This window comes from Tauraco erythrolophus, chromosome 5 (genome assembly GCF_009769465.1).
Source record: "Tauraco erythrolophus isolate bTauEry1 chromosome 5, bTauEry1.pri, whole genome shotgun sequence".
Classification (NCBI taxonomy): Eukaryota; Metazoa; Chordata; class Aves; order Musophagiformes; family Musophagidae; genus Tauraco; species Tauraco erythrolophus.
In genome coordinates this window covers 35,523,620-35,667,798 of record NC_141469.1, presented here as the reverse complement: position 1 = coordinate 35,667,798, position 144,179 = coordinate 35,523,620, and the positions used below count along the sequence as shown (strand labels likewise).

At 39.3% G+C, this 144,179-nt stretch overlaps 1 protein-coding gene across 2 annotated transcripts; it reads left to right on the top strand.

Moving 5' to 3' along the window:
- Nucleotides 1–24,472: 24,472 nt before the first annotated feature.
- On the top strand, nucleotides 24,473–123,530 carry SLC2A9 (solute carrier family 2 member 9). Of its 2 annotated transcripts, XM_086611573.1 has the most exons (13): nucleotides 26,426–26,481; nucleotides 26,609–26,639; nucleotides 30,333–30,431; nucleotides 36,804–36,964; nucleotides 43,515–43,639; nucleotides 45,022–45,167; nucleotides 59,975–60,107; nucleotides 69,003–69,190; nucleotides 74,533–74,643; nucleotides 84,645–84,746; nucleotides 86,563–86,638; nucleotides 105,245–105,372; nucleotides 123,273–123,530. In XM_086611573.1, exons 1-13 carry the CDS (start codon nucleotides 26,426–26,428, stop codon nucleotides 123,528–123,530), a joined length of 1,614 nt encoding a protein of 537 aa, XP_086467699.1. The 2 variants fall into 2 exon arrangements, with proteins under 2 accessions (XP_086467701.1, XP_086467699.1); XM_086611575.1 differs by lacking the exons at nucleotides 26,426–26,481; nucleotides 26,609–26,639 and adding an exon at nucleotides 24,473–24,535.
- Nucleotides 123,531–144,179: the final 20,649 nt, after the last annotated feature.

The following is a 144,179-nucleotide window of genomic DNA, read 5'->3' as shown; positions in this document are numbered from 1 at the left end:
ATAAAAGAGGGCTGGCAGAGCTGAAGAGGAAAAACTGAAGACTTATTGGAAGGATGTGTAAGAGAATAAATTTCAGCCTGAATTAAGACTATAGTAAGTAGAAGATTATATCTAATCAAAGAGGTGCTTCCTCCCCCTCCTTATATTTATATAGTTCCTTACAAGCTGGGATGTTGAATTGGGGCATGTTGTTAGGAGAAGAGTGTATGTGTGCAGGGGGAGGTGGGTGGTTATTTTGTGCCTTTTTCAATTGTATAAAAATACAGCATGCTGGCATAGGTTGTGATCTGTTTAAAGCTTGTATAACCAGGCTGACTGATACTATCCCCTTTATAGTAACTTACATGTCTCCATATATATTTTTTGTCTTGTATTTCAGGCAAGGGTTTAATTTATGGAGTGTGCATTTTTTAAAAAATCATATCTACAATTGCCTTGGCTCATATCAGATTCCAGGTCTTTTTTCCATTTGCATGTCCATCTTTGTATCTGTTATGCTGTTCAAATTACTCAGGATATGGCTTCTAGATCAGAAAAGAAATATTGCTAAGTAATGGTAAATGTTTTGAGTTTTTTAAAATTTGTAACAGACCTTAAAACTATGTTGATGTTCCTTGAGCTGCCTACAACACTTGTACAACTTCCAGGAAGGTTCTTTGCCTTTGGACAACTTTCTAGTTGCTACCACTGCTGAATAACTCACACTGTGGTTGTTGGCATTAGCAATAAGAACCCCAGAAGTCCCATCCTTTGAGACAGATAATTAACCACAATGTATTCTTCAGTAAAACTTACCATTTACTGTAAAATCCCAGAGGCATGTTTTTATTCCTCAAAATCTTAGTTCATCACATTATGCATAATGGAACATATTTATTAGCATAATCTAGTTTAGTAATGCTACTTCTCACATTAGCATATATTTAGTAGGATCATAAAGAGGTGTTAGAACAGGAAGTTCTCATACAAGACTAAACTCTGTTTTAGGTGCAGGCAATCTTTATAAGAAGTAGCATAAAGCAACAATCAATGCAAATACTAATAGAAAGGAGCAGAAACATCTATTACATAAATGTTGCATTATGAAAGAATAAGTGTAGCTTGTGATTTTTACATATTCAGGTAAGCATTTGTACACAGTTAACATAGTTCTTAAGAAGAAAACCAAGTTAGAGGCCAGGTCTTCAATTGTTCAAAGTAAAAATATTATACACTAAAACCAAGTTTGGGTTTTTACTTATCTTCTAGGGTTTCTCTTTCTGTGTATGAATGTAGAATCACTTTGTACATATATACAGATTTGGCTTTGTTTTGTGTTTTTTTTTTCCCAGTACTGTGCTCACATAAAGCTGTACATAAATTACTCCACATAGTTCTGTAAATTGTACTCCATGTTCTGTGCTCCAAAATTAAGTATGGCGTGTTCTTGTTCAGCATAAGGTTAGATATGTATAGAAAAAAAATCCCTGTGGAAAATAAGGATAGAATATATGGCTGGAATGCATGTATACTTGAGTTAGTATTTAAGTGCATGAAACTTCCTGTTATTTCAACAAGTTTCTTCCACTACTTCATCAGCATTTTAGTCTCTGGATTAAGCTCCCATGCAGTTCTGCAGAGAAGCCATTCTGATATACAAGACATCATGACTGTCAGCAGGCTGTCTCCTGAGATCAGAGATGAATCACTAGGCTGAATACTTGTGTATTGGTTTTGGCTATGGCCTGTCTCCTTCCAGGATGTATCTAAACTTGGTTTAACCTGACCAACAGGAGGTTAACAGCCTTCAATATTTACCCTGCTAGCTCAATATTTTCAGCATCTTGCCTTGTTAATGTATGTAAGCTCATAGGAAAACTCCTTAAGACTTATTTTAGTGTGGTCGGTGCATAGCCTACTTTTTTTCCTCACTGCAACTACTTCTACAGTGACTATAGGAGCACAGTGCCAAGACTCCTCCACCAGCACAGTGAGCTGGTGTAACTCCCCAGTACAATGTGAAAGGTGAAGTCTCAGGGTCTGGTTCTGTGCTGTGCCCTCTCCTGCTTGCAGCTCCATGGCTGCTGGGCTGATGTGTCTAACCCTGCCTCTTGTCTCTGAGCCATCTTGGAGGCTGTCTGCTTTAATATCCAGTCAATCCGGCTCCAGGCTGGAATAATGATCAGTTAGTGACTGCAGATTAACAGGATTATGTGGGAGTTTATTTGTCATAGTAGGTTTAGTTCAGCACAGGATTTAGGTGGAATTGGAACATTCAAAACTGACCTTATAAAAGCCCAGCCAACTGTAATTTTTTTTTTTTTAAACTCAGTTGTATGAAGTTGATAGCCCGAAGCATGGTACATAACTCTCTAGGTGTCTGCTTCTTCTGCAGTAGCCATAGCACTCAGTTTGGGCGAAGAAGAGAGAAATGGTCTCAACCAGGAATCTTCTGTAAGCACACTGAGAAGCTCTCTGAGCAGATATTGCACACCTTAATGCAGCAGCTAGGACCAAACCTAACAAAAAGAGGCAGCCGTGGGCATGTAGCTGGGGCAGCAGCTTCAATACCCTCTTCACTGCAGCAAGTTTCAAAGGCTCTCTCCCCAACAGGCTGTTGGCTGCTCTCGAGTGGCTAAAGGCAGCAGGACTGTGTTACTCTGCAAAAGATCACACCAAAGACAGTCTTTCTTGTGCCCTTTTGGCAAGAGTGTATCCTAGGCTATGACCTGGCTCTGTACTGGATTGCCCCACTCACTTATGCCACAGCCTCAAGCTTTCCCTTAGCTGTGCTTTTTTTCCCTAGAGAACCTCGCCTTTGTTGCTGTGCACTGGGTACCACTTTATCAGGGCAGGCTGAAGCAGTGCCTTTCCAAGTGTCCCATAGTCTGAGCCTGATTTATACGGGAACTAGAAGAATAGAATTAAATTTCTATGTGCTGAGGCAGAGACTGAAGCCGAGTTTCCCACTTTCTAGGTTGTTATGGGTGATGGTAGTGGCATTGCTGGAATCATAAGTGTCTTGGGTTTTTAGAGGAAAAACAAACAGGCAGTGTGTGTTAGTCTGTTCCCACAAAGAATGGCTGCTGGCCTTGACCTCACAGCAGGTTTCTGAGCAGTAAATCTCCAAAGCAGTAAGAATGATGTGATAATAAGAGACAAACTCAGCAGCACACTGTGATTCGCTGTCTATGGTATATGCTTTTTTTGAAGCACTTGCGTAGTCCTAAGACACAAATTCCTCAGCAAACTCTTCATGGCTCAGCAATAGTCTTGAAAACTAGCATAACTGCTCAGTAGTTCTTGAAAAACCTCATCCTTTAGTGTGGTGGTCAGGAGGTTCCAGCAGCATGAGATACAAATGTACTGCATGACTAATTGGGACTTTTTCTTTCTTCTTTCGTTTGTTGTTCTCATCTTATTTTCTTTGTCCCAAATGCTGTGAACTCTCTAACAAGAAACTATTTATCTAGTGGATAGTGAAGTAGAATTTTAATCCTGGGGCTTGTAGTCACTACTGTGTAAATATTTAATATCAGTGATAGTGGCTCTTTGGGAAAAAGGGTGTATCACCCATAAGTGTTACTGGCATTGCTATTACAGTCTCCTGGATCCAAGCCAGAAGATCTGGCAGATTTTAGAGGAAGCACACTTAGATCCTTAAGTGAGGCATTAATGTAAATACAACAGTGTGTGTTCTCTCAGTGCCTATTCAAGCAGTGTGTGGTCACTTTGGCTGGATAGTGCTGAGTCTGTGGAAGCTGCTAATCTGAGAGTTGTGAGCCCAAGGCTGAGAGTTCCGGTAAAGTTCAGGTAGGGAAAGATACTGATTTGAAAATAATTCTGGGAAAAAAAAACCTAGGTTCTGGAGTCATCTTCAAATGTAATTAATTAACATCCATGTGACTGAGGCTACAAAATGCAGGCTTTCTTAGATGTACTTATTCTTTAAATATCCAGCATGTGTCTTCCTTAGAACTCTCTGTAAGGTAAGATCAGACAAAAAATAACAAGTAGAGGACTGGATATTCCAGTGAATACCAATTACGTGTTAGTGTTTTAATGACTAATAGAGAAAACTGTTCTTTTTTTTTTCTTAGCCCAAAGACCTTCTAAGATAGGCATGAATGTCTTTTTAAGGTTTTTGTTGCAATAGAACAGATTGACCGACAGAAAATCTAATGAAACAAAGCGAATAAATGCATGCTTTGTCTAAAGACTTACTGCACTGATCTTTGTTCTTTTAAATATGCTAGAATAAAGATAATTGCTTAATATTAAACCAACAGATTAGCTTTGTTGCTGTATGTTTCTTCACCTGCTAGCCGACTTTGTTCCTTACGTACCATTCAGCTTCTTCTCTCCTGAGAAAGTTAAGGCTAAGCACTTGTCATGCCAATGCAGGGAGTGAATGTGCAGGACATAGAAGGAGTTTTCTTGGTGAACAGGGAGGTATATCTTATCATGCATTTGGTTACTTTACCCAGGAGGGACAGAGTGAGACCGTAGCAGTTTCTAGCCAATTGGGACAGCAGGCACACCTCCGCCTGCCTCCATCAGCCATGCACTGACTGAATCTGGCTTGCAAACATAGAGGTTGACTGTCTTTCCTAATGCTGTTCTGAGTCCTTTCTGCTGACTGGGAGGGAAGGAAGAGGCTCTTTGGTTTCTCATCGTTTCCCTTGAGTGCCAGCACAGCGGAGGATGGCCAGCAATCACTCATCTGTTGACTGATTCACAAAAGGTTTGTTTTTAAGGGAAATCTGATTGAGAGGAGTCTGTGCATGTAATGCCACAGCTTTTGTCTTCTGAAGGCACTGTTCTGTAACCACAGTGTTCCTCAGAGGCAAAAAATTCTCTAATGCTTTCTTTAATTGATATAAGCATAGATTAATCACATGGTAACTTGGCAAGTGTCTTCATTGCAAATTGCTTCTGTTTTCAAGCACAGTAAAATACACTTTTTTTTTTAAAAATAAAATAATGGGGAGTTTCAGCTCCTTGGCACAAATTCTGAATTGTAAACTTGGGGTCTGGCATAAGTATTCTTACAATACACAAGGAAATAATCTTACAATAGTAAGATCTAAAGAGATAGGTATGGTGGTCTCTTAGAATGTGTAGTAATGATGTGGACACTTGCAACAGATAGATTGGGACTCTTGTATCCTTGCTTGTTTGTATTTAAGAGGGCTGATCAAATATTTGTGTAAATTAATGAGAATTTCTCTGCTTGATCTCATGGGATCTAGTTAAGGTCTAAATATCTTTTTAAAACTGTGAAGGATATTTTCTTGGAGGCAGCAAGGAGGATTTGGGAAATCTTTGCACCATATGCTTCTTAATTTATTTTATTAAGACATTTCTTATTCAGTCAATGGGACTATTTCTGTTTTACATGTTACTTACGGTGAGACGATCCATGAAGGAAAGATTTAAGCTGTTCTCTGGAAAAACACTGAAAAGTACTATAGGCTTAAATTGAGGTTCTGATCTTGTATCTCTTTTCATCCACTATCTTTTTGAGTCCTAAGATAGAAGAAAGCAAATCACAGAAATCATCCTTTGCTTAAACGCACAGTGTGAAAGACAAGCAAAGATCACAGACTGCTTGAAGTCTGTCAAGCAGATCAGAAAACCACACCCATCTCTTTTTAACAGCCCTTGGTGTTAACTGCTTTGGAGTAAATTTTCACTTTAAGATTTTTAAGAGGAACAATACCCTAAGACCTATAAAATACCTTATTCTTACAAGTGCTTTTCGGGGTATCTGTCCTCAGAGGCAAGAGGCAACAACTGACAAAACCAGACATGGAGTCTGTAGGCTTGCTTACTGGCTTACTTTGAACTTTGTTTCTATGTATTTCTTTAGAAATGGTCTCATTGGCTGTCTCAGTGTTTTGGGGTGCCACATAATGATTCAATCCCCAAAATCTTTTATTTGGAAGTGTGGATACTAAAAGGCTAGAAGCAGAGAAATTTTCCAGCTGCTGCAGCATCCTGTGAAAGTTTTTTCCCATGCAGGCTAGCTGAGAAACAGTTTGAGGTTTTTGTAAACTAAGACTTTATCTTGCACCTGTAGCTTGTTATGCAGTCTTGTTTATGGTACACTGGAAAAGTTGTTTTGAAATGCGTGTTGTAGCATTCAGCCAGTCACTCTGGGAGGTGGATGGTCAAGCGACCAATAGCCTTGGCCCTTCTTGCGAACCATGTTATATATACGAATTTGTAATTAATTAAAGAATGGCATTTTCTCCTGGACTTGAATTCTATGTCGTTCTCCTCTCCGTCCTCGGTACAACAGCGACATGGAAGAGCTAAGAAATCCACTTGCACATAGAGTTCAAAGCTCTAAGGATGCAATGCTGAAGGTTAGGCTGGCCGAGAACTGTATTTTTGCAATAAGCACTTCCCTCTCATATTGGTAAACTATCCTTGTGAATGTATATAACTGTAATATAAGAAGATGAGTCAAAATGTGTATAAAATCCAAAAGGTTTCCAACAGTCTCAGATATCTGCAATGGTTGGTATGACTCACTCAGTATCACTGGCAGGGAACAGGAGAGCCAGCTGATGCTAGATTCTGCATGCAGCCCTGCTTGCTCCTTAAGCAACAAGACCTGACACCTCCCAGGTTCCTAGTCTGGACAGTATTAGCTCTCTCCCTATAAGCCCCTATTCTAGTCTTGCCATCCTCATATACCCAATCCATCCTTTCCTTTCTTCCTCAGACTGTGGAAGAGTTTTGGTCCTCAGCCTGAGGATGAGATTTTCTGTTTGCTCAGCCATAGTGGTGAGAGGGCAAGGGCAGAAGAGGAGGAAGAAGGTGGCTATATGGAGAAAACCAAAGGACAGAAAAATGTTTCTCAGTTCTGGTAATGTGTGGAGTTTTTTTGTTTGATTTCCAAACCAAAACCTTCCCAATAATACTGTGTTGAACCATGGGGTTGTCTCCCTCATTCAATGCTAGACCCTAACCACCTGGTTATCTCTCTGTACCTTGAGGGTCTATATTGCCCAGTGAGTTTCATGTTATAGTAAAAAACCATCAAATTATAGATTCTAAAAATGTACAGCAAATCACTGAAGATTAATCTTCAATCTTCCTTCATAGTAAAAACAGCAGCAGATAAGAAACAGAAATTAACTCCTTGTTTCTGGTGCTAGGCTATTATCCAAACTGCTTGAAAAGAGTTTATTTCTAAGTTTCAAATCAGACAAAACTGGTGCGTGAATGAGAAAGAGAATCGCTTGCTTCATTACTTGTCCGTTTTCTTCTTTCTCTTCCCTACAGCACCAAAAGAGAAGAATCTTACCAAGGGACGCAATGTTTTGATGTCTTTGCCTTAGCAGCCAGAAGTTGTTCCTCATTCCTAACTCTGATGTTACAGTGGAGGGGGCAATGAAGCTTCTGACTCATCCTAGAGTTTTACTAGGAAGAGATTTTATGAACAAACATCACAGACAATGGGTTGAAGGAAAATCATTAGAGATTTGTTTAACTAGGGAGTTGTCAAATCAGTTTGCTACAATTGCAGAAGAATTTAGTGTTGCGCCACAGAGGTTGGAGAAGAAATGTTTATTACTGTTCCATTACTTTACTACTGTTTCATAGCTTGGAAATATGGCAAAGGTTTTCTTGTGGTCATGCAACAACTATAAATTTTTAATTTAAGTTTAAAAAGAAGAACAAATAGGAAATATTGGAAGATACCTGCATTTCCAGCTGAAAAGGAACTTCAGGTTCTAGAATAGGAAGCTGTTCCAGTATGAATTTTTTGGATTGCAAAGTGTTTTTCAAAAGGATTAAAAATTAACTTGTTGGTGTGTCGTGGGTTAGGCTGCTCTGGCAACCAAACGCTATACAGTTGCTCTTGAGCAAGTGAAGCAGATAGAATGAGATCATAACACAGAGAGTGTATTTCCAGAAAACTTTGAAAAGAGTGATATCAACGCTTAAACTCAGATAAGGGGCTTGGAGTTGTCCTGTACTGCTGCAGAAACCAAGTGGACACATGGCATGCAAAAAACACTTAACAGTAACCTTGAGGAGGAGTTACTATAGTTAAAAAAAAAAGTTCTGTCTGCCAAGCTGTCAGTGTTTCAAGGCAATCCCTGCAAACATGAAAGAACATGTTGTGGGGAAGAGGGTAGCTTAAAAAAAGTCACAGCCAGATTCTTCCCTCCCTGGGTTTCAGGAAAAAGAAATTAAGTACCATGTGATCTAAAGTTGTGAGGTCTTCTTGTCAGTCTCCGTAACTATTTGAAGCTGTCACATTATCCCTTTCACTACTCATATCTGCAAGTTCCTCCACTTTGATCTCCAAGCATTTCCATGGCAACTGGGTAGAACAAAAATTTGTGTCAGTAGTTAAGGTTGTTTCAGTTTATAGAATCATAGAATGGTTTGAGTTGGAAGGGACCTTAAAAATCATCTAGCTTAGAGGTGATGGTGAATTAGGATAGGTTTGGATGGTCAGTGTCCAAATGTGGTCAGATTCTTCTCCGTATTCTCTTTCACATATAGTCCACCACAACAGAGAAACTTAGATCTGAGGAATAACATCATATATAATCTGTCTTGAAAATCTGTGGTCAGTCAGAGACTTACATAACACAAACAAGTCCTGATTTGGCCAAATAGGGCTGTTGCTTCTGTGGAACTATGTGTACAGGCATGAGTCACAGCCAAGACATGCATGTAAATGTGCTGTGATCTAACCTCCAATTTGAGAGATTATCTTGTCCTTGATATCCTGTCTCACAAAGGATACTAGGCTTTAATCAGCCAAGTAGGTCAGGACAGAGGTTGGCTGCTTAATGAGGTCTGAATGCCATAGGGTCTGGTGTGGCGAACAGTCTTTGGCATCAGTATCTGCTGTTGTGAATTGTAGAGTGAAGTGTGAGCATAAGGTAATGTCCCAGAAAGAGATGAGGAACAGCACGTTCTGTATTCATTCTAAAAAGAATTAGGTCTAAATTACTTATACACAGAGAAAGGAGATGAAGAGTTAAAGCTAGGGTTTCAAGCAAAATTGAGGCTGGGGTAATTGCAGACAGCAGGATGCTGTGGTAGTGCTTTGCACCTAGAGAGAAACAAGTATTAATCAAAATTAAGTGACAAACCAAGCCATGAGGATTTGGAGGCCATGGGGTAGAACTGAGCCTTGGATGACACCATGTTCTGAACTTGCAGAAACATGAGAAAGGCAAGACTAGGACAGCAGCTTAAGGAACTTCAGGAATTACTTTTGTGCCTTGACCAAATTCTGTGAGGGGTGAAACAGGAAACCATAGCAACGAAAGAATAGCCACAGGAGACTGAATGGAGGAAATCACCAAAATTTTCCAAATTTCTGTTTCAAGAAAAGTGCAAAGTCTCTCAGATCTGCAGAACATAGCATTTATGCTACCTTGCTGCCTTGAGAGTTGTTGAGAGTGTATCGAACTAGAGCTGACACCAGCACCGAACTATTTCAAGGAGATATGTACATGTAGGGTATTCCATGGAAATAGCATATATGTCTATGTTGTATGGCTTATGTGCCCAGCTAATGCAGTTATGATAGTAGGTTCTGTAGTGAGACAGGTTATGTCCATACAGTGTGTCGTCATTTTGCTGCCTTTGAGACAGCAGGAATTCATATAGGAGCAGCAGTGGCTACGTTAAAAGTTTGTCTATCTTATTCTGGCACATTGGATATCTGTTTCTTACAGGCTGGCTAGAAGCTGCATGCCTCTTTTGCAACAGCAGTTACACAAGTTAGATTTTTACTGTTTCTGCTTCCCTGAGTTATGCTTTTGCAGCCTAATGAAACAATCAGACAAGTTTCCAGCTGTTATTAATGGCTTGAGAATTGATCTTTGTTAGGGAAGACGGGAGGAATAGTGAACAGTTTGTACTAACTAGGGAAATATCATGAGTGTTTCCCTCTTCCCTGGTGGCTCCTCTCTGTCTGTTAAGATCTTGAGTACAAAGCTGGGAAAAACTGACTGCAGTGGCATTATGTTTGCTTGCAGATTATCAGCTTGTTCTGGTGCAGCTGATAAAATGGTATTTGGTTCTATTTAATGTCATACCATTCGTTGATAATTGGTTATTAAACTACAGGGGGGATATTTGCTCTTGGTGTTTCTTTAAAACACCATGTTATGTGTTTGACACGGTTTAGTCTGAAGCTTAAAAGCCATGCAGAAGACTCTTTTTTTTTTATTTTTTTTTTTTCAGGAGCAGGGTTAATACATTGTCTTTGTCTCCCGAATTGATACCTGACATGTTATGGAAGATCAAAGAGCAGTTTTAGACTTAACCATCTATTGAGCAGATCTCTTGCTGTTGTATATCAGATTTGCAAGTTTCATGTTCATAATTTAATTTTCTAGGGGGTGGGGAGGAGAAGAGAAAAAGCGCATAAGACCAGAGAAATATTTTACTATATACGTATTGCTAAAAGGTCTCGGAAGTTCCTATAAGACAAGTCTGTTTCTGCTGCTACAGTCATCTGCCTTGCTCAGCCCTTATTTTTAGACCAGACCTAGCCTCACTAATTGAGAATCCACTCTATTTTATAAAATAGATTTATTGTCAAACCATTTTCCTTTCATTTATTTTCACCATGCCCCTCCATAGTGAGATTTGAGAGTAACAGGATTGCAGCAGTTTGTGGGGCTCAGGAGCACACCCTACACATCTGATGTGCACAAACCTTTGTTGTGCAATGTCAGTGAACAAAAACCACTCTGAAAGTCTAATGTGCAGGCAGTCCTCTTGGAGAGGGTTTGGGCTTGGGAGGAAGAGGAAGCAGGTGTGATAGACACTTCTAACACTCTGATGGGTTGTATTCCTCAGCCACAAAAAACAGGCAAGTACAAGAATCTATACATTTTTATGTAATTACAATATTTCCTGTTACAGGTCTTTAGGAATAGATAGCCAGGAGCTGTCACATCCCTCTCTCCAAGAGATACTAAAGATCTGCTGTATCACAACTGAAGCAGAAACAGCATAAGCAATTATCAAATAAGATGGGACTGAGGGGAGAGAACTTTAATTAAACCCATTCTGTAATGGAGGTAAACATCTGAACAAGGAAGTTTATTGCAGGAATCTTGAGAGAATGGAGAAAAGGTGAGGAGAAAAAAAGAAATTAATTAAATATTGCCCCAAAAGAAAACTAGTAGCTCAGTCTGATAGCAGTTCAGCCTTTCTCAAGATGTGATTGGCTTCCCTGCTCTTTGCTTCCTACTCTCAGCCTCTTGCTCTAATGGAGGATACTTAATTTGTAGGATTATACTAGCAACAGGCTGCTTCTGTAGGCTGTAGTGCTTCACTTCGTTGATAACTCACCTTTGCTGGCTTCCCCGGCAAGCAGCGCTGGCTGTGGTGCCCTGCTTCTCTCTGACCTGGAGGGTCTGGCTCCAACTCAGTTTTGACTCTGCTCTGAGTGATCTCTTGCATCGGCTACTGGCAGTACGGAGAAGTGGAGAATTGTAGCAAACCAGACATTTCCTGTGCAGAGCAATTCCTCTTTAAAATAAACACATCAAACCACTACTGGCAGGGGAGAAACCTAAGGCTGAAGTTGCCTGTTACAGCACTAGATAAGAGGAGATTCTCTGAGCACACTGAGAAGATCATGGTGCAACCACAGTAGTGTTTTAGTTTGAATTGTATTAAACCTAGACGTGTTCTGGCTTGTGAGGCAGAGAAGTATCTGAGCATGTGAACTGGATGTCTTGTAAAGCGTAGGAAAATGTGAACTGTTTAATGACTAATTTAGATACAGCTTGTAAGGCATAATTGCTTAATATGGCACAACAAGAGAGTGCCCGGGGAACCAAACAATTGATGCACAAATGTCTGTATAAACCAGCACAACTTAGCTTAGGAAGGGTATGGCTGATAAGTCTCACCACACAAGAATTAGGGAGCTTCCAGAGAAGTCATCAGAAAAAAAAGCTAAATTGACGATCTCGTGTATTGATCCTGTGCAACTCATTGCCATTAGTATGCTGGAACAAAAAATATAAATAAATTGGAGAAGTTAAATAGGAGCATGGAAAGTGGATCCAAATACATACTGTAAGCTAGGAAGTTCCTAAGAAATCAATAACCAGAAGCTGGAGAGGTGAATTGGGAAAGGCTTTTCCTATACTTGTTTTATTTCTTATTGCATCCTTGAATATCCACTACTAGCCACTATATGACGTGACTACAGGGCTGGACCAACTAGAGCACTGCATAGTTTTATTAAAGTGAGACCATTTGTATAGTTATCTGTACCTTGCAAAGGTTCTACAAGGAAAGGACAATTCGAGGGAAAGGGCACATCTCCTTCCTAAGCTAAGGGGTCTTTAGTGTACTCTGTCTCACACAGTAGCATTCATCACTTTTGTCTTCCTACAGTATTTTTTTTGTGAGAGGAAATGTCCATAACAGAAGGTACTGTTGGCTGCAGTCTGGATCAGTAGCAACGTAAGGACTCTTTTATTAAGATTTATTTTAATGCTTTACTTGTTTTGTCTGTCTCAGAGAACTGAACTGCCAGCTTCACAGGACAATCCACAATGGTTTCTAGATCTCCCCAAATTAAAATAGCTACCTGTGAGTTCACTACTGTATAGGTATTAAGGGTTCTTCTACATTGATTAATATGCATGTATGAGCAATTAATTTTATTTGACACTTAAAACACCAAGTGACTTTCCACAGCTGTCTGCAATTGGCTTCACACTCTGACTGTCCTCAGAACTCTGTGCAAACATGTCTCCTCACATCTTGCCCTCCTTTTTGAAATAACTCAATGATAGGTTGAGCAATACAATCTCTCCAGATAATGGTGGTGGTGTGCATTACTCTAGCATTTGATGGAATTAATTTTATGCAGAAGTAGCTAAATTCAGCAGTATGACCAATATTCAGTTTAGCAGGGTGTTTTAGCACTTGTATAACTTGCTTGTGTGCTTAGCATGTTTTTGCATCCTGTACTGGTCTGGAACAGTGAATTATGTTTTGTAGACCAGGTCATGCAAAGTACTTAAAACCTTGATTTTTCACTACAACTATAAATGGAAGTTGAGGAGATCTATACCCAAAACTTTGCTATGCAATTACCAATTATTTCAATACTCACTTGGAGAGTAAGCTGACAATACTGTACATTCTTCCTGATGGCTTACTGTGTACTACCTATAGATTCCTGTTTTTGTTCTCAGGTTAATGTTTTATTAATTAACAACATGAGTCTTAACATGAAAGTAATGCCCCTTGAACCAACAGCAAAGTGGAATGTGGTAACATAGGGTTGTTCCAGGATTTTTCGAAATACATGGCATGAGTCATGCGCTTGGATATAATTCAGTCACTATCACATCCTCTTGGCATAACTGGCAATAAAATTTGAGTCTCGTGAAATGTCCTAAATTCTTCTGATAATCTAGTGACAATCGTACTGTTAATGACTTGCCTTGTATCATATCAGTGTTCTTCATTTCATATACTAGTTCACACCATGAGATTACAGTAGCTTGCTCAACTTGCAAACCTTCAGCAGCAAGAGTGGGCACAGGTCAACTCTGACTGAACTTAAAAGCCAGTACTTAAAGACTCAACAGACCAAGAGATTACTACAAGAGGAAATGCCTGAGCATGAGTGAAGCGGAAAAGGTGGAAAGAAACCTTATATGGTAGCTGCCAGTAGCAACCCAAACAGAGGATATTGGGCTATCATGGGGTGTTATGCAGATTTACAACTTGGTGCTTTTATGTCACTTGAGAAGCTGTGCATGCATCTGCCTGGAAGCTTATGCAACTACAGGGTAGGCTGTCTTCTCACTGGAAGAGCTCTCTTCCTAAGATCCAAAGGCATGATACCTTCTTGTGGGGTTTAGGCTTCTTCTCTGAAGGCTCAGGGTGCATTCTTCAACATCAATAACCAGTGCCTGCAGCAGTGCAGTGTGAAACACTTCAGCAGTCCTTGGGTACACCACTCTTCCCCCCTGCCCTTAGTTACAAACCCGTGTCCTGTCCATTACATGACAATCAACACCACAGAGAGAGCACAGGAAATAAATTTTATGGAGCGTTTCAATAATATAATGTAGAAGACTTGAACTGAAGAGTGATTATTCCTGAAGGTTGAGGATGACTTTCAGTCACACTCAGGAGACACGCTCAGCTTCATGTAGAAATGGACTTTAACTGTAGCAAGGCAAGTGTGAGGCTCAGATGAGAATCAAAGTCAGAGTCAGGCCCATGGCCCCAGCACCCAGGGTTGGGCAAAGCCCTGTGATCAACAGCCAAGTCTGCGGTGACGAAGCAGCTGCGTAGTCAGCCCTGTGGGTCAGGGTAAAGGTCTGAATCAGCTTAACCTGGACTGAGGACAATGGCCAAGAATGTCCCCTTACTGTGCTCTCCTGAGTGAAGGTGGAGGGGACTCCCTGCTGTTGAGAAAGGGTCTCCTTACAGCTGGGTGCCTGCATCCATCCTCGAAGCTGGCCCTGAGCCGAGGATGGGCTATATCCTCTGGGCCCTGACACAAAGAACTGCTGAAAATGCTAATGACTGACAGACTTTGACCCCAATAGCTTTTAAAATGCAAAACAGGTACTTCAGTCATCAGCCCTTTCCAGTATTTCATAACCCCTGGAAACGTAAGGAAGTTTTGCATCTTTACGTTCATGTAGTTGAAACCTACTGAGTGCGACAAAACATTTTTGGCAACATTTTTAAAGCTGCAGCAAAAGACATTTAAGTAACCCTGGAAATCACAGCTAATCACTAGTTTGTTGGTTTTTTTTCGTTCTCCAGCTTCTCAAAGTGAGAGGAAAAACACCTATGTTCAAAACGCAGAGAATTCTACTATATTTACATATGAAGCTTTAATTACACAAATTAAGATAGTGACACTTTAAAGCCAATTCTTATATTACATTATATTTCCCTACTTTTAGAGGGGAATACTTTTGTAATATCTCTTAGCCTTCAAGAGGATAAACGGTGAACTGCTTTTTGCCAGATTTCATGAATCTGTAGAAAGAATAATTTGTTACACAAATATCTCTGTGTTACTTCTAGTGACTAGATGAAGAAAAATGAGATTTCAGATCTAAAACTACAGCAGACAAGCTAAAAGAGTCTGGCAGCTTGAAGCAAAAGCAGGATTGGGGCTATTTTAAAATAACTGAGCAGGTTGGATAGGGCAAAGTTTGGCGAAGTTTATTTTCCTAGCTTGATTTCCATGACCGATTTTCACAAGAAAGAAACATGAGTATATATTTCTACTCTGGGCTTGCTTTGCCTCCTTTTTAGGCGCATTCAGCACTGTGAGGAATGCGTGGACTCTGGGCTCAAGCAGCGTTTGCTGTTCCCAGGAGGCTGGAGCTCGAGCCCTGCAGCTCAAGTTTTGAGCAAGCTAGAGACTGGCGGAGAGTGCAATGCATGCAAAGGCATTTTGCTTCATTTCCCCCTCCACAGAGATCAAGAGTGATGTCTAAGGCTAGAAGGAGTTGTTATAACGTTGAGGATGATACTGTGTGTCAGAAAATGGAGCTTCTCCTGGAGGGGACCTGTATAAGAGCCTGGCACGTTAGCAGTTTAAGTGATCTTTCGAAAAGATCACTGGTTCTCCTCTGAAGATTTCAAGAGGAGTAGTAAACAATTTCTAAGTGTAATAGGACTGCTGATTGGAAAAAATGTTTCTATAGAAATTGCATGTCTGTTATTGATGTTTATAACGAGACTTGGAAAAGATGTATAAAGAATTCATCTATCAGGGTATAGCTACCTGCTGGAAGCAGGTTTTACTACTGCAAGAAGAGAGGAGGAAGGCTCAAGCCCTTAAGTACCCTCGTGAGAAGAAGCTTCCTTGCTTATAACATTAATAAAGACAACAGAAGCTGCTCAAACATGCTGATCTTTGAAAGCATTCTCTGATGTTCAACCAAAAATCCCTTAGACGCTGGGTGCTCTGCATTCTTCAGGATCAAGCCCAAAATTCCCACCCTAGAAGGGCTTCATTTTGAGGCATAATTCTTCTTTATAACAGGAGTCACTCTGAGCATGTTTCCTTTCCACCTGGAAAGAACTTGTACCCAAAAGCAGCTCTGGTCTTAACTCAGGGAATGACCTTACAACATAAAAGCTTTTACTTGTCAATATTTAATTCAACATTTACTAAATGGCAGATGAATGCTAGGCTGACTTCACTGGAAATAACTTGACAAAGATTTAACTAGCTTTAATCTACATGGAAGGTAATTTTGGAAATGACTCTAACGTAATGATAACATAAAACTCATGGCTCATAAGATTTTTTTTTTCCCCTAAATGCTGACGTTCCAGACTTGCATGTGTAAATGAGAGAAATGGTTAAAATGACACTAATGTCCAACACAACAAAGGGTAATTATTAACTACTTTTTCTTCCAAAGAACAAGGAAATACTCTGCTGTAGCTGATCCAAGGCACTGTTATGTAATAATTGGTAAAAACTATTTTCAGATATTCAATATGCTTGTTCTGATTTTTTTTCCCCCCGATCTGTTACACATGCTTGTACTGATACCTACATATTGGGAACTTTAATGCTTTTAAGCTGAAAAGACTACTAAACAAAAACAGTTGGTCTCCCAGCTTTTCTGTTAAAACGATGGTTTTAGCGGTTCAGGAACACGATACATTTCCACCAAGGACATACAGCCATGAAAGACACAAAATTCCAGTTTTGAGGGGTTGACTAAGTAAGAAGCTAGATGTTCTCACTTTGACTAGCAAAGTATTTATGTACATGCTTAATTTTCCTATGGAGTTAGGTTTAAAACTGAACTGTATACTACTGCTTTGCCATATCAAGGTATTTTTATAGAACTAAAATCTAAGCATCAGTTTGGATTACCAATTTGAGACTGAGTTTCCAAAGGGACCTACCTGCATAGAAACCACCTATGTGTGGTAGAAAACATCTTTGTGTGTGAATGAGTGCATATAGTTACAGGCACTGTATACTCTCTAGTTATGGCGTGTACTCCAGTATTTCTGTTTCTAACTTCCTTCATCTTGAACCTGAAATTAAAACTTCAGTCTTCTGTCTGAATACTCAGTTGGTGACTTTTCAACTTAGGCTTGCTTGTAAATATTTTCTCTATTTTTTACTGTTGTGTTTAAAAATCTCTGCTTCTTTCTTGTGTAGTATCTAATAAAAAAACTCTTGTTTATCCTCTTTCTTGGTCATGACTGCATAAGTTGCCCTTGAGATAGTTTCTTTGTACTTTTGCTCAAGTTGACACAGGCTAAATTTATAAACTTGAATCTAAAACTTGAAAACTTGAATCAAAGAGATAGCTTTGGGAAGACACGCCTATTCAAAAAAGCATGAATTCAACGATTATTGAAGAGCAAACCACTTGCTGCTAAAACTAATCCTTTCAGAATAAACAAAGCTAACATAACCGTGTATAGCTGGTTTTATAATGTAGCAGTGCCAGTTTTATAGCCGTGTCTTGCTTATTTTCCTGTCCTTACACTAATCATGGGACGTGCTGAGCAACAAGTCCTTTCTACAAATGATGGATGCTACTAAGAAGCAGTGCATCTCACTTTCAGATGTCACAAACCTAATCCCTTTGGATTAATTTAAAAGCTGTGAAGATTTCAGTTAAAATATAGATTATGTAAAATGTAAGTTAAATGTATATTGGTCTGAATCATCTGTCACTCGCATCTAAGATACAAGATATTTTTGAACATCACCTGTCTGCTCCCTCACTCTCATTCCAGAGAGTGAGGAGAGAATCTCCTATTTCCTTATAACCACTGTAGTGCCTGTGTTACAAACGGCTAAGTGTAAGGCTTTACTTTTTTCCTGTTAATTGTAAGATACTGAGTATCAAAGTTTAAGACACTTTTAGATAAAGTATGCCAGGGGATCTTATGGAGAACTTCTTTCCTGTCCCACAAAAGTGGTGTTTTCATTGATCAGAATCTTGTAACATGCCTTTGTTTAGCTGAAGAAAATTTGATAGTAATGTCTTTTGAGAACTTCAAGATTTACGTAATGGGGTCAAAAGTGATCTGTAGGAGCTGCCGGAACAGCCATAACCTGAAATACAAGCCAAGCCCCACAGGTTCAATAATGCCACCTTCTCTAAAAAACAAAGGTTACTTCAAATCCCAGTCAGAATTTACAGTTTCAGCCAACTCATGTCTGTACAGCTGCCTTTCTACCTAACACATCTTGCATAGCTTAGCATCTGCAAACTTACAAGTAATTCAATTAAATTAGTTACTAATGTCCTTGAGGACATGCTGATGAGCCTCATTTAACGTACATTGGATTTTTCAGAGAAGGAAATACACGTACCAGCAGGGAAAAGCCAAAACAGAGATCACCTTTTTACACTGAAGCGTGTTCTTGTCTCTGCTTAGCTTCAGGATGCAAGGAACTGATAGCAAAAGCAAAGTCAGAACTGCTACACCCTTGTCCTGACCCATATTTTGTTTAGTATTTAATGTAGTATTAGTTCTTTTGTATGGCACAAAGCCAGAACAGCAGACAAGCCTTATCTTTTTATGAACTACTATGGTTTTTGTTACAGTATGTCTTGTCCCAGCCTTTCAAAACCTTGCAGAGGGGTGACTCCTGATGAGTACCACACACTGTCTCACATGCATGAGTACTGGCCCAACACATCACTACTAAAAGCTATTTACAGCATACAGAATGCTGTGGGTGTTGCTACACCTGGTCACTTGTAATCGGGTAAAAGTATATGAATGGGAGTCCTAGCCTTAGGCACTTGCATTTCAAATGTCTATTGTTTTGAATGTGGGAAGCAAAGTTTTTTCATGTTGTGTGGCAACTGAAACAAAGACCCCTTGTATGATATTGCAGCCATACAAGGCAGTTTGTTTTCTATTCGGTAGGAAAGATTTATTGCGTGCATTCCAGCTGAAGCGTCATACTATTCTTTATTTTTACTGTTAGTTATTTATTACTTCTGAAAAGGTATAAAAGGGTTGAAGCTGGCTCTGAATTTAATTCAATGATTTAACCATCCCTATTTCAGAGAAGAGGGCTGCTGTAGAAATCCTGAGGAGGGCTGCTTCTGAACTGCACTGAACTTCAGAAATCACTGGAAGTAAAGAATACTTTGGATAAGTAAGTGGTGAGTAGCACCTAGGAGCTGGACTTGATACTTTGGAGCAAATTCTCCAATTTGGCAATTTTCTCAAGGGTTTGACTCAGGGAGGAAGGAATAGATTTTTCTTGGTATAAACCAGTTTTGTGAAATTTGTAAACAATTTTCTGGGTTAGTCAAGTACTTAGCTTATCTGTAAGCAGTCATTAACTCTGAAATCTGTCTTCTTTTCCTGGTTGATGGATTTCTATGGAAAATAACTTTCATTTTTCCCTCAATTTATATTAAAACCCCCCCACAAAATAATTCATTTGGAAATAGAAATGCAATCTTTCCCCTTCTTGGTATAAGAGATCAGATTGTGACTTGTATGAAAAATCAAAATCCAGATACAATGATTTATCATCTTGTAAAGACACTTTAGAACTGATACTACAAATACAGATGAAGAGACAGGCACATTTTTAACACTGTCTACTGATTACTTAAGAGAACAGGTATTTCTGGAAGCTGAGATGTCTACAGTATTTGAGATTGACTCTTGCTATATGGGTACCATAGAAATGATCTCTGCCAAATTAAAGCCATGCCACACTAGAATCCAGCAATGGTATTTTAATATTAGGACTGTTTGACATTTTCCATAAACAGTATAAGAAGCATTGACTTGTACAGTCTCACTTGCATGAGAATAGATCTAGCTTAGCAAAACTACTTGAGAAGAAAATAATCCCTTCAGTTCTTAATGAAGTTCTAGAACACTTATTTTAACCAGATAGTTATGTCACTTATCAGAATCTAATACGTAAATTGTTCCTGATTTGGGGGATACAGAAACTTGAAATGTGTTCTTCACACTGGATGCTCTAATTAATAATTTTTTTCAATAATCAATGGTGGATTTATTTTGTTTGTGTATGTGTGATTTATAGTACCAGGGAGAGGAGCACATTCATTAAGTACACGCCATAGACTAGTAACAGAATCATCTAGCTGGAAGCACAGGGAAGTTCTCAGCTCAGGTCTGTTACCTTGCAAGGATGGCTCCTGTACTGAAAAGCACAAGTGGTCAGCCACAGAGAATTTCAGCTGTGATTGGAGTGGAAAAAGGTAGCAGCAGTAACTCTAAAGCACACAAGCTATAGGATACCAGTGAGATTCAAAACTTTTCTCCTCTGTCCTCGTTTACTAGAGTTTTAGTGTTGAATCAAAAAAAAAAAAAAAAAGGTCTTCTGAAGCACCTACCTATTTACAGTACAATGCATAAGGAAACAAAGTTCTCAAGTTAGACAATTTTGCCTTCCCAAAGGAAAAAATTATTAGATGTCAGTCTAATGGCCCAATCAGACTTAGGGGCCTTAGGACTGAGTCTGTTTGGGTTATTTTTACACAGTTTTCCAAAGCTTTGTGATTCACACCCTACCTACTGCAGTGTTGTCTCTCAGTGCTTCTTTTTCCAGTTTTTAAAAGAAATCAAACTATTCTGTGCTTCATCTGAGAGAGGTTTACTCTGAGGAGTGCAGAACAGTCCTTTTCCATCCCTGAGAAGCTGTACTGGTTTATAATTACAAATGAATTTTGTCAGCTAGAAGCTGCTCTTCTGACTTCCACGTTTTCCCTGTGCATAGTAGCGCAATGTTGACACAGACATAATCTTTTCATAGAGGTAATATATTTTGCACTTGGGAGTCAAACATGGAAGCTGTGTATGCCCGTCATGAGGAATTTGTGTCAGCAGAACCTTTTAAATGGCAGATAAACTGCCTGAAGTTTGCTTGTGTTGTGCCTTGAATAGAGTGACAAGTGGCTTGGTGTAAGTCCAGGCCATCTGAACAAAGTGGCAAATCCACCCTGCCTGGGTGTTGGCCAAACAATGCTTTGCATTCAGACTGGTCAACAACAATAATTGATCTATTCTAGGTCTTATAATCTTCTTAATTTGGGTTTTTTTCTTAATAACTGTGACTTATAGCTCAGCTTTTCTGGTCAACTCGTTGGTGATTTTTGTCATCTAACATAACAAATATGGCTATTTAAAATCTGAGCTTATCTGAAACGGCTCCCTTTGCATATTTGCTTTTTGTGAACACGACAGCTTTCCAATAGCTTTTATTTTTCCTGACGTGGCAGTCAGTTAATGAATGCTGAATGTTCAATAGAAGTTCAAAACCAAACCTAGATTACAGTAGGTTTATTCATACATCTCTCAAGTTAGTGTGCTGTGCCAGTCATAATGCTCCTGCTCTGAGAGCTGCTGAGCCATCCTTGCCAAGGCTAACATTTTGTAGGAGTCAGCTGGATTGCGTGTTGTACTACTGAACTCAACCTATACATTGCTAAATAAACTGCTGGATAAGTAGGTGAGCAAACTGTAGCTTTGTTTGTAATGCTGGAATGGAAGGTGCCCCCTGGCCTGACATAAATGAGCCTTTCCTGATTCATACAAGCTAAGGAGCAGACAGCTCTAATTTTCCATGATAAAGAATAAATAATGAATGAATATTTCTGGATTCACAACTTAAGCGACATACCTAGTACTCACAGCATGAACTTAGGGCGGAAAAGCGTATTCCTTCCCCTGATCTTTTAAAACTTTTTGGTGAATGGCCAACAGCAGCAGCAGTGCCAATCTCAGACTTTCATTCCCCTAAGTGGAATGTCACTTCTTTAGATTTTGTCAAACACTGCAATCTGAAGATCAGGTTACTGCTTGCTGTAATCATGTGTCTCTTCTTTGCACACAAGTCAACGAGACTGAAAAAGTAACACTGACAAATTCGTGCAGGATTTCGGTGATTTCTAGTCCTTTCACAGTCCAGATTTCTTATTTTTTGCATCACATTGGATGTCTGTCCTGTGTTGCTCACCAGCCTGGGCTGCGGCACCAGGGACGCTGTTGCATCCTCCGCAGCCAGGAGGAAATGGCCTGCCTCTTGTGGGCAGGATAGGTACCTTGAGTTGAGTAGTTAATTAGTAGTTCATTATCTCAACTCAGTCCAGCTGGGCAAGAATGATTGGTGCCATAATTCCCCCTTTTTGTTTTAGTATTTTTGTTTTCACAAAGGCTTTATGGGTGAGCAGAGACCCGGCCCATTCATCCAACTCCAGCACACTTCCCTCCCGCGAATACCACGTCGGGGCTTGCGGCTTTACCTTCTTCTCCGAAGGACTCTCGCTCGAGCTCCCGGCTCCGGCTCTGGCTCTTTTGGCTCGGGCTCCTTTGCAGCCAGGGCTCTCGGCTCAGCGAGGGAGTTGGGGCTTCCTAGGGTCTCGTGGATGTATCACATCGGGGTCACCAGTTGTTGCTCACCAGCCTGGGCTGCGGCACCAGGGACACTGTTGCATCCTCCGCAGCCAGGAGGAAATGGCCTGCCTCTTGTGGGCAGGATAGGTACCTTGAGTTGAGTAGTTAATTAGTAGTTCATTATCTCAACTCAGTCCAGCGGGGCAAGAATGATTGGTGCCATAGTCCTGGATATGGTAATGTCCCTTTTTCTACAGCCAAGTGGATATGTATAAAAGTTGTGAAACTAGGGTTACCCAAAATATTGGAGGGACAGTTCAATCTGAATGCTTCCACAGATGGTGCGCTGTTAGCAATTTAATTTTCCAAACACAACAACACAACAGACGTATCTATCTTAAAAGTGCTTTAAAGATTGCTCAAAGAACAAAAGGAAGATTCAGCCATATAAAACAAACAAAAACAAACAAACAAACAAACAAAAAAAAACAACACCAAAAAACCACACAAGCACAGTGTGGTGAAGGCAGACATAAGTCATCCTTGCTAGTTGCTTAGTTGTGAGGTTGAGTTTATGTCTCTTCAGAAGCTTAGCAGACTGTTTCTGGTTGAGCCTGTGCTGTCTCTGTTTCAGAGCTATACCCCACATACTCTTTGTTTTGTAAGTTCTCAAATTCCAGTTTAATCATGCTTTGTTTGTGCTCCTTCCTTAATTTAGTTATCTATATTATCTAGATATGAAATACTGTATAGCATGCGGGTGCTGCAGTGAACAAGTCTGACATTAGTTTTGGTATGCTTGTTAAGTGTGGCATGGAACAGGGGAACTGTTTGATGAGATTAAGCATCTCTCTTACAAAGTGAAATACATTTGCCTTGAAAGTTCTTTTTGAAGAGTAATTTATCAGGAATTGACTATGGCCCTTTGCAGCAGCGAGAAAGGAATTGTTTGAAAGCTTTTGGTGCTGACTGCACTGAGAAGTAGAGGGAAGAAGGTAATTTTTCTGACTTCAGAGCTTATAGCATGCTGTCACATCTCTAGCTTCTCTTGCTTAAAAGCTCAGCCTGATTCCTTGGAACCATCTGAAATAACGGCCCCAGTACTGCCAATGGCAGTATACAATGCCAATAGCAGTACTTCTATCAGACAGGATTTCTTCTTAGAAAACCTCTTGTATGTGTGATGATCTCAATACAATTTCCACTCCAACCTGTTGTTTCACTAAATTGACTGTTACTCCCGGTGTATCATGATTCACTATCTTGTAGACTCTTGTCTACAAGACAACTTGTATTCAACATTGGATCTATCATTACCATAGTGTCCAAGTAAGCAAAAATCTTGAAATGTGCTGTTGTCTCAAGATGTTGAGATAGAAGAAGGCAGTAATCCATACTCCAAATGAACTGAACAGACTGACAGACTGTCCAAGATCATACAAAGAAGCACAATGTAAATAACATAATCCACCATCTCTGAAAGCTCAGTTTAGTTTCTTAATAAATGATGATTAAAATGTCCTTTAATGCTATTAAAGCATGTATGGTTCTGTTCAGGCAAGAATTTTCTTGACAGAGCAGTAAATAAATGGACCCCTCCTTTGCAAAGCCACCCAGGTAATGTCCCAGCCAAGGTCTAATAATCATTAGAATCACACCACCAACTATTCCAAATGTCCCTAGGAATGTAGTTCCACCTGACTATCTAAACTCCTTTTGTAGTTGCAGTGGTCTGATGTTCCTGTTCTAACAGAGACAGCGCAGCCACTGAAGGGCCTGATACTGCAGCTTTTTTTCCTCCTCATGTTTTAGTTGTGCCAAGAACTACTGTTCCTACTCCAAAGAGCATACTGTCTTCTGAGTAGACTATTTAAACAGAGTTAACATGTCTGGTTTGGTTGCTTTTAACTATATTCAGTCTGGTCCTGCTATGCCTTCCTGAACATGGGTCTGACTTTTGAAGGGAGTAACTAGGCTAGACTTTTTCAAGTCCTTCCTGGGTCAGACTTATGATTTTGGTTTTTTTAAAAAAAAAATAAATTGCCTCAGTTGAACAGTACCACAACATTCCCTCTTTTCTTCCTCAGCTATTACCTAACAAGGTAACAGAATGGAGAACAAACAGCAAAGCAAGACAGAGATGACAGAAAACAAGGAAGTGAAAAAAAAAATGGTGAGTGAATTCTTCGAATCTTCTTTTAACACACTTGTTTGCTATTTGGGGACTGGAGGCAGAAAATAACTATTTGGAACCTACATGAATACTTGCAGGCAACTGGCTCGGTGTCCTAAACACAGGAATGCTGCTGTTTCCTTTCTCCCTTCTGTACCTGGACTGCTAAGGGGCTTACTGTGCAGCTGCATCACAGACCTCTAATTTTTTATTGTGTTTCTCTTTATATGAATGTCTGGTTTTGAATTAGCCGAAAAAACTTTAGGCAAACCGTTCTGGGATTACATGACCTTAGGAACGGTTAAAGCCTCATTTTCACAAGAGGGACTCTGTCATTGAGGACAGTGGTAACGTTTTGGAGGAGAGTTTCTGTGCCTTCAAAAGGAAGTTTTGGGAGGATGTATTCTGCAGAAAAGAGCTTTGATTTTTGTATCTGACACCTTTCTTCTACAAGAATCTGCAAAGCTGTATATTCTTCCCTTTTTTCCCCTTTTCCTCTGACATGTAGGAGAAAAGCAAACTGATGCTTCTTGCCATGGGAACATGGAGATTTGAGCAAGGGGAAGATGCCAGAATGAAAATTTGAGGGATGTAGAGAGTAGCATGTGTTCAGTTTCTGTAACTTACTAACGGCAATTGTAAAAGGTCAAAAAATGTGAGTGTGTTAAGGTGAAAAATTACGTACTTAGTAATCACATGCAGCCATATTATTTGTATTTGCATATGAACTAAACTGCTTGCACTGTGCTGTTTAAAATGGAACTAAATAAAACACAGGTGTCTGATTCATCTCAAACACACTCTATGTATTTTAGAGGCTCAATTCTCCTAACTTGACTGTTTTTTTTTTTTGCTTGTGACCATTCAAAGAGATTAGACGATCTGGACAGCATTCGTATGTATGCTGATGTTTCTCAATATGTATGTAATTTTACGTGTTAATAAGTAGCATCTGGCTTTCTATTCAAACACTGCTCAGCTTGATCTGAGCCAAAGACACTTGGAAGTGGGTGCATCATAAACTGCTTTCAAACCTGCAGTGCTTTATGGCATTACTTACTGTGTCTTTGAGAGCTCTAAGCTAGCTGTGAGGTATGTAGCATGTCAGAAGTGGAAACAGCACAGATTTACACCAATATTAACTGCAGTCGCCTGGGAACAGCTCCCAGATGCACTTAAACACTCATCAGGTGTAATTTAACTCTTAGCAGTTCAAAATCCCCCTGTTTGCAAATAGGTACCTTCAAAAGTAATAGCTGGAAGCTTTTATCTTCCCCAGGTAGCACGTCTAATCACCATCTGTTACACATCAGTAGTGTGGCGTGTCAGATCTAAACCTCCTAAGGCTGTGCAAACATCCACACGCCGTGTGGTTAACATCTTAATTGGCTACAAGTCTTGCTGTGTCTTCACTTTCCAGCCTCAGCAACACGGGAGAACTATTCCCCTCCTTACTCCAGCGTCTCGCTTGCAGAAAGGCAGCCCAGGCTTCCAGACGGCACCCGCGGCACGGGCACCCCCTCCAAGCCGCGGTCCCCCGGCCCCTGTGCCACTGGGCGAGGAGGTCGGGATGAACACCCAGTCGTGACGTTTCCCCGCCGCGCCTGCACCGCTAGGTGAATCCCTGCCGGGAAGCCGCACGCGCGGCGCCCGGTGCGCGTATTTGCTTAAGTTATGCACAAACACGCGGATAAATGAGCTTGGGGCTCTTCCGTCCCTGGAGCCCGCCCGCAGCCCCCGGCCAGTTCGCACCAGGCGCTGTCTCCCGTTCCTCCCGGGATCCCTGTCCTCCCGCCCGGGCACCCCACCGAGCGCCAGGCGCGGCCCCCTCCCGCCCCCCGCGCGCTGCCCGGCGGAGATGCGCGGCCGCGGCGCGCGCGCGGCAGCGGCATGGACCGTGCGCCGGGGCTCGAGGCGGCCACGCTGGTGGCGCGAGGAGAGGGGGGGCGGCCGCCGCCGCCGCGCAGGCAGGAGCGTAAGTAGCGCGGAGGCAGCGCGGCGTCTCCCCGAGGGCGTTTTGTTTGGAAAACGACCGTCGCCGTTTAAGCGGTGGGTAATCGGCGGAGCGGGCAGCGGAGCAGGAGCGAGCCCAGCGGCGCGGCAGGCGGGCGGGGAGCTCGGCCTGCGCTGCCCGTGCCTCGGGGACCGTCTGACCGGAGAGGGGGTGATTTCAGTCCTTTCCCAGCGTGGTGGAGAGGGAGGAGAAGCGGGGCAGGTGCACGGTGTCTGCGGGAGCCGGAGTAACTCCCGCTGCTCCCCCGACGGCTCGGGTTGCTCAGCGGCGGCGCCGAGCCCTTCCCCGCTCGGAAAGGAGTAGGTACCGGGGCAGGAGAGGCCGGCGGCGGCAGAGCCAGGAGCCAGGGGACGGGCGGAGGGCAGCGCCCGGAGCCGCTGTGTACCCGCACGGGGAGACCAGCCGCCGCCGCGGGTGAAGCGACAGGCGGTGGGAGCGGAACAGGGCGAGGGCTCGTGCTGCTCCACCGCTTCTTCCCAAAACCGCCCGTACCGGCAGGTCCTAGGGGCAAGAGCAAAGCCGAGGAGAGAGGACTGAAGGTTTCCCTTCTTCTCCCGCAGCCCCGAGGGGCAGAGCAGCCTGAAGGACCGCGGTGCCAAGGGACGCTCCTGCCGGGAGCGCCGGGCTTGTGACGGTGCCTAACGGGCACGGCCGTTCTCTGTCTGAGCTGGAGATCGCTTAGGTGTTGGTGCTTTCCTAAAACTGCATCTCGTGAAGGGTATCGGGTAAGGTGCAGCGAAATCCAGGTTCCTAAGATCGGTAGAAGCCTTAGCAACATCCGTTTAAGAGTATTAAAACTTCCTTATGTACGCTTACAGTTGTGCTTTAATCAGAGAAGGAGATTATAATTAACTAACCAAAATACAATATTCTAAGCTGTGTTTTGAAAGCTGAAGTGCCAACTGGCATGCATTTAAAAAAATAAAAAGACAATTTAAGGCTCATAGTATCTGGCACATGCTATGCTGAACAAGGACGGGAGCTGGGAAAAACATCTTTCAGAGCACAGTGCCTCGATATCTGTGACAGGACCAAAAATGTGGACTTCTACAAGTAAGCAGTTCTCGGGTATCTGGAGCTCTTTGCTGTCAACTGACTTGCGACTTTCCTGGCTGAACACTTACTGCTGTGGTGACAGTCACACCTGCCTGCCCTTGTGCTGACAACGGTGACGCATGAGCGCATGGATGGTGAAGTCAAGGAACACCTATGACAGAGGCGTGGTTACCTTCTTGCTTCCCTTTTCACTGTACAACGCATTGGTTTTGTTGTTGGTTGTGGTGTTGTTGTTTTTTTTTTTTTTTCCACGTTTTCTTTTGTTGATGTTGCCGCAGGGTTAATATTTTCCTGAGAAACAGTTTGATTTTTTTTTTTTCCCTGTACTTGGCTTCATTGTGCTTTCGTCTTTATCTGGCATTGCTGAAGCCTGAGCAAATATTTAAAATAGTGTGTGATGACACAGGTCATGGAGAAATTGAAGTTGGTGTTCCAAGAACTGTAAAACTCTGAATTGAGCAAGTCTGAGGCTTTCTGCAGCAGGCTGTATACTTTAAAAACTCTTGATACTGAAGTAGGCTCTAAACCTAGCTATTTGCAATGCTTGAAAATAAAGCGGAGCGGGGTTTTCTGATTTGACAGCACTTCTGTGAGTTGTCCTGCACTATCTGCCACTTAGCCTTATGTGCATATAATTTGCATGTGCTGAAAGTTTTAGGCATTCACTGGATTTTTTTAATAAACACTAGGCTATATGATCCGAGTCATTTTTGTTGGCAGGGTTTTTCTGATGAGTCTAACATTGTTGGAGCAGAGCCCTTTAGCAATATTGCACCAAGATTACCACTTATGAACTTGCATTCGTCATTTGTGAGCCCATTGGGAGCAGTCTGGTAGACCTCCAGGAATGTTCTCCTCAGCATCATTAGTTCAGAGTAGTAGCAATTCCTCCTAGTGTAGGAACACTTGTGCGTAGTAGAAAAATAACGGGCACCTAATATGTAGTGTTATCACCAGAAGCTAAATAAAGCCTTGTGTCAAAATTTCTACTTTTTGCTACCAAAGTAATGGTGCAAACCTCTGTGCATGTGTGGCAGGTTCATTTTAAGAAGCTGGCTAATAATAAGAAATTGTATTTGGCTTATGTAATGAACTCAACGGGATACATTTCTTACATGAGACTTTTCTCCCCGTGTACACTTTCTCCTGACCTGCCTGAAAACGGTGGTTAATGAACTGTATAATGTCTTAAAAAGTTCCCATGTCATGTGGAAGAAGTTAAAAATGCCTGGCTGTTCCACAGGGCGTCTTTGGAGCCCTTAGGAGCAGCAGCTGCAGAGTGAGGCAGACCCCACAGACGATGAGCTGTACGCTGCCGTCCCTGCCCTGGCACCCAAGCATCTTATCCCTTCTTCATGGATCAAAGGGAGCCTGTGATGGCAGTGGAAACAGGAGCTCTGACACGTGCTAACAGCCCTGGTGCGTTCGCTCGCCGTGCCATGCCTGTCCTGAGGCTGGTGGAGCTTGTTCTGGTGCATCATCACTGCTGCTATGCCATGTGCTAGCTACACAAACCTAGGTCATGCTCCAAATCTTCGTTTGCCAAAGCAAATGTACAGCTTTGTGCAGTTGACAGAAGGTATTGACTCTTTAACCTGTTGTGTTTGCTATAAGTGATAAAACTGAAGCTGAGTTTGTCAGGCCTCCTTAAGCAGGTCTTTCCCCCTTTGAAAAGATTGAGGCTTCAATGAGTGATGAGGCTGAACATAAAATGACAGTGAGCTTGCCTGAAATTCTAAATTCTTAGCAGAGGGTTTCTTTAAAAAAAAAAAATAAATTCAAAACACATTAAAAAGCCATCTACTTTAACATACTCAGAGGTCAAGAAAGGTGAGTTGTCTTCCATGATCTACAACACAATGTTCACAACCAATCAGCCACCAAAACACTAATTTCAACATCTCTTTGGAACAGCAATGGTCACTTCTGCCCTTTTCTGTGATGCGGCAGAAGAACTGGGTGGCAGAAAGTAATACTGGGGAAGGTGGAAAGGACCCTAAAATGCAAAATCTTTCAAATCAACGGACTGAAACTCCAGTATCTAAGCAGTCCTACCTTTTATTGAACAGCTGATGTGGAAGAAGAAATTGTTAGCAGAGGTGGGCTAAAAACAGGATGAGAGGGATGGAGGGAGGAGAGCTGAGAAGGGAGAGGTACAGGTGCGTTGCTGGGGAAAAAGGGCAAATGGCGTCTCCACCAGATGTGTGTGGCAGCAAATTACTGCTGGAGACTTGCACGTGGATTACAAAACCTAATTTGTAGGCATCATTTTAATTTGTCTGGTCACAGTTTCACTAATCTTTATACGCATGGGAGCAGGGAGCACACCATCTCACAGGCTTTCACCCAAGTCAGGTCTACCCACAGACCTGTTGCATCAAGTATATGCTACTCCTTGCTTTGGTGTGTTAATGGTATGTTGCCAACAGCTTCCTCTGCTGAGAATATGTTTCTCCAGCGTTTTACTTTTTGGTGTGAGGGGCTGATGGGATGCTTGCAGCAAAAATCTGTGAGGTTGAAAGAAATTCAGATGTTCACTTATGCCTCCATAAATGTTAACTGAGATGCTGCCACTTCAAATGTACTGTTCCTTGGGTTGCAGCAAGTGGAAGTGCTTCAGGAGATCTGCCCGCAGGAGCCATGCAAGAAACTTAGGAGTGTTTAAAACCTGTGTTATGTTAATTTAAGGTATGCTAACAGTGGCTGCATTTTGTCTTTGTGTTTCAGAATTGGTCTGGGAGTCTTATTGTAGCCTCTTTAACCGGTGCTTTTGGGTCATCTTTTCTTTATGGTTACAATCTTTCAGTGGTGAACGCTCCTGCAGTGGTAAGTGACTCACAAAACTGGAATTTAATATCAGTAGAGGGCAGCCTTGTTCAGCTATTGTGTGCTCCTCAACATCCTGCTTTTATCATCCTCTTGATGCAGTAGAAGAGGTTAAACCTCATAAAGTAACTTTCCTTTGCCTGAAAGCTTCTTTCTGTGGTCCATGAGGTTTTCATATAAATTCAGTAACTGTCAGGAAACTAAATGCACTGTATTTTTAGTAGTCTGTCTTTCTGACTAGTGAGTGTTTGGTAGCTCTGTGTTTGGCAACTTCTGTTCAAATTGTTCAGTTCTGGAGGGTTGCACAACACTTAATTCCCACTGTACCGATATTATAAATAATACCTCTGGCTTCCTCTTAAATACTGAGCCTCTTCTGCGTTCCATGGTGATGCTTTGTTTGGTTCTGAATTCTAAACCACTGTGTTGACCATCTGTTGGCTGCAACATATGGAATAGATTTGATGAATAGCGTGCTGTGAAATCAGTGTACAATATTTGGGGGGATTTCATTAAAATATCAGTTATTGCAAATGGAAATCTGAACATTCTGTTTTTACACTGCTTGTCTAGAGGTCCTCTTAATTCAGTCAAGCACAGCTGTAAGCAATTCAGTGGAGTTGCAAGCAACACTGTTTTGAAAAAGTAGCTAGTAAATTTGGGGAACTAACTGTTGAAATTCCGTTTCAAAATAGTTCCTTACCAAAGCTTAGCTCCTTCTTTTATGGAAACCTCTTATTAAAATGTGTGGCTAGGTTTCCACCTAAACAGGTTTGTCATATTAAAGATGGATGCAATATTTATGCACATAATGAAAGATTTTTTAAAATTTTGTTTCATACGTGTATTTTATATTATAAACTGGTAACCTAAAGAACTAGGAAGAGACTCACCCTGTAGGAAGTTTTAATTGCCCCATTTGTAACTTCCGAGAATTCTCTTGAGGTTCCTGGTACTTGTTGTACCAATAACACAGGGTTGGACAAATTGAATATTTATTCTGGCATGACACATCTAAGACATCACCTTCACCTGCAGTCATCAGAAGATAAACATGACTTAGAAGAAATCAGCAGGAAGATGAAATTCTTTGAGCAATGGTATTGATTGTCGTGGTGGTAAATATCCTTCCTGCACTGCCTCCGTGCTGTCAATGGAGCAGTGAGAATGATTTGATTTCTATATTTTTAAGTGCCGTGTAAAAAATGGGCTGTCCTGGTAACCAGAGCTCTCCGGTCACTTTCTGCAGGAGTAAAGGAGAGAAAGGATGATAGCACATGCTGTTTGGCAACGCTCAGATACTTTGATTTGAACTGTGTGATAGATTATAGTGGTGACCAGAGTGCAGGTGGGTAGGTTGAAGGTGCAACTGTACCATCGCAAATTCTGAAGTCCAGGTGTCATGGTTAGTGATGCTTCCAGGATTGTCCATTTTTGCTTGAAATCTTTACTGTTGCTTTTGGACTGAAACTGGGCGCCACACTGATGACAGTTTTCGTCATGCTTTTGACAAGTATGCATGAGGTCTCCCTTTTTCCAGCATGGTGTTTCAGTGTTTGAGAACCTCGGGTCTTTCTTCCTCATTTTAAGCCATACATTAGCTAGTGCTGAGGGGTAGTCCTACTGACAAGGAATACATAGCTGTGTAGTTCAAGAACAGAATGCCATTGTGGCTTCTGGTCCTCTCTCTAGCCCCAGGAGTAATCTGTGTCACCTATTTGCCTAGGACAGGCCACTTTCCTGTCCCTAGAGCTGCAGTGACCAGGTTGAAGGAAGTGCCCGGGCTCTGCTTGTAGGTGTGGTATGGAGGAGTGAGTCGTATCAACACTGCGCTTCTTACAGCACAAGAGGAGGAACCTTTGCCTCATCTGTTTTCCCCCCATATGTCACCAAATCAGTCTGCTGCAAGGTGACCCTTTGGGAATACTGATATCAGGTGACTGAGGAAAACTAAAGGGGAACAGCTTTTAGCTGTAGATAAACAGCACTCTTACAAGAGGTTATATTGGGAATGCAGTAATTCCTAAAAGCTGTAAGCTGAATTTCATTAATAAACTTGGTAGGACGAATAACTTCTTCTGGCGATGTGCAGCTTACAGCCTGCATCGTGTGAGCATCTCTCTGTAGGGTGTTGGCTGTCTTCTGCCCCTTTTTACTTCAGTATAATTTCTTTTCATGTCTGAAGTTCTCCAACCTCAGAGAAGGACTGTATGATGCTTTGAGAGGTGCTGGAAAAAATGCTTGATAATGACTGTTGACTAAAGCATGGGTTGTTTCCAGGATCCTAGAACTGAACACGTCAGCATGATGACGGACCTGGGGGCGGGGGTGAAGTTCATTTCAGACTGAAGCTTTCAAGAACTGTTTGTAAATTCTTGTGTACATTTCCCTTCGGTGCTGAAAGTTGTGCCAGTTCATCAAACCGTGTCACTGGTGAACTTTACTGCAGATCATCTCATAAAGTAGAGTCAGTCCAACCTCCTCCTTGTTGCAAGAGAGGAGTAAACTGCACCAGCTCTGATCGGAGCAGAGATCATTTCCCACTCTGTTCCCTACCTTTCTGTGTGGAAGAGCAGTGGCCCATCACAGGTGTGCTTCCCCCCGGGCACAGCGCATGACCCCACGAGAAACCCAGAATTAGAATTCTCCATGGGCTTGTTCAAAGAGTTACCAGAGTTTATTAAAAACGTTTGGGAGCGTTTGGCGGTAGGAAGACAAATGCTTTAATGAATACAAGGTGAAACCGTCTTTTTTCAAGCTGAATTTCTACAGTTCGTTCCATGGTCTGGTTGCGGGCAAGGTCTGCAGAACAATGACATGTTTTGTGCTCTGGGCGGGAAGCGAAGTCTCTGCTGCTTACTGCCCTTCCTGTGGGCGGCTGCAGCTCTGCATTCCTTTTAGAGCTGATATGAGGAAATTGAGACTATTGCAAAAATGATGCCTGCTGCGTCAGCCACTTCAATAGTTGTCACTGTGTGTCTGTGACCCTTGTCACAATGGGTAAGGTCATTTTTCTTCTCTAAACACCAGCTCATCTCTTCCCTTGATGTAAATTATTTACAATTAAAAAGACAATGAAAATGTTTCCCTTATATTTAAAATAGATCCCTTATATTTTTTATATAAAAATACATAGACCCCTTGTATTCCCCCTTATACTTCCCACACTAGCGCTACTACCTTGATGAGCTGAGACAGCATAATATGATATACTGGTATCAGTCAGCTTCCATTCCTTGGAGGCTTTGGGTAGGGTCCTAAAAGTTTTTGTATACAGGTTTATGCTGTTAGCATTGTTCAGACGACTGATTAAAATCCCAAAGGAGCCTTTCCACAGAATTCAATGGATTCAAATCTGGTGGATTTGGTGGATCAGATTTGTTTTGTTTCGTGTGCAGGTCCTCAAAACCTATGTGTGTTATTAGCTTCCCGTTTATTGGCAATGGGAATCCAGACACAGGTGATGTACATGACAGCACGTTTATCTGTTACGATTGAGTGTTGTAGTTTGTACATTCTTTTCTTTAATATTTGAAATTATTTGATGTCTCCTTGTAAATAGCAAAGCTATGCTGAGAAAATTAGTCATAACACAAGGGGAGAATAATTTGCATACTATTTTTAGCTGTTATCATTAGCAAGAAATGCAAATAGTGCTCTAAAAATGTTTTCTCTTAGTATTCGTTACTATCAGAAATGAACTTCAAATAAACAAAAAGATATCTGACTCTAAATATAATCTGAGTATTGGTGTTAAAGAGAAAAGATTTATTACTTGCATTAATGGCAGATTCATTTGGAAGTTTGCTGTGGAATGTGGTTCTAAATGGACCAAGCACCAAACTGATTTTTTTTTCTTTTTTTTGGTGTTTTTTTTCCTGCATATTTGTACAGAAACATATAAAGTAGGATGGGAGAAATATCCCTGTCCTCCTTTTAATTCAGGGCAGAAGAGACCTGCTAGAAACTTAATAGAAGGAAGACAGTAAGTGATACCTTCTACCTCCACCTTTCTTAGGTACTTTGCAGGTGAAAAGGTGGTGCTTCAAACTAAAGTCAGTCCTGAAATCGAGTAGTCCATGTGTCCAAGGGTGGAATACTTTAAGTTTGAAATTTCCATTTTGAACAAGGAAAATGTGGTGTTAGACTTATCCTGCTGAGTGCTACCCCAGGATAATTTAGTTCCTATGACATGCTGGAGGAAATCTGAGAAGAAACTGTGGAAAAGTGCCAAGATTAAACTTTGTAATACTGTAGAGCTTGTTGGGGAGCGGTGGCACAGAACGGTTTTGAGAGTTACACGAACGTGCTGTGCCCTTCTGTGTCCTCACTAGAGCATCAGACACCAGGGTGGCATGGGAGCTTTGCTTGATTTTGAAATGGGAACAGCATAAAAATGAGGAAGCTTGACTAAAAAGAAAGTAAACAGGTGATGTCTCTGCAGGAGAGTTAGAAGATAGGTCTCAGGTTTTCATTTCTTAACAGAACTAGCTTGTCTGGCAGATAGATTTGTATCAGGATCTTAGGTGTCTGATTTCATGTTTGATACATCTTTCATTACTGAAAAGAAATTACTTCCCTTGTTTAGCAGCCTGAACTTTGTTCAAAAAGGAGTTTATGTAAATTTGAAGGAGAGAAGATATAACATACTGATAAAAGTGATTTGAGTTTCTTAATTTTAACGGTGTCAGACAACTAGTTCTTTTTGACTGATACTCTAGGCTTTTTTTTCCCTCTATCAGTATCAAACCAACAGCTATCAGCTCTTGCCTCCCTCCTCTAACAGTTATTTGTCTTGGCTGTAAATTCTTTGGGAGAAAAATATATCTTTCATTGCTTGGCTTAGTAGGTCCTTGATTTTGTATGGCTGCCAGATGTGGCAGTGTCATAATACAATGCAAAGGTGGACACAGCCTCCCTTCTTCCCTCAATCCATGAATGCTAATTGTTTTCAATTCACTTCATCTTTTTTTTCTAGTGTTATGCTAAGGAATTTCTAGAATCACTCACTTTTACAATACTGGCCCTTTGGAAAAAATAGTCTAGTGAAAGGCACTTAATTTTGAGCAAATCTGAGATCTGCATTCTAGGACTGAAATACAAAATAGAGATGATAAATGTTGTTTTATGGTGAGCACAGTGTAGAGTTTTACCAAGAGGATTCCTACCTCTATAACTTTTAAATCATCTTTACGAATTTTCCAGAGAATTTCCTAAGTTACATCTGAAATCCCACACACACACCTCCAAACCTATCAACAGATGGCTTTTGGTGTTGTGTCCTGTAAGACAAGATAAATTCTTCTCTTTGTGTCAGTCATGTTGCCATCTGGCAGGAATTGGTTTCAACTCCCTTTGTCTTCGTTACCTTTGCATTTCTGCCAATTCACCAACTTCAAGACTTTTTTGCCTCTACCTGCTGCTGGAGCCTCCTTCCCCTCCTTCCCCTCCTTCCCCTCCTTCCCCTCCTTCCCCTCCTTCCCCTCCTTCCCCTCCTTCCCCTCCTTCCCCTCCTTCCCCTCCTTCCCCTCCTTCCCCTCCTTCCCCTCTTCCAAGTTATTGGCACTATAGATCCATTAAAAAGCAGTAAAACTATTTACTCTTAATGTAAGACTCTGGTTAATGATCATTTACTGACGGTAGTTAGTGTTTAAGAATTTATGCGTGTTCTTTTTCATGGCAAATTGTAGGCAGTACTGTTTTCCTTGTCCAAAAAAACTGTTACACTGGGATGTGATACGTCACATGCCTGAGATTAAGAGTACGTATGTGTGCAGTGAGCAGAGCAGGTGTGCAGTACCTTGCCAAGTGTGATCGGCATGATTTTGTGGAGTCTTCCTCCTTAGAAATATTTAAAAACCTCCCTGCACGGTCCTGGGCAAGTGGCTCCAGGTGACCCTGCTTGAACAGAGGATTTGAACATGGTGGCCTCCTGCAGTCCTTCCAGCCTCAACCTTTGTGATTCTGTGTCTAAGCCCTTATCCCCAGTTCAGGCTGAAATGTCCATAAATGTGTGCACAGTAAGGGTAAACAAACTGTTGTTAATGTTGTACCAACAACTTAAATAGTAACATTCTAGCTTTATAGGAGGTTCTCTTTTATAAACCTCTTCTACATTCATGTCTACCTGTGTTTTTTTCCCCCACCTTGTTTATGGCTTACGTGTAGTTAAACATATGTATGCTTTCACTGGTTCAGTTAGTCTTTATTGCAGTTGCATCCAGAAATGAGGCCCCATTTTTTCAAAGGGAGATAGAAGAGCAAGGGTGATTCCTGCAAGCAAGCTACTCAGTTTTTTATTTTGTTTCTCTCAGTTGTGTTCTTAAAATGTGATTTTTACATGTATTTTTATTATTATGTATTTTGTTTTAGTATATCAAGAAGTTTTACAATGCAACTTGGGAAAGAAGATACGGCTTTTCAGTGGATGAAAGCACACTGACTCTCCTTTGGTCTATAACTGTTTCTGTTTTTGCCATTGGTGGCCTTGTGGGTGCCATTATTGTTACCCCAATTGTGAAGTTCTTCGGACGGTAAGTGTATTGGAAAACTTGTAATTTCTTAAGCAGTTTCTCCCTTAGTCTCTCTTGAGGCTTTACTTTTATTAAAAAAAAAAACCCACCCTCCTCACCAGAATGAAAATTTAAACATCTTTAAATTATGAAAACTCATTTCTAAAAGTTCCAAATTCCCAAGAGTAAATAGTACCTTTCTCTCTGGCTTTGCTGTGCGTCATTTGAGTCACAGAAGCCATTTGCTCTGAATGGGCAGTGGGCTGAGATGTCAAGGAGGTTGGATTGTTAAGAGTGCGAAAGTTAAATACCGTAAAATAGGAATGATACCAAAAAGGATTGGCAGGTTCTTGTTTCATGAGTCTGCTGAGTGTCTTACTGTGCACATATAAGGCTATCAACATGTCTCATTTGCTTCTTGACAACATTTGTTGTCATGCAGTAATAAAAATTCACTCTTTTTTTACCTCCCTTGTGTCAACTTAAAATAGAGTTTGAAGAACTAAACTAGGGTGAAGTTTGTGCTTGGTGTTCTCCAGGCTTGAGGATGCCTTCCCTGATCTATGCAATGAAATATTTGACCGAGTCTTGACCACAGGGAATATGAGCATTTTAGGAATGTTTGTGTTGCTGTGTATTTGCATTTTTACTGCAGGTACTACCTAGATATTTCTGTCGAATTTTTGTTTCAGTCTTCCAAAGAGAATTTTAAAAGTAATTTGTGATTTACCTATATTTAGAAGCACATGGGGAAAAAAAAAAACATTATAACCTTCATCTCAACTGCTCATTTGGCTTCTTCCTTTTCTGTCCTTTCACTTCACCATTTGATTTTCAATTCCTAAATATTTTTCATAGTCACATTTTTTTTTTTTTAGGTTAGCAATTTCTTCTGCCAAATCATCAATTTGGCTTTTACACGCTTCTTAAATATATGAAACTCTCCCTGAATCAGACTGATTAATTCCCAGAATTGTTGCTGAGTCTTCTTCATTTTATTAAAAAGTGAAGTAAAAGAAGGATTGATAGAAGGCTTGAATTTTTGATGAAGAGTAGAACAACTTTGTGTGCAAGTTTGTTAAAGTGGTGGCTGATCTCAGTCATATATATACCCATTCGTGGGAGCAAATCATGTTTCCAGGGCAGAGCTTTAAATCGTGCAGACTCTGCCTCTGTTTGTTTTGTTTATCCCTGCTAAACCATGAAAATAACTCTCTTACAGATATGGTATATGAGTACTTGATTAGAGATGGGAAGGGATTGCGTCTCTCAGGGACACTGGATAAAGGCTGCTCATCGAAGTGTGGTTCTTGAGGTTACTGCTCATGCTGCACTGTGTTCATCTGGTCTAGGAAACCAAGACTGGTAATTGGGAACACATTATGAAATGTTGACAGAACAGTAAAATACTTCTCTGTTAAGTTGTTCAAGTGTAGGTTAGAGGATTGTATGTATGATGAAGCGAAGCTCCATTTCCACTGACACAGAATAATGAACTAAGGGGGATCAAAAGCATTAATCAGAAATAATGTATGACTTTAAAAAGAGCACTCTTGAATCATATTGCTGTAAGGTTAATAACATAATTTCTAAATTACCTGATTCCTGGGCCCTGCTTAGTTCAAGAGAGATGTAATTTTTTCAAAGAGAGCCTTCATCCACATAAACATAAGTCCTGTGTTCAAATGTGGCTTTGACATTTTATAATTTAAATTCTTCTCTTCTACTGAAGAGCAGCTTCTGTTACGTGTCCTGAACACCCAGAGTGGTATGTTCAGTGGTTTTCTTTGGCCACTGCTAGGGAGGCATTTGCAGGAGAGGGACAAGGTCTTCCCTCAAGCACAGTGAACCATTTTGAGTATGAAGCAATTAAGGGAATTTATCTGGATTATTTTAGTAATGCTCCAACTTCGTTATTCTGAAGTCATCTACTGTAGTTGAAATGGTGATCCAGTGTTCAAGCTGTTACTGGCTTTGACAGCTTGTTATTTGAACACCTGGTTTCCTTACTATACTTTTTGTGTGTAGTGTCATGTTTGCTCCCATGTGGAGCTTCTTTCTTACCACTGAATTTTGAGACGACAGTAAATTTTTTGAGGAAACTTTAATTCTATCCTTTTCCTAGTTGCGAGTTTTAGACAAAAAGATTATTAATTCAAATCCCTAATTAAAGTTAGTGCAGTCATGGAGGGCATGTAGTTTCTAGGATTCTGTTCTGGCCTCTGGAACTGTCCAGTATCGTGACAGCAAATGGCAACATTGAAATCACAAGAAATTAATCATATGTGTTTTTGCAAAAAGCCAAGGACAATTTTGAGGAAGAGATTCTCAAGTGTCTTCAATATCCAAAATAGCTAAAAAAGAAAAAGGCAGAAAAAATGCTTAAAGCTTAGCTCTATTTGTGTCTAACTGATGGGTGAACTGCCTGTCTCAGCTGGAATGCTTATTGAAACTGGTTTCCACTGAGCAAATGGCTCTTAGGACTATTTCAGATTGAGTACAGGATTTAAAGTTACATTCCTGCAGCAGTAGGGATAGCCAGTCTTAGAGAGAAGCAGTTTGGGTACGAAGTTGCAAAACTTACTGTTTAGCTTATGATGCAGCTGCTTGTGACAGATACTTGGTGCTCCATCAGAAGTTTTTGAAAGCATCTTGCTTTTGAATGCATAAATGCTTTTATTTCTTTTTGCTGGAGAAAATTCTGAATTATTTGAATGAAAAGAACAAAAATTTTTATATCTAAATGAATGCTAGCCTAGTATTTTTAGTCTTTTTAGATACTAGTATTTTAGCATCTATTATTTCTGCAGCAGAACCATGTGGAGCTCTGGACTGGAGCTTGAATCCAGGTTCCCTTTCCCACCTGTGGCACTGTTTTACACATGTGCTTTAGGTTGAGTCCACTTTGCTATCTATTCCTCTGTTTACCCAGTTACAGAAATAGGGATATTGATGTGCTCTATAACCTTCAGCAAGACTGAAAAAATGAAATGTGCGATGTGAGAGCTAGCTATGGTATTTATACTTCAACAGGTCTCATGTACTGTTTGGACAATTCCTTGATCAGTTTGTGATCTGGGATGTGAGAGAAATGATTAGGCTGACCAACAAATCAGTGTATGTCTTTTCTTACAGTGTCTTAGTGTTGAAGTTTGCATGCTTACACTTCGGTAGTGTGTTAAGCACAGTTATCTGACAAGATCAATTGGACTTTCCCAAGGGAAAGTATCTGCTGTGGTGCTTTGTGAAGTGTGATATCTTTATATCACTTACATTACAGCTAGACAAGCAGTGGTTTGTCAGGGTTTTTTGATTCGTTTCTTTTTCCTGTGCCTTGTTGCTAAGGCAATACAGTTTTCCCCTTTATGACCAGGAAAGCCTGGCTTTTTTGTGATCGTAGCAAACTTGAATACAACATGATCTGATTAGGTCTGAACTGGGACAGCATGAGGAATTTGTAGGGTTTTGCTGTATTTTTTTTCTTAGGTGTTATGATGAGAAGTTGTTCCCATTGTTCATGTTTGTGGTGGGTTGGCCCCAGCTGGCAGTCAAGAACCCACCCAGCTGCTCGTCACTCCCCACCCCACAAGTGGGATGGGGAGACTGGGCAGAAATAGGAGGAACAGGAGAAGACTCATGGGTCAGACTAAAGAAATTGAAAACACCAATTACTGTCATGGGCAAAACAGGCTCAACTTGGGGAATTTAACTTATTTTATTGCCAGTTAGCATAAATATTTAATTACTGATCAGATATTGGGAAACAAGATAAACATTAAAATACCTTTCCTCCTACCTTCCCAGGCTGAACATCACTTTAGGCTCCTCTCCTGCCCCTTGGTACCACGACAGGTCACACAGTCCCTTCAGTGAGGGAACAGGTGGTGCAGGGGGTCGGGGTCAGTGTGCAGCAGCTTCTCTCTGCCACTCCTTCCTTCTCACTCTCCTGTGCTCCAGCGTGGGTCCTCCATGGGCTGCAGTCCCTCTGGCAATGCACCTGCTCAGTCCTGGAGCACCTTCTCCTTCACTGACCTTGTTATTCCCTTGTTCCATCTCCTCACAAAAGCCACCTCTGCAGCTCCTTCACTTCAAAACCTTGCCACAGACACCCAGCATAGTGTTTTCATTACCAAAAATTTACATGCTTTACATAGTGACACTCTAAACAGTGTATTACTTTGTTTTTGTTTGTTTGTTTTTAACCTAGTAAAGACAAAATCCTCTGGTTTTATCTTCATTAGTTAGGTTGCGCTTTTCTATTCTTTGCTGTATAGAGTAAGGGATTGCTGGCCAACTTTTCTAAAAAGATAAATATTTTGTAGGTTTTATTTAAATTAAAGAAGAAAGTAATATCTTCAGATGAATGTGTAGAACTTGTTTGATCTGAGTGAACATTTTGTTTCCATTTCTGGCATGATTTATATCACTTTAGCCGTCTCAAATTATATCCATTTGAAAAAATCTGTTTCAAATCTTATAGTCATCATGCTTGACAGCTATGTTGTACAAACATATACTTTAAATGAGCTATATCTCATTGTTTGATCTTCAGATAATGTTATTCATTCATACAATGTTCAAAAACACTAGAAAACTGGAAAAGTAATTAAAAAGGAAAGTATTAAAAATATTTCATATCAAAAATGTATTTATCTCTTGTAACTAGTTGCATGACTGGTTCAACAGGTGGGAGATTTCCATTTGGTACTTGTGTGTTGAACTCAAGAAGAGTGAGGACTGCTGGGTCAGTTTCTTACCTGCTTTGGAAAAGAAAAGTGTACACAGCCTTTCTGGTCACTGCTCTGCTTTTGCATGGAAATTACAATATATAGAGATTGAAAATCTATTGAGAATACTTACGAATTTAATACCACTTCAGTTTTTTAATAAAATCTGTATTTCCAGCCTGTGCCATTTACTTGTCAAAGTTAATAGAATCCTCATAATTTACATCATCAGTGATGTTTATCTCCAGGTAAACTTGTTTTTAAATCAGTTGTTTCCTTCATATGTTGTTGTGAGTGAGATTGGAGGCTTCAGTATTGAGTTGTACCCCTAGAGCCAAAACAAGATTGTGGTTAATTATGTGACTGGTAAAGACAAAGCTCTGTTCCTTTACTGCATGTGACTGAGGTGACTCACAGATGGAAAACACAGGATACGATCATTCTTTTGCCACATAACTGCGAAAGTTATGGTGTTTTGTCTTGTGTTGGATCATAAGCAATGCAAAGCAGCTATTTCATCATGCTGTGTGGTAGAGAGGCTACCACATCTTCAGCAGATATCCCAGCCGTGACTGTGACTGCCTGGGAATTGTAAGAAATTTTTCAGTTGGTCACAAGACTGAACCTGATGATAATGGCTTCTCCAGCCATTCACCTGCAGGCTATGATTTAGCAAAAAGCCACTTAAATCTGTATTTGTGGAGAGATGTGTATAAGGTAGCAGTGATTCTCTGAGTTCTGGGTGGGTTTTCTATTTTGTCTCTCAGTAGAGAACCATTGCAGCAGAGCTATTGATCTTATGTCTTTAACCTCTCTTCTTCCATGTGTTCAGGAAATGAGACCTTGGATGTCAGTGTTTGAATCTGACTGTTAAAAGCTCCTGAAATCCTCATATAATTTCTTTTGTAAAGTATTTCCTTCTGCAAAAGTTATGAGACTTACAAGTCTCTGTTGAATTAATGAGTTCCTCAAACTTGAGCAGAAAGTTCTGTAAGACGAAAACTGTAAGAATACAGCTGTTGGTATAGTGTGAATGAGAAATGGAGATGTTCTGAAATTTTAAAAATATATTTTCATTATTTTCTTTGTATTTTTTCAACAAAGTAATCATTTTCCATAAAAATTTATTTTCTTTGAAATATTTTTTCAAAGAATATATGTATCTTTTTTACATTTTATTTGACTGCTATAGAATCAAATAATTTAAAAAACTGGGGGGAAAAAAAGACATAAATCAGTATTTTGGTTAATTTGAACAATTTCCAGAAACAGGTTGATTTTTATCACTTCTGTGAGCCCAAATGTTTTTTTCTAACGCTACAACTAGTAAGTAATTTTCCTCAATGTATGTTTTTAATATCATGGGTTTAAAGATGAATTATGGTGACATAAATATGTCAGTGTTGTGAAGTTCTCAAAATGGCAAAAACTATATGTAGCACAAAAATGCCTACAGAGCTTATTGCTATTTGAAGTATGTTCTCTGGTTCCTACATACATACAATTACACAAAGCGTGCTTGTTTATACTCATATATGGAGTCTCAGGCATGGCACTTGGATTCTTAAGATGTGTAGGATGGCTAATTGCCATGCCTTTGAAGTATAGCTCCTTAGTTAACTATGATATGGTTTATTTTAAAACCATGGTATAGATTTGGAACTGTGTCCGTTTGGGTACGCTGTCATATTTTGGAACTCTACACAACATCTAAGAGGCAGTGTTTGGTAGCAGTTTTTAATATAGTTATTGATGTTTAAGAGTAATAGCCTAGTGTGCTTTGAATATGACTAGTTGTAACTGTCGTGATGCTGGTACTTACATAAAATATCTTTTCCTTTTAGGAAATGTACATTGCTGCTCAATAACGTGTTTGCAGTGACGGCTGCATTGTTGATGTCCCTCTCCTTGTTGGCGGGGTCGTTTGAAATGCTCATACTGGGCCGCATTATAATGGGTGTTGATGCAGGTAAGCTTTTATCGTGCTGTACTTATCTGAAAGGCATACACCATACATAATCTTTCTTCTCCTCTCCAGTTAGATCTTTCTTTACATTAAAGAGGCATTTCAGGGACTAGCCACACTGATTTCACTAGGGCAAACCACCAGGATAAGGGTCAGAGGACCTGATGTTTGGAGAAGACACTGAAATGGATACTGGCCTCTGCTGTCCATCCTCATTGTTCCTACCCCTTCCTTCCCCCTAGGCCCCATAGAGCATATTTGTCTTCATGCAATGAAAATCTTTTGGCTAGAAGAGTGCAGTCTGTTTATTAAAGCTGCTTGCTACTTTGCTTTTAGCAGTTGTTGGATCTCATGCTAATGCCAGTAGGATTAAGTGGAAGGTTTGATACATCATCGTTTGCTCCTAGCAACATGGTCTTCCTGGTTTAAAAGTAGATCATGGAGGAACTGCTGCACCAGAATAGTCTTGCAGCTAGCACTGAGATTCTCACTGACTTCACAGATCGCTAGATGGTGAGAAATATTTACTTAATGTGGAGACAGACTTGATGAGTTAAGATGGTTTTACACTTTCAGTGTAATTACATTAATCTAAACAACAGAAAATGCTTTGACTTTTGCATCACTAAGCCCCCTTCCTGGCAAGCTTTGGTTATATTATTTGTAAGCACAAACTATGGTTGTTTGAAGGTGGCTGTGTCTGTCATTTGCAATGTGAAGTGTATGGGTAATTTTGGTGCCGACTGTTCATTTTTTGTCTCAGACTACCACCAAATGACCAAACGTCCAGAGCCTTTGTAAATATTGTCAGTGTACTGACCAGTGTCATGCATTTGTTTTCTCCTGGCTTTGAGCAGCATTCTCGCCCTTGTTTTATGCCTGGCATTGTGAGATCATTGCAGCTATAAGACTGTATTGAGAGGAACGTCTGCTAATACCCTTTACAGTAAAAAATATTTTGTCTGACAGTGTCTGCTCTCTCCGTCTAACACATTGTTGTTTTTTTTTCCTTACCTGCACCAGTGCTAACCTGATTTTGCATGCTCTGGGATGAATAAATTTAAAACATAAAATCCCTTCTCCTGGTAATTCTTATCCCTGAGTAACCTTTTGTGCTTCTCATCAAATAGCATCCTACGCACATCCCTGTAGATCTGTAACAGATAAACAATCCCATGGTTATTAAAAGGAGCAAGAGTAATTAGACATGCAGAGAAGATAATTCATATTACCTGTGGATAGATAGACTCCTGTTCTTTGTATGTTTTTATGCTGCTCTTGTGAGCAGGTTGACACTCAGACTCCTTTCAATAGACGTTTGTTTCGTACTTGACATAATGAAAAGGCAATTTGACTTAATATATGGTTTTTACTTTTCTTTGTAGGCATTTCTCTGAGTGCCCTTCCCATGTATTTGAGTGAAATATCTCCTAAGGAAATCCGTGGTTCATTGGGTCAAGTCACAGCAATTTTCATCTGTATTGGTGTTTTCACTGGTCAAGTTTTGGGGCTGCCAGAAATATTTGGGCAAGTAAGTATTTAACAGACGTTTTCTGTGAGAGAACACAAGCATGCTGAAAGTGTTTTGTTTTCATATTTTGACTGAGTTCCTTACAAAAGTGGAAACCAGAAACATCGGTTTTTTGCTTTGAAGCACTTTGAAAAGTGTTTCTTCCATTTCTTTTAAAAACATGTATGTGTGACTGACTGTGGTAGATGAGGCAACAAGTTTTAACAGCTTGAGAGACTTGTGTGTGTGCATATGCAGGTTCCCCTCTGCCCCACCCGTTCTTGCACATTTATTTTTTCTGGTTTTCAGTTTCTTTGAGGACCATGGAAGTGCTTAAGAATTTTTGTGTTTCTCATTTGTAATTTTTCAATGTGAGACAGAACTGAAAAAGGCTTGGTTAGAATTCGTTTGAGGACCTGAGTAAGACGACTCTTGCGCAATGGTTATAGTGTTCCTTGTAATGCACTCCTACTTTTAGACTAGAGAGTGGAAGAGCAGAGTTAATATATACGTTTATGGAAAGAGATTATCTGTTCTGATATAAGAGGTTATCTTGCTGTAGGCTGAGATTACCTTAGTGGCCACTGGATGTCGTCATTACTCTAAATAAATAAAGTCGAGGTTTACTGGGGCTGGCACTTGGAAATACTTTTCATCCAGAGATGAAACTTCAAGGCATGTGGAGGAAACATCTGCAGCAATCCTCTGACAGTGAAACCTGAACTAAGAATCCCTTCTGACAGCCAGCAAAAGTAGGAAACAGTTGAGAAGTGAGGAGAGCTTGTCCTTCTGTGTCCATGTAAATTCAACTCCTTTGTAAATGCATGATACCATCCTCCCTGACGCTTTTATTTTGGTCTGACCAGTTCTCCTATCCTGTCCCTTTATCCTTGGGCTCACTTACTCTGTTCAGCTTTCCTGAAGGCAAATGGTTTGATTCAATTTACTGTTTATTGAAAGACAGATTACTCCCCCTCTACTCCCACTAAAGCAACAGATTTTAGGAAAAAGCTTAAAATTACTTTCATGGATCTTCACTGTGTGGCTTCTGCAGATAACCCTTCTCTTGCTTTGAAAGCTAGTCTGTTACAAGGGTGTTATTAAATGTCAAGAGGCTGATTCGTCTGCTTAGAGTATATGTCAATGCTTATGTAGTAGGGGTTTTTTGGTTTGGGTTTTTTGGGTTTTTTTTGAACATGCATAAACTTTTAAAGGTGAGATGTCATGCAAATTTGTATTTCCTTGTTAGGTCTTTGGGATATTTTGAATAGGAAATACTTATTCCTTCATTTCAGCTCACTCTTGCTCTTTTTATTTCTCTTCTCCCCTTCCCTTCCTCTCAATTGTCGTCACCACCAAATTATGGAGATTGTGTTTCTACTTCTACAACCTGCTTTAGTATGTAGTTAATTAATGTTTCAGCATTAAAGACAGCCATTAATTTATGTGAGAGGAAATACACTTTATCTGTAGAATTAGTCCTGTGCAAGATAGGTAACATCAGTATGTAAAAGGAGCAAAGTTTTGACTGCAGTGAATTTGTATATTTCCAGCAAAATTATTGGAGTCAGCTTTAATTTTCCAGTTGGGTATGTAGATGTATGTTCGTTTTAATATGTAAGTAAAATTTAGCACTGAGGGGAAACCTCAGGCTGTTCGAAATATGATTTCCTAGTGCAGTCTTATCCTTCTTCGAGGGCTTTATCGACATTTCTGTTGGTTTCTGTCAAGCCGGGATTTTCTTTCCTAGCTTCGTGTGCTTCCCATTGAACTTAGTGAGAGTTTTGCACCAGGAACAACAGCAGTTGCCAGAGGACATTCCTGCAGAGGGTACGTGTGATGAGTTCACTTCTGTTGAAGCTGGGAGGCGGCAAACGTGATATCCCCCTCATGAGTTCTTTAATCCTTGCAACACTTTCCTCTCTCCCCTCCCCAGCAAACATTTTGCTCAATTTTCTGTCATGTTTTTCTGTCAAGCTCAAAAGTAGGTTCAAGACGCTAGTAAGCTATTCTCTAGTTGTCAGCATCTCGTTGATTTACATCATGACTTCGGTTCACTAATAATGTAAAAGCTTCTTATCAAATAATTCCTGTATTATTTACTTTTTTTCCTCCCTTTTCTTCTGTTCAAGACATCTTTGTTGCATTTGAAGTGAGGCCAGTATTCCAGATCTGCAGCCACCATATTTTGGAGACAGCCACACACTCGTGATTTCAGCTGTAACTGTAAAGCAAACTCTTGTTTTCCTAAGAAGCCTGAGGTTATTTGTGTTATACTTCAGCCATTCTGTAATATGCCAATCTGTGGCACAATTCTACCTTTGTAAAATTCATAAGTTGTTTAAAGCAAATAGGCAGGAAAGTTGTGATCAGTAGGAGCTTGTCACCAGCAATCACCGTCCTGCACAATTGCTTGCACTAGCGTGTGGAAAAACACCTTTGCTAAGTCTGTCTAACAGTGTCCAGCTTTTTAATGATTGTAGCATAAAACCTCAGAGGAGTACTTTTTGTTGCTCTGTCGTTGGTTGCTTGTTTGTTTCAGAATTGGTTGTAAATACTACTAGTTACAAATACTTGTCTTCTGACATGGTTTCATAATCATTTTCTCCTGAGCTCTGTCATGTATCTATTACTTGTAACCTGAGCAACTATCTAAGAGGTTATTAACCATAGTACATAAGCAGTGATGGTTTTGAAGAAAGGAGGAATAAAGACTGAGTTGAGCATCTTGCTGGAAGAGACTGTTTGGAACTGGAATGGACATGGGGAGGACTACAGGCATGGCTGAGATCCTGTCTTGTAAAAGGAGAGGACAGCAACATTGCTCGTGTGCCCAAGTAAATAGAGGGAAGGGAGAGGAACTGACTGCACCATGTTAATACAAGAGAGAAGTACAGAAGGAATAGAGTGGCTTAATCTCTAGGATGATATTGCTACAATAATAACTTCTTATAAATGCTCTGTGAGTAATTGTATGCTGAAATTCAGCAGAGCCATGTTTGGAACAGATTCCCTTGTGAAGTACCAGAAAATTTAACTTTTAAATTGGAGCATGATGCATTTATCTGGATTATATGAGATGGTTGCCTTCAGTGGTTCTGTGGAAGTCTTTCCACAGAAAAGGAAAGTGTTTATGTAGGATGTGGGACGTAGATTTACAAGCCTTTATTAACAACCTAATTGATAACTTCCTCCATTACCGAATGCAACAGTGTTCCTTTGAATGTGCAAGTGTGATAAAAATAGCTCCGAAGCACTGCTACTTGAGACAACTCAGAAAGTCCTTACTGCTTTTTGTGTCAAGTAGGTTAAGCAGCCCCAAAATGATTTTTTAGCAATCTTTTATTTATGAAGGCCAGCCCAGGTGAAGCAGGAGGCATATGGGCAGCCCTTGGCTGGGTGCTGGGGACAATGGTCAACTTTGGCTGTGTTGCTGTCTTAAGGCTGGGAGGCTGTTTCCTGTTCCTTCAGGCTTTCTACTGGAAGGGCTGATGGTTGAGAATTGTCTTATTTCTTTCTGATACCTTTTCATGCCAGTTTTCTCAGCTTATTCTCATTTTTGGTCAGCAGTTAGTTAGCCCTTAATATCTTTCATTCCCCCTCCTAAAGTGTATTTCTTTTCTCTTCCCTCTGTCACTTGTGATTTTTGCATTTCAGGTTAGACTTTATCTCCTTTAGTAAAATAAGCTCTTTAATCTTCTCATCCTAGGTGCCTTTTGCTGTACCAATTCTGATTTTAAATTTGAACTTAAGAGTTCAATTTTAAAATTTAAAATTTAAATTTAAATGTAATTTACAAGATTATACAGATAACCCAGATGAAATGGTATTTTAAAAAATAGAATTATATTAAATACTCCCGTATTTCCTGGTTCTCCTGGAAATATTTTGGCTGAAATATTCTAGAAGTGCATTTACTTTTTTTTTTTTCTGTGTCATACCATATTGACATGAACTTGTCAAACTACATTCAATTTTTAAATTATGGTATAAAAGAGCAGATGCAAAAAAAATCCAATAATGATTGTAATACTTAGATATAGGCATTCTTTTGGATTTTGAATATATAGGCTTTTATTCGATTTGTCTCCAGGGCTTCTAGTTTTAGATTATTATATCTGAGGAAGATTTTCCTTTAGTGAGTGATGCTTACCAAGAGTGATTATTCCGAAGGAGAAAATCTGCTGACATGACACTGGTCCTCTACCGCTGTGGTTTGATATTCTTATTTTCTTTCACCTGTCTTAATTCCCTTCCATTCAACAAATCCCAGCAATGCTTTTTATTCAAGGTTCTGATTCTTGTAGGTCATAACCTGTGGGAAACCACATCTGCTGTGTCTCCGTCGAGGTTTGCGAAATTGCATGATGGTAAAGCTGGCTGGTGATCAGACTACAGAGCACAACCACTTTATGTGCTGGTAACATGCTTGTCTCCACCACTCTGACTACTGAGGGAAGTGTGCTCATTTTCATCTGCTAGAATCTTGGTTTAGTCTTCTGTAAGCCAGAGTTCTTCATTCTTCAGGAAGCCATGGCAACTGTAGATGGCAACTTGGTGCTGGCTCACAGGAGTGCAGTCTCGTTATCTGCTATAATGTGGGAAATGTTTCCCAGCATGTGTATGTATGCAGGATAGATAAAACTGGAATTATTGCCTGTTACCATCTTTTCCTCAGACTTCTGCATTGAGGCCCATTTCAGATGTGTAGGGTTTTGCCAAGCTGTAGTTGTTTCCCCTGGAGTTGCCCTCGATGGCTGTCTGGCTCTGGTTCTTCTCTGACCAGAACAGCTGTTTGCCATAGGTAGGTCAATGGAAAAATAGATTTTGTTTACTTTGGAAACACTATTTTATACACCTCAAATGTTTCCAGGTCACGCAATCACAAGCTTGTCTAACTATATTGCAGTGTTTCATAGTGGGCAATATATCATCCTGAAAACCTTGCTTTGCTTGCATCCTAAGACTATCAGGGCAACACTTTCTGAATAATTCCTATTGCTGCTGTAGGTGTTTCCAGAGGAAAAAAATAATTAGAGCAAACAGAAAAACTGTAAAATTCCTGATGTGTCCATCTCTTGAATGTTGCAGGTAGTTTTGGTCATTCTGCTTTAAAAAGAGTACAAGGTATAGGAGGGAGCAGCGATGATCTAAGGTGGGAAGTGGCTTCTTGAGGAGAAAAGACTGGGTTGAGGCTCAGCAGCTCTTATGGGTAACCCCGTGCTGGGTAAACACTTAGAGCAATGCAAAACAAAGTTCCCCAGAGGAGACTCAGAATTTGTCTTTAAGTGACATTCTGTCTTTTTCTAGATTTTCCTCCATCTTTCTTTAAATACGTTTGGAATTTGTCACGTTGCGAAACTGTTGCTTAAGTGGTTATGGTTATGAACTTTATTAATTGGATGTTGTCTTTGTCACTGTAACAACATGAATTACAGTTTTGTATTTCACTTTTTTTTTGAGGAATTTGAGCAGCTTTAATGCATATCTGTCTAGAGATTACCTGTTTATAAAAAAGGAGTTAGCTGAAAATAAGTCTGTGACATGTGGTGATACTGGCCAAACTGTCCTCCCCCACAACTCAAATTCTGTTGTTGATATAAATACCAATTTCTACAGCAAAAGAGCTAAATTTGAGAAGAGACTAACGAATTTCATAGACATACATACTATATGTCTAGTAAGCAAAGATGTCTGTGATGAGTCCCTTTCAAGTTAGTTCTTCTTAGTGCAAGTGGACCTTGCTAAGGAATAATTGTGAATTTTTTCTTTTCTTTTTTAAAAATCAAGCTAAGATCTTCTGTAGATGCCATGTCAAACTAATTTTCTTTACAAGACCTCTTAAAAGTGACATATTTGAAGTGACAGGGAGTAACACATAAGGCACGGACTTTCTTACTGTATTACTCTTTCACTGACACTAAAATAGACAGTGATGGAATAGGTAGTTGTACAGCCGTGCAGCTGAAAGCTGTTGTGAAAACTAAGCTTTGATTTTACTGTCAAAGCTTCATTTTTAGTGTGTTTTTTCCCTTGTTTTTCTTTTTTTTTTTTTTTAAGCTGATCCTTCTTCTTTAGACTCTTGACTCAGATTCAAGGATTTCTTAAAAACTGACAGTAAATTATAGATGAGAAAAGACAGAAAATCAAAATTGCTCTGGTAACCTGCAGCCTGCAGGTGAACACCAGTGACAAAATGATCTGTTGGAGATGCTCTTAAAATAAATCTTACACATTAGCATGATAACACAAAGTATGAATCAACCCATTTCCTCATATCTTGCTGTGACTTCTTTCATTCTATATGTTTATGTTCCTCTTGAGCCATGATAGTGACTACGGTTAAAGGTACTTCTTTTTCAAGATATGAGTGAGAATTTATTTCAGAATATAGTACTGAGAGCTCTTGTGGCAATAAGAGACAGGTGAACACTTGCAAGTGCCTGAAGTATCTTGTAAAGAAAGCAGCTTAGGCCTCACGGATGCATGCTGTTTACAGAATATATCCATTAGAGTAGGACAAAAGCATCTGCTTGTTTAGCATTTTCCAGAATCGCTCTGTTTCCCAAAGTGTCCTATCTGGCTGTGTAGAATAGAAAAATATAGCATCTTAATTCTGCCTAGTTATATTCTAGAAATATAACAAAGTGACACAGAGTCTAGTTGGAGGACAGTAACCAGTGGTGTACCTCAAGGGTCAATACTGGGTCCAGTCCTGTTCAGTGTCTTCATTAATGACCTGGATGATGGAGGCAGAGTGCACTCTCAGCGAGTTCGCACAGGGCGCCAAACTAGGAGATGTAGCTGATAACACCAGAGGGTTGTGCTGCTATCCAGAGGCATCTTGACAACCTGGAGAAGTGAGCTGACAGGAACTTCTTGAAGTTCAACAAGAAGTGCAAAGTCCTACACAACTGCAGGCATGAGTATGTGCTGGGGGCCGCCCAGCTGGAAAGCAGCTTGACAGAAAAGGACCTGAGGGCTTGGTGGACACCAAATTAAACGTGAGCCAGCAATGCGCCCTTGTGGCAAAGAAGGAGAATGGGTTCCTGGACTGCCTTAGGAGGAGTACTGCCAGCAGGTAGGTGATCCTTCCCCTCTGCTTGGCACTGATGAGGACCCACCTGGGATGCTGTGTCCAGTTCTGGACTCCCCAGTGCAAGGGAGACATGGACAGACTGGAGAGAGTCCAGAGAGGGACCACTAAGATGATGGAGGGACTGGAGCACTGAAAAAAGGCTGAGAGAGCTGGAACTGCTCAGCCTGGAGAAGGCTTCGCTGAGGGGCATCTCTTCAATGTATATAAATACCCGAAGGGAGGGTGTAAAGAAGACTGGGCCAGGCTATTTTCAGTGTTGCCCAGTGACAGGACCAGAGGCAATAGACACAAACTGAAATACAGGAGATTCCCTCTCAACATCAGAAAACACATTTTTTTCCCAGAGTGGTCAATGGAGTCTCCATCCTTGGAGATATTCAAAAGTTATCTGGACGTGGTCTTGGGCACCCGGCTCTAGGTGATGCTGCTTGAGCAGGAGGGGTGGACCAGATATCCTTTCTAACATCAACCATTCTGTGATTCTGTGAGATACTAAGTGTACACAGAATTGTATATAATAATTTACAATGCAAAGATCTCAGTCTATTCATGTTGAACTTTTCAACAGTGATTCCGTAAGGCTTTTAAACCTGGCCTTAAAGACTTTAACTGAACCATATGCCCAAATATGTGAGTAGTCCTGTTAATTTTGGTGGAACAGTTTATGTCCTTAGAAACATGTTGCTTTCTGGAGTCTATTGTAATATATAAATTGCTAGTTCTTAGTAAGATATTAAGAGCAAAAATTAGGGTAGGACATGGGAAAAATGCAGTAGGAATTTGGCTCACCAGTTCTGATCCTCAATTAATCAGGAGTCACCCAGGTTTGGAGCAAGATTTTGAGGAGATGATTCCAAGTACTACTGTATATGCTCTGCCATTGAGACAGACTTGCAAAAGGTGACTCGAAGTTACTCTGGTCCTTGCTATTCCTCTGGACTGCCGAGCTTGTACGATGTTTCTTAAAAGCACAGAAGTAAATCTTTATATTCTTGTAGTAAAATGAAAAACTCTGAACTAAAGGCTAGACCCTTCCCAGAAGACTTTTAAAACTTCTGCTAAGGATACAGGAGACACGTTGGTGCTTGTAAATGGCTGCTCAAATCCGTAAGGGAATGGTATCTGTTAAGAATACCTCAGAAAAACACACTTACAAAGAAAGAACTTCTAAATACAATCTTAAAAAAAAAAAAAAAGAGAGACAGAAATAGAACAAGAAAACGTTTCAGTGCTTGTTCAGATGATCACTGAGTTCAGCAGGTGTTTGATTATGTGTATCTAGATGGAAATCTGCCTGTGCTTCCTGCAAAATGGTACCAGACATGCTGATTAAGAATTGTTTGAGGTAGTGACTTTGAAGATGGCAATCCTTTTGAAAGTATTCACAGGGTTCCTTTTTTATCTAATGATGGGAAATTTCCTTCATCTCTTCACAGTAACACATAGGGCACAGACTTTCTTACTGCTGAAGCCTTTTCCGTGTCATTTATCAAGGCACTTACACTTAATCACAAGCTGTGAGTTGCCAATCAGGGGCTTGGAGGTCACCTCACTGAATACTTGGTGCAGCCAAGGGAAGCTGCTGTGCAGCCTCCAGGCTAGAGATACATGGCCTTGGTGGTGCTGACAAGGGTACATACAGAAATGCTGCCAGGACCCTCTGGGTTGTTGCATATTCCTAGTTCAGTAGAACCCATGGGAAGAGAATGTCTGCTCTGTTACTCCAGCCCTGTTTGTGGGATGTGGTGGGTGTTGGTATATTTGTAATGGAGATGTTAAATGAGGTATTTTGTTTATATCTATTGTGGACCAGCTGAGATTATGTATTTACTGGAGATTATAAATCAATGTTTTATTGGTTCCCCCAGGCAGACACAAAGGTATTTATTCATCCATCCCTTTTCTGTACAGAACTCATTAAGTGATGCACAGGAAGACGGCTGTGAGTTTTCGTATTTGCAAATGACTTTCAGTACATTAAAGCTGTGCTGTGAGACTTCAGTTCCTGAAAAACACATAGCTGATTAGCCATATGTAGTATTTAAATGTTTCAGTTTTGCATTTGGGAAGGAGAACATCCTACAGGAGAGGATTTGTCTGAATGTGGAAGTGTAAGTGTTGTTATAGAAGAAAGAGAACTATGGAGAGATATAATTATTCATTTATAGACATTGCTGAAAAAACAGACTCTATAGCAGATCATCTAATATTTGGATGAAAGTTTAGCATCAGCGAGGATTACTTTCTCATAAACAGTTGAAACAGTACCCACATAACTCTTGAGAAGATAGGATTTCTGTGTAGCAATATTCTGTTTAATTGGGTCAGTTGGAAAAGCAGTAGACAAGCTTTCATGGAAAGATGTCCTTCAACAGATCCGAGGTAAAGACAGACTTCAAAAGACCATGGAAGTTGAGAGCACTTGCTTTTAATTTGTCAGACTGCTTTCTCCTGATCCACTGAAACATAGTTAACACAAATAACTAAACTCGGAGCATTTTATTGTCTATATATTTAAGTTTTGACTCTTTGCTTCTTTGTCAGACTTAAAAAGGTGGACTTTTTCACTTATTGTAGTTGACCTAATAACAGGAAGTATCTGTCTGTGAACCTCATCTTACTCTGTGTTAGTTGGACTCTGCTTCAGAAGTTTATGAGCAAGTAAACCTTTTACATTTGACTGTCTCTTTAGTCCTTGAGTGTCTGATAGCATTTACAAATCTGTTACTAAGCAATAAATCTAAAATGATTTGACCTGTGACTTTCTTCCCAGAGAGCTTCGGACACTGGGCAGATAACCACCTTTTAAAGGTTCTTTTTTAAAGATTCTGGACCATTAACGTTTTAGTTTCAATTTCCATTGTCCTTTGTAAAATCACTCATTATTGAAAATTCATGTCCTAATATGTAAAATTTCCTTTAAAAATTGGATATTAATGCTGTGATAAATTGGTCAAGCATCATAAGGTAGCATGCAGTCATTGTGTTGAGTAGTAGATTGTATTTTCTAGACTTGTGTTTCTTAGTTTGCTTTTGAAACCACTGGCAAAAAAGAAAATCAGGAGCTGGTTGTTACTCCAACAAAAAGTTGGACCAAAAAGCATCTTTGCAACTTGTGACAGACACTTTAATTCTTCTCAATATGTACTGCATGATCATGTATTGCATGAGCTAACATGCAATTTAATGAACAGAAGGCCATGGGATTTGGACACCAACCACTTTCAAGGCTGTTTTAAATCCTGATCCAAAGGTGGTTTGCTCAGTAACAAAAGCCTCTCACTGAGTTATGTGAATTTTAGATTAGGATTGTACAGCCTTAAGTGTGGTAACTTTCTGTACTGTTTAATACCTGGGAAGTCACTGAGACTTGAGTAATCTTGTTGTCAGAGCTGTATCTGTAGTAGTAACATATAAAAATAAATATCCATGTGGGTGCAGAACAGAGGTGAAATACGCATACTGTCTGGGTTACCTCCGCTTTAAAGGAGAAAGCAAGCAAGTCCTAACTGTTATTAAAACATATTTTGACAGAAGTGGGTTACAGGAATGGTCATGCAAAGAGAAAATTGTATCCAGCAGGGATGCAACTGTTAGATGGGGAGGTTGGTGCCCTCCTCTTCAGGCAGAGGAGGCTGTAGAGAGGTGCTTGGAGTGGCACGAGGAAGGTAAAAGGGAGGTAGCTTATGTGACTAGCTGGTCTGAAGCCCGAGATATAGAAGTTGTTCTCATTTCTCAGCTGCCTCACAATCATCACCACTGTGCCATACCCTTGCCTCAAGGAAGAAAAGAGAGTTCTAATGCTAAGAAATTAGTTCCATCTCAGTGCTTTTTCTGTCCTTGGCCCCAAGCCAGTGAGGTTGTCTGTTAACCTTTATGAGTGTTTTATGTGACACAGTAACAGATTAACAGAGAAGTGCTGGACTTCTGCAGTCTTCTCAGCTTCGCACACCCAAGGAAATCTACTGAGTCTGTTCTGAGCAGAGATGTGACTTTTTTTGTGAGGCGAAACAAATATTTCTGATTCAAAGTTTTCATGCTGACTCCCTACTAAAGAGGATAAGATTAAATTGCTTGAATGTAAGCATATAGTATCATTTTGATGCCTTAGGGTACCTTAGATATTTCCATGGGACTGACAGATCTGACACAGGAAACCCCAGAGACCTGCATCCTTTTGGGGCTGCAGCAGGAGGTGAGGCAAGTTGCTTCAGGGCATTTACAAATTATACTAAATGTAATTGGTTTTGTCTGTGTGTGTGTGATTATATTTTGTCAAACTAAAGTTTTAAATGTGTTCCTGCTTCTTATAGAAAGATGAAAAAGAAGAGACTTCCAAATCACTGGTTCCTGGACATTTATAGTGTCTTGCACTGGATGCAAGAGGCTTTTGTGTCTTTGCTCCCCACATATAAAATGGGTAAAATACGTCATTTTACATGAGAAAGGTATTATGCAAAAAAATCATTGGTGATTGTAAAGTGTTCAGTGCTGTAGTAAACTCATCATAACCCCACTTCTCCAAGGAATTAATTCCAGAATTAATATTTAAAGGAGTTTGGAATAGTGACTCATAAATGATCCGATCACTGAGAGATCACCATTTGTCCTGCGCACTGAATGAGAAAAAGGGAGAGTGAGTATTTATTTTGATAGGATCTCCTGCCAGTTTCGAGCACTAACGCTAAACAAGCCCTTGATAGCTCGGTGAGACGATGTAGCTGTATACACTGGGATGCAAAGCAGGGCTGGAGTCCTCTGGGCAGTGCCCTGTGCTACCTTGTGTGCAGGCTTGCTTCCTGGGAGGAGGTGTTTAGGGTGCAGTAATTTCCCATGGCTCCAGTACAGGCAGGAGGTAGGGATGTGGGAAGCATGCCCTGGGGCAGCTGGGGTAAGGGATGCTCAGCTGTATGTTGGAGTCTCCACAGCAGAGAAAACCAAACTCAGGGCAGAGAGCAAACAAGGAGCTCGACTATGGTGTAGTGGTTGATACACAGTTGGGAATGGAAAGTGGGATGCATGTCCAGATTACGCTTTGTAAATAAAAAATAAAGAGAGAGAGAGAGAGAGTAGAGCCTGTGGCATTCATGTATTTCCTTAATCAGTCTTTTTGATCCTGTCATACATCTTGTACTGGAATACTTAATTGGCCTCAGGTCTTTCCAAAAATGAGTGCCCATGTACAGGGCAGTACAGCTCTTCTTCCCACCTCTGTTGTATGACCCTGTCAAAGATTCAGTTCTTCCTTTTAAATTTTTTATATATATGTGCATATTCTTAGATTTTTCTGTGTTGAAAGTGTCTTCAACTTCTATCAAAATCTTCCTAATTAGTGAAAATATTCAATGTAACCATGCTTAAATGGATCATTGAACTTAATACGAACCAATAGTTCAGCTGTCAGCAGTGCCTGTTGACATTTCCCCATGCCAGTTTCTTTTCCACCTTTTAATTGTTACAGTAAGTTCCATTTTTGCATTTTATCTGATGATTCTCTGACATAGTAGTAGTATTTGCTTTACTATATCCTGGTATAGTTTAATCTTGTCTAATTTGCAGTTGATAAATCCATGTCGTGCTTTATCCATTTCCTATTTCCTCCCCCTCCCCTTGTATTTCTGCAGCTTTGCACTTTATTATATCAGCCTTTGAATGAGTCTGTGATTGTCAAAGTCCCTCTACTTTTTAACTGTCTTTTGTAAATAGATCAAAGATGGGTTTTTCACGCTTCAGCAAATATCCATAATGTGACGGTTTAAAATCTTGCCATCTTGACATGTTATATGTACCAGTTCTGAGCAGGTGATGAGTCAGGTCCCCTGTAATTAAAATATTTAATGCTTTCATAATTTTTTCCTGAGATAAAATGGGATGCAGTTTCATTTCTCTCAGTAGTGCCCGCATGTTTCTACTTACTGATGACAACTGAGGTAAAGTGTTAATATATCTTCTAAGTCATGCCTACACTGTCTTCTGCCTTTACCTTACTATGGCTTCTGAGCATTCTCCCAGTTTGTATCCTGTCCTGTTCCTTCTTAAAGATGTTAGGGAACCCCTCTTTTCCCTGCATCCTTTAATTCTCTTCATCGGGTCTAATTCAGTTTGATTTTCAGCAATTTGTATTTTATACTTTCAGACCATCAAATGTAGATTTTTTGATGGATCGTTTAAACTCGTTTTAGTCTCCTGTTTCTTTTCTGTAGTGGGATGAAAAATTTCAACATGGACAATGTAATTAGGAGAAAAGAGAGTAGAACACGTGTTCATAGCATTGAATAGACATCATCTGAAACCTTTTGAAATGAATGGAGAAGTTTCTATTGATTTCAGTGACTTACTGATCAACTCAGGCCAGCAATGGCAAGTGGGAGCATAATTATGATTGTTTTACATTAAAGTTTTAAAAGCTAGCATAATAAAAAGCAAAACAGAGATCTTTCATAGAGAAAATAAAGGAAGCTCAGTGTCTTATGCAGTGAAAATAGAGGGCTTTTTACTATACTGTCTGTTATTTATTGTGAAGGGTAAGTTCAGAATTCCAGTCTCATTCATAGCTTTTTCAAATAACACTTTCAGAAGAGTTACTTGAGAGAAATGTGACCATGGAGTGGTTGGTCACTGGAACAGGCTCCCCAGGGAAGTGGTCACTGCACCAAGGCTGTCAGAGTTCAAGGAGCATCTGGACAACATTCTTAGTCATATGATTTACTTTTAGGTAGTCCTGTGAGGAGCAAGGAGTTGGACTTGATGATCCTTATGGGTCTCTTCCAACTTGAGATACTCTGTGATTCTGTGATTTTGGACAGGAGGATAGTTGAAACCAGTTGTTTATATTTAAATTAGCATGGAAACCAGCTTAAGAGGTGAAATCAATTGTTGCAAGAGAAAAAAATTCGTAAAGATAACCTCATTCTAGTTAGCTGTATATCTTGTTTCTTGTTAAATTATATAGCTGTCTTTCACTCTAATTGTGTTGAACTGTATATGTCTTCTTTTCTGAATGGAAATAAAAACTGCCTCACTGTTCATTGGTTGTACCTGTAAGGCAAATGTAGTGGTTTTCCAAGTAGAAGAGGCTTGTGGTGAGACCTCAGCCTGACTTGGTTGATTCCCAGCAGCTGTGAAGTGCTGAACGGTCACTGCCTGCATTACACTGAGAACCACTAAACTCTGCTAAACTGCAGATTAGCTGAAGCGTTATCAAGATTTCACCCCTACTATGACAATTAGAGGACTGAGCCAAATATATATATGTGTTTTGGGGTGTTTTTTAGATCAATTAGATTAGACGAAGACACAACATGCAGGTATATGTAACTATGTGAAAACAGTGTTGTACTGTTTCTTAAAGCTAATGAGTGATGCTGCTGTGAGTGAGGATGACTTGCAGAATATATACTTGACTATATATCGTATTTTTATACGTATAGTTGTTGGTTCTGAAGGAAAGGAAAAACATGTTATGTTTTGCTGTTTTCCAGCTTCCTTGCCTCTCTTTCCATGCTCAGTCAGTTGATGGCATGAATTCTGTCTTCCTTGGCCCTTGAGTAAGATGATCTGAGGGGGAAGTATTCAAACTGCTTACTAAGCTCAGGCAGAAGACATCACTGTGCTCACTGACACAATATGTTGAATGATGAAAAGTTACAGCATTGCCCATCAAAGCTACTTTTCTTCCTGGTATCACCATGGAAGAGTATTACAGATTTATGTTTGCATCCATTTGCAGGAATCTCGGTGGCCTTACTTATTTGGAGCGATCATTGTTCCTTCATTGATACAAGTTGTGATTCTGCCTTTTCTTCCTGAAAGTCCTCGTTACCTCCTACTTGAAAAACATAACACAAGCAAGGCAGAAAAAGGTATGATGTGTTACTTTCTTACAACAAAGGATGTTTAGCGTAGGGATGCAGGCTGGAAAGTAATTATGGTATCACAGTAAAAGCAGAATATTCCAATAGGAGAGATTCTTTTGGCAATTATTTCTCCCTCACCTTTTTTGTTTCCTTGTGTGTGTGTAAATATAACTATTGCTTCGATTTGTTTTTTGAAAATGAATTTCTCCAACAAATTAACCTATATAGCAGTATGCATGGTGATACAAACCTAAGCAAATCATCCTGCTGTTGTGCATCAGCCGCTATATGCAGGGTTCATTTGAAAGTGAAAGATGGTTTCAGTCTTCATGAGTCTCCCTTATCTACAGTTTTTGCAGTTTGGCTAACAAAAACACTGATTCTGTTGCTGGGTTTTGTTCAGTAGTCACTGTGTTTGACCATGTGCTTCTGTAACTCAATAACCTGTGTAGATCTAAAAACCTCATACACTTAGTTAACTGAAAATTTTCAGTGCTTTCATATAACTTGCTTCAGTGTCACAGACACAGACCAGAATAATTTGTTCTTACTTTAGGTTGTATGTATAAAAGAATTTGCTTGTGTGATCACAGCTACTGTATACTCTGCCCCAGTAAAATTACTACAGTCAGTTGTAAGTTTCACTATGTCATCGCATTATGGCTGAGACAATGTTGAAAAATTGCTTTTGCTTATTATAGGAACAAATTAAAAATAAGAGTGTACAAAGAAGGAAGGAGTCTGATTATAATACCAAAATGTTTGCAGAACATAACTGCACTTCAAAAATTATTCCTAAAAACTTAATTTGAATATAACCCTTAACATTTTCAGTCTCTAGTTGCTTGCAAAATTACTTGTACAGCGTGAATCAGCCCCTAAAACTTAAATTTAATAATCTTTTAGCATGAAATTAATGCAACTCACCCTATCATGTTTCCTCTATTATGAAATGAAAAACTGTCCTTTTTTGTTCTCATCAGCACCCTGAAATAGAAGTGGGATGCTAATGAAGAGACTCACATGTTGTCTCAGTTTGTGTTGAATGAAGAATTTTGTAAATGTTGGAGACTCAAACTTTTAAAGGTACAATAGAGTGTTAAAAAAAAAAAAAAGAAAGAAAAAAGAAAAAAGGAGGGGGCAAAAGCAACAAGGCTTTGGGGAGAGTCCTGTAGATTTAGAGAGTCAGCAGAGGTTTGGTGAGGCAGAGAGCAGCTTTTCCAGGGACCACCAAGGAAAGGAGCCGCCTACCAGCCATGGTGAGAGCACCCAGCAGGGATGCAGCGGTCGGTGGCTTGGGGCTGGCTGTTGGGTTGCCACTTCTGCAGCACCACGGCAGGGCTGGGAAGAAATGCCTTCGGGTGCCAAGTTTCAGCTGGCTCATTTCTACCTGATAAAATTGTAAATGTATTTCTGGAGCTGGCAAAGAGTCCGCATCTGCAATGTTATTGCATAATGTCACACTTGTTAATAGGGATCTTTGGAAATACTGCCACAATACCTGGAAACCTCACCACTGACAGTGAAGCTGGACCTCTCATAGGTAGAGTATAAAAACTGTAAAAAAATTGGCAGTAAAATAACACCACCTGCCTTGAAATTCACACCATTTACTGTTGCTGGTAATGGGCCAACTGTAGTCTGGGATGTTTCCAGCATACATGTTCTCAAAATGATTTGAAAGCTAATCTAGAAGCATTGGACATGGATTTTGGAGTAGAAGACATCAGGAGAGCAAAGCTACCCACACTCTATTTGGTAGTTGAAGGGAAATGAGCTTTAGCAACTGGCTTGCTGATTATGAGAAGGTGGCTTTCATGAGCCACTTTTTAAAATAACTATAAATTTAGGCACTCTGAGAAAAAAAGAGGAGGCTGATACAAGAAACTTTTCAAAGTAACTGCTTATCCATAGAAGCTTTTGGACCTGATTAATTCTAAAATAAAAACTTAATACTGAGATATGTTGTAGCATAGAGTAAAACTAATTTTGAGTGTAGTCTAGAGAGCTTTCAAAACAGCTAGGGACTGACGATTCTAGATAGAAATTTGCAGAGGACCACAGGACGGTGGGGTGTATACAGCCTTCTGAATTTCCCTTCCATTCCTTGCCTATCAAGCTGCCGTGCTTCCAGAATTGGCCACCTTGTTGCACAGGCAAGGTAGCCTGTAGGATATCAGCCACAAAATAAGTAAGGGTGACTCTTAAATATCCTTTTGGAGTTCTTAATCCATAAAATCCACCTGTAAGGCAGCATAGATCGTATCAATCATATCATAAGGCAGCATAGATTGTATCAATAATATCATGTTGTATTTCTGTGCCATAAATTAACTACATGCTCTATTATGAAGTATGCCGGGAAGACGAGTAATTTTCTTACCATTGCACATCCTTTGTAATCCTCCATCTCCTAATGTAGATTTTCAGGTGAGACTATCTTCTGATCTCTGTTCAGCATGGGGATGGGTGGGGAAGGAGTTTGGTTGATGCATGGAATGACAGGGCAGAGGACACGCATGATGTTAGACCATCGTGGGGGTTTGGAGACCTACTCCTCATCCCAGGGCACATGGAGAAACCCAGATTAGGCATGAGCCAAGTCTCAGGTCTCTGGAGTAATGCAGTGGAATAATGAAAGCGAGCGTGGCAGGGAATTCACAAAATAGGAGGGTGAATAACTGTGAATCGGCAATCAAGAAAAATCATCTGGATGTTAGCATTATCTACAGAAACGGGGGAGGAAAAGCCTGAGTATTATGGAGACTAGAGGAGTTTGAGGGTTATTAAAAAAACCTATTGCTTGTAAACCGTATAATAACAATGCGGTGTTCTCCATTTTAATGATGACTACAGTAATGCTTTTGTATATTCCTCTTAGGTTAACTCTGCATATTAATATCAGAAATGTACAAGTCTTTCTTCTGACTAAACCCTTTTTCTTTCCCCTAACGGATCAAGGCTATTCATGCAAATATACGTTTCACTGTGGATTATATCTTGTTGGAGAAGTATAAAACTGTTATTTGTAAAAGGTCTGTTGTATTTAAGGCAGATTACTGCATTAGTCTTTATAAAATACTTTAAAATGTACATGTGTGTCAAAGCTTCTAAAATGGAGATGACAACATTAATCTTCCTCATTGTTTTAGAGCAATAAAAATCCAGTGGGATAGTGTAGGTCATTGAGTTTCCACAAAGTTCTGCTCCTGCTTTCAGCCCCTCCTTTTCTTCTGCCCTCAGGAGATAACCAGACTATAAATACCAAAATACAAGCGGCCTCATTCTCTTTTTTTTTTTTTTTTAGCAGAGGTGTTAAAGAGAATGATGCCTTTAAGTGACAAATAAAAGACTGAAAGTCAGAGAAGGACTAAAATGTGTCATGTAAGTGATGAAAAGGAGAAGAGATGAGGTTAGAGCACATGGACATCATGTGCGAACATAAACTGCAGCACCGCAAGAGAAGCTACTTTGTGAGCACAGAAGTAGTGAGGCCTCAGATGAGTGATGTCTCTTGAGCTCCACTGATGAGGATCTACCCAGTTCCCGGCTTTCCCCTTTCTAACAGTGCAAACAGAGCAGGCTGTGGGTGGCTGAGCTGATCTCTGGCTGATCAGATGTTCACACAGCGTGGCTGAATTGCAGTGCTAACAGCCGAGCTGTGCTTGTCTTCCTGGAGGTCACCCTCCTGTATCCAACTCCCTGAGACCAACTGGAGCTGAGCTATCATCTCCCATATTCCTGTCTTGTTGCTAAATGTTGGAGAACTGATTTATACGTTGTGGGTGAGAACAGTTGACCGGACCAAGAGCACAGTCTATAAACCGTCTTTGCTCAAGAAGCTAAAAGTCTGGTAATGGGGAGAGGGTAGAACCATCTCAGCACTCCTCCCAGATCCCATAACTGACATTCAACTCTCGGTAAGAACAGAAGGGAGAAAAATGCCTGGCATTTAACTGGTGTGATCCTTCTTCCTAATGCTCGCCACACAGCAGAGGAGAAATGGGTATTTAAATGGTTGAGGAGAAGGACTTCGGAAGGAAATCGTTACTCAGTTGCTAGAGAGCAGTGGGAGTGAAGGGTGGCAGGGATAGAAACAGGAAGAAAAAGAAAAACCTGCTGCTGCTGTAATTACATCAGGCAGTTCACCATCCAAGCTCTAGGATAGTAAGACATGAACTTGACATTAGTTGTCTATTAGTTGCGTGCCAAGTGGACCGCTGATCTGTGACTGTGGCAATGATGCAATATAAATAAAAACAGTAGTAGTAGTAGTAGTGTGATAAAATGGAACCTTTTTATGACTAACAACATTGTTTATGAACACTTCCAGTTGGAGAGTCGACATGTCTCTTTTGAAGAATACTGTTACAAGGAGGAAATCCGTGTTTTTGATGCAGCTACAGGAGCAGATCATGTAAATCAATAATGGAATTCAGCTGGCATCTCAGATTGCCAAATAACAAGACTATTGTTATGTCTTACGGGTAAATAACTTAGGTAAAATGTCACAGTCACGTCTGTTAGTGACATACAAAATCTGTTCATCTAGTATGTTCAGTCTAACAACAAAACTCCTGTGGTTATGAAAGAAGCATTAAAACAGGTATAATTAGAAGTGTAGATTTAAATTCTTTCTGCTTATCTGTGCTTTTTGTATGCCTCTAAGCACTATAATCTATGCTTAGAAAAGGAAGAGACAGCCATGACTACTAGACCTACTGGCTTATGGTAAAGGCTCCATCTCAGATGGTTGCTGACTGCCAAAAGCTGGAGTGATCATAGTATGTTTGTCTTATTTGTAGGTTTTTCCTAAGCCTCCTGTCTTGACAAAGGATACTTGGTTCACTGGACCTTTGATACAACTTGGTTTACCAATTCTTGTGTTATTTTAGGGTGACATGCGGATATTTTATTCTGCCTGTGCATCTTGGCTAGTTTCAAGTGAACCTGAATAGGCCTATTTTGTATCGCTGGTCTGTGAAACAAGATGTAAGGACAGGTAAAGATGTAATCCTAAACTGGATGGTAAATCACAGATGATCTGTGTGTTTCTTTACTTACAAGGAGAAGGAGGTGACACGTGGGAACAGTCTAGGCCTTTTTCTTGCAGTTATATTTGCTGAATTGGAATGGCAAATTTGAGATTTATTTGAGATTGCTAGTAGTTAATTGATATTTTGCTAGATTTAAGTAGCTGTTTAAATATCTTCTAGCAAGGTACATCTAAATTATTCTTCTGGCTAATCAATAGTCTAATATAGTGGTGTATGAAAATACTATTTTTTCATTTTGCCAAGTATTTTTGTGTTGACATGAAATTATTACAAATCTGACTCAAAAGCAATGAAGTCATGTCAACCTTTTGCAAGTGCTGAGACAAACAGCAAGGCACCCTGTGCGTCTACCACCACTCAGAACAGCAGCCAGCATTAACAGGAGATGCCTCACTGGGTCCATCCAGCCCAGTATTCTGTCTCCCACAGTGGCCAAAGAAGATGCTGTTTAAGCAGAGCTTAGACAAAGCTTTGTGTTAAAGACACAAATTTAATATACGCATTTAATATACGTAATCATCAGTGAAGTGAAAGTAGGAAACAGCTGACAATAATACTCATGCAGCTTCTTAATTTTTTGAGTTTTTTAAAGGTCTAATCCCTGTTGTCCAAACTACTACCTGTGACCACTTCTTTCTGTTTCTGCCTCCTCTTGCCTGGGGCTGGCTCTATTCTGTAAACCACACAATAGCATTTTGATCCTTTTAAATATCTTCTCAAAGTTCACATGCTAATTCAGTCTTTTCAATAACAGCTGATTTCCTTCCAGATTCATGGAAGTACTACAATGGAAAAAGAATTAGTAATTCCCCATGTAGTTGAGCTCTTGAGTGTTCGTCTTCAGTTAATTTAAAGGCCTAATTGCTTTTAAAGACAGTGCCAACCTGATTTCGTTCAGACTTTTGAACCACTTTCAAATGTTTTACCTTTACTTAGCTGAGATGAATAAAATCTGGTGGTGTACATGGAAAGGTTTCCTATCTCCTTTCACCTGACTGGAACCATTCACTTCTTTTGCTATTTATAAAGACAGGGTACCAGCTTTTGGAAAAAGAGCATGTAGGACCTTCTGATCAAAGGGAAATAAAAAAAAATATCTGGGAAAGCTCTAAAAATTGCCAGAGCTGTAACTCCTGAGATGCTTCTAAGTGTGACATGAAAATAAGATTTCCCAACAGAGAGAAGCAGCCGATCACGGAGGGAAATGAGTCATTGCAGTGGGGAGAGGACCGACTGCTGTGCTTCTTGGTGCCAATAATGCAGGAGTTTAAAATGTAAAATAAATAGAATTGAACATCACACATTGAAAGACCTTTGAATTTTCCCATCTTCCTGCTAATACAGAATTTATTTACACATTAATTATGTATAAAATTGTGATTCTTACTGTTCTGAAAAACTGTTAATCCAAGAAACTTAAAGATGTGTTGAGTAGCAGCGAAATGTGTTTTTCCAAGAAGTCTGAGTGTTGTCCACTCAAAACTGTGTGTGTATAGCATAGTATTTTCTTAGCATTTCTTGACTTGTTGGTGATTTTAAGTATCTGTCTGCTTCCTAGTGGCATTTACGTCTCTGGTCCTATTACCAGGAGGGAAGAGAAAGAAAGCAGGTGCCTGTATTTGTCTTGGCTTGTACTCAGTAGTTTTAGTAATTGCAGTTTTTTACTTTCTGGTCCCTCTAGAAATGTTGCAAGTTCCCTTGTGCAGAAAAGACAGATTGCTTTCTTTTTACTTGAGTGCACCTATATTTTTGACTTGTGTGCCCTACAGGAATGCCAAGGATTCTAAGGACAGGAAAAATAAAGCAAATTGTGCACTGACCTAATTTACACTGATAAACCAGCTGCTTAAAAATCTGAGAGAATATTTTCAAAGGAGGATATCCTCATGTATGTCTGCTTGTTCTCATCTTTATCTGAATTTTTCTTTATCAGTGCTCTACTAAGACTGAGGAAAGTGTAGTTTAAGTGTGAGACCTTGACTCTAACATGCCATAGGCACACATTGTCCTAATTTTACATTTCTTATCATTGCCTTTAGATACATCACACTCACTTTAACAAGCATTTAGCATGTCATTTAATAATAAGCAGGCAGTGGCACAAGGACAAAACTCAACAGCTTAAATTTTGGGTTCTGAGGACTGAATTTGATAGCTCATTTCTGATTATAAGGCCTCTGTAAGAAGATAAATCTCATGCTGTTTCTGAGGGACTTAAAAATTCTGACCACTCCTCTCCCAAGAGAGAAACTGAATATCAGAATAAATGAATGTTATGAATTGACTCAACACCCAGAGGTGGTCAGCGTTCATTCCTTAAAAAGTCATCCTTCTTGTTAAGCAGAGTCACGCAGGGCTCATTAAAATGCAATAGAAGTACTAACTGGCTCTGAAAAACTTGGCCCAGAGCTTGAGTTGATTCCTTATTCCGCCAGACTGGGAGCTGAGCAGTGTGCAGCATTACACATTCGCCGAAGGAATGGAGAGGGATGTTCTGGGGAGGCCACCAGTTCATTTGTGTGACCTATCCCTCACAACACTGAGAATGTTACTACTTGGTCTTTTTACCTATGTAGGTAAAGTTAAATTTAGTAACTTGAAAACCTAAATGGAGTCTGGGCATCTTAACCATGAGTAGTCAGTGTCTCTGGCTTTCTTGACCATCCAAGTCCTTTCTATGATCCAAAAGAACATATACCTACTGAAAAATGTGAAGGTCATTTATTTATAGACAGTACTATGCAAAACTGTGGATAAGAGAAAAATTTAATTCTTAAGAGAATTAAATCAGCTTATTCACTTAATAAAAATAACATTTTAAAGTGACCTGCTGTGTAAAGGATTGTTTTTAGAGTTAATATCCTACTGGGTCGCAAAACCTTCATGCAGGTGTATGTGTAATGTAATTGTTTCTCTGCAGTCATTCCAAGATGATGCATGTTTTAAACCTCTCTTAAAAAGCCAACCCCTGGGGTATGTTCATAAGATTGCAATGAAAGTATCATCAGCATATACGGTATCTGTAAAACAAGGTTGAAAGAGATACACCACCTCCACTAGGAGGTATCTGTTTGTAGTACCTCTTGGAGGAGGTGTGAGATGGAAAGCTTTTATTATTCGCAGTGGAAGGATATCTCAGTAAGTCACTGATGTGCATTAATACACTACTAAATGGTACATTTTTCTGGGGAGACGAAGTTAGGTGTTTGCTTACATTTGCCAGGTAGATTTGCTCCCGTCTCTCCAGTGTTGACAAATATAAAGTCTTGAACTGCTCTGGGTAATTCTTTCTAATATTAATCATCTTGACAAAGTGAATTCTTGTCTATACGCTAGTAAAACCACGAGGCAATATGAAGAGTAATAGCTGTTCCTTTCAAATGTCTGCCTTTTCTTGGTTTACCAGACTTACGTAAGTTTTTACATGTTATTACTTTTCTATCCAATCTATCTCCAGTAATGAAGTCCGTTATAATGTTAGGCTGCAAAAGTAGCCAAGTCAAATAACACTCAGAACTCCTTTGCTATTAAACCCTTTTTTCAGATTACACAAGGTTTTGACTCTGCGCTGGACCTTAGGCTATATTATGTATGAAATAACAGAAAGAAATATCTGGTAGAGTGCCAGATGATTTATAAACTTGTTGCAGTTTCTGAGACCAATTGCAGGGATGAACCAGATCATACCCAGAGCAGAATGATACTGTTGGCAGAAGAATAATTAAATTGTAGCCCATATATGTCTCCTGTTTGTGTCACGCAATTCCGTTTCTATGAAACAGGTCTGCTACAAATACACACAGTGCCGAGTGTCTGGCCTAAAGTACATGTCTTCTCTTTGCAGCATTTCAGACCTTCCTTGGGAAAGACGACGTGTCTCATGAAGTAGAAGAAGTTTTGGCAGAGTCTCGAGTCCAAAGAAACACCAAGTTAGTGTCGATACTACAGCTCCTGAGAACCCGTGCTGCACGATGGCAGGTCATTACCGTGATCGTCACCATGGGCTGCTACCAGCTCTGTGGGCTAAATGCTGTAAGTGGTGTTCTTCAGGCCATGGCATCTCCTGGGGGGCTCCTCCCTTCCTCCCTTCCTCCCTTCCTCCCTTCCTCCCTTCCTCCCTTCCTCCCTTCCTCCCTCCCTCCCTCCCTCCCTCCCTCCAATATGCTTGTACAGTGAAGCACAAGAGGAAAAAGACACAAACCAGTCAATAGTGAGAAGTCCTGTCGACCATTAATGTGTCTGAGGCCACAGTCTACCTTTCGATCTGTCTGAGCCTATTGCATGAGCTAGGAGAGGATCATAGGACAATTTAGATTGGAAGGGATCTTTGGAGGCCATCTGGTTCAACCCCCGGCCCAAAGCAGGATGTACTTCAGGGTGGACTCAGGCTACTTTGTGCAGTTGAGTTTTAAATAGCTCTAAGGTTGAAGAGTCCAACCTGGGCAGCCTATGCCGGATGTTTTCACCTCTTACACTGTGAAAAGTGTTTTCTTTATATCCAGCCAGAACTTTCCTTGCTGCAGCTTGTGACATCTGGGTTAGATGCTTTATGTTGCACAACACAAATATTCTCATGAAGTGCCTCAAAGCGAAAGGGGTTTTTGTCGCGGTTCAAAGGCATTAATTGCTGATATATATATATGAAAGGCAGTATTATTACTGCTGAAAGGAGTTCTCACTGTGACTTTGTACATTACAGCATACTTCAGCCATTTTTTTTCTCCCAGGGCTAATCAGTGATAATAAGTATAAATGCTTTTTATATCTAAGACAACTTGTTCAGGTTTATCTCAGGTATCTCTATAGCTTTAAAACTCCTAACACAAAGTAATTTATCCAAGACCATTTGAAAGATTAATGCAATTAGAACTCCAGTATGTAAAAGCTTTTAATGAAATACTAGGAAGGAGCTAGATGATTTTTTTGTACTGCGGAGTGAACTATAAAAACATTTGTATAGGTGGTGTTTTCTTCTGATTGTAGGATTTCAGTGCTAATGACAGGCTATTTTGTTCCTCATGGATACTTTTTCAAGAAAAGAAATTGAATTATCTTGTCATTCAGTCTTTCTAAGATATATCAACACGTAAGTGAAATAAAATGACACTTATAATAAGAAAGAGACTGTTAAAATAACGAAGCACATTCCCTAAAAAAGAAAACAAAGAAGAATGCTACAGCTAAACTTTCAGGGGAAAGAGAAGAGTTTTGTGCCTTTGAGGATATTTAATAGATGACAGATATTGTCCAATATTCTGTGGCAGAACAAAGCCACACTCTCATAGCTTGAGTGGGGGTGTGGGGAGATAGTGAGACATGTCCAGTTCAAAATTAATACCAGAGTTATCTTAAAGCGTCATTAGGTGGTCACTTTGTGAAAATATGCCTCAGAAGAACTATTTTTGTCAGGAAACCTGTGTATCAAGTTGTCTGAAGCTTTATTTTTTTTATTATTACTTGGTCCTCCCATATAATGCCACTAAACATGAAAAAAGTTATACACTCAAAATTTGGATTCTGAATTGATTTTTTTTTTAAGTAGTTCATCCAAGAAAAACAAGCAAATGATAAGAGAGGTCAAGAGAAATAGTTGGACCACTTGATTAAGAGACCAGGTTTCAATTCCTTGTCTCTTCTCTATAGCTTTCCTGGCTGATCTTGCTCAGGGCACCTGAAGTTTAGGGATTAGAGGGCAGGCACAGGTGTGAATGATAGTGCTGAACCCGGGTCTTGGTTTGCCTGGCTGCGTCAGAGCTAACGTGCTGGGTACGAGCCAGTGTCAGCAAGGTTTAACTGGCTGCAAACGCTTCCTTCTAATGCATAGCTCCCATCATTTGCTTTGTCTGTAGAGCCCTGCTAATCAGTCTAGTCTTTTCCACAACTACCATCTGGGCAGGGCATATGGGAAAGCTGGACTTCTTACAGGCGAGAGTCTCAGGTCACTCTCCGGGGAAATTACCAACTGGCACGCTTCTGCAATCAACCTGCTGGTATCCAAGAACACTTGCTTCCTTTTAAGGCTTTTACTTTACAGTAAAAATTTGTTTTGCTTAAAAACAGTACATTAGTTGGTTTCTACATGGAACAGAAATCATGGTGAAGCCCTAATCATATTAATGTATTCAATTATAACGAAATACCAGACAGTCTGACCTAAATTGACATAAATAAACGAATCTGTATTAGTCTCTTTTCATCCAATAATATTTATCCATGATATATGCCATCTCTAATAAATTAATTTCTCTCCCACCATTGTATCTCAGTTCTAAAGAAGACACAAAACTACAATGAAGTTCTCATTGGTGAACTTTTATCCTTTTTCATATCAAGAAATACACTGTACTGCATATTGCTTCAAGAGAGTCATTCCCAAAGCGGGATCCCTAGGCTTCTGTGGAGTCTGCCCTTAAGGTAGAGGGCTGTATTTTAAATGGCAAGAAACCATGCTGGGGATGGGGGTCTGTGCAGCAGTGCATATTTTCAGTATGCAAAAGATCTGCCATAGAGTGCTCTTCACATTTGCTCTGGAGAAGACCTGGCATCAGGTAGTGTCGGAAGGGATGGGTATGCAGCATGCAACACAGTATATGTCTGTGGTGTTGCCCAGATTTCTTTTTTGTTGCTTTCTTTTCCTGTTGAAGAGTTGAATTTCTTAGGAAGAAATGTATGTAGGGAGCTGGATGAGAAATAAAAGGAATGATAATTGAGTCAAAGCTTGAGGGGTCAATGGTATGAGAAAGTTTGGGAACACCACTGATAACATATAACTTGTGCCACTTTAAGCTAAGAGTTTATAGGAGTAAAAAATGATGATAAGCAAAGAAAACAACTTTCATGCAACTAATGGCAAGCTACAGACAAGAACGCAAAAATGTTACCTCCAAACTCATAGGAATCAGACTGCAGAGATACAGCTGTTCCTCATGGCAGCTGTTTGACCAAAGTAGTGAAGTTTTACTTCAGCCTGTGAAGGAACAGCAACCCACCATGGGTGTAGGAAGTCAGATGTCCCTGTGTTGATTTGAACTCAACAGCAGTTGCTTCTGGCATTTTTGACCTGTCCCATTTTCCACATCTTTTTCACTCAAAAACATTTAGCCCAATCATTGGCTAATTTTGTTAGCTACTGAAATCATTAGCTAACAAAAACCACATTAGAAAAATAACTCAAATGAAAGTAGAGTAGTCATCATTAACCTAGTAAGTTTGTCTCAGTAATATCCTAGAGCAATGTATTTCCCCATTTAATGATACACAGGCTGAAAAACATTCACTTTTATTGTTTTGAAATGTGTACATCTTGTTAATTTTTACTCTAATTTATTTTTGTGCTGCTGCAGAGATTAGTAAATCAGTGAACCTCATCCTGTCTTTGCTCTGCCAGTTTTTTAATCTAGCTGTGTTACTCCCACTCTTGCCATCAATGGTCAGTCATGCTCTGCTGTAAAACCACGTGTGAAACATCTCATGTTCTAGTTGTTACATTTTGACAAATTGCATTCAGGAGTTGTCTGATTAAGTGACCCTTTGGCCTCTTTCTTAACTTTCAAGGTCTGTGTACCCGCAGTATTGCCATCATTTTTAGAAGCTCTACCTGCTATGCAAATATGATAACAAAAATGTAATGCCTAAATTACATGGTTTCTAACTTTCATTACATTAATTTTTCAATCTTGTAACTTGTAGTATGGGAAAAAAAAATATTTTTATGGTGATTTTGTGCTATCTTGTTTTCCTTACATACTGCGTAGGGGTATGGGAGATGAATAGGTCGTCAGAGTACTGTGTCTCAAAAAGTGTATCAGTAGGCATAAACATTTCAGAGGGAGCTGGGAGCTGATTCTTTGCTTCAGTCTCTGCTCTGTATCAGCAGGCCAATGAAATGCACAGCTAACAACAGTGCACACTACACGAAGGCAGATTACTTCATATAGAGAAGTTTGCTGCTGTCACTTATTGTAAATGCATCTATTTTGGTGAGAGCTGCTGTGCCAGCAGTAGGCACAAAAGTATTCAGTCAGCTTCTCTTTATCTGTAGGGTGATACAGGTAACTTTTTAGTCCTTGGTGTTTTATTTTACTTTTGTTTTATGCAAGGTGAGTTGGGTTCTCTTCTTTATTCTTGGACAAGCAGCTTTGCTGAAGGGCTAGTTGAGAACTTAGAATTAGTTTGTGGGTTGGTTTTTTTTTTACAAAGCTTCTAAGTTAGTAGCTTGATGAACAGATATGGCATATGCATAATATGCTAGCAGGCAGCAGGGTTTTTCTCATGGGATCAAAACACTTTTGTTTATCAGACAAGCCTTTTCTTTAGCCACGCTTGCCCTGTTAGGGCTTGTCACATGGACAGCATATGGGAAAAAAATCTTTGCTACTTTTATGTTTAGCGCCATCGTTATCTCTGGCTTTCAGTTTTGTTGTCACAGGTAGTCCGCTGTGGTTTAGAACTTTATTTTCTTCTCATAATCAGTTGTTTCAAATGTTTTTCATCTTCTTTAGTAAGTTAATTATATTTACTCTCTCCAAGGCAGCCAAAATCTTTGGCTATTTTTTTGCTGTCATCTTGGGTCCAACATAAATATTATATGGTTTGCAGGCTTTATTTGTGATTTGAATGGGGCTCTGACACCAGACTTGTTATTTTAGAGTATTACCACTGTATATCCTCTATCTGGATATTGTCACTGCTGGATATGGTTTTACTGCCCAAACATGAATGACTTCCTCTAAGCTAGTAACCCTATGTTCCCTGTGTTTCTGTCCATTAGTGGCAGCTCCTTCTATCTTATGATTCATTTCTCCAAAAAGCAGCTTTTTGCTTTTCACAAAGCAACTCTCACTCTAAAAGTATTTTTTCTTTCTGTTGATAATAAGTAGAGATTAGGGTGATGGCTTGACTGCAGATGTCCACACTGCAGTGAGGTTGAAGTGAGATAAATCTCACACATTCAGTCCGAAAAGGAGCAGTTACTACAATGCCTCTCAGCACCTCTTTCCTGTTCTCTCCTCTGTTGTTACATGCCATTGAAGTATTCCATAAAGCTCAGCCATATGAAACCTATTTGTATCCTCTTGTTCGAGTTTAAAGTGAGTTTCTTTGATTTACTCGTAAAGCGAATTAAGATAAATTGAGTTAAAGCTGCTTGTAATTCTGCCTGGGTCTGCAAGCAGAAGTACAGCAGTGTTGTGACTAATCCACCTGAAATTTGCACCTTCCCTTCATTTGTTGTCTTGCCAGGCCCTCAGTCATTAGGGAGTGCTCAGTGTTTTAACAAGTCTGATCTCTGACAGATTGGATGCTCGAACTGAATACCGATATATTGTAGTTCAAGCGATAAGGATTAATAACTCATTTTCTTCTCTGTGATACAGATCTGGTATTACACAAACAATATCTTTAGTGAAGCTGGGATTAACCGTGAAACAATCCCCTATGTTACTCTAAGTACTGGTGCTGCTGAGACTGTGGCTGCTGTATTTTCTGTAAGTATGGTTATAAAAATCCATTAACATGCTTGATATTTAAATTACTAATTGTATTTGCTTATACAGGTTAAAGTACAAACAGAAGAGTATATTGAGGATTAAGCATATTGGTTGATAAAGCAATTGAAAATGTTATTTCTAGGTTTAATCCTAACCTCAGTTTAGTGGTTTGGGATTTTTTTTGAAGAAGACGACTCTCTCTAGTTTTAGTTGCATAAAAGGAGCATAAAAAGTTGATATATTCTGTTGTGCTTTGTATGAGTGAAGAGTAAGAAGGCAGAAACAGCAAGGCCTGAAGTATATTAAGTGATAACTCATGAATGATTTCACCTGGTAGAATGACTTTACCTGGTAGCCGTTTATTCACATCTCAGAGTATTCTCGTGTGCCTGCTGGGGAAGGCTCAGGCATAGTAGAGCTAGGTATGTTCAAGGTGGATTTCAGAAACAGCCATATATCTTACTGGGCATGTTTTAAGGACACATTTAGGAGCTTTAAAAAGAGGAAATTTCTTCAGCCATTTAAAAAATGTGAGAGTAAATGTTTGTAATCCATCTTGTTAGAAAAATAAGCCAGCATGCTAGAGCAAGGTTGTCTCATGTTGTGCTCGATTCTGCTATCTCATTCACTGAGGGCAAGAAGGCATCCTTCCATAACATCTTAGCTCCTGAGTAGGTTGTGTAGCTTTGCTGTGCACTGCATGTAGAGAAAGATGTTAACAGAAAAAAATATCCATGCACATTTTCTTTGTTCCTATTTCAAAATGGAAAAGTTGACTAGGGAAAAAAGTATACACTAAATGAGCAAACTAAACTTGAAAGTTTTAGTAGTTGAGTACACTATTAGTTGCTAAAGGAAATACATTTCTGTTTGCACTGCAATAAATAAGAAACAATGAGAGAGGTCTTTGGAATGGAGAGTTTCAAACAAGTAAATACTCATTTCTTTATTTGTTAGAATTTTTCCTTATCTTCCTGTATTCTATACCAACTGTATTTTCACAATACTAGACACACCAGACAAGTATTTTTAAATGTCAAAAGAATGGTTTGGGCAAAAAAATCCTTTCTGGTGGCAGAGCAACTGCTTATGACCTATAAAATGTTAAACTAAATCTGGCTATCAAGTATATTTTCTTATAGTCTAGGACATAAGGACTCTCTAAGGTCACAAAGATCTTCTTCTGATCTTTGTAAGTTTTTGCAAATCTATTTTTGGGTAAACCATCTTATTTTTCTTCTTTAATTAAAGAGACATTCTTTTTAATAGGTGGAAATAGTGAAGTACGGAAATCCCTACATCTTAAAATTTCTTCTTTGTCATACTGCCAAAATGCTTCTTTGTTTAAGCTGTATGTAAAAGTAATAATGATAATTTTGCCAGTGATTTAAGTGAAAAATACACCTCTCTTTGTGTGGAAACAGATGAAAATTATATGGAGATAATTCCATGATATTAAAGGCATTCTATAAATAGGGTCTGTCACCTTTTCATTTCCTTCTGTGCTATCAGTTTGTGGGGCTTATTCAGAGCACACTGTTCATACATGATAAGGTAGATGTGTCTGCTTTGGTTCCTGGTATGTGTGTTAACTTTTCTTATGCCCAAGAGAAGTGGTTTTAATACTTTTTCTGGCTAAGCTACTCGCTGTGCCTCTGGAAATGCTGGGGTATTGATATCTTCATTCCCTTCAAATTTACTCTTTCTGTTCCAAAGAAGTGCTGCTTTGTAACCTTGATTTTATCTCAGTAATCTTCACAAATGTTTCATTGTTGCTGCTTAAAGGAACATCAACATGAATTTGGTTTTTCAATTGAAGGTTTTGCAGCTTCTCATTTCTACAAGTAACTTCTAAATTTTTTTTCATGCCTGAAACTAAAGATGGGGAATTTCGTCCCACTCCCAACCTCTCAGCTGCTCTTTTTGCCTTTTTTTAAAAAAAAAAATCTATTTGACAGCATTAAATCTTAAGTCAAGTGCATATGTCTCATGTACTACTTAAAGGGAAGAAAGGAAGAAGCAGGAAAAAGCAAGGGGTGAACTTAATTTTCCTGATTTTTTAAAAATATATTCTGTTTGCTAGCAGAAACCAAATTTTACTAACAGTGAAGTCCAGGATTTCAGTAGATACTCCTATCAGTAACAGAAGTAGAGTTTTTGCTCTTGTAAATGAAATAGCTATTGGGGAGGTACACAATGAAACCATGTACCACCTCCAATCATCATGTATATGTTAGGTGGTCGTGAGACTCTGTCTCAGTAAGAATACTTGGGGCTCATCCATTGGTGAGCCCATATAAATGCTAAAGGAAAAGATTGAAATTGATATATTTTGCGGAGAAGCAAAAAAATATGTAGAAGATAAAATATCATTCAAACTGGAAAAATTTGAAAGTCTCCCTTTGACGTACCTCCTGGGAGCAGCAGCACAATATTACTAATGTCGATGTGGTCCTTGAGGAAAGAGAAACAACATTGCATTCTTTTTATAGCTCTGTGTTGCCTCAGATCACTTGATATGCCTGCTAGTTGCATGCTCTGCCTACAGCTTCATCCCTCCTCTCGAGCAAAAGCCTCATAAACAAGACATTGAAAAATGAAACACGGGCATCATCATTTTCCTATCATTTATATAATTTGTCTGCAACTCATGCTTACAGCATCACTTCCTAGTTTACTTCATGAAATATACGTGTTGTAGCATTGCGTACTTGGTGCCCTGGCTTCTCTCTGGGGAGACGATAGAAACTTTCTGTATGTTTTCTGGATAATTGTAGACTTCTCCACTCATTGTACTGAACACAGATTCAGTTTACAGGACTGGCTAGACAAGCTACTCTTTAATGAAAGAGCCCATTAATTTCAGTTTGCTTCTGAATAAGTTTGGTATCCTCTGGAATGAAATACTGAATAGATTTCCTACTCATAGACGTGTTGCAGCAGTAACTTATCTAACCTGATGCCGTGCTTTGAAGCAGGATGGAATACACTTAAATAATTCCCTGGCAAATATGTGTTTATTAGAAGTCTGTTCTTTAAATTCTACAATAAGAGGACTCCACAAACTTAGTTATTCTTTAGTAAGATTGGTTACTGTGGCTTTTTTTGTAATTGTAGTAATTGAGGTTAATTTAATTTAGTTGCTGTCTTACTATTAGTGGACAGAAGATATCCATTAATAGTATGGGAGAGGTAACAAAGAGCCTTTTATAATCAGCTATGTCATTCAAACTCTCCAAAAGGAGAAACTTCAAAGTATTTGCAAAAACTATGGAAGATTGTAAGAAACTGGATATGTGACCTGAAATCACTAAGGTGAAATTCAGCAAGGAAAGGCATCCAGTACTGCGCTTTGGGAAGGAAAAAAACGTATGCACACTAATCTGCACTGAGCAAATCTGTTTTGACTGTTCTTATCACCTTAGTCTTCTCTAGCTGCTGTCAGACTGTTTGATCGGTTAATAATTCACCCCAGTGTTTTGAGGGGGGTGAAAGCAAGACCCTCTCTTCCTTCTCCCTGCCTATCAGAAGGTAGGTGCTCTGTCTGCCCAGGTCCCGCACACTCAGATATTGCCATCAGCTCACAAGATTTCTGGGACTTTCATGAATCATCATTATGAAAGCCTCATATTAACTAATAAGTTGTGAGGTGAAAAAATAGTCTTTAGTCAATATGCTACTGCATATTGTTTTGAGGGGGAAAAAAAAGGCACTGGCACTGAAGACCGTTGATTTTATCAAAGAGAAATATTTATGCATCTCATCATCTATAATTTTAAGAAGCCATAAATAATTGCCTACATGAGAAAACAGTCTACCACAAAATTGTCTACCACACTGATTTGTTTTGCCGATATAAAATTTTAATTACTTGAATTTTTAAATGATTTACATATGCTTTGCTCAGTCCTACAAAAGCACTGCTAAGTACGTGTAATAAGTGAAATCCAAAAAGATACTCCACGATTCATTTGGAATATAAGAAACACAATTCTTTTAGATGCAGGGAGTCACTAATTACTTCCTAGTCACAAATTCGTTCCTTGTTTCAAATCTCAAATGCAAACGTGTGTAATCTTTATGGAGCAAATTTCTGAGTGGAAAAATACTCAGATTTATGTTACTGTATTTGGCAAAATGTGGTCAGAAAGAATCAGTGGTAGAAAAGAGATATTGATCAAGTAGCTTCCTAGGACATGGCATGCATGTGGGCACATCTTAACTGCAGGGTGAATTGCAGAGCGTGACTATGTTAATGTATGCTGCCTTAGTCCACAAGTGGTCAGTGGGATCACTGTTAGACAAAGACATTATTTCTTAACCATTTTATAACACTTGAGCTTTTGGATAGACAAAGATTATGTGTGTTGAAGTAACGATTTAGTGCATTCTGGGCGAAAAAGTCTGCTTATGAAGGTCTACGTTACAATACCACTCTTAAGACCCAAGGCATAGTGGGTTAGAGACTGTCTTTGTCTAATACAAATCCTTCAGCAGGATATATTAAGAAATTGAAGGTTTTAAAGACATATCTCCTGCTTTCAAGTAATTAAATAAAAAAGGGTTGTGAGTAATTTTTCCCCCAGTCTATCCAAGATGATCTGCATCAGGGCATTCAAATACCATCATTAGAAAATAAAGCACCAGCCATGGTAATCTCTCATAGATTAAGATCAAGATCTAGTCTAGCTTTTATAGCACGAACCTGAGACAAGACAAAACTTAGTGCTTTTAACAAATAAATCATCAACAGAAGGAGCTTTGTTTCAAAAATATAATTTACTGAAGGAAGACAATAGCAATAAAGTAATGTTTTTTTTTTTGTGCTGCCCTAAGGGCCATTCCCAGGCACTGCTGAGGCAAAAGCGGCCAGCCAGAGCAAATCTCTGCATGGACTGCGTCTTGGTCTTGCTGGTCTGGCAGGCATTGAATATGGAGACCCTTTTTAGTGAATGGAAAATTTCACTGCTGAGTGAAGATGTTTAAAGACTCTTTACTGCAAAATAGTTCAGACTGAGCTAGAAACTTAGCAATCAATTCCAGCCTTTGCTGATAGTAATCCCTAGCCTGGTACCTACAGAAGATGTGGAGGATCTTGTCGTGTCATGGCATTAACATAGATACAGTCGAACTGATGTGAGAGTCAGGGTACACACAGATTTATTTAAGGCTTATGCTATGTGATAAAACTTGGTGCTAAGCCTCTAAATTCCAGTTTAGGTACTTAAATAAAATAACCCGTTTCTTTACAACTGCATAATTTGTACACTAGACAAATGGATATACATAAAAACATGAATCAAACCCCCAGTTTATTTAATAGAATCATAGGCTGGTTTGGGTTGGAAGGGACCTTAAAGATCATTTAGTTCCAACACCCCTGCCATGGGCAGGAACACCTTCCATTAGATCAGGTTGCTCAAAGCCCCATCCAACCTGGGCTTGAACACTTCGAGGGATGGGGCATCCACAACTTCTCTGGGTAAGTTGTTTATAACCCTCAGTCTTCTGTTCCTCTGCTTTTTTTGGATGCAAGATACTATGTATCATCATTATGTTGTGTCATAAATAGACCTGACAGCAGTATAAATATGGTTATCTATTTTAATCCTGCTATTTAAAATGGAAATAACACTCAGTTAGCTTGTCACATTAAGTCTGAATCTAGACATACAGTCTTACTCAGACCTTTATCCAAAATACGTGAGAAAAAAAGTGTGGCTACTCTTGACATTAGCATATAGATCAATCTTCTTTACAGAGCTGAGACATAAAAAGAATCTAATATGGTTTTCTTAGTATAATTTAAGACCAGGAAATAAGTAGGGAATAGTATTCAGTGGCCTTGCATGTGGGCTGTAGAACTTGCTTACACATTCATTTTATCCAAAGAAGCTTGTCTGATCTTTTTTAATGCACTCTGCTTACATTATGTCAGCCTCGGTATCTGCAGCTGACTCAAGTGAAAAGATTGACATTTGCTTTTTAAACTTTAGTCACAAGTGTTTCCGGCAAGACGAAAGTAAGTTGTTTGAATTGTTAACTTGGTTTGCATATCGGTTGCCTTATTATCACCAAAAGTTTGTGCTGAGAGAATTTTGGTTGCAATATTTATTTACATATTTTCAGTAATTTCAGCTGTGCTAATTACCATGACTGGGTATAGGCTTCTACAAATGTATGTTTATGATCACACATAAACAAGTATCAGCCTACACAATTTGGCAAATAACTCAGTGTGCTATCACAGAAAACAGTTGTAAGATTATTTTTTTGACTGTACTTGAGCATATACTGAATTTCTTGTTATTTCATTTACTCTACCATGTAGTATATTTTGACTTGTTACAGGTCTTCAATAGGTAACAGTTACCAGTGCATAGCAGTGGAGCATTCAGAACTATAAATACTTGAAAACTGGTGTGAATCATCTTTCACTTCTTGTGAGTCATAAGCATCTTAGTGGGTTTTGCAAGTTAACAAGTTTTGGATTTGTATAGTCATAAACAGTCAACAACTTCATTTTCAGTTATAACCTCAAAACCACCATGTTTTTCACAAGGGAAACTTGCTGTTGCAGGACACGTGAAACCTTTCTTTTCCAGTATTTGCTGAAACTTTAGGGTTTATCTTGGCTTTTTTTTCCCCATCAAGAAACAGGGAACAAACAATTTCGCAGAGAAATTTGAGGTACTGATGTATTGTCACAGATTTTCTTAAGAAATTCTTGAAAATAAATCAAATTTTAGTTAGAAATACTGTAAACCTAAACAGCTTGACGGACTGGCTGTTGAAGTGTCTGTGCACTTAAATGGTTCATAAAACCTTTAGGCCTTCATGAAAGATGGTGCCTCCTGAGAGCCTTTTCTGTTGTGGGTTGGCTCCCAGTTGAATAACTTTGGTCTGCCAGTGGGCCATGGGATGCCTCTGCGTTGCCTCCTGACCAGCAAAGCCACAGACCCATGTCTTTCCGAACACACTTGGTGCCTTTCACAAGACCGCGGCTTTGTAATTTATAACCAGGTAGGGAGCTTGGTTTTGATTGTTGCACTTGGCTTTTCATGAGCTTTATTCTGTGCAGCATCTCATTTCAGCAGAGACTGGTGTGCCTCGTTTGAATCTGGGCTGTGAACAGACATGTTTTTTTGGGGTTAGAACTGGTGATACAAGAGCTAGGTCATGCATTTGAATAAATTAGAGGTGTCCTTAGCTTTAAAATGGAACTAGGTGTTTCTCTCCCCATAACTGTGCAAGTTAATCATGTCTAATTGGTAAGCCCTCCAAGTCTATATTTCTTAGATTTATTAGTGTTGTCAATATACTTAACATCATATCAACTTTGGCAATGATTATATGATTTCCAGCAATTCTGGCACATCATAATATCCCTGTGAATAAGGACAAAATTGCTGCTTTTTTTTTTCCAGTAAACAAAGATGATCCATTCCATAAATCACAAGAAACGTCAGCAAGAACTGTAATTGTAAATTCTTTAGAGCAGAAACTGCAAAGAGTGCCCAGAAGCTGAAGCATTCAAGTTCCTTATTGCTCCTGTATTAAATAAATAACAATGATGGATGCTTGGGAAACTTGGCATCAGCCCAGGGAAAGGATTGACTGCACAGGGATTTGCTTTATTTCTTCCTGAATTGTCTCTGAATAAAAAAAAAAAAAGTAAATGTATTAGAAACTATTATTCTTTTCTGTAAAAAAGGATATGGAGCATGCAGATCTGCTGTAGCTGTATCTATGCTTGGCTGCTCTCAGTTAAAACTGGGAGTTCCTCAGCAACCCACCTAGATTTGCCCAAATATGCCCAGACTACTTATTCTCAATGCATGTAGGCACGAGTGCATACACACATCTTTTTGGAGAACTTAGTCCAAGCTGTCCTCCCTTACTGAGGTTTGCTTGTCTTGAACTTTACAACCAGAAAACCATCTAGCACCTTTTTCCCATGTGTTGCTCTGTATGAGAGTCATCTATGAACCTTTTTTCCTGTAAGAGAAACATTCATCCCTTACCCCATTTTAACACAAAACCCGCTAGCTGGTGTTAGCACCAAGATTGTTTAATCATGACCACCAATCCAGAATTGAAACAAACAAGAGAAGTTCCCTGGTATGTCAAATTATGTGTGAAGCACCTATTGCAGAAGTCTCTGTCTTCTTACGGACCCATCAGATAACTTTTCATCTTTCATAGCCATAAAAAATGTCTCTTGGTTAAGTGTACGTGTGGCCACATGTGTTTGCAAGATGGATTCATTAATCATAGTGGAAAATACTTGTCACCTTGTAGAGGTTTTGACGGTGCAGCATTTACAGTTTTGGAACATTTGGACCCCGTGAACACAATGTGAAATGTTAATAACATCAGTGCGGGTCTATTTTAAACATGACTCTGAAATAAATTCTATTATGGAAGCTGTGAAAGCTGTCAAAATGAGTATATTTCCTCATTTAAAGAAATACAGAATGCCAAAGCTCTCCCCAGAGCTGCTTTCCCTGTTCTGCAGCGTCACAGTGCATGTCTCCGGTGCAGAAGTCCAGCTCGGCAGGGTGCGGGGTCGGCGTGTTTTGAAGCCTGTCCTGAAATCTGCTGGTGACATTGATGCTGTGGGAGAAGCACTTACCACTCCCTGGGTGGCTTTGTACTTTCCTTAACACATTTCTTCTAAATGCTGGCAGTGGAATGGTGGACGTTGTCTCCCGGAATTAAGGATATTGCTCCAGAGTTCATTTTAGTTGTTCATTTTCTCTTTTGCTTGAGGGAGATGTGAAAGGGGATTTCAGTCTCCAATAAATACTGACATGGCAAACAGTTGTGTGATTCTGACTTCAGGTTATTTGAAGTGACGCAGTTCAGGCTTCATCAAATAGTTTTATCCTTCTCCTAAGAAAGCCAATTGTAATTAGCAATTACAGTAGTTATCAACAGGAATAGTATCTTAGATGTTATGACCTTAAATATATACCTTTAGCCTATTTTACTGAGTCAGATTAGCAAAGGGAAGACAGTTCCATGTTACAGCTTTTCAAGAATCTCTTCGTTGTGTTCTGCTCCATCAGACAAGTATTCGGATTTTGCGATTGCTTTTAACAAAGTTGATTTATCTTCAGGTGTTGAATGTAAATTCAAAATGAGTGTGAGTGCACAAGTATCAGTGTTACAATCCTCTGCCTGAGCAAAGTTTTCTGACGGGTGGATTTGTTTTATCCGGCTATTCCAATTACATTAACTGTCCTAGATCGTGACTAAAAGGTTTTTTTCTGTGTTTAGGCAGAAAAGAAATTTTTAAAAAAGTTAGATTAATAAAAAAAACATTTAATCTATGCTAAAAAGTTTTTAAGCTTAAATTTTAAACCCTTTAAGCTTAAATTCGGAGAGATGGTGAAATTAAGAACTAGTCAAAATGTTTGAACTTCGTGGCATTTAAAAATTACATATTTTAAAAACATTATTATAGGAATTTACTGCAGATTTGTAAGTGGTTTAACCAATGTAGAGTTATTTCTCCCTTAAAAAAAAAAAGTCAAATTTTATGTAGTTATCATATCAGTTATTTTTATGTCATTAATGTACGGTCTTTGTTTTGCTATTAAATAGTTATGGAAGAAGCTTAATGTAGTAGTAACTTTGAAATCTACCATGCTAATGGTATTAAAGTTGAATTTACCACTTGTACATTTTTCTTATCAATATGGTCATATTTGTTCTGTAGGAGGAAATCCAGACATAAAACTATTAACAAATACTGGTTTTGATTGGTTCCCATTTTTTTCAGTGATTTTAAATAAGGTTGCTATGCTGACTTGTTTTTTCAAAGAGTTTGAATTATGTAAACATAATTGTGAACACAATAACGGACATATCGTACCATATCAAATCTCGTGGTTTTATTTTTGGTGTTCATATTTACTAGGAGAACATATTACATGATCCGAGTTCTTCAGTATTTTGTCAAGAAAATCAAATGCCGCTTTTTTCTTTCCTAGGGCTTAGTTATTGAACGGCTTGGGCGCAGGCCTCTTCTCATCGGGGGTTTTGGTCTGATGGTTGTCTTCTTCGCAGTACTTACCGTCTCCTTGACTTTACAGGTAACACTACCATCACTACATATTTTTACTCTCTCTTTTGCCTATTTGAAACACCAGGTTTTCTTAATACCTGTTTGCCTTGGCATTCCTACGTAAGCCAGTCCTTTTAATCAGTTTGACATAAGGATTTGAAGGTCTCTTGTTTCTTGGTGAAGCTGTTGGTTTCAGTGTACTCTGTGGTTAGCCATAGCAGCTTTTGCATTAAAAAGCCATAGAGGCTTTGTCACCTTCAGTTTCATTAACTCAAAGATTCATACATATCATGAACTATTATGAAGACTATTTTACCCATAGTTGGCTATTACCCATATTCCATGTTTTTACCTTTTTTTGTAGTGCAGTCTTTTTGAGATTTCTTTTGTGCTTTATGTGTCATTCGTATTCTTAGGCTTAGATGGTTTTTTTTCAGTAGTGAAAAATTTCTGTAGTAGTTTGCTGTTTCTTTCAAGTTACGTTTCTGATAGTTTTATGGAAAATATAAAGACTTAGCCTTTGCAGGACATCTGCACCTAAGTTCTCAGATGTTATTGGCAGTCAGTTCCCCAGGTATTTCAAATGGTCAGAGGAGGATCGTTATACCAATCTAAATACTGACCCTGAGTTGATTTTCCTTGTTTAGCTTCCATTTTCATAATGATGCAATTTGTTTCTGTTCCTGAGGGCTTTTGAGAAGTAAAACTGACAATCTGCAATGGCATGTGTTTGGGTGGTCTTTCATCAAGTCACTTTTCTGCTGTTGTTGATTCCTGTGTCTTGTCATTAATTTGACTTTCAAATCTTGATTTCTTGGTTAAAAGAAGTCAGTAAGTCAGTTTGACTAGCAGATGTATGCCACACCCTTGCAAAGTTTTATTTGACTTAGCTGTACATACACCACAATAAAGCTTTACTTCACATACTTCATGGCAGCTATAAGACAACTCTCCAGAAGAGAAATGTTATTGCAAGTACACAGTAAAAAATTCCCTTCCAATCTTTTAAAACCTAGTCTGATCCATGAGGATTTTCAGCTATTGTAAATCTCTGAAGTTTACGTCCCTTCCAGTTTTAGTTCCTTTCAGAAGTGCTTCAATCTGTCAAGCATGAGAGATTAGGTACTGCTTTGAACAAAAGACCCAGGGTACAAAAAGGCTTGATCTCAGGGGAATTTGTATCTACTCTGTTTTTGCACCTTCTCTCTCTCTCACTGCCTTTAGACACCTTGGATCTGAGTTCAGAGGAGAACTCCAAAATTATTCCATTTACAATTCCATTAAAGTATCATTTATAGTTTGTTCTCTTTTCTCTGTACCTGTTGTTTGCACACATGGCCCTCCTTGTCTGCAAAATCGGATTATGGGTAAAATCTCTGGACTGTGGCTTTCACATGCTTTGCTAAGGTTCAGATACAGCTGTCCTACTGAAGAGCAGCCTTTAACTGGGGAACTTTGAAGCTCTGTGGGCCAACATAGTTACTCTTTTTAAATGTGGTTGAAATATCTGAGGAGGATGGAGGCGCCCAATGTATAAAATGAAAAGAAAAGCTCTTTTCCAGGATGGCTTGAACTTTAGCCCGAGAAGTTGTAAGCTTTCAGAGTTGTGACTTCTGTGGTGCAAGAGCTTGTCTAGTGTTTCTCTACAGGGATTTCACAGAGACCAAGACCTTTAATACAAATAATCTAATAAAGTTCTGCAGAAATACTGTGATTTTCTAAAGTAATCCTAGATTAAATTCTGAAATAGAGAAAGAATCATGGAAAACACTATTATCTCTGATTTTTTTTTTTTATATTGGTACATATAATATACTGACCATGAATGTCTTTTATCTACCCAGAAAACAGTGTATTGGCTTCCTTATCTCAGTATATTTTGCATCCTTGCAATCATTGCATCATTCTGCATTGGACCAGGTATGTCTGTATTTTTTCATGTTTCTTAGTACATCAAAGCGCAGGTATTTTTACACTGGCACTATGTTAAGAAATTGCTTATACTGAACTTCACTTTACCTTTCTCTGATGACCACAAGGGATCTAAGACAGTAAAAGGTGATAGCAACACAAAGTGATAGCAACATTCTCAACAAAAACCCATGTACGCACTCATTCCCACTTATCTGTCAGCATAATTGAGAACTAGTGACTAAATTGCAATCAGTATCAAATTAAAATGTTGTCTATTATTACAGGGTTGCTATGATTTTGTAAATCTATAAAAAAACATTCAGGCTGGAAGCTGAGTGTTTTATTTATCAATGCTTGTGTTAGCAGTTCAATGCCGGTAGAATGCAAATTGGACACTGATGGAGGAAGGGGACAGTTGTGTGTGGTTCCTTTCTTCTCTTCCTTTCCAAAGACAGAAAATGGCTGTGCCAGATAATTTACACATATTCTCTTTAGGAAGATGATGTAAAAAGTAGATGGTGGGGCTGTTTCTTGTCTGGCAGTTGTTTATTGACTGCATACATTTCAAATCTGATGCTTTCAGGTAACTGGTTTTGTAGGTTGCAATGATTTTATCAGATCTATTTCCCCAGCACAGTTTTGATTACTTAGAGGTGGATTCAACTTTATAGAAAATCCAGTATTCCTAGGTTGTAGGTTTTGTCTTTTATTTGCTTTAACAAAGAACATGTTTAAGGTATAAAAAGCAATAAAGTCAGACCTTTCTCAGAAGTATAGAATGAAAGAACAAGAGCAACAGTCAAGGGTTCAGCAAGGGCAATTCTGACTGGGTAGAAGAGAAAAAATTTGACGCTGAGATTGCTTAAGTACTGGAAGACATTGCTCAGAGAGGCCTTTAAATCTCCATCCTTGGACAAGTTCATGAACAACTGGTGCTGCTTTGACCAGAGATTGAACTCCAGAAGCCCCTTCCAACCCAATTTATCCTGTGATTCTAATTGCACCATGTGTTTGGAAAATGCATTTTAATAGATATGTAATGATATGCGTAATAAGCAAATACTTACCTGAGTGTAGTATTTCTCTAAACCATGTTGCTCTAGCCTTTGGATACTTGATAAGAACCGGATCTTGCAGTTATCAAATAATGAAATGTTAACAAAAATTATTTGCAGAGGAATTTAATCCAAATGCAGTACAGGTACAGGATAACTTGCAAAACAGTGCTTAAATTTTTGAAGATTGTTTTACATACTGTTCTCCACAAAAGTAGGGAAAATCAGCTGCTTTTTAGAAGTTTTTTCACAGGTGTTCTGCTGTAAACCTGAAAGACAGACTTCTGTTCCCTTGAGTTCTCAGTTTTTTTTCATGCAGCATTTATTACCTCTTTTTCTTTTTATAAAGAGTTTGACATTAAATATTAATCAACTGTTTATACATCTTCACCACTGAAGTGATCTAATTAATTGATTGTGGTTTATTTGGGGAAAGAAAGAGTTGCTGATGTTTCCTGTGACTCTAATGAAATGTGGCTGTAATGCTGTGGAGCCTTTTTGGAAAAACTCAGGAAAAATTATGCTGCTTTAGAGGAAAATGAGGAGAAGATCAAAATATTCCTTTTTCTCTTGCTTCTGGGAAAATAGTTTGTCACTGATATCTGTGCTTATTCTTTTGCATATGGCAGCTGACTGGAAGAAGGAAGGAGTCAAACTGGCTTGACTAGGGTTATTAGTGCACCTAACGTTGGACTGTAGGTGGCCTGTGAAGACTGTTCTCCTTCCTCACCTCCAGCTCTTCTTGCAAGACAAATAGCGCAAGCAGTCTTGCAATCCCTTTGTCCTTCTGTAAGGACAAATCTCAGGTTCAGCTAAGTCTCTAGTATTGTAGACATATGTTTCTTAGACAGATTTTTTTTTTTTTTTTTAAAAAAAAATAATTCTTCCATGGAGTAGAACTGGTCTTGAATACCTAAGGAAAGTCAAATGTTGACTTGAAACTTGCTGAAAACTTCCCTTCTAGTGTTTCAAGTAGGTCAAACTATTTAAGTGCAGCTGCTTGCAATATGTACCTTTGATTTTTCTAAAAAAAAATGATCTGTTGAAACAAATTGTAATTTTTTCCGTATTATAGAAATGTTCCACTGATTTTTAGAACTTGCAGATCAGTATGTTCTTACATGTTGTGTTTCCAGCATATTAAGTCCTTCACCACACCATTCTTCAGAATGGATTCTGGTTTTCTTCACTTAGCTTCTTTCCTTTCTAGTGTATTTTGCACTCTCTTTGGAGCAGTGTCTGCAGATATACACAAGACAAACAGCTTTTTTTTTTATATTACTTACTGGCGTTCTACAGAAGTTCTTTAAAATTAAATCTTCTTTTGTGTTTTTCATTGAGCTCATTGCTTTTAAAGCCAAAGAACATTAATACTGTACCAGTAGCTACCTAGTTCACCTCTTCACCTTCCCTGTGTGTGTGTTCAAACATTTGTAATAGCTGATAATAGTGGCAATATCTCAGTAGCATTCAACATTGCTTTGCTTTTTATGAAAATTTTGTTAATTGATGCTTCATCTGTTGAGAAGAAGTGAATAATCATACTCTGGTTCCTCTGTAAATCAATAGCAATATTTTAGCTGACTTCAATGGGGCCAGATTTATCTTCAGTGAAACTCTTCTGTTTAGTGTGGCTTAGGAGGTCTAAACTACTTGGCTAACTCAGCTGGGAGCAGTTCTCTTTAGAATATGAAAGCAACTTCCATTATTAGTCATGTTTTTAGATAGATGAATGCGAGGAAAGCGCATGTATTTTTTTCTGAACAAAGAAAGTATTACTAAAAAGTGAGACATACACAGCTTTTTGTAATCCTGGTTTCAGCTGGGACAGAGTTAGTTCTTCTTTTTAGCAGTTAGAAGAAGCTCTGTGTTTTGGATTTAGTCTGGGATTCAGTGTGAGAAGAATATTGATTGATTTAAATTGGCTCTGTTTTGTTCAGAAAAATACTGTGACAGTTATACTAAGATACCCTCTATGTGACAAATATAGCATTTGCATACATATATATTATTCATATATGAAGGAACAAAGGTTTTTCGCAGGGAAGTATGCAGTGCCAGTGTCACGGTACAAAAAAACACATGATTTCTTTTACTGGGAAAGTCACTGAGGAAAATTAACCTTCTCTTTCATTTCCTGCTAATGTTAGAGTTTTAGCAAGAGGAAGTAAGTAGGAAAGAACACATTTTTGAACACATCTCCAGTACTCCTAGAGAGCATCTAGAGAAAAGTACGAACAGGGTGAGCAGGTGAGAGACTTTTCCAGAACCAGTATGTATTTTTGTTCAGCTTAGGATCTTCCTGAGACACAGTTTTTATGACTTTTGTAGTCTTCCATGGATTGTTCATTCTCTTCCTGAAACTTTGCAAAATTTTAGCATACTTTGGCAATGAAATCTACATGTCTACCACCTCTCGTGCATGAAGACATCCTTTGTTTTGCTTGTGTGATGCCCTTTAGGTAGGTCTTACATTGAAAGAAACAGAACAACTGATCCCCTTCCTCCTTCTTCTTGTAGACTTTTACCTTATCACTCTAGATTTTTGCAGACTGAATGGCTATTTCTTATTTCCTTCTCAGTGATATTTTATGACACCCCTTTAGCAGGAAAATTTCACACTTCAGTATCTAGTATTCTTTTGCAGCACTCTGGTAGTTCAACAAGACAAGGCTGAAGTTTAGGAACAACTTTTCCACCTTTCTGGTCAGTAAAAGGGTTTTCCCCAAGAAAATTAAGGCATACTCTTTTTTTATTACGTTGCAGAATTTTAATGATTTTGGTCTTTTGTGGAAGGCTGAGAGTCATTTGTTTGTATTGGTTAAAAAGGTACTATTGTCATGATATTACTAGCGTTTAGTATCTGATTTAATTTCTTCTGCAGTTATTTAGAGCATTTCAACATTCACAGTAAATCCCACATGATTTGTAATGATTCTGCAGATAGAAATCTTCATCTAAGATTAATTCAGTTTACATTCACTGAGTTATGGGTACTTGGAATAATTATCTCATCTGAAAATTATAAGTAACATGAAGAATTGAGCTTATAAAAATACTGCTGTAACTTTCTAGAGCATAAAATCGCCTTTAAAATTACAGTATTTTCTCTCGTTAGAACATCTGATACTTTCTCGGTAGCTTAGATGCTGTGTGATCTCCCACTTTTTGATAGCATATGAATGAGTCCCATCTGCTCCTTTACAGCTAGGATCAGCTGTTACTATAAACTGTGAGGTTTTTTTATTTGTTCCATTTTTCTCAACTCGACTTTTCAGCTTGCAGATGTTTTTCAGGCATATTGCTAGGGACCGAAACAGTAATGCTAACAACAGGCACATTCAGGCATGCGTGTGATTTGGTACTCCATCATTTTTATCAAAAGACAGACAAACAGCAGAAAGCTTTCATGCATTTACTAAAAATTAAAGGGACCCTTATGTTCAGGATAGTCCATCTATGATCTGAAAGAAAAATACCCTGCAAAAATCGCTTGTTGTTTTATAGATTAGGGAGCTGTGCTGTTCCAGACAGTTGCTTCATTGTGCCGGTTTGGTTAATTATACACAAGTGAAGGTATGTGGTTGCAGAGAAACTTACGGCTTTCCAATATTACTTTTGATTATGAGAACATATTAGTCAGTAATTTTACAGTTTTCACCTGAAGAAAAAGGCAGAAGCTTCATGGAAATGTTTTACTTTGTCACGCATTTGACAGGAAATAAATATGACACATTTTGACTGAAGAAGGGCCATCCAACACAGAGTAAACAGGTGGGATGGGGTTGGTTCTGGTTCCTGAGGTGATAACGAGCAAAAAAAAAAATCAATAGAGAAAACAAATCAAAGAAAAATAGTAAGAGAACGAATTCAATATCTGCACAAAGCATTGGTGCTGTTTGGGTTAGGTGTCACGAGGAAATGAATTTATTTGGAATGCCTTTACTGAGTGGGTAAATAACGTGCAGCTCCTTGGAAATTTGAGTAGTGATAGTTGGGCTTAGGTACCTGTGGAACGTCTTCCTTCTTTAACCTTGTCTTACCTAGTATTTAAGCAAAAAGGAAAGACTAAAAGCAGTTACGTTTACTTTCTCAATTAAAACCGTGTGGCTGCCTCTTCATGGACGCTGAGCATGTTGAACTGTGCTTGCAGAATCTATGTGTCTTTCAGGAAAACCACACTAAAATCTGACTTAGAGACAAAACGTGTAGATTCTGCTTATTTTTATCTGTTTACTTAAATTCCAGTTCATCCATTGTCCCTTTGCAACAGCTGCTGTGCAAACAAGTGATTTTTGATTTTACTGGGTGAATTGAAAAATATCTGTATGCATGTGTGTGCATTGGGTGATTGGAGGCTGTTTTACAAAGTTGCTGGTGATTGACCCCTCTTATCTACCAGCCAAATAGTCTAAAAAAAACCCCAAACAACAACACCACAAAACAAACAGCAGCAAAAACAACTGATCTGGAATGTGTCTAACCCAGGGACAGCTTCCTTATTTGCCTGCAGGGATGTGACCCCACCTACCAGGGAGGCTGCCATGTATTCTAGAATGAGAGTCTTTCAGTCTTTGTTTTTGGTGCTTTTCCAATTTGTACAAAAAAAATTAAGTGTTCATTCTCTGAATCAGAGAATGGCTCTTCTGCCATGTGTCAAGAGATTCACCCCAGATGGTGGAACATGTGGGGGAAAAAACCAATCAACTGATTAATTGGAGATTACAGCAATGTTGGCATGGACTTCCAGATAACCTTCCCAATGGAAAGAAGTATGACAAAGATGCAGTGAGACCCTCAGAAATTTGGAAGCTTGGCATAAAGCATTTCCATGTGTTATCTTTGTATTAAGAAATTTATTAATATTTCTTCCTTAGAAGAATATTCTGTTTAAACATAGCATCCTTCTATCCAGTTTTGGTGAATGGAGGAAGCAATGCTTCAGAGACAGGAAAGGAAGCCATGGTGGAGGAGGTTAGGTATGATGCCTGTCTTTGACTAGATGAAAGGGTGGGAGGAGGTGGACTGTTTTAATAATATACCTGGCTTTGAAGTAATCCTTCCTCTATCACCTTCTTTCAGAAATTGAAAAAGTATTGTCTCTTTTGAATCAAACCTTTGCATATTTGATGGCTCTGGAAACACAGTGAACTGGAACACTGCACTTATTTTACCATTGGGAATAAATAGAAATAACCCAAGACCTCACTGTTGCAGTAAAACCTGTAAAAGGTGTTTGTGCAGCACAAGTGTGTTGCCCTTCCTTTGACCACTGTAGCTGGGAAGGAGGTCAGTCACACATGTGCCCAGGCAGGCATGTGGTAACGTTCCCTCTTCCAGGAATCATTCCTCAGGAGTTCCTTGGAGTCCCCTGGCAGGAGAAAAATCAGCTTTTATTACAACAAGCAGTAATACTGGGGGGAGTTCTAGAAATCTGAGGAGTTGCTTTTGTATCCCTTACTTGATTGTCATAAGTCAAGCCATCTTTGTGCAGGAAATTTGTGTTAATTTGGTAGCACTTCCAAGTTTGAGATTAGTGATTGGTTTGAAATCTCACTTCATCTTTCACAATTTGCCTGTTTCTAGTAATAGGACATGTATAACTGCAGGCAGCTGGAGAGAAAAAGAGGCTTAGAAACTCAGGAACAGAGTAAGGATTGAAGGATGTCTGAAAATGACGGTTAGCTAAAGGAGAATATAAGAACGATATCTGTAAGTGTCACATGGAAAACTTCTCCATAGCAGTTTATATTCTAAGTCATTGAAAGATTTTTTTATATGAACACTCTATATGCACATTCTTTTACATCTTTTCTTAGATGCCTAATGTATCGTATTGTCATGCATTGTCTCTCTGTGTTGTAATGTGAAAAATGCTTATTGTGTTGTCATGTGTCATGTCATCATTTTTGAGATGATGACTTGGAGCTGAATGCTGGAGCACCAAACTGCTCATGCAGCAGTTTTCCAGAAAGGCTGCAAAGAAGGGCTATTGTGAAGGTGAAGAAAATAGATTTTTATATGAAAAGATAGAGAATAACTTTATAGTGTCTGACAAAAAAAGACTGAGAATGTGATTTCTGTTTCTAAATACACTGGCGAAAGGGAGAATAACACTGAGAAGAGAGAATAAGCTGAAGGCAAATGTTGCTGCAGAAAATCACAACAAAGCCCCAAACCTAGGTAATAGTTAGCCACAAATAAACGTAGAATAGAAATTAGAAGAAAACTCCTGTCCACTAGAGGAGCTGAGTTCTGAGTTCTTCTCGATGGACACAGCAAAAGGAGAAACTAAACACATGAGTTTTATAAATTGCTAAAAGGACTGTGTGAAGTGCTGCCTGATACATCTGAGGACTGGATTTGAACCAGATGATCCTATCTGAGCCTCTGTTTCTTTATCTCCAACTCCTGTGTTCTTCCTTTATCTCTAAGTGAGATGCTCGATCCTCTGTATAAAGTCTTTCTTTGTTTCCATTTGTCAAAAAGCCTATGTCTCTGTGAAGATGAGTGTGTTGTTCTCTTCTAGCTGGTTGTTATGTAGAGCATGCAGCCCCTGACTTAATTTACATCAATAGCTACTATTTTTAAATCAGTGGTGCTACAGTAAGAAGAAAGCAGGAGTCTCTGGTTAGTCCTTACATAGTAGCTTCAGGGCATTTGACTTAGCTGTCATATGCTGTGTAACATCTTAGAATTAGTTATTCTGGTCCCAAATCCTGTAGGTACTTCTGTGGATGAGTGGTGCTTCCCTTCAGATGTCCTGCTGACTTCAGTGGAGTTAGTATAAGGTCGAATTTAGTGTGAATGGGATCAAATGTTAATCAGTGTGATTTTGCTTCAATTTCCAGTTTTAAAATAAGTTTCTATTCAGTATGCATAAGGAGGGTAAAATCAGATCAGTGGTATGTTTCCAGTCACACACTCATCCCAGAAAAGGGAAATTGATAAAATTCTCTCTCTAATTGTATTTGAAAAAATAGCAATTTTATGGTGGTGAGATCTTCATTTTTCAACTGTTGCTTTTTATAGCAATTGCATTTTCAGACACAGCGAAGAAACATTAAAAAACCAGACCATTTCAGAGAAGTGTTTCACTTTTTGTTTCTTTTGGAGAGTTTTGTCGTATAATTGAGTTTTATATTACTTGTCATGGTTTATGGAGTATGAGTGAAGTCTTTCCTAGCACAGCTTAATACAGACGCAACAGAAACATGATTATGGTATATTCCGCATGTGTTAAATTGACATTATGAAATAAACAAAAGAAAACTTAGAGGAAATCATTCCTGTGCCCTGAGGTATATCAAAGATATTTTGGTATTTAAAGTTTAAATCAGCCTGTGTTCTTATTCTGAATGCCAATGTGCTGCTGTATTGACAGCAGAATGGTTGTGATGAAAGGGTCACTTGGAAAGTCGTGAGGTTTGTTCAATCTGAAATGCCATCAGGAAAGAAAAAAAAAAATCTTCTCTTGGATGTGAAACACAAAGGTGTGACAGCACACACATAGACATAAAAGTATGAAATGAAAGGCAGCATCAGTATTATTGCCTGAAATAGGCATTTACAGAAGCTTTTTGTGATGTTGTGTTAGCTTCTCCACTTAGAGTGGGATGTAAGAATTTCTAATGCTCGTGGCCTCCCACAGAGGTGTTCTTTTAGTACACTTTTTTTTTAGTACACTTCGAGAAAGAGTTTTGAGCTTGCTTGAATGGAAAAAACCACTTCTGTCTGTACTAGAGAAGTGTATCGTGTTAAAAAGAAACAAATAAACCCATGTTGCTATATATTTAATTAGATAAGTAGTAGATTTAAAAGTTTAGGTTAATTTTCAAAATGTCTTTTATTCTGTAAACTAGAAGCCTTTACAGTTTTCCCAGCAGGTAAGCATCCTTTGATAATGCCAAATAGTTCCCACATTAGATAAGCTGTGTATTTGTGTAGAAGTAACCTTTCGTTTTCCTGGGTATTTAAGAAAAGGTTTGGTTGGTTGATAGTTGTAAGGCTTTTGTGGGCACAACAGTAGATTTAAAACATGCTGCGCTAAAAGCAGTTAAATATCCCAAACATGAGTTACAATTCAGTTCAGGAACTCATAATAACCTGGAGATACGTAATTATTATGCAATACGTACTAGTACCAGTTGAAGATTTGCTGAGGGATCTCTGGCCGGATCCCCTGCCCCCTTGTGCCACTCCATTGCTGCAGACTACATCCATCCAATGTAAGTAGCCTTAGGGTTGGCATTTTAACCTCCCAGCTGCCAGCCATCACAGCCTGCCGCATTAATGCCACTGCTTTAACTTATGTGGGCTGTGAAGCACAACAGCAGGAAATCTGATCTACATTTCCTTCTCTGATTTTTCTAGCAATGGAAAAAGCTTCTGCCTGCTCTTGGGGGCAGGAGTATTTTCAACTGCTTCTGCTAAGCCAAGGAGATGAAAGGATGGGGAAGCTTGAGGGCTTCACATGAGAATTTCTCTTTTGGTTGCCTTTCAGTGAACAGAGTTTTTTGGCTGTTAAGAAATAGAACTAGAATTGCGTTCAGTCTGGCCGCATCTTCATTTAATTTTTTGATGGGGAAGATAACATGCTCCTTGAATATATTTGATATAGTGTCATTCAACATATATTTTGGGATTAATATCTGATTTTCGTTTTGCTTGAATACTTCTCTTTTTAAAGAGCAGCATAGAGTAAATGTGTAGCTTTTAACAGAAGTGATTTCAATTCTTTATAATTCATGGAAGTTCTAAAGAAAAATGAACCCCTAGTATTTGAAAGGTAACCGTATCTGTTGAATGATAGGAATTCCTGGAGATAACACATGGACTTCTTAGCAGCGGGAAAACTTATGAACTTTATTGCTTTAACAATAGATTTTAGAAATTATCTTAATTGAAGCTTTCAAAATGTGAATGCTTTGACACTTGAGAGCACTCCTTTTACCTGAACTAGCATGTTTTCCTGAATGATCATTAATTACTTGCTGATGGCTCACAACTCCAACACTTTAAGAAATTTACTGCTGGAAAAATGCACCCATGTGTTTAGAGCTTCATGTAACCGTGAAAAATCGATTTATTTAAAATCTGTGTGAGTGGCTTAGGTACATTATTCAGATTAATGGGGACTGAATATAGAAAGCCTAGTAAAAAAATACACTATTTCTTCTGTGAATTAGTATGAAAGTGCAAAATAATAAATAATAAATATATAGAACAGTAGATATAGCATTAAAGAATGTAAGACAATAATCTATGAGACAGTCTATGATAAAAATATTTTATTTTCCTCGTGCCCAGGCACAATGCACCACAAAGAAACATTCTAATTTCATTGCATCTATTTTTGGCTAAGCTCCATGGCTAGCATTTATATACAAATGTTTACTAGTTTTATGTTGCAGTGAAAGTTGCTGTAGTGTTTCTTGATAGCCAGCCTACTATGTAGAAAGCTAAACAAACCTCATACGAGACTTTCAGGGGAAAAAATAGGTCAGAAGGACAACTGCATGAACCAGGGTAGTCTGATGGTGTCACTTTGATGGAGTGAGCAGTTGTTTTCTTTGAATCTCCAGAGATTGTCCGTCCTATTCTGGAAACTTCACTTTTTTGGGAACATTCAGTTATGGCTTTGCCAGCTTCTTTCTGAATTTCATCAGAAAGAAGGTTTATATCTTTCATCGCAACAAGACTGTTACTGTCTTGCTTCAAGCTGGTACTTCTAGTCAAAGGGCTCTCTTTTCATTTTTCTTTCTGTTTGGTAGCAAACAGATATTGCTATTTGCTATATCTGTTTTGGTTATGGACCACCGTAAGGAAAATAAAATATTTTTATTGTCCTACATTCATTAGTTCTACATCTACTGTTATCTATACCCTGTCTACCATCCTGGAGCAGCAGCCAAATTCTAAATTCCTAAAGACTTCAACAGTTTCCAGAAATCATAAACAGTGAAGACGTGGTCTGTTACCTGTCTTAAACAGGAGGAGGAGAATAGGAAAAGACTCTTTTGTCCTTGCTTCTCTGAAAATTTGGTCCACTATTTTTGCTCTTGGGGTCCTTCAAAATGAATGCAGCTATACAATGACATAATTATGCACTGCTATTATAATTAATTCATTTGTTAAAATATTTCATGAGGAAAGTCTGACATGCCACACCGAGCTTTCAAGACTGTTTTAGCTTGCATAGGTTCACAACCAGCAGCATTTTGTGCTAATGGGCTGTCAGCCTGAATTCCTGATAGAGAATTCATCTTTCATGATTTTCTACTTCTTTCAGTAAATTATTGTAGAAGTAATAAGCCTACACTAGATAGGGGTTGTTTTTTTTCTGGTTTTGGTCCTGTCGTAGTGATGTGACTGCATGAATATTTCACTTACCTAGGACTGATCACACTTGTGAATCTTTAATTCAGGTATTTCCATGATACTGCCATCTAGATAGTGGCTGAAAATGTAAGGGACACTTCTGTGCTTTTATTAAAGCAAAAACTTTATCATCATTGATTTCATCATTGAGATCATTGTTTTTAATGATGTAATATTAACAGAAGTGATGTTAATCAGTGATCATGATTGCTACTGAGAATAATTATAAAATTAATTATATCATAGAGACACTTAGTCATAGCTCAGTAAAGAAATTTTTTCTTCACATTCAAATAGAAGAACAGAAATTCAGGCTATAATTAGAGTTCTGATATGGTAAAGTGACTCTGAAAATATAGCAGAAATGTTTAAAAGACTATTTACATGTAGTTAAAAGTTAAGTGTATTTTTTAATTGGTATTTTATTCTTCGGTAGTTATGCAGAATTAAATGGTGCAGCAAAAAGAAATATTGCTAAGTACCAAGGTAGAAATTTAATGTTTATGTTCTGTTGGTTTTTCTTTAAAAAAAAACCAAACCACGACACACAAAAAATATCAAACAAAACAAATATCACAAGATACCCTACCATGTTGAAAGTGTTATCAAAACACCAAAAAAATATGTATTAGGTTTGTACAGCAGTTGACAGAATGGCCTATGTCTAGACTGCTGGTTTCTATTACAGTAAAACAAGGAAAAAAGTGAAAGCTATTAAAAATTGAAGATATTACTCAGGCTTCCAGGAAACAGCTGTATTTAAAAGGAATTATTATAACTCGTGTAAAGAACAGTATCTTAAAAGTACTGACATTTCTGGGGTTCATCAGTTATGTAATAAGTATTTTGCCTTCATTAAACAAATTTTCAGAGAAAAATTATTCAGTCAGTAAATGACTGCTTATAAAATTCTACTTGAGAGCACTGCCTTATGCAACTAAAACTTACAGAAAAAAGCACTAATTATTATTCAAGAAGGGGAGAATTTCACTGAAGAAGAAATTATCAGATGGTTCAGATAAGGGTATTCTTATGTCTTTTGCATTACAAAATTACATGGAATACCTGCTTTAGAAGTGGTTACAAATGGAAGTAGAAAGAATTTTGTGTGGATTCCTCATTAGCTATTAGCGTTGTTGTATGTCAACCATTTTAGTGTATATTACCTGAGAACCAAGAATTAACATTTTCACTAATGATGTTTCAATGGAGTATATCAATTTTTTTGTTCTGCACCATTGTTTAGTTTATTTATTTACGCTGAATTATGTGAGTTACCTTGCACCAACAAAGTTCAGAATACCTCCAGAACTGGCTTTCTGTATGCTGTTAGAGTAACAGGTTTGGTAGATGCTAAACCAGAGACCAGTTAATCAATGCAAAAACCCTTTCCACACAATATTGTATTAGAAACTAGACTGTTACTAACTATAGGTACTAATTATTATATTATTCTTCTTTGCTGGGTTTTGTATTATATATATTTTCTAATTTGGTGTTGCATTTTGCACTTTTGGTTTGCTATAGACTGACTTAGCTTTAAATGTTCTTTATTCCAGTGGCCTTTAATCTAAGGCAGAAAAGACCATGCTCTGAATGTTACAGATTAATATGGTCAATGAACTATACAAACGAAGTGCCTGTTTTCCTTAATTCTATGGTAGATGAGATCAGCAGTGGAGAAGAGCTGGAGACAGACAGCAGAGTCTGTAGCGTGAAGCTGTGACTCAGTACACCCCTACTACACATTCTGCTCCCAATTATCTCGACAGGATTAGCTGTGCAATACAGCCATCATATCTGACTATGCAATGTTGTTATTTGGTGAGGTATTATTCTATCAAATATGATGTACAAGTTAATCTGATGAGTTACAGAACACGTCTTTAGAGATTGAGATACGTATTTTGCAAAATTCTTATTCTATCTGTAGACCCATAAAGTTGGAAGAAACAGAGCGGTTGCATGACATCCCTCACTGGCAGTACTCCTGCAGTATATTTTCCTGTGGGGTTTAGTGGGGATTTTTGGGGGTTTTGGTTGGTTGGAGTTGGTTGGTTGGTTGGGTTTTTTATAGCTAAGGTCTGGGTAGAAGCTAACAGCCTTTTGCTCTCTCACTGAAGAATATCGGGTTGTTTTCTCAGCAGTTTTCTTCCAGGATCTTCGTCTGTCTTCTATTGCTTCTCTCCCACAGCTGCCCTCTAGAGTTGTCTTTTTGCCACTTGAATTGCAAATATGGAAGCCTTCCATTGAGACAGTACTTTTATCTTCCAACCCCATTAGGATATATCAGTCTTCTCTATGTGCCTCACCTTGCAGTCTAAAGCTGTTTTGCCTGATCTTGTCTAGAGCAGCACAGACTTTTTTTTTTTTCCCTGAAACAGAACATTGTTGCAAAGTACTTGTCTGTTTTCTCAAAACGTCTCACTTTGAAGACTCCTGCTCTCAGTGCATGGTGTTGGAAAGTCTCAGAGCTCTTGCTCTAATCAGGGCTCTCAGGGTTTCCAGACACCCTCCTGTACAGGCAGAATCTGGTGTACTGAGTCGTGCAGGAGGCCGTTAGGCTATGTGGCCACAGGTGGTCCTCCTGGTGGGACTGGAAACCCCACGGCTGGTTGTGGAGCCACTGCCTGAACACGCGGAGTTTTGTCTTGAGTGTGTATTGAAAGATGAGCTGCTGGCTCAGGGAGTCAGTTCCTTTCTCTTTATGGGTTCTTAGGGCACAAAGTTTCCATCGCCTTTAGAGGTGATTTACCAATAGTAAATCTCACTGATTTGTATTAGGCATTTATTTTTTTAACTGTCTCATAAGTCATATACATAGCCATGACTTCAACTCCCAGTCAGGTACTGGATAAAAACAGAAGGAGGTTCTCAGTATTTTCCTTCCTTTGTCACGTTTAGTGTGTTCAGATTTTTGCACTGAATTGCGTAACTTCTGCTAAGCAGCATTTATTTGTAACTGCTCACTGAACAAAGCAGTAAATATGTTTTCTTGATTTTTCATACATGTTGATACTTGTGCAAATTGAAATATATATTTGAAAATCTGTAGCATATATACCAAGAATATTACTTCTGTTCTATCATTCCAATTTCATGCATAAAAGAATATTGAGTTGAAATTCTGGATGTTTACCAGCACGACGTTGATTCTGAGTGAAACTGGACTAATTATGGAGGGAAGTTAATAAAATACACAGATATAGAAATATTGATGCATGTTCAATTGTATCGCATGGGCTTAATCTAGTTTCATTAAACAGCCCATTGATATACACGTCTTGCAGTAAGAGATTTGTTGTTTCCAATAGATGTTGCATGCTAACAGGTCTGACAGTCTTTCTTTAATGGCACTGCAGTATGTTAAGAGCTTCTTCCATTACGTTCACTCCAATGCTGAAAAGGACAAAGTATTAGAAATCAATCATTATAATTATTGTGGTCAATGCATTACCTCTTGAAATTCATGTTCAGAAGCTACTTTGCTGAAAAACTCCTACAGGAAATCTTAATATACATATTGGGCTTTATGATCAGAGATAAAATAAAGCTGTTTCAGTGAAAATTGTGTGCAAAGCCTTCCAGGGGAAATGCTAATGCCAGGTTCATCCTCCATGAGCAAGAACATCAGTTAGCTTTTTGTTGGAATGCTTTCACCCACATTCAAACACATATTAAAGCTGGCTAGTTTCATGCCCCCTGCCAAATCCTACCTGTACCTCCTGTTGCTCCTGAGGTGTGCACCTTTGTGCGCCATGCTCCGAGGGGGAGAGTTAAAGCCAATACCATTCGATATACTCACAACTGGAGGATAAGCAAGCTCTCCCTGACATACTCTAGGCTGTTATGTTTAAAGTTTATGACAAAATGTTTAAAGACTGTTTCAAAAAATACAGTGGTTCGGTTGGATTGCTTTTGGCTGTGATTTGCGAGCATCCATGCTTGAACACAGGCCAGTATGGACCCATCTGGCCTAGTGATTCTATAGACAACCTTGCAAGGAGACTGACTCTGTAAGAAATGGTTGGTGAGATGCCATAACATTGTCATCTCTGCAGCCAGGATCCAACAGACCTAGTCAAAGAATGCTACAGCTTCTCTCAACTCCATGCTCCCAGATTTCTATCTCAAAGAAACCAAGTTCCAGGAGAAAAGACGTCCTTGAGCATGCTTCTGACACTTTGAAATGACTGAGGAGGGACTCCTGGGGCTTATAGGTTCAGCTGATTTCAGGTGCCTTCACTTTTTGTGTCTTAAGGCTTTACATTTTTTCTTCAGCTTGTCCAAGTTTTTTTTTCACTTCACTCAGTTGTGGAGTGTGTTCTTCACAGTGGTATGGCTCTTGGCAGGCGTTTGCATCCCCTTTTCTGCATCCTAGTAAGGTCAAGTCTCTGCACTTCCAGGCTTATACCAATATACAGCAATGACCTAGCTTTATTTGGTTTCTCATGTTTCTAGACGTGGCCTGTCTTTCACACAACTCGCCTATTGCTTTTCAGGCTCCTTGATTCCTCCATATAATTTCTCTTAAGTCATCCCCCTACAGAAACTGACTTTCTCTGTTTTGTGATGTTATGGAGATGCTTGTCTATTCAACAAGAAAGTCTGGAGGTCTGTCTCTGCCACCTTTCCCAATCCTCTAAAGAACATTTGAAAGAGCTCAGAGGAGCTACTAGTTTCTTTTTTTTCAGGCTTTGCAAAATACTATTTTTACCATCACTAGATTAATTGATTATTTTTCAAATTAGATTGAAGAGCTTTTGTGGCAAGTGTGAATAATCATAAATTTTAGTTATTATAAATATGTATCTAGAAATTACATTTGAATTTCAAGGAACCTTTTTCCAAGATAGCGCCCACGCATATTTATTTCTATAACATTTATGCTTTCTGATATGTTTCTGTCCTTTTGTGGTTTTTTTTTTTGTCTTTTTTTGCCTCTGGCTTTTTTTGTCTCTTGTACAATGCGTATTTTCCCAAATGGGTCTCGAACAGCATTTCTTATTATACTGACAAGAACAGCAACACTTCTGTAGATTGTCCTACAGCAAAGGCATGACAGAATAAGTGATGATAAATAAATCATCTTACATGATTTCTGTGTTTCCAGCCGTTCAGTTTCTCTCTCCAAGGGGCAAGTGCCCTGGCAAACCACTGCCTTGAATGGCATTTGAGATCTAAAACAGATGCTGACAGAACAGATGTGATTGTTGTTTTGTCTGCCATATCTTAGGATTTGAACTCAAATCTTAAGGGTATGATAGAATCGGCACTGGAAGCCACCAAGGATTGGTAGACCACATGTTGCTTGAATTTCGTTAAGTTATGCATGTTCAGCTGCTCTTCTACGTGTTCCAAGTGCTATTGGGAGAGGTTGCTTTTTTTAGTTACAGAATTCAGATACTATGTACGACTTATAGAAAGACACTACGCTACAGTTTGGATGGCCTAAACTCTCCATATCTCAGTTTCCAATGTGTAAAGCAGGAGTAAATAAATTTATTTGCTTTATAGTATTTTTGGTGTAATTTAGACTGGCAGTCTTTGGGACAGAAAGTTCAGTTGAAGCCTTTGCTACCATCGTAGATACGTTCCCACAAAGTCGTATCAGCTGATGATGGAGAGTGATGCCTACTAAAATATATAGCGGTTTGCTGCATCACGTTGCCTTTCTTTTATGCACTTTTATGCACTTTTATGCACTATGTATTCATAGTCTCTGCATCTGAAAGATCTGGAATGGAGGAATATCTGACAACTGTGTGCCATCTGCATGTCCTGTTATCTCATAGTGCTCTTAGGAGAGCTTCTGGTGCATGTGTTCAAGTGTAGTGCGGTTGAACACAAGGGGCTACATGACAATGTGTCTCTGTAAAGCACTTAGAAGTGTATTCACAACTGTCCAAGAGTAAGGGTAATGCAAAAGATAAGCACATAGATCAAGCAAAGACATGTGAGGAGAAGATAGGGTGGATGGATAAACACACTTCAGTGGTGTTTTTATCTTAATTTATATATATTTGAAGTCAGGATTGTTATAGAGGTTTTTGAAAGGAAATGCGTCTATTAATATGTATTTGATTGTTCATACTAACTTGTTAAAATGCTTAAAACAGAGAAAGGGCTTACATAGTGCATCCGTACATGCATCTCACCTACAAAGCTAAGTGGTGAGGCAGATGATACTGACACATGTGAGAGCCTAGAGGTAGAAATTGGTAGCACCAGAATACTGAAAACCTGACTGATGTTAATAGGTTTACAGTTCTCCAAACTGTGGTGAAATAATTCTGCAAGTAGATGCATGTCTAATGTGCAACATTAACTGAAATATGTAGCCAATCAGCAAATGCAATCCATATTTTATTCTATAAAAACATAAATGTATGTATTGAAATGTCCTATCAGAATGAAGAAAGCAAAAGACCATAAATGGGGACTTTCAGCTACTAGACATCTATTCCCTGGGGGTTATTTTCAGGCCAGCAATATGCCAGTGCTGTACAAAATAGTCTGCTGCCTAAGTGGAAGGAAACATGAGTGGCAAATGTAGTATTCAACTAAGCTTGTTATTATGAAAGTCAGAGTCCTTGGCCAATGGGAGAAATAGACCTTGCCAGAAGTGCTGGCGGTATATCTGGTAAGGAAATGTATTAAATAAGCATCACTGAAAAGTATATTCATAGGGAAGCAGATGTTTTGCCTTTTTTATTGCTGAAACAAAGTGGATAATAATTATTTTAAGATGCTGTTTAATCTCTTTGGAACCATCTTTCCAACTGTTAAGGTCTAAAAGTGTTTTGAAGTATTTCTAAATTTTCAGAATTTCGAGCATTTTAGTAGAAACAATCATTCTTATTTTTAATAAACTACTTGTCACGTGGTACTCTGGAAGCCGTTGTGTGGATTCACTGCTCTGGTACCTGCTTGCCATCACTGAAAGGATGTAAAACAGGAGATGCAGTGGGATGAAAGAGTGTGACTTCTCTAACACGTGATTTTGACAAATCACATTTTACTAGCTCAGAAGCCCATGCGTACGCCTGAGCAGAGAGGTACAGAGCAGTGCTTATCACCGAGGTGTGTAACACAGAGCATGGTCATCTCTGTAAGTGAAACAGCTGTTGACAGAGGAAGGTTACTAAAACCATTGACTTTTTGGACCCCATTTCAGGTGGGATTCCGTTTATCCTCACTGGAGAGTTTTTTCAGCAGTCGCAGAGGCCGGCCGCATTCATGATAGCTGGGACAGTCAACTGGCTCTCCAACTTCACAGTGGGACTGCTCTTCCCATTCATTCAGGTACTCAACATCCTTGACGCTTGATATAGTTGGTATAGTGTGACATATGATGTTTGAATAAAATTTTCAGGTAATAATAAATATCTTTTTATTGAAGAGGATGAAATTCCCACCATGTTTGTGATACAGTTCGGTTGTGCTACCCACATGTCTCCTTGTTTGACTGTCTCGGACAAAATTGTCCTGCAATAGAAAAATTATTGTAACCGTGGACAACCCTGTATGGCAAAATTCCCCATAGGAGTGCTTTAGCAACACAATCTGATGTCTGTGCCCAGAGTTCACGGTCTCTAATGGTGATTGTCATTGCCTTTTTCTTCAGCCTTTATGCTACCCATCTTCTAGTTTACCCTATGCTTTAAGAATCCTTATTAGTCTCATTGGGGAATAGATGCTCTCTGCTTCTCCCTTCAGCTAAGCTTGGCTTCCTGGCTCTCCTTCTTTCTGTCTCTTCTGTCAGGCTTTTATCTTCTTCAGCTGGTTCCTTCTTGCCACAGCCTAGTTGGTGCATGGATGAATTTGTTTCTGTCCCAGCTTCTCCAGGCTCTCATAAGCTTTGCTTTTAGTGAATTGCTCTGTTTCCTTGGCTGAACTAGTCACATGGAGGACAGAGGCCAGTTTTGTCAAGAGCTGCCTGACAATTGGTGTTTGTATTTTAGCAAGATTAGTTTATTTTCTAAAAAAAAATAAAACTTTAATTTAAAAAAATAACTAAATCAGGTTCAACATAGAACAGCATTTTTCCCCTCTGATTTGTAAGAACACTTCATCAGTGTTTATGTGTCATTGTATGACAAAGAGGCTTCAAGTAGCTTCTCATTCAAAAACACGCTGAGGTCCTTTTCCTGACCGTGAACCTCTCCCAAGGACCATCTGCACTCTGGAGCTCACACAGGACCTGGTTCTCTGTCTCAGGACCCAAAGGACAGCTGATCAGGCCCCTGACTGACCATGTCCAAACTCTTCAACAGTTTAAGAGTGAAGCTCACAACTACAGGACAAAATAAAGAAGTCCTCATTGGTTTTTTTTTAAATGCACAGAGGAGAATACTAAGGGCAGGGGAAGAGCACAGCAGGGACTTGCAGGGAAGGCTACTTGCAGGGTCCTCACCCCCAGGAGAGAGATTTTGGGTTACTTTTCAAATCCTCACAGAGTAAGAGATTTGAATAACAGGCAAGGAGGTGTTACTGATGTTTGTACCTTCTTACAACTGAAAATTATATGATACTGCAATATCATATGTGTAACAGTATTTGCAGATACTGCAAAATTGTATCATACTGTAAAACTTTATATATAAGTTTTCATTTGACAAATAGAACTGCTTTTACTAAGTAGTACTGTTTAAAATTATCTGTATGAGATAATTTATGGGAGAACTTGAAAGCCTTATAAAGTCTGACCCTTGATCTAAGTTTGACATTTAATTTAAAATTTCTTCTAAAAGGAAAAAAGTATCTAGTATTTTTGATTACTTGGATCACCTTCAAAAGTCAGCGTGAGTATAAAGGCTATCATCCTTCCAAACTCTGTGCACCTACTAACAATAACTTCAATTAGACCGCTCGGAGCTGTAAGTCTTAAGAGCTTATTTTAATGCTTACTGAAATCAATGAGGACTTGCCAGCTTAGACAGTTAAGGTGAGATTTTCAAAAGCAGGTAGGGACATAATTCTTTCTCCACTGAGGTCATTAGAACATCCACCAAATGACAGAAAGAATTAGACAATTCTCTTGCAGTTTTGAAAACATAACCTTAGTCATCAGCATCAGTATGATCTGGGAGGCAGCCACCAGCTCATCCAGCAAGTGGATGCTTCTGTGTAGTTTAATAGCTGTTTCTCCAAGATGGGGACTGACTGTTTAAGCAATATTAGACATTACCTTCTACCCCAGCTGGCCAGGCACTAGTGGTCCTACCAGCTGCCTCCATGGCAGATGGCAGGGAACAAGGTCTCAAATCTTGGGGCATATGATCAGAATACTTTTATTGGTTGTGTTTTAAAATTACCCTGAGACAGTTAAGGAGTAATTGTGTTTCTCCAAAATTGCAGTTTTTGCCTTCTATGCAAAACTAAGGAGTTACCTGAGCTCTGGCTGTCTATCGGATCTGAATTCATGCAACTCAGGGCTCTCCCTTCTTGTCCTGCTAATCCCACCTGATACATCACCTGATGGCAAACATTTAAAAAGGCCCTGAGTAAATTTAAATAAAAAAGCAAACTGTGTTCTCTAACTTTTCATATGCACATTAAAGCTTTTTGAGTGGTTTAGTATGCATCCATATGAATTTTGCTGTAGCCTTGGGGAATTTATCATTTTGTGTCAGAAAAATTTCCCGTTGTGTGATTACAAAATTACCAGTTTAGTTTTAATGAAAGTAAATTGTATTTCCATCTTGCAGGGTTTTTCGTTTTCTCTTCTTTAAAAAGTAATAAAGAGAAGATTAGAGTGTGCACCTGAAGATGAAAGCAGCATTACTCAGACTTTAGTTTTTAGAGCTTTTTCACAAGATCAAAATATAACAGTTCCTCATTCTCCAACTTTCACTTCTTTCCTTTTTCAGTCAACCTTATTCTCAAAATACAGCTTGTGAGTCACCTGTTTCTTTGCAGAAAGGCAGTGGCCTCTTCTTAGCTCATTTTTGTAGGTCTAAAACATAAAAAAAGTCTTTTAAATGGCTTCACAGAATAAATACATAATCCCTTCTGTGTATTTAAATACTAACCTGATTGCTTGAGAAACAGCAGTCACTTTTTTGATCATTGGTGTGCTTCTACAAAATTATCCCAGACGTTTGGGAAACAAATATGTTAACTTTAGAGTTACTTAAAAAATCAACCATTTCTCCAAATGTCACCAATTAAATAGTTTGAATGCCTAGATTTTCTCCCCTCAGCCATCTGTAGATACATATAATCGAATAAAACACTGGCTTGAGTCATACATTAAAATGTATGGATGAGACTGAAAAGCTAGGATACAAATCAATTTTTGACAAATTTAAAAAAAAAATTCAAATGTGGCTACTGTTCCAGCCCTCATCACTGCCTATATGAGAAATTTGTTTGTACAAAGGATCAGAGCTGAGGTTAAAATGACAACTGATATTATATTGAATTCTCAAGTACATTTGATGTTGTGTGATTGCCATGAGGTGTCTGATCGTAGGTGTCTAAGATGTGCATTTTTAAAAAACTTTTCTTAGTGAAAAACAGAATAATTGAAGCGTTATTGTGTGGGATCTTGGAACATTCAGAGAAATTATAAAAGATCTGGGTTTGGGTCTGAAGACATTTCAGACTTGTGTTTAACATAGAGCTTGACCTTGAGAAATGTCAAACATGTCACCTTGAGTGACGCTCAACAGTATCTCTTTCCCATTGCCGACACTTGAGAATGAAGACATAAGGCTTTTCTGAAGAAGATGTTCAGAGACAAAGACAGCTTTGATAAGCCAGTAGACCAGAGATGCATGAAACAGTTCATAAAGACATGGTGACCCCTCCTTTCAAAGCATTTCAGTACTCCTACAGGTGCTAGAACTGGATCATAATATAAATATAAAATACCCATTCATGAGTATTTGGAGTAATCAAGTAAGCACTTCAGCTCTCTGTCCTCTCCTCTGACTTGCATATTGTGGTTTTAGCATGACATTTGCCTGTCAGAATTTCGTGGCAGCCCATAAGCCATCTCCTGCTTCACACCCTGTGAGCAGTGGCACAGGGAGCTTCTCTTCAGAGTGGAGCCACAGGGTGCGACAACGTTCATTGAATCAATGATGTAATAGTAAAGAAGTAATGTACCCATTTGGGGAAGAACGCCTGAAGTTATAATAATGATTGTGTAACGTTGAAGGAATTAAAATACTTTCTTTGAAATAATTACAATTTTAACACTTTTCATTTGCCCTTCCCTTATTTACTATACTTTATTTACTATACACTTTAAATTATTAATGCACTGGAATTGGATTGGTTTTGAATCTCAAATTTTTGTGAGCTAACCAAAAAGAGTTTGCCATTTAGAAAGGTTCAACATTTATGTGAACTGATGAAAAGTTTATTGAATGTATTGTCATATCTAAATGCCTATGTTGTGTCTTGGTTCTTACAAAGACTTATGCAAACATTTAATTCTAGCATTTGGTTTAAAGGCAGCTTACATCCGTAAAGCTATCGATGTGCATTCATCTGCCTTTGAAACAACTGAACCTAAAATGTCCAGTATTGGTTGTTCAATTCCTGTCTGTTTTCTGTTGTTTGTTACATTTCCCCTTGTTTCATTACGTAGAACTGAAAGTAATAGTGTTTTTCCTTGTGCGCATCTAATTTTTTCGCTTTCCTAAAAGATTTATAAACGTTTTTTTAATGAAAAAGTTTGCATAAATGATTCAATTTTTTTAAAAAATAAATTAAAAAAAGAGAAAATATAAAAGATGTGCAGTGTGTTCCTCCATGTAAATGAAATTGCTGCACTAGACACCATGCTATCTGACCAAAATTTTTAAACATAGATTCTTGTAACTTCTTATTCCAAATTACAAAATTTATCTGATTTTCTACTGTGTTGCTGAAATTTCAGCAGAAATGCTCTGGGGTCAGCATCTCACAGAAAGCATTTAATAGCTGACTGGATGAAGATCCAACTCAGCTAAACTCCCTTAAATATCAAATCTTTCTCCCTTGTTTGCTCTTTGTGATGATTCAGTTGCTATAGGTAATTCCGGGCAGCAGCAAGGCTTGTCTCACTACCATGATAAATAATATTGATTCTTGCATCAGCCCTATGTTACAGTTTTGATGTACAGTGTTACAAATTATCCATTATTCCTTTTGTGACTAGTATCCTCTGAAAAATGTTTTAAAGCACTTTCTTGCTCAGAAGGCATATGAAAGTGCAACTGTATTTTTTTAATGTGTTCATAACAAATCAGTCTTTGAAAATATGACTCTTTAATATATGAAATTATTTTAGAAAATGAAAAGGAGACGAAAACAAGTCTTCCAAAGGCTAGAAATGCTCCTGAGACCTCCAAATAATGCAGCTTCTTGAGATCTAAAACAAAGTTGCATCATAGATGTCTTGTGTATAGAACACCCAAGCACATAATCCCCATGTGGCAGATAAGTTGTGTCACAGTTGAGCTTGCAGTGGGAGCATGAATGTGGGTTTGAAATTCCCTCATAGACAATTTCTTGTCCTTGTTAAGAAAAAGTCCTAAGTATTGTCCTTACTGATAAAATTCATGTACTCATGTTAAAATAGTATGTGTTAATGGAAATGAGCTTCTGGTTGCTTTATGACATCGACAGAGTATCTAAACATACAAATGTGGCATGGCAAGCTCAAAGGATTAGTCATCTTCTCCGTGTGTTCCTGGTGCAACTTCTGTTTCCTAATGGTTTAACTTCTGGGAATGTAAGACAGATTCTTTTTGTGATTTCTTTCTGAGTAAATTCTAAGCTAGTTGTAACACCTGGAGCAAATTGAGTGTCATAAAACAAACTCCAAGTATTTGCTCATACTTGAAAAGAGTTTATGCTTAGTATGCAAACATGTGAGTAATTAACTTTATCTTTTTTGTGTGCAGAAAGCATATTGAGAATGAGCTTCTGTAGTCATCCACAACAAATCATTCCATCATTTATTCATATCATTCCTTGGGAATGGGGATAATATTTTATGTCTCAAATGAACAGATATAACAAACTAACAAAGTTTTTGGAGTGAAAATGTTGGGCAATTGTGGATGTAATTATAGAATTTTTCACAGCTAGTAGGGGCTCCAGAGGGTCTCTGGTCCAACCTCTTCCTCAGAGAGGTTCAGCTGTGACATCAGACCAAGTTTCTTAGGACCTTGTCCAGTTGTGTCTTAAAAACCACCAAGATTTGATGCTTTTTTTTATGTTAGCTTTTAAATTCAGAGGACTCGGGAATCAAAACTGACACTAGCTAAAATGTAACCAGAGTTTGGCCATTTCTGAGAATAGTTTTAATCTCAGTTTTAAAAATTGCATATTATTCACTATCAATCTTGAGTTAAAATAAAACTCACTAAAAATTCTGGAAAAGACATTGAGACCTCCTGCTGCTCATCAATGTAATTTATAGGATGAATTGTGACAAATACTGTCTTTATAGATGGATGCTTTCTGGATGTTAACAGGTACATCTGTTCTACTCTCCCTCTTTTGAACCATATTTAGAAAATCAGGAAGAGTCTATGGGACAGAATATCTGTTCATCTTGAGAGAAAAGGGAGACTGTACAGTCAGAAGGAAAACTAGGTCAAAATAGGACCATTTTATGTTCCCATATCATGTGAATTTTGTGAACTTTGTGTAGATGTGAGATAAAGTGCAAAATATTTGTAACAGTGAAGTAGAGAAGTTTGCCTTCGAGCTCTCCCATGTTTCAGTATAACCAAGCAGCACCCAAATGATTCTTTCTGATCCAGAGACCTGCAGGTGTATGTGGGACATTTCTCACCTTATGCTTTACAGATCAATGATATTAGTGGTCTGCAGGAATCCATGTGAGGCAACCAATTTCTTTAGTTTCTTCTTGAGAAAAATACTAATGCCATTTTCATGAGAGCATGAGTCAATGATGCTACTCTTACTTCTTGCAGGGGTAAGCTGTTGCAAAGATCTTTTCATGCTGGGAGTAAAACTAGTACTGTCCCAACAAGGGTAGCAGGAAGCCCACCTTCACCAAGCCATCCTTTACATGAACATCTTCCTCATCTCTGGGGGCTTCCTCTTTAAATGTCTCTGTTCTGTCTCTGGTTTAGTGTCATTAATGGTGATGTATAACTAAATTACAGCTCAGGAAAACAAACCTGAATACATCAGATTTTCAGGTTAAATCCACTGACTAGAATGGATAGCACTGGCAGAATAATTAGTACTTAGTTCCATAATTTATTTTAGCTTATGGAACTTCTAGGGGGAAGAAGAACATATGTGTTTTTTTAATTTTTGTTATTCTAGTAAGAGTGTAAGTTTTAGTGAGTAATTCAAGGTATTTTAATAGGTGTAACACGTTCATCTGCATGGTTAGACTGAAGCATTCCTTTAAATAATTAAATTGTTTGTATTTTATAAGCTCTCCAGGTTGCCAAGAAGCTTAATACATGACATCAAATAGCCTTTGACTAGAATTCTCAAACAGATTTAAAAAAAGAAGCAAAGTTTTTACGTGGGAGCAGAAGCAGCATACTTGTTTGTAGGCAGCATAAAGGACAACTTTGAAGGTCTCTTCTTTGTGTTCTGTGTGCTTTCTTCCCAGCAATGTGCGTTTCTAATCTAGACTTGCACTTGCAGACCTTTTAAAATTAAACTAATTACAGCAGTGGTTATGTGGCTTCTGTTTTTCCCAAGATAGTAGATTGTGTGGTTTAAGTTTGCTGACTGTTGTCCAAGATGTAGAGCCTGTCAGAGACCAAATCTTAACTTTCTTTCCTGAAAGTGACTCCACACTATGCAAGCATGAATGTTTGTATAGTAGAAATGAGAATAAGTGTTCTTTAAGGTCAAAGTCAGTTAAGAGCATCTTCATCGCTGTCAGTGGGAAGAGTGTTAGTCTGGAAAACATGCAAAGCTATTTTCCTGGACAGAGCTGCTTGATTACTAAACACGGATACACTAGGAACAATATTAGTGCCCATTATTTCCTTTTTATATTAGCACTGTACAATCTTCAGCAACAATGCTTTATCTCTCCCTACTTGTCCACACCCCAAACAAGACTGGAGTTACATTTGCACCTAAGCTTCTTCTCAGAAGAGAGTCTTGAAATGTGAGAAGCTTGGATTTGCATCCGTGCTCATCTGGAAACAGTGTGTTTCATTTTCAACAGGTTGCTTGGATCCAGCTTCACAGGCAGTAGTGTTTACTGGTCCATTAGTATGTCCTTAGGACTCTTATTAATGTAATCAAGGGCAGGGCTGCCAGATGCTGGTATCATACCTTAATCTGCAAGACTGAGCACAAAGGTGAGACCACATACTCAAAAAGCCAGGTGATGGCAGTGGTGCTGGGATATTCCTTTTAGTCGTGGTTACACAGAAAGAGGAAAGCACTTAAGAGACTGTAGTATGTATTTTTATAAAGGGGATGCTACTTTATTGCTGTCTGCATCATGCCCAGCAGCCTGCCTGTTTGGTCAGAGCTGAGCAGTGGTAGCAGTGAGAGGCTTCAGCTCCTCAGCTGCACATGTCCCCATCCCAGGTGGTTTTGGTGACTGTCAGATATGATTGGAGACTTGCTTTTCAGGCTTCTGCAACCCTTATGAAGCATAATAAAACCTTTTTATCAAATTCCATTGGAATGAATTGATTCTGTTACGTATTGCTACAGTGAATGTGAAGTTTGCATTTAATGAGGTCCAGCACAAGGTCCTCTGCAGTAACTGAGCATTGCAAAGGAGTTAGTTCAGCTAACAGCTCTGGCAGGGAGACGCTTGGATACCCAGCTTCATTTAGAAAGTTCCGAGGCATGCCAGGCCCACTTGCAGTTACTTCCCCATTCTCTATCTTGGGTCTGTTCAGTGATTTCACCAGCAAGAAGAGTGATGAAGCAGAGAGAATGCATGTTATATTTTCAGATAGCTACATCATGAAGGGTATTAGGAATCCTTTTAATCATGAGAACAGTGTAACTGTGTAATGATGTGTGGAGAAATTGTAGCTTGTCCGTTACTGGAGATCTATAAAAGACAGGTAGACAGATGTTTGTCAAGAACTGAGGCTGTCTTAATAATGGGAATGGACTGGTTGGCATCTCTGTTCCTTGTTTTCTATGAGTTTATTGACATTTTGAAGCCTTCAGAGCAAGAAGCATCTCTCATTAAGTGTATGCACAGCATGTGGCTCCCTTAAGGCTCCTTTAAGCGTGTTTTTTTTGTTACTGTGATACATCAGTGACAATAGCAGGAGAATCTAAACTTAAAAAAAAATAGAAGACAACTGCAATTACTTCTCTCTTTGGAAATGGTGACAGCATAGTAGGAGTACTGTAATGATGCTTTAGGCTAAATAATCTTGAAAAATGCAGAAAAATTAAACGGAAGAAACAGCAAAGATTGCAATGAACTTGGAGTGAAAGAAAGCAAACCTAAAAATATTCTGTCTGGAGAAAAGATTTGTGAAAGGAAAGGCTAACTGTGAACAACTGAGGAGAGAGAAAAGAACATTTATTTTCTTCAGTTCAAAAGAACCAGAAAGTGTTAAACTTCTCTGACACATTAGAGAAAACCTTATGAATTTTAGAACAACTTGAGTAAGAATCAAGCATTGACAAAAATTTGAGGAATCTCTAACCTGAAGTCCTTGAAGATTATATTAGTCATCCTTCTGTAAGCTTATTACTATTTCATATGTTTTTTCTTTTATGGATAATGAGAGGAAACAGGTCGTTTTCCCTTTGACAGTAGCAACTCATTACAAAAAAACCCCACCCAAATATGACCAGAGAAACCCATATATTATTCTCTGGTTTAAGGTACAAGCCATCAATTATCGCTCACTCACTTCTACATTAGTATTTTCTAATTGCGCTAGAGTGTACGTCACGTGTACAGCACTTAGTTACTACTGAAGGTTTCCAGTGGATTTCATACTTCTCAATAGGGTATTCAGTGATGAGTAACATCTATTCTGTTTCAAATTTAACTGACTTCAGACTTCACCCTCCAGCCATCAGATACTTTATTTCTCACAAGTTTTTGTTTACTTACTCTTCTGTTGAACAGAACAGATTGGGGGTTTTGATATATTTTTAATTATTGGCTGAAGAGTTCATGTGAATGTATTTCAAGCAGTCTAGTTTCTGTAAGTCACTCACAAACCATAAGGAGTTCATCATCCCACAGCATATTTATTCCAGTCCTTGATTTAATGAAGATCTTCAACAGAAGATTAATGAATGGCTAAATAACATATAAACCAAATATGCTTGCTTGTCCATAGGCCTCTTGCTTTCTCTTTCTCACAGGCACATGTATAAACAGAAACTATTTTCAAAGCACTCAGGTGAATAAAACCCAAATCTTGTAAATGTGTGCATACACAAAAGGATACAGGCGTACCCTTATTAGTTTAGCCAGACTCAGAATTGTTACTTGTGGATATTGTTTGGCCTCACCTCCCTAGATTTTCTGGTTTATTTTATGTTGCTGGAAACGAAATCTGAGGCCTTGCCTGACTTTGCTGGAGCTTGCATTTCAAAAATCTGTTTTAAAGAGTAAGTGATAGTTGGTAGAAATTGGTATGCTGAGGAGGTGCTGGAGTGTGGAGAACAGGGACACTTGGTAAATCAGAAATCAAAGTGTATGTATATGTGGAAATATGTGGAATGAGCTGAAGCAGGCAGAGGGGACAGTAAACTTACAACAGAAGAAAAGCACGATCTTAAAGACTTGGAAACCTCTGGTGCCATAGAATAGCCATGTGTTACTCTTCAGTAACAGTAAGTTTGCAGAGACAGACTTCTGGAATCCAATGGCATAGCAGGACCTTAAATTATGTGTTATCTAGAAAAAGGTGCTATTTATTTTTTTGTAGCACAATGTGTAAATACAAAGAATTACTAAGCGTTAATAATTAGCAATTAATTTTGTGACATGTTATTTTCATTACATGCTGATGCATTCCTATTTCATATTTCAGTTTGTTCCATTAGATTGTTATAAGGCACTTAAAGACTACATGGTAAATTAGTATTATACTGCAGGACATATAGCAGATTTCTCCAGAAGTTTTCTGTCATAATAATTTCTCTTTCTAGAAGACTGTGCAGAATCTTTTTTTGGTGTCAAAATCACCCTATATATTCAGTGTGTATTCAAGAAACATTTTAATTATGTATTTTATTGAAATTGGAATCTTAGCATGGATATACTAAACTATATTGTAGAATAACGCACTTTCCTTTCACAGTAACACTCTGGAAGCATATGTAAGCCAGAGAGGAAGTAAGGAAATTAGTCATTTTTACCCGCCGTGAATATTCTTGGGGTTTCGTACTTGATTCTGTAAACATCTCTTGTGTCACTGTGGCCTGCTGCTCACCCCATTGCCCCACACGAATCCCCCCTCTCCCTGGGTTATGGTGATAGCAGCTGACTGAGCTTATGTTTGCCTCTGTTTTGTACCCTTCTTTGCTAGCCACTGCGCCATCCTCATTCAAGTGGCCTTCAGCCTGTTGAGCGTGCCTTGGCTGGAGGAATACCTCTGCCTGGTTACTGCATCTGAGCGACCAAAACTGACTGCCCAGAGCCCTCCTTTTCCACGTTTCTGCCCTGCAGAGACCAGCTGCATCTTTACTGCTCCTCTGGTTCCCTCTCTATCCCATCAGTAATTTTCCAGAACAACTCGTCTTCAGGCTTTCCTCCTAATACAAATGTTTCCAATAACCAGGATCGCAGAGGAATACCCAGTTATGATTACAGGTCCATGAAGCGGAAAGCTGATTTTACTCCTGGCTGGGGTTTCACTTTTACCTTTGGCACTGTGGGGCTACACATGTACGGTTTTGAAATCATCAGAAGTGTTGGGGAAGTGATCAATAGAGGTCTTCAAACCTCTCTGCATGGTTGCACTAGAAAATGATGTAGCTCCCTATCGAAATGACAAAGAACTGAATTGCTGCTACGATTTCCTAGTAAAAAGAAAAGACTTAAATGAGGTTCATTTAGAAATGGGAGGAACCTTTTTTTCATCTTGCCAGGCCTACATGCAGTCCCTGAAGACTGCAAGGGTTTTTTTCCCCTCTTTTACTCCTGTTACTAGAGAAGTGTTCTCCCAAAATGGGATAAAAAGGCATCATTCTCTTGCAGAATTTTTGCAGCAAGACTGAGGCAATAGTAAGAATAAACTGCAAGACGTTTTGCAGCTCTCTGGCAGAGCAATAGCATAGAATATCTCATTTTTGCAAGGACTAATAAATGTCATTGTGCAGTTTGAATGTTTTGTCCAGTTATTAAAAAACAGTTTGTTTTTACAGTTGTAATAGTTTCATTTATCCTCCATCATCTTTTTTTTTTCTCGTGTGTGTGTTTTTTTCCTGTAGTTGGAAATTGGAGCATGTTGATAAAGCAGATATATACTGTGCTATAGATTCCAGGGATGAACACTCAGACTTTAGTGGAGACTTACGTAAATTCTTAAGTTATAGATATGTGCCTGGATCTTCAGGCTGGGGAACTAAGTGACTGACAGAAGTGACCTCTGTAATTCCTGTCCAGTTCATGGGCAATGGAAAATGATGTGCTTTTTATGATGGACAAACAAGTCACTAGAATTAAGGCAGGCTTCAATAATATCTGAGAAATAGATGAAAGTTTTCAGGCTGTCTTGTCACACCCCATCAATGTCCCCCTCGTAACTGTGTGTGTTTTCACATGAAGGTTCATCTAACAACGTGACGGCATATTCTGAGTTGTAGCAAATGTTAGGAAAACCTTTAAAGTAACTAAAAAATCCTTTTAATGTCTTTGTTCTCAGAAAATTAAAACAATGAACAATGTAAGAGCATGAACAAAGAAGGATATGAAGGAGATTATATAGTAAATAGAGAATGCCTGGTGAAAGATCAATTTTAAATATTAGGAAGATATACCTATATCCTCTGTAGTTGTGGCTGGGAAACACCTTTTCAGTGAAAAAAATCCCTGGTCCTGAGTGCTGATATTTGCCTAACCTTTCTACACAAGAGCAATAAAATGACAACATGGTGTGCAGCTCGTCACAGCCTGTCATAGTCAGCTCATGCCCAGTTTCTGAGCTGGTGGGTGGAGGTCCAATTCTTGTGCCCTGGCGTAGGAGGTCAGCGTTGACACTTTGGTTGCCATATGCTGATGCTGCTAGGCAGAGGCAGATGCTGAAATGAGAGGAAAGGAGAACAAATAGCTGAGTGGAACATCATGTCCCTCAAATTGTGAGTGCTTTTAGTAGCTGGATTTTTAAGTAAGGAACTCAGAGACAGTGCTGTTTGAATTTTCACGTCTTCTTCATATAAGCTTTTAACTTACATAAGGGTAAGAAGGCATCTGAAAGAAGTAGAGTACAAATTGTCACTAACTAGAAATTGGGTAAACTTTGATTTTCTTTTATTTTCAGAGAGTTAATGTGTCTTGAAAAATAAGCTGCTTGGATCTATCATCCAGGTGGAGCTTAGTATAATATGGGATACAGGTGCTACAAGGCTTGTAACATTAGTTCAGATTGCTTACTAGTATGATGCAAAGACCCTATATGTGTGTTTATTTCCCCCCTTTCAGAAATTAATTTATTTCTGCCTGTGAAGTAATACTCAAGAGTCATTATACATGTTGCTGGAGGCTCTCCTGCACTTCTACTCTGTTTCTTCCTTATTTTTACACTTGAGATTTTCTTTCTTGTCCACCAAGATTAATTCACCCAGCAAGATTGTCTTTTGGTTTTCCTTATTATTTCCTCGCTGTATAATAATACCTGTTGCCTTTTTCTGTTATGCGGTACAAGAATTTCAATAACAAAGGCATGCACAGAAACCTATACATGGATTCCCTCAGTCAAGCTATTTTAAGATTTTGCAAATACATCTGAGGTTTAAAGTAACTACAATGCACCTGTATTAAGGGAAATGGCTAAATATCCCCTCAAAGATGAGAAAATGAAGTGTAGGCTATCAGAAGGTTAGATATGAGAAAAAATGTCTTTTCACCCACTTGGGTGTTGATGCAGGAGGACGTACTGAAGAAACATTATGGGAAAACAGCTCCAAAGTATGGACTATCACAGTGCCTTGTTCTGCCTTCCTTCTAATTTTCTGGTTTCTAACCTTTTATGTAAAAGCCTGGCTTCAAGTTTTGCTGAAGAAATGTGTTCCTAGCTCTGGCAAGCCTGTCCAGTGTTGGAGGAGGAGAAGCACCTCAGTGAAGGTGGCAGCTTGTTGTGAACCTGAGCGGTATGTGCAGGCAGTCTGACGAGACTTGCCCAGGTGGATGTGGCCGAGGGGTCCAGATGGGACAGGCCGTGCAGGCTTGCTGGGTCTTGCGTCCTTGACCAGCCAGTCCTTTCCAGGGCTGGCTCCGTGCCTCCTGCATGGCTGGAGCTGCTGCTGCTGCTGCTGCTGCTTCTAGGAGCTGAGTGTAAGGACATACCCTGTCCTTACGTGGGAAATCTGAGAAGTAAGAGCAACCACAAACTTCCCTTTAATTTATTCTGTATTTGGTTAGAGTTTCCATTCATAAATATCTTGGTTTTGCTTCTTTCACCCCTCTTCCTCTTTTAACCCTCCCCTCCAGCTCTTTGGGTATGGTATTTTTTATTAAGAGTCAAATTACTCTTCAGGTGGATAAAAGTATTCAGTTTTTGGACACTGAGGCTTCCATCCCATGTAGTTAGAGAAATAATGTCACAAAGTGTAGAAAAGTATTTACTTTTTCAAATTTTATCATATATGTTGTCATTATTTTGTATCATTGAGAATGCACCTGTCAGTAAAGGATCTTGAGACCACGTCTGTTGGGCCAAGTACACAGACTTGCAGAGTATCTGTGCTTTGCCACCAAAGACTTTAACAGAAGTTCTTCCTCAGTTTTTCACTCCCAGCCCAAGATAAGCAAAACTGGAGTTTTAGTCCTAGAGCAGCAGCTGCGCAGTCTCTATAGGTGTCTTGTCTTCAGCAAGTTGGAAGGAGTAAAATAATAGAGGCTGTGAATTTGGAGATTACAGATGTCAAAGAGTAAATGAGAGATACAGTCTTCATGGGCAGAATATAAATAATATATAATATAATATGATATAAATAAAAGAAAGTATAGTAATTTCATGGAATGATGACACAAATCCATTTTCCTATCAGATCTGTCTATTAGTACCTTTTCTGTAGTAGCCATCAATCAGTAACTCAGCACTCACCCTTTTCCTAGCACATTACCCTACCTTCAGGATCCCTTGAAAGACGCATCAAATATGCTGTACCGATCTATTAACTGTTCCATCCCTCACATCTTTCCTCCAGCACCAGGCAATTTAGCATACATCAGAAATGGATAAAGATTAATTATAAATCTGGGCTGAGCTGTATCCCACCCATGTCCCACTAAGGGTTTCTATTTAGTTAGGATTTGAGATTTAACATTTTCCTTTTGCTTTATCCTGTACTTCTGTCCTACATCCTTTATCAGTATATGGTGCAGGTAGAAGAGTTTGTGCTTATCGAGTAATTTAATTCACACATGAGGTTCTTTTGTGCCAAATGTGAGTTTGGGTCATATGAGTTGAATGAGTTATGAAAGGCTTATGAATATGAGTGTTTGCCTTTCCTGTGTGTGTAATAACCAGCTTTAAGGAAATATTATGACTGAAGACTAGCTGGTGAGAAAAGGACATTTTGTGATCGCCCTGCAGTGTTCCTGTCTGGGAATTAAGGCTCCGTTGTGTTAAATTCTGCTGAACACAAGGACTGCAAAGTCTTGGTCTCTTCCCATAATCCCATTTGCAGGATTTATAACAAGGTTTAATTTTTAGCTTATTCTCTGTGGAACTTCAGTTAGAGGTCCTTGGGGGCTACTTCTAAAGGGATCTGCAGAAATTAAGAGCAAGTTTATTACCAGTAAATGTAAATAAATTATGTAAATTAAGTGCAAATAAAATATGCACTAGTGAGAGTGTTCAGTTGAATTAGAAAAGGTTTAAGGAGACATGAATCAAAGAAGATAATAAACGTTCATTTAGATCATGGACAGCAAAGAAATAAGCAGGAATAAGAAAGGTGGGACAAGGTTATGGCTGCACCAGCAAGAAACACAGATAACTTGTGGCATCTGATTGCCAGGATTATGCATACTAGGCATTAGCAGTTCGTTCTCATCACGGAGAAAATTTAGTTCAATGAAGATTTTAAAAAGAGAAAAACACGATTCCAGATTGGAGCTCTACTGTTCAGCTGAGCAACAATTTCAAATACAGAAGATCTAGATGCAAAATTTGAATTCTTAATGTGACAGAATGATTTATGAGGCACTGTGAAGTTATTTTTCCTGTCTACTAAATCCATTTGCTTCTGTCTCTGTATAAGCTTGAAAGTCATATCTGTTCCCATGCTGGAATATTTCCCCCCCTTCATCACTCATGCTCTTTAACTTGTGATTGTGAGGTTGCTCAGGAGTTTGTGCTTCTAGGATTTAACAAAAAAAGTATTGATGATCTTAAGAGTCCATAGTCAGTATTCCACAGGATGCATTTTCCAGCTTTTTCTATTACAGACGGGAGTTGAAGGGCTGAACGAGGTAATGAATTATCCACAGAAAACATTGTGACTAGGCAGGCTGGCAATCAGCCATGGTATTAAAAAGCAGCTGCAGAAAAGGGTTTTTGTTTCTTTCCTTCTTTCTTGTTCCACGTGCAAATTCATGTTCTTCTTCCACACCAGATATGATGTATATTGAGCAAGTGAAACATAAAAATAGCCCTAGGATTTGTTTAGATAGGATTTGTTTAGACCCTGAGCCCCCAAAGCAGGGAGCTTAACCAGTCTGCAGTGAAGGACTGAGATAGCTAACGATGATGGGAGTGCATTAGGAAAATGTGGGAAGTCAGGGTTGCATCATCATCTAGCACTGCTTTAATTGTTTCAGATATATACGTTTAATGGCAATCATAAATATGTATATATAGGAAGCCACATCTGCTTCCTCTGTCCTGAGTGATTTTCCCTGGGGTAACCTCTGCCTTGCAACACCTGGGGTGACATGTGAGGGGTCTGGCTCTCCTCATATTTGCTGTTCATGGCCTCATGCAAGGTGCCGCAGAAAGCTCACTTTATTTTTAGAGCTGGAGATAATACTTTTGGTTTAATTTAGCTTTCTAAAGTCAAAAATATGTGTTAATTGGATGTTTGTTTTCAGGACACGGAGTAAGGTAAATCAGTAGAGGAGGAAGGGGAGGTTTCCTCAAAGGCTGGCAGGTTTCACTGGAACCACGACACCAAACCTCTTCCTAGTACAACAAAGCACAGCTAGCAATATTGTAATTATCAAATGTTTTTCAGAGCCATACTACTGAAACATAACTGAAAGCTACTAAGTGATCTAATAATCAGCAGGCAAGAAATAGTTATGTTTCACTGAAGTGCAACTCCTATTAGTTACAATCAGTTTATGAATTAACTTCTCTGTGTCTGTACTCTTTTTCTCGCAGTGAACTAAAATCCAAAATATTGAAATATGGCCTGTACTTTGTTTTCAGTTAATTCTTACACTAGTCTCTAGCATGAAAGAAGTGTGTTTTACAGATGTTGTTTCCTGCTGTAAGCTCCCATACCTTAGAAATGATACAAATGCCTGCCATTTGGGTTTTTTTCCCTTGTTTATTTTGCGAATCTCAGCTTGTGAGTACTGTGATGCAGATGCCTCTGGCTATGGCAGGTTTCCTGCGTGTTGTGTACAGGTGCACAGCATTGCAAAAGCCTGCCTCATTTTTTGTACCTAGCAGTTTCGTTGCAGGATGCAGAACAACCCGGAGAAAAACATCTGCCTCCTTTCCAGAAATACCGTGGCAGCGCGAGGCTCAGCTAAGCTGTGCCGCCACCTGCGCTCCTCGCGCCTGCGGTGCCTGGGCTCGGGCTGGTGTCTCCCAGCGTCTCCCACATTGCAGATCTGCACACCTCTGCCAGGAACCTGCTTTTCCATCGATGGGCTACAGGCAGTGTTGGAAGAACAAATCATTCATGCATTTTTATCAACTTCCAAGCACCCTGACTTGCAACGACTGCCAGCACTTACTGTACTTGGTTAAAAATTGCTCCATACCCCTCATTTTTTCTTTCAAGCCATTCCTGATGTTGCTTTTCTTCTGTCTTTTGTCCCTTTTATAATGACCTTCTCCTTTGTTTTCTATTCGCAGAGTGGTTTGCAGACCTACTGCTTCCTAGTGTTTGCTGCCATCTGCCTTGCGGGAGCTACGTACCTGTTTTTTGTCCTGCCTGAAACAAAAAATAAGACATTTAATGAGATCAGCCAGGCATTTGCCAAAAGGAATAAGGCATCTTTAGAAATGCAAGAAATGAACCACTACCCGGGGGAGAGGAAATCGAGTGCAGAACAAGAATCAAACTTCGCGTCTTCAGTGGACAACAGGGAAACCAAAAAAGGGATTGTGTAAACCTGGGATGCTCTTTCAGGGAATGAGTGAAGACATACACTTTTCATTCAGTATGTTTAGAGCAATGCACAACTTGTATTTTTTTATGTGACAGCGTGAACTATTCCTTCTTGAATATGTTGAATATGTTTTAAGTGAGTGTGGGTGAATTCGTTAGCAGCTAGGGTGATGGTTGAGGAAATGAGAGGTGGGAGTAGCGGCAGCTGATTAACTAAATAAGAGGCAGAGTTTTCTTGGGCACCTGTGAAATAGATGCTGTGGTGAGTGAGGTGGGGAATGCAAACTTGGAGAAGCACAGTGACGGTGGGGAGCAGGGGTTGTGAGCAGCAGCTGGCCCAGAACCCATGAGTGCTCATGGAGAGGTGTGTGTGCAGTCGCCAGGGAGGAGGAGGAGGAAGTGGAGGCAGCAGGGAAAAAGGAAGAGATCCCAGCATGGATCTGCTAAGATTCAATGCAAGCAAACCTGAACTGGTACTGGCTTACGTTTCTCCATGTTTCCCATTATGTCATTAAAGTTGCAGGTGAGAATTGAGGACTTGAAAGAAGACTGTAATGTTCTCCTGATCTTCCATTCCTTTTCCAGCTATTTTGACTTTCAGTTGCTCTGTCTCAACATCTCCCAGCTTCGCATAAATGGGGACCTCCAGGTCCCGATGTGTTTCCTTGTCTCTCTTGCGAATCTTGATCAACTAGTAATAGAGTTGCCTCTAGTGTCTGGGTTTTGCTGGCACTGCATTTCTGTGGATATATATTTTTTTTTTAATTTTATTTTTAAAAAATAGCTATAGAAGTGTTAATATGAGAAGAAAACTAAACCTCATGGTGCTGTGAGAGAGATCTTGGATGTTACGTGTAGGGTGTAGCATTAAAAAAAAATAAAAATCAAACATCAAGTTTTCCAAGGGTTAGGTTTCCTTGATTGTTTTTGTGCTTTTCTTTTCAAGTCCGTTTAAAACAAGTCCTAGGAGCCAAAATTTCCCTGAGACCAAATAAATGTCATTTCTTAACACCCAGATCTCCAAAGGAATTTGGGTGCCTATTTCTTATTTAAACACTAATTTTCATTTGGGCATTAGATTCTGAAGCTCCATACCTAGTTCACGTTAACAAATTTCTAAGCTATTTAATTTTTTGTAAAACGGTCCTCAGAGTCTGCTTAATTTCATGATAAAAAGACTCAGCAGGATGTCAAGCATTATGATCCATTCCCTTCCACATGGGATTTTTTTTTTTTTAACATCCTTTTTCCAGTTTGTAAGTTTAGTAATAGTTTTTCTTGATCCTTCTAGGTACCTGGATGCTGAAGGAGTAATAAGCACTTTTAAATTAAGTAGTTAGCTGTTTTATATGAAAAGTCAGTGAGTCTTAGAGCTGCTCTCAGTTAGGAGTAAGGCACAAGAAGCAAGTGAAGCATTTAGGTAGAGCCAGCTGCTTCCACAAGTTTTATTTACTAATCCAGAAGTTCGTCAAGTTGGAGGTATTTTGAAAAAAAAAAAATTCCAAATATAGAAATATATTAATATATATATTCATATATATACACAGTGGAGAATTGCCTTTCAATACTTTTTTCAGATTTCCACAAGTGATAAGCTGTTTATTGTTTGGTTTTACACTGTAAATTATGCTATAAATCAAAATCAGAGATCCTAATGTTCAGCTATTACTACTAAATTATGTATATGCTTTTATACCATGATTTATTTATACTTGGCATCTTTACTGCACACATTGTAAGCTGACCTAATAGGGCAATTTCACTACTGGGTAATAGAAGAAAAATTTATCTGAGCCTTTATGCCAGGATTTATGCTATTTTACTGGGATAGAGGTACAGCAACAGGTAAGAAAATGAAAATATGTATGAGCAAGAGAATTAAGAATGAAAAATCAGATTTATTATACTGGTGCTACTATTAAGGAACAGAGTGAGTCAGGATTATACCAACTGATAACCATATACAGAAGCTAATCAAATACTGTGGAGAAAACTGAAGAAAGATGTCTTCTAATAACCACTTGTAAAATTATGTATACAGCAAATGAACGTGTCATCTTTCAGTGGCTTTAGTTGCCTATTCTATGTGTTACATGAGGCTTTCTAAGTGAATGGCTATCTAAAAATGAATTTGACTGCCATCCTTCCAGACAATTGCAGGAATTCTTCTTTTTCTGCCTGCAGGGCGAGACTGTCGAGTTCAGACCCTCTCATTCAGATTGAGAATTACCTTACCTTGCAGTTAGGGCTGCTACCATGGTATTGTGTGATCTGTGTCAAAGTGACAGGATTGGAAACCATTATTATTAGAATAATATTCTAATTCTAATGAAAAAGCTTTTCGTTAATGTAAATTATAGGCATTACGTGTTGAGAATGTTGCCATTGGATATCTTCAATAAAATATCCTGTTGGCCTGATACAGTAATTGTATTGAACTTCTGCAACAAGGTAAAATCTTATGGTTGCTCACAGTTGCATTTGGAGCCCGGCTCTGAATGTGTCAGTAAAGAGATGGTTCAATAGAATTTCCTATCACAGCTCAGGGGCTTGTAAAGATTTAACAACAGGGGGTTGTGTTTTCCTCTTCTGCAAGCCCGTTTGCCCATCTCTTGCCCTACCTGAGATAGGCACTCTCCAGATACACGCTTTCTGTGCAACTGCAAAGAGACCTGCTACATGCTGAGTGCCCCGTGGGCGGTGGTAGCACGTCTCGCCAGCGGTGTGCTCCAGCTCATGGTACGGGATAAAAGCGAGTCCAGTCTCCAGAAGTGTATGTCTGCAGGTGCTTTGCTCACTGGCCAGGAAAGATGGCTGCAGCCTCCTCTGCCTTAGGTTGTGGAGGTTTCTGAGGAAGCTTCAGATGTGCTGGTACTGCCTTAACTTTCTCATCTCTGACCCTAATGAGAGTTTTGTGTTGTTCTTCAAGTTGGTCAGTAATGTTTTTTTCTGTTGTTATGCTGCTATAGCTTCTCCAGCAATGAGAGGACAAAATGGAACATGTCAGCAATTTATCATTTGTTTTTTCTTGTTGAATGTATCAAATTGTCTACAGCCCGTGTGTTTGTCAGTGAGTGTTGTGTTGTGCCACATTCTCTTTTCCCGTCTGTGACACTGGGATGAGGTACTGCTAGATGGTGTTTGTACAAGTACCGCAGGTGGTTACGTGTGTTTGATCGACTGTGTCCATGCACAACGATTGCAAAATAAACCTTTGGAATTAAACTTAAATAATGTAGATTTTGTTCTGGATAAATCTGAATCTCTACAGCTGTACAAGTTTCATTGTACAAGACTGTACAGTCCCACACCTGGATGACCCAAGTCATTGTGGGCCCTGCAGTTGGGTGGTTGGAGTTCTGGGGAAGAAAGTCATCCCTGAAAGTATGTATTTTTTTAAGCATCATTTCCATTTTGCTTCTCAAATCACATTCCACACTTCATTCTTTCGTATGTTTATATTGGGCTTTAGAAAAAAAAAAAAACAGACATCAGAGAGAGGCAAATGATTAAAACTGGGTAGTAGTAATAATAACCGTGTGTAAGAACTGTTGAATTTGGTGAGGCTTTTTTGCAGAAAGTTGTCATTTGCAATGGATGACTGAGTTGCTAAAGCTCTACTTTCTGATGAGAAATTCAGTCAAATTACTTCTTCTGCTACAAAGCTATGCAAAACTTGAAATCTGAAATACGTATTAAAAAAATGAATTTCATGCTTCATTTTCTGAAGCCAATTTTCACTCCACAAGGATCTGCTTTCTAGTGGGGGAAGATGTGAGTAGTTCAGCCATATGGGACAATTTTCATCTTCAGAGTAAAATGAAAGGAAAAAAAAAATAAAAAAACACCCAAACCAACTCTTTGAAATTTGCTTTCTTCCTTTTGGCTATTTTTGTATGCTTTTCCATACAGAAATCACCATATTAACTATTGGAGCTTCCATCACCTCACACAGCAGGAAGAACTAATCTGAGTAAAGCATTCTTAGGAGATGCCTGCAGTCTTTTCCTTTCAGCCTAACTCCAGAAAATAGAGTTCAGATGCAATCTAAAAACCTAAACTATATAGACCCAGACTATGAAGCAGGTTTGTTAATGCAAATGTTCAAGCTGTTAAAAAAATCAAGTTTGGATCCATACTTAATTCTCTCTGCAAGTGATATTCTTTGGGAGTGAGCCCTGTGAAAAGGTGAATTTCCTGGTAAAAGCTTGGTACTTGGACTCCTAATCAAGTTATCACAGCTCAGTAAGCAATCATGCATAACCTGAGCCACTACAACCCTCTTCCTTGTAAGCTAAGCTGCATTAAACTCACTTTTGCCATGACCTAAGAAACACAGGCAGTAGATGGTCAAGCTCCTTCTTGAGATGTTCCTGCTAAAGCTGTGCTACAGTCAAATTCTTTTAAACCTCAGATTTTGATTTTTAAAAAGCATAGAAGAAAAGCTTTCAGGAGACTTTTATCTGGTGATTAGTGAAGTCAGTAGAAGTCTCCTCCAGTGGCTTCAATCGTACAAATGTACCCAAGAAAGGCATGGTATACATAAAGGAGTTCTACACTTAGGAAGTCCTGCATATTTTTATCTTCTTTAGCTAGTAAACCGATGGCTCGCTTTCTCAATCTGAGAAAGCAATATAATTATTCAGATGTTACAAAGGCACTGATCTGATGCTTTTCTTTGGAGTTTGGGAGTAGGGAGTGGGTAGGTTGGTTGGTTGGTGATTCACTGGGTTTTTTCATTTAAGTGGGAGCACTAGTAGTCTAGTTCATACGCCGAAGAAGAATACCAAGCGTGAGACTGCTGGAGTTGCTGCTTGTCTTAATGTAATTCCCAAAAGGTAAAAAGCAATATGTAACTCTATCAGACCTCTGAAAAATAGTACATTAAGAGCATGCTCTTGTAAGGGTAGGAGACAATTTGCTGCTATGTAAGCTGCCACTCAGAGGCATTGATTTTTATTTCATTTTCTCTTGTTTCTCTCGGTTAAAAAATCGGTCAAGCTAAATGCAATGCTCACCTCTTTACATTTGTTCCACCTTTTGTTTCTGACTTGTTCCACTCAATTATATAAATACTTTTACAGTTCAAATTTGAAAACAGAAAAGGAATAGTTACTTAGGAAAAACAAACATGCCAAAGATTATAAAAATTTTAAATATCATTTTCTCTAGAGGCCAACATTTTCAAAGATAAGCTCAAGTGTTAATCAATTAAATCCGAATTTCGCGTGGTTTCATCCCTTTGAATTAAACTGTACAGACTATGTATATGCATATGTATCTAGAGAGAGACTTATGTTATTCCATGGAAAAAGTTCAGTTGCTTTAATTCTCCTACATAAAAGAAATTGGACCATTTGAATATTACGTCAAGTTATGAACTAGATAGACTCTGATGGTACTCAGATGGTTGCATTAACAAGCTTAGCTGAAGTTTGCATGATCTTAGGTTTGGAAAAGTTGTCTAGCAAGACTGTTTCCTTTTGGCCAGCCTTAGATTTTTCTTTTTGCACTTCTCTAAACTGCTAGATGGAGACTACTATGCTAACATATATATGTGTGTGTGTATATATATATAAGTTCACTTATGGTTTATATATATAAAATTTATTTATATTTATGTGTGTGTAGGTATTGTATTTTAAAATATATAACTTTTTTATCTACAGATAGCATTGTTATATACAATTTACTTTCTTCAAAGGAAAAAGAATGGAGTTTTTCTAAATTTTATGGAACTATATTTTGTTAAAAAAATGTGAAGTAGACAGCTAATATAAGAAATTATATAGTGCTTTAATGCAACACCACAGTAAAACCCAGGTTTGACAATTTATATTCTGTTGCTGACTGGCTGAAGCCTCATCTTCCTAATCGATACACTCACTGAGCTGTGATAGACTGATCATCTGGATAACTAATAGTCAATAAGAGCTTTTCACGTGCTTGTTGCACAGCACAGGAATCATCTTGATGCAAAGCTGGGCGAAATCCTTCTCAGGGTAGCTCTAGTTCTGGACACTGATGCTAAAATAATTGCCAAAGTGTAGTAAGATAACCAATTTCCTTTTGTCAAATAGCCTTCAAGAGGAGTTTATGAATAGAAGAGTTATCCTTGATGGTACCTTTTGGGTTTTCTTTTGAGGCATCAAAGGAAAACATTAAAAGGCTTTTCATCCAATTAGAGAACAAATCTGTATTGAAGACCCTCAAGAAGCAGGATGTATTAGCATAGCGCTCAGTCTAGGCTCAGCCAAATATATTCTTCTAGTATTTAGTGTAATTGAGATGTATTTTGTACACCAGAAGCTCTCAACCTTTTGGTGAAGAGGTCTCATTGCTATCCCCTCCCTTCCTTTCCTTCTCCCACCCTTGACTTCCCCCACCATGGGCTGAACTTTGCCTCTCGTGTCGGTACACTCCAGGATGAGGTGGGTCAGCATGTCATTAGAAAATGATGTTTTCAGCAACTGAGAAGTGGAAGCGTATCAAGAGGCAGAAAGAAAGTCAACTCTCAGTGGAACAAAAGGATGATGCTGTGCAACCTATGGACCTCTTGCAGACAGGTATGGCTTCCCTATTAAACTTTTTTTGTAGACTTTAGAGAGGGCATGAAGGCTGCAACCACAAGGAAGATGGAAGAGACTCGGAATCTGTGACCGAACAGCTGTCAACAGATGAAATCCGTGTTTGAGAAATCCAAGTGGCTTAAACATTGCTGCAGTTGATTTAATTAGTAAAAACCATATAGGAAGGCATCTCAGGTATCACTCTGAGCTAATGATGAAAGCACTGCTTGCTTTTCAACAGTAATTAAAGAAAACAAAGGGCCAAAGGGATAGCAACAGGACATTGCAAGAAAAATGTAATATTGCAAGTCTGATCCCCCTCTCTAGAAAGGGGCATAGGAGGAGGCAGGTGACAATTATTTGAAGTTTTCTAATGGGAAATGAGAGTTTAAAAAGTTAAGAAGAAGCATGGCTGAGGAAAACAGGATGCAAGACAGATGAATGGCTTGTTTTTACAGTACATGACTCAGGATCTGCTCAATGAGCAATTAGAAATAAATTTTCTAACAGAAAAACAGGAAAATTTTAAAATGCATAACTAAAGCTGTAGAATTCATTGGTACAAATCAGAATTAATGAATTTTTATAGGATTATATATTTAAATTCATTACATCATTCAAATTTAAATTAGGCAAGAGAAATAAAAAAGGGAAAAGCTACAGCTAATGGGAGATAAGTTTCTCTGAGGAGCTGAGTAACCTATAATTGGTCATTATATCATTCTTTCACCTTCTTTTGAGATGTACAGATAATGTATGGAGACAACATGGTACTCTGTGTGGATCATTGCTCTGACACAGTCGTAATTTTTACAGGTGGCTGATCCATGATACAATAGAAGTGGGGAAATTCCAGCACTACCCAATAAAAAATAAATCAGACTCTAAGTCTCACAATTGTTTGCAAAAGAAAAAAAACCAACCCTATGTTTTCTCCATACAAGGGAGCTTTTCAGTTGAAAATTGGAACATTGTGCCTAGTAATAATCATTGGGAAATTGTGTGCTGAACTTTTTTTGCTCTTTTAAGAGCTTTGCTACATTTTATTAACTCAATTTTGCAAAGCCGTTACATGGTGCAAGTTTCAGCCTCTTCTGACTGTTCATAGCATTGGCTAATAAGCATTAGAAATGAGTGTCTTACTGACAGAAAAAAAAAACAAAACAGTAACAATTCAGCAATAGTAGGAGGAGAATCAGCATGTCTGGCAAGCTTGTATATTTTCTATGAACTATGACAGTTGACTTTGATTATTTAAAATTTAAAAAGCGTAATAAGTAGGTTTTTTAGATGTTCTCAAATTATATTGGTAAACAGGGCCAGCCTTGCAGTCCAAGTTAACGGGTTGAAGAATGGAGTCCAAATGAAGTGGGCGATGTTGGCACGTGGGATGTAGGTGGCGCTGAAGAGATGATCGCTCTGGAATGCAAAACCATTCACAGCTCTAAGACAATTTTTTTTTTTAATTTAGAAGTGACAGAAAATTGTAACACATCATACATGCTTTCACCGTCATTAAGCTACTCGAGACTCCTTCAAAATTATGATTTTGAAGGCAAAGATTTATTTTTTCTTTCAAATGAAAGATGGTGACAATACTTTCTTCCATACACAATATTCAGTCATGGATGCCTATTTGATGGCCACTTCTGATCAATTATACCATGAACAGCTCCACCAGACCAATAGTAGAAAATTCTTCCCAGCCCTATATGATACTGTCTTTTAGATTGCTCCTACTTCATGATCAAAACCAAAAAAAAGACAAAATAGCCAAGTATAAAACTGATAAAGCTCTGAAGTTCCAGGCTATAGACCCTGGAGAGGTTTTACCATTAAATATTATGGATGGAATTTGAGACAGGTAATGGAGGGCATTATCCTGAAGGCAGCTAATTGGCATTTTACCCTTCCCTTCCATCACAGGTCAGGATTTCACTCATAACTTTTACACAGCATTGAATATTCACATAAATTCTTGTGGTGGTGTGAAAGTGATTGATCACCAACATAAATGAGGGCTAGTCAGAAGGTGAAAAATTAGCAGGACTGGGTCCTTGTTCCTCAAACAGCAGATACAGCAGATATTGCTGATCTACCCCCTCTGTCTTCCTATAGGTTTACTGTGGAGTGGAGCTAACCAGAATACTACTACTACCACCTAAAAAGAGTGAGATTAAAACCACCTCTACAATTTGCTTTGTACTTTGAGAAGCTGCTCTGTGGGAATTAGTGCAAAGAACAGATTTGCCCTGGGCGTTTATCTGTAATATTTTATCTGACCTACATACCCAACTCGACCAGCAAGCGATCTGACCTCCTAACAACTGATTGAGTTGGACCGAGTTCCTACACATTGTCACTGCTGACAGCAGATCTGAGACCTGGTCTCTCTCCCTCAGCCTGGCAGAAGTGTTTGGTTTAGTCCTTTAACATTTACTTAAAGGACAAAAACCTTACAGCTTCCTGAGATGATAAATGCTTAATCTGCTCTATTATCTTCTGTGCTTCATATTTATGAATTTCAAGAGTTGCTTCATGCTGTATTTTTTGGTGGTCTCTTCATTTGTATAGGTCTTTTGTAGCAAAAGCACACCAGCCGCCTTCTCCTTCCAAGCTGCAGAGACCTAGGAGATGAGATTCTCCTGCATTATAAAAAAAAAATATAACCTTGAATTTTATTTATTTAATACCTCATCAAATAACATCTTCACAACCCCTTTCAAAACTGTATTCTTGTCAGCTGGATTTGCCTGGGAGCTATAAAAGAACAAGGATGAAGCAGCACAGGAACAAATGTCAGAAAAGTTCACAAAGGTGTTGAGGCTGGATGAGTCCCTTTTCCTCCAGCTGTGTCTGTCCTGGACGGAGCCAGCTCACCTCTCACCTGCATGACAGCTTTGTGGGCTGCGAAGCTCCTACCACACGTCAGGGGAAGGAACAGCTCTGCTCTACCTTGCTGCTGTTTTACTGATGTTTCCAACAGCTTCTCAGACAAAAAACAAACTGTGAAGGGGATGTGAGAAGCAGAAATAGCAGCTAAATGCCAGACTCTGACCAGCCAGGCTCTGCCAGCCAACCCTCTGACCTGAGGTGCATCCTCAGCACATTAGGCTTAACACGTAGCATGAATGCCTACAAACATTTCTAGCTGAAGGAAAAATCACAGCTTGGGTGGGGGGAAGTGTAATGGTCAAAAGTTTGCTTATCTCCAGGTGTGGGAGTCCACTGACAATGACACTGCTATCGTATATCAGTTTGGTTAGACCTCACTTTTATTTGATGGATCAAATAAACTACCCTCTACTCAGCTATCGTGAGACCCCACCTGGAATACTGTGTTCAGCTCTGGAGTCCCCAACACAAGAAGGACATGGAGCTGCTGGAACGGGTCCAGAGGAGGGCCACGAAGATGATCCGAGGGCTGGAGCACCTCTGCTATGAAGACAGGCTGAGAGAGTTGGGGCTGTTCAGCCTGGAGAAGAGAAGGCTCCGGGGTGATCTTATAGCAGCCTTCCAGTACCTAAAGGGGGCCTACAGGAAAGCTGGACAGGGACTTTTTACAAGGGTGTGTAGTGATAGGACAAGGGGCAATGGATTTAAACTGAAAGAGGACAGATTTAGGTTAGATATAAGAAAGAAATTCTTTACACTGAGGGTGGTGAGGTACTGGAACAGGTTGCCCAGACAAGTTGTGGATGCCCCATCCCTGGAGGTGTTCAAGGCCAGGTTGGAGGAGGCTTTGGGCAACCTGGTGTAGTGGAGGGTTTCCCTGCCCATGGCAGGGGAGTTGGAACTAGATGATCTTTGAGGTCCCTTCCAACCCAAACCATTCTATGATTCTATGATTCTAAATGCAGCTCTGTCACTGTAGTGACTAATGGTGCTGCCTCAGATGAATCCTGATGCAAAACAGAAGGTAAAATATACATTAGACAGTTAGATATCAGCCAGTTATTCCTTATATACATTCAGTATACTATCAAGAATGCTCATGCATTTTCAATGCCTTCTGTTGTTATGATGGTAGCGAAAGGGTTTTGGGTATTTTTTAATAGACATTTTCAGATAATTTTCAGATAATTGCTGTTTTCAGATGTTTCTTCTATGATGTATTCCAAATAATAGTTACACACAGAGAAATGTGCATCTCAGACTCAGGAAAAGTCTTGCTCTTGGGTTAATAGTGCAGCTATGTGATTAATTTCCAAAATTGCAAGTGCAGAGATCTTTTTATTCAAAACAGAGAAGTGTACAAAAATTGCCTATCATTGGAATAGTTGAATTCAGTTGCCAGACCCATTCCCAGAATAAAGGAAATCATATGCACACTAGGGCAATAATTATGGATGTATTTTCATGTGTAGAGTTCTTTATACCTATGTGATTATTTTATATATATATATATAAAAAATAGACAAAAATATGACTTTATGTGCCTTACAAGATTCTAAAAAAATAGATTTCCATATTCTAGTAGCAGTAATCCATAAATACAGTAAACCGTATCTCCTTGCACATGTTGGAATATGTATGACTTGGTTAAATTGCATGAACCAAAGCACTTCTCCAGACCAGTTCTCAGATTTTTAAATTAAATTATTTATGTATCTGTGAAGAGTTTAGTGATTTGCTTTCTTTAGTTGGAAAGGAGAAGTTCTATAAATCATCACTGCAATAGTTCTAGTCCTTGAAATATAAATGCAGCTGTGCATAACTAGAAAAGAGGGATTGCAGCTCCCTGCTCCTTTGGATTTCTCTACATTCATTCCCAGTTATTGATGTAAAGTTTTTAATAACTATCAGTATACTCCTATGCAAGCTGCCTGTGCAAATCTAGGGCCAAATAATAATAGGCTGCAAATCATAGCTCTTGTCGAACTTAGAGCAGATTACAAAGCCACTGAAAATAAGTTCTTATGAGTTATTTTCAGTCTAGGCCTATATAAAGCATATTCAGAAATTCTCACACAGCTTAACTAGCAGCTTTGAATGCCTTATGAATTTTTATGATCTTGTTAACACTGAAATGGTGAAGTTCTTTCTGCATTGCTTAGTTTATATTGGCAGTAGAATGGGGAGTTATATTAATCTGTTGAAGCCTGCATCTTTTTATATACCCTAGCACAATGTTTGTAGAAAAAAAAATGTGTGTGGTAACATAGGTCCAGAGTCTTTTCGGTTTGACAGGTAAACACTAGGTTTACATATGGCTAGATGGACTTAAGTACAGTAAAACAATTTGTAATTTAGTCCTCTAAAGCAGAATCCCCCTTTTTTACACAAACTGGAACTGTTCTCCATGTTTGAACTGGCTCAGCGGGTGCTCACAAGCCTGCCTGACTGCCAAAATCCCTGCTCCTGATGGATGTTTTTAGTGGAACACTTAAGGATATGGAGGGGAAAATCACATTATTCAGCCTGCCTGTTGACTCCATTTCAAAATGACACTAACCCACTGAGAACATCCTTTTCCTTAGTTTCACCATCTTCTTTTAAGCACAGTTTCCACAGCACCTTCACTCCTCACACAGTTCCAGCCCTCTCCTCATACTACCTATGCATTACATTGTCTTCTGCTCCCTGCCAACCTATGCATCATTGGCATAGACTGTTTTTTTGGACTGTGGTCCTGCAGACTTTTGAAGATAATTGTGATTTACACATTTTTCAGTCAGACTTCAAGTCCACCACATGTGTTTGAGCCACTACTCAGAGCTCACAACGAGGTGCAGTTCAGTCTGACAGGTCACAAAACAAAGCTGCACTGACACAAAATGAAACTGATACATCAGTTTTGAAAAACAAGGTCCCATGGCCTTGTGCAACACTCTTCTGGGGCTTACTTACTTACTGCTGGAGTAAATCGTTGGCAATATGGTGCAAGGCAGGATAAAGCTAACAGTATCACAACAAGACTATGAACAGCCAGAACCCATGAAGCTAGCAGGAACATAGTGACAATTTCTCTTACTCTTTGAAGTGCCCCCAAATCCCCACGGTCCTGGCCAGGAGAGACCTGCAAACAGGCAACTCCCAAGCCACAGACCAGACACAGATGTTTCCTTCTCCATGTGGAATAACCTGTGTTTCACCTCCTTTAATCTTTCATCCTTTTCTATTTTCCACACTATAATCAAAGTCTTTCAGTGCATTTTTCTTAACTAACAGGATACAAGAGATAATTGTTGATTTTTTGAGTGACTGCACCCAGAAAAGCCTCTCTTCCACTAATCCATATATTTCTGTCTCCAGCAGGAGCAGGCTGTAGTGATGATCAATTTTTACTTGCTCAGAACTTATTTTACGCTGAAATTGTTTTACAGTGCAGCAGAGGAAAAGGTAGCCATAGCCATACTTCTGGCTAACACAGCTTCAAATGTGGCTAGCTGCTCTCATCTGTAGGTTATTCACAGAGGGAGAGTTTACCAGCGTTCCTCTTGACGGTGATGGAAAAAGTCAAAAAAAGGAAATCAATGGGAATAGGAAAAACGTTTTAATTAGCATCTAAAATTTAAAATGCTGAACATATCGATCTGGAAAGTCTCTAGTAATTACAGTGGAACCTTACAACAGAGAAATGACGCAACACTCAACTGCACTGTGTTTTAAAACCATGTGGCAAATAAAATAAAATAGCTGCTGAATAATTTTATTCTTTTGGCTCAACTTTAGTGGCAGCAGCGATTTATGTTGATATTCTGGAGTGAGACTCCAATCTGCGTCATCTGCATGGGACCAGTGGGTGCTGTAAATGAGCTTCTCATTAAGGCAGCGTGGTAAAATGAAGAAGCAAACTCTACCATCAACCATTGAGAACTTTCAAGGCACCTTGCTGTGTGCTAGGAATTTGGTAGGTGCAAGTTTAATCTTCCCAAATGAGTCACGATAATACACACTCAAGCAACAAATGCCAAGTTGAAAATAAACAGAAAATGGAGTCTCTTCAGCGTATACTCCAAATCCCAACATCTGCTCCACAATAAACATACTCTGCATAGTTGCAGAATATTTTGCAGAAGTAATCAACTTGGAAGAGCTGACTGTCTGCTTCCAGTAGTTACATAGTGTTTTACCTTAAATAGCTATATTTTGGAAGAAAGACACCCTGGAAAGTACGTTAAAGACCATCTTTCAAGAGCATTCTTACATCAACTTAGTAACAGTTATAATGTATATCAGGTGAGCCCATGACCTCTCTCAGCATCTCAGGCATCACGGTGGCGCGGGGTAGCACCACACGACAAGCGGTGGAATTACACTGGTATGAGAGCTGTTGCGATGGGATATGGAGAAATGTGCCTGCGGGGAGGATGGGAAAAGTCAGAGACCCATCTACAGACCCTGCTCATCCTCCTCTGAGAGCAGAGCAGCAGGACTCCTGAGGAGCTACTCTCGTCATTGCTTGTTATCTTCTCAAGGTCTTTTTCTCCTGCCAGAGCGGGCATTTGAAGGCACAGAGGAATCTGATGACTCTTTCCCTTACAAAGATTGTCAGATGATGCTGAGAAGAGGCAGGGAAGCTGGCCATCCACATCACTGCCAAAGCAAATCAGAGTGCTTCTGAGCAGCAGGATAAAATCAAATGCAACAGAGTCTGCTCTGAGGCAGCCGTGGCTTGAGGCAGAAAGGACTATGCATGGTTCTGCTCCAACTCTTAACTAGGACTGTAGCACGTCACCAGGTAGAGGAGGAGAGAAGACCTCTAACATCTCTAACCTACTTTTGTCTAGGGAAATCCCACTGTAATTTGCTCTCAGGCTCTAGAAACTGTTGATGAAGGTATATCATTACATGCTCAGTTGTTAATGTCGTTCAGAGCCAGAACTCACTTCAGTACCAGTGACCCTGGGGATGGAAGGGGCTTTCTCTCTCCACACTGTCATCTCTTTCCATTAGTACTGTTATAAAAAGCATTTTGCAGTGCAGATGTAGCCATTCAACACTTCACGGGCCGTTGTCTCACTCCTGGGCAGTTGAAACTGGCTCCCATACTTGGGCCATGTCACCTCAGCAGCAGCAAGGCTGTGCTGGCTCAGGAGCTCACACGTACATGACCAAGCCAGCCAGGCAGCATCTCCTATGGGCTCATCCCTCCTGGCTGGTCCTACAGCTGGCTGCATCACACACCAAACTCATTCTCCACAGCAGCTGCAGGAGCCCTGGGCAGCTGCCATCACCTCTTGCTTGTCAAACATGGTACTCCTCCTGGAGTACCTGATTTATACTCACAGTCTTGACCATTCAGAAGCATTTACGATGTTGCTGAGGTAACTGAAGCTGCTGACCCTGGCCACAGAGAATTTAGCCAGGTTTTAGGCATTCAGAAGTACTTCTGTAACAGTCCCTGAATAAACACTTACTGCTGGAGGGAGAGAAGTGCCCAACAGCCACGCACCTGGCCATGCTAGCAGCATGCACAGCCCAGAGGAGGCACAGCACCCTGCACGTGACAAGCAAAGAGTCCTGGAAATACCAGTGAACACTGGACATATTGTTTTTTTTTTTGAGGGGATCAACTATCATAGGTATAGCAACCTCCATCTTCCTATTACAGCATCTCTGTTATGTACCAACCTACCAGCCAGTAAAAATCACCTTCATCTTGTCCATAGGATTCTTCTTTACCTATAAGAGGGTAGTTTAAACAGCCTTCATGTTGAGGAATGTGCTGAATAACTGGTAAATATTAAGAGTTATCTTCACTCAGCGGTGGCACTTTGCGAGCTGCTAAAATAGCTAAATGACCGCAGAACTTCAGTAAAAAAAATAATAAAACTTTGACTGTATAATGAAAACAGAGGAATGAAATGTAGCCTTAAAATTAGGGCAGCACCCTGAGTTTTACTGCTCATAAACTCTAATGCTTTCTTCTACCAGTATAAGAAAAATAAGGGCTAGTTTTAAAATTGTTCCCTCTCCAGAGCCGTCATCCCACTGTTGGACACACACTTCTTGTCCCCACTGCCGCCACTGCTCACAGACTGACACTAGCAACTGGAAATGTTTAGTTTATGGAATTTTTATTTTTTTTAAATGCTAGTGATAAGGACAGGCTTTTCTAGAAACCTTGAAATGCATTTGAGCAATAACCGAAGTGGTCAGGTTTTGATGTGAAACGAGTACTGCGAGTTGGGCCCTGAGCATCTTTGAAAAAGGGCTCCTCTGTCAGCACCCGAGCACTGGGAAAAAGTCCAGCTCCAGTGCAGCAAGCAGCGAGTTTTTGAAATCTGACTCTTTCAAATTATTCAAAATAATTTTAAAATTATACGGTTTGAGCTGGTCTTTAAGGAAGTGAACTCGAATGCCAGCTTTTTGAACAAGGTTCATGCAGAAAGCAAATCTGCCTCAGTCAAATTCCTGTCCAACTGCTCAGTAATCTAATGATCACCTTCCTATTTTACAGGTTACACAAATTAATTTTAAATGGAAAGATATGAGATACAGGGGGAGAAATGAACCTATGAACTACATAAATTATTCTTTCCCTGTCTATCTTGACATTGACTATTTTGTCAGAGATATCAGGATTGCTTGAGTCAAATTTTTAATCATTTTTTGCCAGGAATATTAGGCTGCATAGCTGAGAATTGTGTTCAGGAAGACTGAGAAAAATAAGTAATACCTGGATACTATGGTGATAAGTGAATGATAGCATTACATTGCTTCCCACCAAAGGTATTGCCCCAGCTGTAACCAGGGCTGCATGCAGGGCTTTGTTACCACGGTTGCATAATTAAATTTTAGATCAACAAGCTGAAAAACTAATATTTTCCTGAAGTGAAAATAATCCTCTAAATTCTGCTGAGACTCTGACTGCTACTGTGCCTATGTAACTTTGCATACATTTGCCTTGGGTTTATGTCATTATAATGGTTCTTTACACTCCCAAGAAGAAATGCCGATTTTATTTTGAGATGAGATGTGAAATATTGAAACTCTCCTGATGTTAAAGGATGCTCATAGAAGTAAAAGACTTACAGGGTTGCCAAGGCACTGAGAGACATCCACAAAGGCTGCCCTTAGTCCTGGGGCTGCCTGCCTACTGCCCAAACTGTGTCCTGAGTCTTCCTTCCCTTGACTACAGGGCAGCCAAGAAAATGAGTCCCACTAGGTGAAGGTGAGCCTTTTTTTGTCCTAGAACTGCCTCATAATGGGATACTAATCATGTAGGTAACCATACAATTGAAGAGATACAGCCCCTTTTCAGGGATTTGTACTGAAACGCATATCAGTGTCGAAAGATCAAACCTACGGACCAACTGCTTATTGCTCACTGGATCTTGCATGGGCTGCAGCCATTGCCAAGCTTGAACAGACCCTGTAGGAGCTCCTGTACCACTCCAATCCAAGCTAGAGCTTTCCCTGTGACCTGACAGCTCCAGCCCAGCCACAGCGAGACGAGCTGGGAGAGGGGACACCTGGATCCGGCCTCTCCTCCCGCGTTCTGGCAGCTGCTGGACAGGGCCAGGCCACTCCTGGGCAGGTGTAAGCAGGTGATGGAGGTGGAGGGACAAGAGCTGCACAGAGCACAGCGAAAGATTACAGCTGTCACAAATTCTGAGCCGTGCAGATTATCAGAAGTGCCTTTCGTAAATATTTTTTTTTTATTTTATACTACATAAATGCAGAATCAAGATACTGTACCTTCAGTCCATTGCCTAACGCTACTCTAGGGGCAGCTAACCAAAATTTTATTATTTTCAAGCATAGTTAATAGTGTGAAAGGCTATAATGAAGAGAACAAGGCCATTACTCCATTTTTCCTCTTTGCAATTTACTTTAATTAGTACTTGTTTCATGGCTAGAGATGCTGTGTAAATGTTATTACTGCTATTCACAGCATACAATCAATCTCCATCACTCGGTGATGGAGTGAATTGGCTGGAATTGGAAGAATTGGAAGGAAGGAATTGGCTGGATGGTCGCACTCAAAGAGTTGTGGTCAATGGTTCAATGTCCACGTGGAAGCCAGTGACAACTGGTCTTCCTCAGAGGTCAGTACTGGGGCCAGTGCTATTTAACATCTTTGTTGGAGACATGGACAGTGGGATCGAGTGCACCCTCAGCAAGTTTGCTGACGACACCAAGCTGTGTGGTGTTGTGGACACACTGGAGGGAAGGGATGCCATCCAGAGGGACCTTGACAGGCTGGAGAGGTGGGCCTGTGAGAACCTCATGAAGTTCAACAAGGCCAAGTGCAAGGTCCTGCACGTGGGCTGGGGCAATCCCAAGCACAAGTACAGGCTGGGCAGAGAATGGATTGAGAGCAGCACAGAGGAAAAGGACTTGGGTGTGCTGGTGGATGAGAAGATCCACATGAGCTGGCAATGTGCGCTGGCAGCCCAGAAAGCCAACCGTATCCTGGGCTGCATCAAAAGGAGCGTGGCCAGCATGTCAAGGGAGGTGATTCTGCCCCTCTACTCAGCTCTTGTGAGACCCCACCTGGAATATTGCATTCAGCTCTGGAGTCCCCAACACAAGAAGGACATGGAGCTGCTGGAGTGGGTCCAGAGGAGGGCCACGAAGATGATCCGAGGGCTGGAGCACCTCTGCTATGAAGACAGGCTGAGAGAGTTGGGGCTGTTCAGCCTGGAGAAGAGAAGGCTCCGGGGTGATCTTATAGCAGCCTTCCAGTACCTAAAGGGGGCCTACAGGAAAGCTGGAGAGGGACTTTTTACAAGGGCATATAGTGATAGGACAAGGGGCAATGGCTTTGAACTGAAATAGGGCAGATTTAGATTAGACATAAGGAAGAAATTTTTCACTCAGAGGGCGGTGAGACACTGGAACAGGTTGCCCAGACAAGTTGTAGATGCCCCATCCCTGGAGGTGTTCAAGGCCAGGCTGGAGGAGGCTTTGGGCAACCTGGTGTAGTGGAGGGTTTCCCTGCCCATGGCAGGGGGGTTGGAACTAGATGATCTTTGAGGTCCCTTCCAACCCTAACCATTCTATGATTCTATGATTCTATGATTCTATGATATAAGGTTTCTTCTGATGGTAATTTACAAATAGCATGTCTCATGCTTTGAAAATCACTTGACTTAATTTGTACGATGTTTGCAGATCCTTCCAGTCAGAAAAGATGGTATAAAGTATTTTTCTATGTGCTATTTTCTTCAAATAAGTACTCTAGATTCCTATTTTTTTCTTTCTGGCTTTTTCTATTGCTTCTTAATAAATCTCTGTTGATTCTGTCAAAGGCAGACACTAAAGTGTAATGGTAATTATTGCCATTACAAGCACAGATAATCAGACTATACAGTGCACAGGTTCTGTGCTTTCTAGAAAAAAATCACTTCTACTTATGATGTTTATCTAAATATGCTTTTCAAACAATTTGACAATGGAATAATTAGTATTGTTTTCACAGCTAGCAAAATCCATTTTCTGCTATCACTGTGAATTTCCGTGAGCATAATAAATAAGAATAAAATAAATAAAATATTTTAATATATTCTAGTAGGTTAGAATGCATGGACATGTCTAGCTAATAGAGTTGAAATTTGTGGGATCAGGCCCTGTAAATCTGTGTTTGCGCAATCCTTTTTCCTTCCCTCTTCTATCTCTGCAGAAAATGACTTGTTTTTTCTAATAATCTGTTCAAAATTGAAAAAGATCAAGACTCTTTAATCTATTTTAAGTTTATAAACCCATAATAAAAGATAGTATTTTGTTGCAGAAGATGAATATAGTAATTGCAAAACTTTCTTATTTGCAAGTGCTTTCAGCCATTGATCATGTCTTGGGCTCCAGCTGCAGGGGACGGAGTGCACTATTTGTAAATAATTTATCTGGGAGGACAGGAGTCGCAGAAGCTGCTTGTTTTACTGGTATTCCTGGGAATAAGTCAACCTAAATCCTGACCCCTATTTACATCCACACAGCACCACACCAAACTCTGAGACCCTGGTCCTGAACACTCATCCCAAGTCCCAGGAAAGCCAGCATTCAAGAAATTCGGAGTTAGAGCCTTTTTAAAATTTAGGTGTGCATTGGATTCACACACACACAGGCTCTGAACCACCAGGAATAAACTGACATCCCTCCATTTCCAAGCTACTTCGGATGTAACAGCCAGGTATCTGGAACTGATTTAACTGTAATATTACAGCTGCCAGAGGAAAACATACATTTCTATCACTTCATAAGACATTTTATAGCACGTGATGAATGCTCATTAAGTTCCACAATTTCTTACCTACAAAGGCTTAAACTCAGCTCCCAAAGCACACCCTATTACTACATAACATGGCACAAGTAATTTCTGTGTAATTTCTTTCACTCTCCTATGCTGTAGGATTAAATTCAAAGTTAGCACATTCCCCACACGCTTCTAAACAAAAACTGTGTAAAAGATGATGAATGCTGCAATTTGGTCTAAACCCAGTATTAAAATAATAAACCAAAGCAAAATGTATTGTGTGTTGGAAACTACCTTTCAGATCACTCCAGAGAGGATATGATCCTGTTGTACCAACAGAGGAGATAAATGTATCCCTTACTGTAAATCTGTCTTTTCACTCCAGCATGCTATTCTAATAGCTGATGTTCGTACCAGCTGCCTAGTCTCTAGTGGAAACCTCCTGACACACATCACAGCAAACTGGCTCCTCTGCCGTTATGGTTTCTCAGCGTAGCTGCTGGTGGGACCAAGGGAGTGACTAGAGCTGCTCCCTCTGCCACCACTGCCTATGCTCCTGCTCCGTGGTGGGGAAGTCTCCCAGCTGCACAGCCCCCATGCACACATCCCTGGGCAAACTGCCATGAGCTGCCTTTGGAGATGCTCCCCCTGCAAATCCCACATGGGTCGGGGGGCCGGAGGCAGCAACAGAGGTGCACAGAGGAACAGCATCCATCTGTGTGAGACCAGATGGTCTGAAAAATAATAATATTCCTTATGATCTCTGATGGTAAAATCCGAGCCTGTAAATCAAAAGGAAGCATGCCTGGGCACTCTAACCTTACAGTTGTCTATAATGTTAAATCGCTATAGAGGTCCCTGGCCCAGTTTTGGCCTATGCCAGCTGGCAGCCTCCCAAAACCTTCCCAGTCAGAGTCTGGAAGCTGGGACAAGCCAGC

Coding starts and splice junctions, on each gene's coding strand:
- SLC2A9 (XM_086611573.1), top strand. CDS start 26,426: ATGGACCGTGCGCCGGGGCTCGAGGCGGCCACGCTGGTGGCGCGAGGA. Junction 30,432..36,803: donor TGGTGAACGCTCCTGCAGTG/GTAAGTGACTCA, acceptor ATTTTGTTTTAG/TATATCAAGAAGTTTTACAA. Junction 60,108..69,002: donor CACAAGCAAGGCAGAAAAAG/GTATGATGTGTT, acceptor TTCTCTTTGCAG/CATTTCAGACCTTCCTTGGG.